Source organism: Pygocentrus nattereri, chromosome 1 (assembly GCF_015220715.1).
Source record: "Pygocentrus nattereri isolate fPygNat1 chromosome 1, fPygNat1.pri, whole genome shotgun sequence".
In the NCBI taxonomy this organism is placed as follows: domain Eukaryota; kingdom Metazoa; phylum Chordata; class Actinopteri; order Characiformes; family Serrasalmidae; genus Pygocentrus; species Pygocentrus nattereri.
Genome location: NC_051211.1, coordinates 21,525,326 through 21,642,231, shown reverse-complemented (window position 1 = coordinate 21,642,231; position 116,906 = coordinate 21,525,326). Strand labels below are relative to the sequence as shown.

General features: G+C 39.2%; 6 protein-coding genes across 10 annotated transcripts; 5 read left to right on the top strand and 1 right to left on the bottom strand.

The window, feature by feature from the left end:
• Positions 1 to 16,992: 16,992 nt before the first annotated feature.
• LOC108444401 (sodium/hydrogen exchanger 3-like) lies at positions 16,993 to 34,988 on the top strand. 2 transcript variants are annotated; one of them, XM_017725580.2, is made up of 16 exons: positions 16,993 to 17,432; positions 25,637 to 25,939; positions 26,038 to 26,198; positions 26,939 to 27,017; positions 27,371 to 27,548; positions 28,077 to 28,297; positions 29,220 to 29,422; positions 29,750 to 29,839; positions 29,951 to 30,021; positions 30,145 to 30,274; positions 30,439 to 30,593; positions 31,551 to 31,668; positions 31,807 to 31,974; positions 32,079 to 32,133; positions 32,242 to 32,337; positions 33,406 to 34,988. In XM_017725580.2, exons 1-16 carry the CDS (start codon positions 17,183 to 17,185, stop codon positions 33,672 to 33,674), a joined length of 2,547 nt encoding a protein of 848 aa, XP_017581069.2. In that variant the 5' UTR covers positions 16,993 to 17,182; the 3' UTR covers positions 33,675 to 34,988. The 2 variants fall into 2 exon arrangements, with proteins under 2 accessions (XP_017581069.2, XP_017581070.2); XM_017725581.2 differs by lacking the exon at positions 16,993 to 17,432 and adding an exon at positions 23,727 to 24,252.
• A 1,168-nt stretch (positions 34,989 to 36,156) lies between these two features.
• On the bottom strand, positions 36,157 to 64,217 carry ago3b (argonaute RISC catalytic component 3b). Of its 2 annotated transcripts, none has more exons than XM_037539946.1 (19): positions 63,569 to 64,217; positions 56,583 to 56,754; positions 56,085 to 56,205; positions 53,293 to 53,501; positions 53,046 to 53,182; positions 52,751 to 52,885; positions 52,195 to 52,282; positions 51,649 to 51,796; positions 49,730 to 49,849; positions 48,473 to 48,616; positions 47,103 to 47,236; positions 46,368 to 46,552; positions 45,634 to 45,793; positions 45,438 to 45,528; positions 44,441 to 44,635; positions 43,908 to 44,042; positions 43,684 to 43,785; positions 43,229 to 43,428; positions 36,157 to 42,378 (listed from the first exon to the last, which is right to left on the bottom strand). In XM_037539946.1, the coding sequence occupies exons 1-19, from the start codon at positions 63,585 to 63,587 to the stop codon at positions 42,270 to 42,272; spliced, it is 2,604 nt and encodes an 867-aa protein (XP_037395843.1). In that variant the 5' UTR covers positions 63,588 to 64,217; the 3' UTR covers positions 36,157 to 42,269. The 2 variants fall into 2 exon arrangements, with proteins under 2 accessions (XP_037395843.1, XP_017581068.1); XM_017725579.2 differs by having other exon boundaries at positions 48,494 to 48,616.
• A 5,025-nt stretch (positions 64,218 to 69,242) lies between these two features.
• Positions 69,243 to 76,983, top strand: olah (oleoyl-ACP hydrolase). Of its 2 annotated transcripts, none has more exons than XM_017725585.1 (7): positions 69,243 to 69,291; positions 70,197 to 70,331; positions 70,684 to 70,822; positions 72,322 to 72,421; positions 72,811 to 72,980; positions 74,108 to 74,190; positions 75,862 to 76,983. In XM_017725585.1, exons 2-7 carry the CDS (start codon positions 70,202 to 70,204, stop codon positions 76,002 to 76,004), a joined length of 765 nt encoding a protein of 254 aa, XP_017581074.1. In that variant the 5' UTR covers positions 69,243 to 69,291; positions 70,197 to 70,201; the 3' UTR covers positions 76,005 to 76,983. The 2 variants fall into 2 exon arrangements, with proteins under 2 accessions (XP_017581074.1, XP_017581073.1); XM_017725584.1 differs by having other exon boundaries at positions 69,260 to 69,466.
• Positions 76,984 to 78,973: 1,990 nt separating this feature from the next.
• Positions 78,974 to 91,958, top strand: tekt2 (tektin 2 (testicular)). 2 transcript variants are annotated; one of them, XM_017725569.2, is made up of 11 exons: positions 78,974 to 79,019; positions 79,890 to 79,934; positions 80,053 to 80,231; positions 82,093 to 82,218; positions 83,903 to 84,108; positions 86,668 to 86,811; positions 87,400 to 87,514; positions 88,521 to 88,628; positions 88,765 to 88,908; positions 89,056 to 89,135; positions 90,745 to 91,958. In XM_017725569.2, the coding sequence occupies exons 3-11, from the start codon at positions 80,076 to 80,078 to the stop codon at positions 90,935 to 90,937; spliced, it is 1,272 nt and encodes a 423-aa protein (XP_017581058.2). In that variant the 5' UTR covers positions 78,974 to 79,019; positions 79,890 to 79,934; positions 80,053 to 80,075; the 3' UTR covers positions 90,938 to 91,958. The 2 variants fall into 2 exon arrangements, with proteins under 2 accessions (XP_017581058.2, XP_037397669.1); XM_037541772.1 differs by having other exon boundaries at positions 78,993 to 79,019; positions 79,890 to 79,953.
• A 4,206-nt stretch (positions 91,959 to 96,164) lies between these two features.
• Positions 96,165 to 97,249, top strand: LOC108444389 (free fatty acid receptor 3). Its single transcript, XM_017725563.2, has one exon. The coding sequence runs from the start codon at positions 96,227 to 96,229 to the stop codon at positions 97,247 to 97,249; it is 1,023 nt and encodes a 340-aa protein (XP_017581052.1). The 5' UTR covers positions 96,165 to 96,226.
• A 16,486-nt stretch (positions 97,250 to 113,735) lies between these two features.
• On the top strand, positions 113,736 to 115,095 carry LOC108444388 (free fatty acid receptor 2-like). The gene has a single exon (XM_017725562.2). It carries the CDS (start codon positions 113,739 to 113,741, stop codon positions 114,744 to 114,746), a length of 1,008 nt encoding a protein of 335 aa, XP_017581051.1. The 5' UTR covers positions 113,736 to 113,738; the 3' UTR covers positions 114,747 to 115,095.
• The last annotated feature ends 1,811 nt before the right edge of the window (positions 115,096 to 116,906 follow it).

The following is a 116,906-nucleotide window of genomic DNA, read 5'->3' as shown; positions in this document are numbered from 1 at the left end:
TACATTACATTATACAGCTTTAGTACTGCAAATGTTCACCAGACAACATTTTCAGAAAGGAAAGGCTCTTTTACTGAAATGCATTTTAAAGTGTTATTTGGAAGCATCCAGCTTCTCTTCATTCGTGTTCCCAGAAAGGGAATGACTGATCTAGTGTGACTGCCTTTTGTGTTTCCTGATTTGATAAAGGTGCTAAACCTTAGTCCTACCTACTTGGAGCTAATATGTAGAGCTATGTATGAGTGATTGACAGTTGCCTGAGTGTTGTTGTACTGCCTGTTCAGAGCACTTAAGAACCACAGTTTGTATGTGTATCCTGGGGTCTTGTGTCCCCAGGGCCCTGTACTATCTTAGCTGTTTATGTGATACAACATATTCAGAATGATTCAGTTTAGGGAAGCTGTTAACCTGTGGGTATCCTATGCTCATCTTTAGGGTACTGAGGTCACCATAGATCAACCATTAGTGAAAGAATGGGTCACTCTCAGAAGCTCAGTGAATTCCAGAGTGGTACAGTGATCAGACGCCACCTGTGCAACAAGTCCAGTCGTGAAATTTCCTCACGACTAAATATTCCACAGTCCACTGTAAGTACTATACTATACTATAGTATAGTATAACAAACTATAACAAAGTCGAAGTGATTTGGAACGACACAACTCTGCCATGAAGTGGTCGGCCACGTAAAATGACAGCGCAGGGTCAGTGGATGCTGAGGTGCATAGTGCGCAGAGGTCGCCAACTTTCTGCAGAGCCAATTGCTACAGACCTCCAAACTTCATGTGGCCTTCAGATCAGCTCAAGAACAGCATAGAGAACTCCATGGAATGGGTTTCCATGGCTGAGCAGCTGCATCCAAGCCTTACATCACCAAGCGCAATGCAAAGCGTCGAATGCATTGGTGTAAAGCACCACCACTGGACTCTAGAGCAGTGGAGACATGTTCTCTGGAGTGACGAATCACGATTCTCCGTCTGGCAATTCAATGAATGAGTCTTGGTTTGGCGGTTGCCAGGAGAACCATACTTGTCTGACTGCATTGTGCCAAGTGTAAAGTTTGGTAGAGGGGGGATTATGGTGTGGGGTTGTTTTTCAGGGGTTGGGCTCGGTCCCTTAGTTTCAGTGAAAGGAAATTTTAAAGCTTCAGCACCAAGAGATATTAAACAATTTCGTGCTCCCAACTTTGTGGGAACAGTTTGGGGACCATCCTTCCTGTTCCACCATGACTGTGCCCCTGTGCACAAAGCAAAGTCCATAAAGACACGGATAAGCGAGTTTGGTGTGGAAGAACTTGACTGACCTGCACAGAATCCTAACCTCAACCCAATAGAACATCTTTGAGATGAATTAGAGTGGAGACTGTAAGCCAGAGCTTCTCGTCCAACATCAGTGTCTGATCTCACAAATGCGCTTCTGGAAGAACGGTCAAAAATTCCCATAAACACACTCCTAACCCTTGAGGAAAGCCTGCCCAGAAGAGTTGAAGCTGTTATAGCTGCAAAGGTTTGGCTGACATCATATTAAACCCTATGGATTAAAAATGGGATGTCACTCAATTTCATATGCGTGTGAAGGAAGACAAGCAAATACTTTTGGCAGTATAGTGTAACTTAGAGAGAGAGATTTAAACAGGCATATTCCTTCAAATAAAAACAAATCTATTGCATAAAAAATCACTCATTAGAAAACAAACCAATGTCATACTGGAAACACTTTCCCAAACCTGACCTAAAACTCATCGCATCTACTTTAAACTCTGAAAGTTAAATAAATGCATGAAAACTTGGATTTCACCAGTTTCCACACTGATTCTGAGGTAAACTCACTATCCAGTAATCCAGATGATACTATAACCTCAAAAAATAGAGTTTCAGGAAATCGCACAACCAAATTCAGATTCCAACAATATGTTAGTGACATTCCTTAGATATGCTTGCATGGCTGACAGTGAAAGGAAGCTAGGGAACAGTTAGCAAGAATTATTTCAAAGAATGGTAACCGACTAGCAAGCAGCTTCAGTTTGAGCATTTCTGTACAAAGCATTCCTTCAAAATAACATTGTTAAGCCGTTGTCAGCTGCCTGAAAGAAGAGATCCTGAAGTACAACTGAGACCAGAGTTCATCTTTTTAGCATTTAGCCATTAGCCACATTTGTTTTAACACAAAAGTAACATTTATGAGGGAGACAGAGTTAATGAGATTGATAGGCCACATCTAACACAAATAGCAGTTCAATTCATACAGTAAGTTCAAGATAAAGTTTATAAGCAGTTTTCCCTATTTACCTGGCCTATATCTGCACGTTAAGGTCTTTGCTCTCAAACCAATTAACACAGCCATCATCAAACATAATGTCTGCTCTTCAAAACACATAAAATGGAGTACAAATTGAAATATTGTTTATTGTCTTATAAAAGGAAAGGGTCAATTGTGGCTATGTGTGCTTTCTTTTGTTTGCACCCATTTTATATATTCTGAACCCAGCCCTGTAGCACGCTAAGAAGCTGCACTGTAAAAAAATATGAAATCATCTTGAGTCTCTCAGAATATCAGAGATTTCAAGATTCGCATTATACTTAGAGGATTATAAGATTATCATAATCTCTGAACAAGCAAAATTGTCTGTCAGTAAGTGATACTTTTTTTTTTTTTTATCCCACAATCGGGGAAATTCCACCTCCGCATTTAACCCATCCATGAAGTAAAACACCACATACACACTAGTGAATACACACACACTAGGGGGCAGTGAGCACACTTGCCCGGAGCGGTGGGCAGCCTTATCCACGGCACATGGCACACGGTCATGGACTGTCGGTGCTGGGGATCAAACCAGCAACCTTCTAGTTACAGGGCCAGCTCCTTAACCTCCAGCCCACAACTACCCCAAAGAAATGCTTGACTCTGACGTAATAATAAAACTCGATATAAAATTACTTAAAACACGTCACAATAAGAAATATTAGATACACTGACTGGATTTACTAGATTGGTTTGCAACCTGTTCAGTACTTTTCCAGCATCTACAGATACAGTGATCTTTTAAAATGATTACACCTCCTATTACTACAACTACTTATAATAATAATAATAATGATAATAATAATAATAATAATAATAATAATAATAATAATAACAACAACGTTTTGTTATCCGGTGTCGACCACAGGAGGATGGTTTCCGCTTCTGAGTGTTGGTTCCTCTCAAGGTTTCTTCCTCTTGCCCTTGGCGAGTTTCTCCTTGCCACTGTCGCCCCTGGCTTGCTCATGGGGGCTTGGACCTGGATCTTCTTTCTGTAATGCTGATTGTTCTGTAAAGCTGCTGTGTGACAACACCTGTTGTAAAAATCACTATATAAATAAACTTTGCTTGCTTGCAAGAGCAATAGTTAAACTATAACTGTGAAAGGCTGTTGAATGAAGCTGCTTCTCAGGCAATTGCATTGAAACTTTATGTATTGTATACAATTACTGTAGCAGCATATTGATTTATTGATATCTGAATAGTTTATTGTGTGCACTCAAATGTGAGAACAGTATGGAAATGTACAGTATATACAATTTTAAGTCAAACAAAGTAAGTGTGGTACATTAAAATAAATGTGTAACAGTGAAGAAGCAGTTTTGACTAGTCAGCGTTATGCCTGGTCAGTCATTCTGACCAGACTTTGGTTCAACTTCTCAGTTTTGCTCTTCTCTGTCCAGCTCACTGTTGGTCACATTTTGCTTCCACTGCTTACATAACACACTTACAGTGTTGATTGACCACTGCTGTGGTCAGGTTGTATTTGAGCTTAACTTGCCTGAGCTGATTATGTAAAGAACCAGGAACTCAAATACAGCAAATAAACAGATGACAGTAAACTGCCCTATTATAGTTGTACAGTATTTTATTGTGGACTGTTGTCAATTGCAGCGGATTTGTACACTATACCAAATTACCCACAATGTTTCCAGTAATTTACTGACAATAACAAACATACAGTAAAAGTATTGCATTGTGTGGCAAATTGGACCTAAATTAGCCTGCGTGGTTGCAAAAAAAGCTTTCAAATTCATGTAATGTTTTTTTCGCTTATGACTGCTTTGTTTTGCTGTCATTTACATTCAAGATTCAAGAGTTTTATTGTCATGTGCACAGCAGAACAGGCAGTTGCACTGTTCTTTGCTGTTCCTCCATTCACCATATATACTCTTAAGAGAATAAAAAAAAGAAAATATAAGAATAACTCTAAAAAAAATGTAGTAAAAGGTAAAAGCAAAAAGTGTACAGTATGTGCAAAGTTGAAATAAAATTAAAGTTACACGTGCGTATGTGCAAATAAGTGTAGGAGCTGTTCATAAAGTGCATCAAGTGACAGATGAAAACAGATGTAAACAGTAAACAATATTACTCTGTGCAAGTAATAGATGTAAACAGTATTGTTCTAACAGCAGCAGTACAGTGTAGGTAAGGTGCAGTTGTTGAGTGCAAGGTTAAATCAGTTCAGATTGGGAGGGGGGAAGAGGTTACATTTACAGCATTTGGCTGACGCTCTTATCCAGAGCGACTTACGATTTGATAATTTTACATAGGTAGACCAAGGCCGTGTTAGGAGTCTTGCCCAAGGACTCTTATTGGTATAGTGTAGGGTGTTTGCCCAGGTGGGGATTGAATCCCAGTCTACAGTGTAGAAGGCAGAGGTGTTAACCACTACACTTACCAACCACCACTTAGAGTTTATAGTCAGCAAAATTCATAAGTTTCATGTCTTGTTTGTGTGGGTTTGTCATCACCTCATTTTATGGTTTCCTTGTTCTGCTTCATCAGATTTACAATACTGTTTACTAAATCTGTTTATTGACATACAGTTAATGAAATATTGATATATAATGATGTAACTTGTGGAACACACACATGCTCAATAGGTACGTAATTTACATAGACTCTGGCACTTCAGCTGTGATAGACTGACTTTCCTGAAGCTGTCTCTGTTACAATAATAAAAAAATTATAATAAACTTAATTTATGGAACACTTTCATGCCAGTGGCAGCTCAAAGTGCTTTACAGACAGGTGAAAAAGTTTAACAGTAATAGATCAAACTATGAGTATTACATTAAAATGACAATGATACAGATCAAATTAAAAAGAGACATACATTTAGATATATTTGTACATTTTCTTAAAGTGTGCACTAAGCTTAACTGTTGCTTAAAAGGTGAAAATGAGTTCCACAGTTTAAAAGTCAAAGAAGTCTCTCTGTATTTTGTGGTAGGTGTTTGCAGAAGGCCAGTATTGGCAGATCTGAGACCACGTGTTGGAACATAAACAGACAGACAAGTCATTTAGAGCTTAAAAACTAGTGGTAGAACTTTTAAGTCTCTCTCAAAAGATGCAGGTAGCCAGTGCAGTTCTTTCAAAACTGGAGTGACATGTCTCTGTTAGGATCTTTGCTGCTACATTTTAAGTTGTAGAGGATAAACTGTTTAGTAATGCTAAAACAGCATTACAGTGAGGGGTGCTTTAACCTGCTTGTGGCCCCTTTGTTTTTAATGAATGCTCACACCACCACCAGTCAGCAACTTCCAGTACTGCCAGTCATCATGTTTCCATTACTGCACTATTGTAGACGTCGCTGAAGTTAGCCTTTTATCTGCCAGGTTCTTCTTCAAAGTTTGTATAAATGGTACCTCAGTTGCATGCTGGCATCTGTGACTTCTACGCTACTTAAGGTAGAATGGAAAACTCAAACAAGAAGCAGGCAAGGAGGACTCCAGTTTCAGCCTCACAAAACTTCAGCCCAGAACAAAAGCACTAAAAGCCTTAGTCTGTCAAGGTTTGAAAGTTGCACTGAACTTGAGAAGAACAACTTAAGCTCTTATGTGCTAATGGTGCTCTGTCCAGTCTGTCACTTGATGCCTTTCCAGTGGTGTGTGGTACAAAGGTGTGTAGTACAAAGCCGAATTAATGGTATCATCTTCCGACCTGTTACCTGTATTTGCAAACTGCAAAGGGTCCAGGATGACATCAGTCATGACTTTGAGGTGCTGAAGTAAAAATCTCTCAAACCATTTAGTGTCTACAGATAGTAGGGCAACTGGTCTGTAGTCATTCAGACAGGAGGTCTTTTTTGGAACTGGTATGATGACAGAGGTCTTAAAGCACGCAAGTACAGCAGACTTGGTCAGGGACTGATTGAAGAGATCAGTGAGGATGGACGAAAGCTGTTCAGAACAATGCCTGAACATGGCCTGCTGCTTTCCCAGTCTTCGGTGTCCTAAGAACACAGCTGACCTGCTGTTTAATGATGGTGATGGGAGATGGTGGGGAAGGGTTTGTAGGTGTTGTGGAGGTGAGAGCAGATTAGGGTGAGGTGTAAAGAAGCTGCAGGCAGTGTGTAGCACACTGGAGAAAGCTCATTGGAGAAAGAATATTTGTTATTGTTGTACAAATATTCAAGTCTCCTTGCAGGAGCTTATATCAGAGGTGACTGCATCTGCATAGTCATCTGGATTGTTATTTGCAGTTTTGAGAGAGTCCAGACATCAGACATTCCCTCAAATCTTCTGTCACTGACTTCCACTCAGGCTTTGTGGTTTTAAGCTTTTGCCTATATGAGGGTTGTTTAGCACTGGAGGTAGTCTGATACTGTATGTGTCCTTAATTATACAAGTTAAGTGATACTTTTTTAATCCCACAAACAGGGGAATTCCACCTCCGCAATTAACCCATCTGTGAAGTGAAACACCACATACACACTAGCGAATACAAAACTTGAGCAATGAGCAAACTTACCCAGAGCGGTGGGCAGCCCTATCCACAGCACCCAGGGAACAATTGGGGGTTAGGTGTCTTGCTCAAGGACACCTCAGTCATGGACTGTTGGTGCTGGGGACCGAACCAGCAACCTTCTGGTCACAGGGACAGTTACCTAACATCCAGCGCACGACTGCCCCATATGGGTATCATAGCCTTTTGGTTTAGTTGGCAAGGTAAAACATAATCTTTGACTGAATTTAGAAAAAAAAAAAATCCAGCGTAGTTTTGCAAAAAAGCCAAATGTAGTTGGACAGTATGTTTTCTGTATTTTTTTGGTCCAGCTGTGAACCGCTGTAAACTTAGTTCATCCCCTGTACTCTAGTTACTTGAGGACAACATTATATGGAAATAACACATTCCATTTTGAAATCATTAATTTGATTTGCTGAAACAAGTGAAGTGAAACAAGGAGTGAATTCTCTACTAATGGCTGCTATGTCATGCTAACTCATGTTAAATTTGGAATTCATAATGTGTGTTTCAGGCCCAGTTCCAGACCAAAATGACCAAAGATGCATCAGAAATAAATGGGAATACACATATGAAATGCATGGCTGGTGTTTATTCATGATTATGTGACAAAAATGAAATTCTTACTTACTTACCATTCACTTACTGGAATGTCCCTTGCTTTAATTGCAAATATGTGGACATTACCACAAGAAAAACAGCATGCAGAGGTCTCTTTTAACACAATGTAATGGTATGTATTTTCTTTGGGATATTTGCATATTGCTTGTATTAAACCTACTTGCTAGCTACGTTTGATTAATGTGCCCAAAATTCCCCAAAGATAAATAACATGAATTTTGTCTTTTAAATGCTATGAAATGAGAGTCATGCTTAATTTGACCAGTGAAGAACTTTGCGGGGAACCAAGTATTCAAACCTTTTCAGTCTGAAAGCTTCTTTCCCTTCAATGTAACAAGAAAGAGTTTGTTTATGAAGTGTGAATGTACAACCCCAATTCCAGTGAAGTTGGGACGTTGTGTAAAACATAAATGAAAACAGAATACGATGATTTGCAAATCCTTTTCAACCTATATTCAATTGAATACACTACAAAGACAAGATATTTAATGTTCAAACAGATAAACTTTGTGTGATAAACAGGTGAGTGTCATGATTGGGTATAAAGGCAGCATCACTGAAAGGCTCAGTCGTTCACAAGCAAGGATGGGGCGAGGTTCACCACTTTGTGAACAACTGCGTGAGCAAATAGTCCAACAGTTTAAGAACAACGTTTCTCAATGTGCATTTCATCATCTACAGTCCATAACATCATCAAAAGATTCAGAGAATCTGGAGAAATCTCTGCAAGTAAGCGGCAAGACAGAAAACCAACATTGAATGCCCGTGACCTTCGACCCCTCAGGCGGCACTGCATTAAAAACCGTCATCATTCTGTAACGGATATTCCCACATGGGCTCAGGAACACTTCAGAAAACCACTGTCAGTGAACACAGTTTGTTGCTCCATCTACAAGTGCAAGTTAAAACTCTGCCATGCAAAGCGAAAGCCATATATCAACAACACCCAGAAACGCCGCCGGCTTCTCTGGGCCCCAGCTCATTTGAAATGGACGCAAAGTGGAAAAGTGTCCTGTGGTCTGACATCTCAAAACTGTTTTTGGAAATCATGGACATCATGTCCTCCGGGCCAAAGAGGAAAAGGACTGTCCGGATTGTTATCAGTGCAAAGTTCAAAAGCCAGCATCTCTGATGGTGTGGGGGAGTGTTAGTGCCCATGGCATGGGTAACTTACACATCTGTGAAGGCACCATTAATGCTGAAAGGTACATACAGGTTTTGGACCAACATATGCTGCCATCCAAGCAATGTCTTTTCAGGGACATCCTGCTTATTTCAGCAAGACAATGCCAAGCCACATTCTGCATGTGTTACAACAGCATGGCTTCGTAGTAAAAGATTGTGGGTACTAGACTGGCCTGCCTGCAGTCCAGACCTGTCTCCCGTTGAAAATGTGTGGTGCATTATGAAGTGCAAAATACGACAACGGAGACCCCGGACTGTTGAGCAACTGAAGTTGTACATCAAGCAAGAATGGGAAAGAATTCCACCTACAAAGCTTCAACAATTAGTGTCCTCAGTTCCCAAACGCTTATTGAGTGTTGTTAAAAGGAAAGATGATGTAACACAGTGGTAAACATTCCCCTGTCCCAACTTCTTTGGAACGTGTTGCAGGCATCAAATTCAAAATAGGGTGAATATTTGCAAAAAAAAGTTTATCCGTTTGAACATTAAATATCTTGTCTTTGTAGTGTATTCAATTGAATATAGGTTGAAAAGGATTTGCAGATCATCTTATTCTGTTTTTATTTATGTTTTACACAATGTCCTAACTTCATTGGAACTGGGGTTATAATAGACTTTTCTATTCTATTCTATTATACTTTTACATATTTTACTATCATAAAACAAACAAGCAGAGTTTTGCAGGCTCACTTTCAATCTTTATTTGATCTATCCTGGGTCACCAGGATATTCCACCAATAGCTATAATTTATCCCAAGTAAATGTTTCATTGCATCTTTCACCACTGCCAGTAACCTGGGCAGCTTATTATAGTGCACATAAGGCCTAAGATGCCTAAAATAGTTTCCCCTGATGTTCTTATTCTTAGTCAAGGGTGGAGACCTTTCATACATACATCTAAAACCAGAAAAATGCTCATGAACTAAAACAATGTGTCTCAGTACAATAAAACTTTAAGACCCATGTAAAGCATACATGATAAGTCTGGTAGGGAGTGGAAAGATGGAACAGTATTTTGTTACATGCAGTTTCAGAAGTGATACTACAACATATTTTTCTGTTATTACAGTGCCTTTGTGATATTCTGCTTTGTTCCCTCCGTCTGCTTCAGTACTAATACTTTGAACTGCACCCATGAAATAAAGATGTTTGTCTCTCAGTTTTGGAATGAAGGAGACATTTCACTCATAGGACACCATACTAGCACACACTTCTGTACACCAGCCAGCAGGATGGGAAAAATAATTTGACTTTTAAATTCAAATACTGGCTGACTCAAGCAGCAAGTAGTTCTTTTTCTTCAGGTTGACAAAAATGAGCCTTTTGAAACAACAACTGAAAACAGCTTGTGAAATTCAGAACATCATTTATCTATTTTAGATAAAGAATTTTATTTGGAGCATTAATGTTTGTAGAGTAGCCTACTTGCTAGCTACAAATTTGATCAATATCCCCAAAATTCTCCAAACACACTGTATGATAAAACAGAGAACTGAGAATTAGTCATTATGCTTCACCAGCAGAGCTTTTCTACATACCTATAAGTTAAAACAGCGCATACTTACACATGTTCCTAGAACCCAGCCTGTATGTTCTTTTCATACCATGACGTATTTCTGTGACAAACACAGTATTAGACAAAGTTCTCAGAGCTAGCTGAGCATGGGTGGGGTTGGTTGGAAAGGGAGGTGATACATGATGATACTGGTTGATATTATTTTCTAGCCCACTGGTGCACGGTGATGCAATCAAAACTCAGAAGACATTTTAGAGGTGGGCAAAAATAAAAACACTTCAGTCAAGGTTTATGGGAAAACATGAAATTCCTAGTCTGATGGGAAGTATACCTTGCTAGCCTCTTCGAAGGTCTCCATTTCTTTAAAATTCCATCCGTGTGGAAAATGACCATTAACTGTAAAACTAAACTATATTCCTATACTGTTGATGGATCAAAACCTCCAAAATAGTAACTTTTCAGGAGAAGGTAAAAAAACACTCTACTTTTCATGTAAGTCAATGGAACCAGACTTTTTAACAAGTAATTTTAGGTCATTTCTTTTGGTCCATTCATCATGGAATTTACACACAATATATAGGACTATGGGACTTTCAAATGATGTCAAAAGCTGAAAAACGACAAAAATGGAGATACAAGGTTTTGTTCTCACAGCAGTGATAAGTAAACACAGACTCAAGGAAAAATCATTTTGAACAGCAGCTTATTTGGCTCTCATTTCACCAAAATGGCAATCCTGTAAATGGACATTTCACTCTGCTACAGCGAAAAATTGCACTCTATGTAGGGAACAAAAGTCCCACCCCTGATATCATCTGTCATCTGACTTATTCAATAAACCTGCATTTAATAAGTGCAATTTTAAAGATTCAAAATTGGCAAATGATTAGTGTACATGGCAAAACAAAAACTACAATTTTAACTATAGATAGGTGCAAAATGCAAAATCAAACTCATCTCTCAAACAAGATGCCTATAATTGTTGGCTAACATATAATGTTGACTGATTCTAGCATAACATTCTAGCATTCTGCTAATATATGCTATAGCTAGCACATGTTAATAATGCTGGCTTACCACTAAACTTGAAATATAGAAGTTATAGTACTGAGTGGTCCCACCACTATAGGAGAGTACCGGTTGAGTATTGAGTGGTCCAATCTCTGTAGAATACCAGTTGATTATGGAGTGGTCCCACCACTAAAGGTCAGCCCCAGTTGAATATTGAGTAATATAGGGCAGTACCAGTTGAGTACTAAGTGGTCTTACCACTGTAGTGCAGTACCAGTTGAGTATTGAGGGGATCCTATCACTATAGGGTAGCATGAGTTGACTACTAAATGGTCCCACCAGGGCATTACCACTGTAGGGCAGTACCACTTGAATACCGAATGGTCTTACCACTGTAAGGCAGTAGCAGATGAGTATTGAATGGTCCCATGACTATAAGGCAGTACTAGTTGAGTACTGAGTGGTGACACCAGGAACAACTACTTGTAGATAAACATAGAGACTGCACTGGCAGTTGTTCGTACTGTTACCGGATCTGCTTCCTCCTTCCCAGATTTGGACCAAACATGTGCATGTACATAGGTCTTGGATCATCCAGTCATAAGTGGACAGCACAAAATACAAGTGGGAAAAGGGTCCAGTGTGTCTCGGAGACGCACTGTGATTTGTTGACTCGGACCGCCTTTGGAGGTGTGCAGAGGCACGTATGGCCACATGTCATTTGTACTGTGAATGCTAAGGTGCTACAATGCATGATTGACAACAAAAAAGGACTGCCTAATCCATAGTGTCATCACAGTGAACACAATAGCATTGCTGCACAGCCTCTTTCTTCCTCTCTTTTGCTGAGTGTTTCCAGATTGTGTTATCCATCAATGCTATTTAAACATTTAAGCTTGGGATAATTATGTCTGACAACAAGTGCAGTGATAGACTGACATAGTAAATAGCTACAGACCGGTCACAAAATGCAGTCACATGCAATCCCTAGAGACGTGCATTCAAGACACAGAAAGGCCAGGTTTAAACTGCTTTTGGTCTTACTCTCCATTGTTGAAACAGATGTTAATACCAAGCATGAACAGGACCTACATTCACAAACACTATAAACACTATAAATCCTATAAAGAAGTCCTAAGTAAACAGCATCTGGTGACAGTCAGTGTAGGCACTTTAAAAGGGAAAAGACACAAGCAGCTCAGATAAGTTTCTCTGCTTTACTCAATTTACTCAATAGGACTTCATTTATTTATTTATTTTGTGTCTTTGAACCAAGAGAAAATGCAACGTCTTTGACTAGAATATAACATTGGTTGGTTTATGAATATGGATTAGGACTTGTCTTATACTAAACTGCAATGTTGCTGATGTTTCATCATTAGAAAGTTTATTTAGGGCAGAGATTGCAAGTTCCATCCCTGGTGATGCCATAGCCATCAGTAGCTGTGTATCCAAGACAGTATAATTAGCTTGCTGTCCCCCTGTTACTCAACGCAAAGCTAGACAGCATGGACATGCTAGTTGACATAACTGAATTGGCAGTTAGGGTTCTCCTCCAAGCATTTTGAGATGTCCAATGATGTTCTACTAAGAAGCAGTTCAAAACAATGCAGTTTCTAGCTTCACATGTCTTGAAGAAAGCACGAAGTAGCCTTTATCCTCCTAGATTGCTAGCATTATATGATGGGGAGACCTTGCTAGTAAGTGGAATCAGCCTCTTCAGTCCTATGCTTAGGCTTCATCTTGATGTGGGAACTGGCCAAAGAGTTAACAGTAACAATTTCCAATGAAAATTGTTAAAATTGTTACTTGAGGACAGCATTGTATCAAGTTCACATTTATCAGTATTAGCATTTACACTGCTGAGGTTTCAGAAAAATTGAACTATGTTAAGGGGGTTGGAAACTTGTCAAGAAATGAAGTTGTGTCATCAGCTAATTTCCATATCAGAGATTTTGAGTGGTCAGAAAAAAGAGTAAATGGAATACTGATAGAATAGTGACATGAACGATTTTCTTTCTTCTATTAAAATAAAAAGAAAACATAATAGTATATAATATATAATATGTAACAATATATATCATAATACACATCAACGTCATCTATGTAAAAATGAATTTAATTACTTACCAGTCACATTCATATATAATGTGAACAATAATTGCCCAAGAATAGAACCCAGTGGAACACCATTAACAATTTCATTTAAAAAAAGGTGAGCTGTTATATGATTAACACCTGGAGTTCTAAGCTAATTAGTGACTCGTATGAGTGCCTGTTTGTCCAAATGCCAATTGAAGACTGTTTTTGCAAACTATGCCCAAATGTTTTTGGTAAGACAATAACCAAAGCACCACAATGTTGATTTTTCTCAAGTTCAGATACCTGGTCATTCACAAAATGATGCTGTGTCTTTCCTAAAATGAGCTACTACAGTAGACTATGTCACAGTCATAAGCTTCATTTTCTCAGTCATGCTTCTCGTATACCTGTCATTATCCACTGTGTATGTAGCCTTCTATTTTTAGTTGCAATTTCTAGTATTGTATGTTTGTAACTTTATGTTTTTCAACCCCATAAATGGCCAGTTTTATTACACACTACTATAACCTAAGAATAGCTCAACTAATTTACATTAAAGTCTGCAGTTACTGAATAATAAGCCTTAGTATGTAATAAACCTGGGACTTTAAGAGGTTAATAAACTTTAATGTGATTGTCACATCAGCCATCAGACTGAAAGCGTAGTTTACAATAATCCAAATTTTTTTTCACCCGTAGACATACTGCCAGTTATACACATGGTTGATAACATCAAAAAAGTGGCCCAAATGCTGTAATATATTGGATTTAATTCACACACAGCACAGTTTTACCTTACCTTTATTTAACAACAAAGTGCACATTTTGTAATAACTGAAGAAATTCTTGTCACATTTCTGGAAGCTGTCCATAAATATTCTCAGAGGAAACAATCTAATGACTACAGTAAATCCAAGCTACCCCCGGTTCTGTAATCTAGAGGAAAAAACAAATGAACTGGACCATCCAACGTTCAAACAATCAGGGACAAGGAGACACATCTACTTGCCAGTCAATCATTGTGATTCCACAGCACATAGGGAAAACAAACGTTGCCTAATCTGCTACAAATGAAAAGTAGTCATCTAGAGCAAAGACGAGTGAATATTGCTGCCGGTCACTGGAAAGAGCTAAGCCAGCTGAAGGCAAGCAACATGTAATTATTTAGGTTTTAGCTCTTCTGAAGGTAAGCAAATAACCAAACACATAATTTCACATTCTGGTTTTTTAGCCTTGGCAGTGTTCATGCATGTGTTTTGGAGGCAGAGCTTTACGGAGAAATGAAGGGAGGAGCTGTGTGTGATTAGCTATTAAGCATTTATAAGATTCCCTTCATCCACAGCTTGACCACCAAAAGTATCCTTCAAGTCCCTCATGCACTCAATAAGAAAGTCTTTTTTTTCATGATCCTTCAAGCTATCAAAAAGCTAAGATAGCGTTCCAGCACAAATTTCCTTTTCTCAGTAACTGCTTCTCGACAGCTACACATCCTACACATCACAGTGAAAGGATGGACAGAAACACTTCTGGACTGCAACAGTGGAGCTCGATGTTCTCCTCTGTCTCAAAGATAATAGCTTTAAGCGCTGGGGACAGTTTTGATGGTCTACCAGGTCTTGCATTGTTGTATGAGTCCTCTATATGGAGATTTGGAAGAAGTTTGAAGGCAGCTATGTTTGGGTAGTTGCTTTTGTGAATGTTGGTGTCTGTTGGAAGGGGAGCGCAATGTAAGTGATTCCTTTGGGGACACAGCTGTAACTCATTGGTTTTAACACTGAAAGGATGGAAGAGTCATGTGGAGAAATTAAATACTGATCAATTTTATATTGTACTTAATGTTGGAGACTTTTTTTAAATGAATGTTCCTGCTTTTTTCCTACAGTGACAATTTGGTCTCACTTTATTTGGATAATCCACTACCGTGCCCTGTAGGTTATCTACAGATGTTCAAATTGTTAACAAACTATCTGCTGAAACTGTTGATTCTAAACAGTGGTTGGGTTGGGATTAGGATTCGGACCAGGGTTAGGGCTAAAACCAGGGTGAGGGTTGGGTTTAGGTTTTGGGCTGAGATTCAGGTTGGGGTTAGGATCTAGAGCCTGGTTTAGAGTTAAAGAAAACTGTGGTCGGTTTAGTAGACATTTACTTGAACATAACTTGAAAGTAAATGAAGTATGTGTAGTGGTTGAGTAGTGTAGTGGGTAACACCTCTGCCTTCTACTCTGGAGACGGGGCTCCAATCCGCCTGTCTGGGTCAGCTCCCTACACTATACCAACAAAAGTCCTTGGGCAAGACTCCTAACACTACCTTTGCCTACCTATGTGAAAAAAAAAGATAAAATTGTAAGTCGCTCTGGATAAGAAGGTCTGCCAAATGCTGTAAAAAAGCATCTGAAGTGGACTGTCTAAATAAAGTGTTACCGAAAATCTTTATCTGTGTTAAAAAGCAGGAGAATTATTAAAGTTTAAAGTGTAGGTTTCTGTAAAAAAGCCTATATTCCTTCAACATTTATATCTATTTAGTTTAAACTACTGAAATATTTGATTTATTGCTCGATGAGTGTCCAGTAACTGTGAGTGTTGAATGGGTCCCAAAGTGCAAAAGTTTAGTGGCAGCTCAGTTGACATTAAGCCTTCCGCTTTGTGAAACAGGTTCATTTAACAGTGATGATAAAGTCGTAATAACATTTCTGTGCTGGTACAACAAACAGATGCATCAGAACCAGCATGGAACACAGCATGTGCCTGTTACAGTGACCTATAGCTAAATCTTACAGATTCTGGACATTTCCTAGGCTTTATGAAACCTGCATTCTGAATGCCATACAAGAATTCAGTGTCGTACTTTCATTACCTGCTCAGGCACGAATAGGCAGCATTAAGCTAAAGTCCATATAAAGGAGCAGCCACAGGTGTGCAGGACGCTGAAAGCTGCTTGATTCCCTCTGAATTCTTGGAATTCGACAGACCTTCCTTCAAATTGTAACAGCTGATTACTCCCCTTCCTCTTCCGTTTAATTCATTTCTTTTTTCCTTTCCTCCTCCTTCTCTTCTTCTTCTTCCTTTTCTTTTTCTGCTCTTTTTATTCATTTTCATTTCTAATTTTTTTCTTTTTTCTTCTTCCTCTTCTTTCCTTGCTTCCTCTTCTTTTTTTAAACACTTCAGGCATATTTTGTTCTCTTAACACTAACTGGCAAAATCCTGAATAATTCATTAGTTCATCCAAATGAAATAAATCTCATTTGATTTGTAATCATTTCTCAAATGACATGCAGTTATGATATATAATAATACAGTTATGAAATAACGTTTCACGTACCGCTACTCAAGACCTCAGTTAGTGGTGTAACCAATCACAAAGCAGAATAGATGCTGTCAACAAAGTAGCATAAAGAAACTACTTTTGAATATACTTGAGTAGAAATAGCTCAATCAGTTTGCACGGTTTTCCAAGTAGATACTGAATAATACACATTAAATATGTACAGGTGGTTGATCTCCTGATGATGTTCAGTCCACCAAACACAGGACCTTCTAAAAGGCCTGATCTTACAGCACTGAGACGAATGTGAGCTCCACACCTGGATGTCATGAAGTGAATATAATGGCCTTGAGTTAATCCATGTGTTGCTGCACCTGTAATGTGGTACTCTCTACGGGTGAGAGTAAAGGGGCGGACCCTCAGGCTAATCTTCACCTGAACTTCTATTGGGCAAGGGGAGGAGCAATGGCTAAAGGAGGGATGACCACAGGTGCTATATACATGTCGGAATCTGATAGAAACATTGACTGAGAGTGATTGTTGAAGGAAACTGACTATATTTTAGAAAAAATGGTCCAGTGAGGGAAAATAGCCTGATGTTTGAGGTCAGACAGGACAAACCTATACTGAAAGTTACAGGTGGCAAGTAACAGAAAGTAAGGGACAGGATATAAAGACGTTGCGTAAAAGAGACCAAGAAGTGCCTTTAACTTTGTTAGCAAAACCTCTTCAACATGACACTTTTACCACGGCTCAGCCTTGCCCTCACTTTGCTGGTGGTCTTCAGCGAATTGAGCCAGGCCAATATATTACGGAGCAGCAGTGGGTCAAGCAGTGGGTCAGAAGGTAGCCCATCGACCAATGTGACTAGTAATTCTTCCACAACCATCACAACGCTGCCCATCGTCACTTGGAAATGGCACCATGTGGAAACGCCATACTTGGTAGCCCTTTGGGTCCTGGTCTGCTGGCTCTGTAAACTGTGTAAGTAAATTTCGACGTCTTTCCATAATTACTGAATAAATTTCTATTTTATTGTTTGTAATGTGATGTGGAGACGTACTTGAAACATTGCTTCCATGTGGGTAGCTTTGCCTGGTTAATTTTCGTGTCAGTTAAACTACAACTACACTCTTAAAAATTAGGGTTTCTAAGTGGTTCAGTGAAAAACAAATATTAAAGTTTTGTCACATTGAGGTTCTCCTAATTTTCAAAAATGCAAAAAAGTATGCATAAAAATTTATGAAAACATTGCTTTAAAGAAACATCTGTTGAATGGTTCTTTGGGAACCAAAATTGGTTCTGTGGGATCACATCTTTATTTTGAAGTTTTCGTGCCCCTCACAAATTGATAGTAAATGAACTATCAGCATCAGCAGATAATTCAGCCAAAATAATTTCCAAAGGGTTGATGACAATGTTGTATAATAATCTGATGGAGATTTATCATGTAGATTGGAAATTAGACAAATATGTACTCTTAAAAAAAGGTTCTTAAAAGGTGTTTGCCTTGGAAATATGGTTCAATGAAAAGTTAATTGCTCCTTTATAAAAGTTCGACATACTCATACATCTCATTTACAAATATGGTTCTTTAAGAAAATCATCCACTGAAAGATTCTTCAGGGCACTGTTACTCAAGTGGTCCTCAGGGCCCCTTAGATAATCCACATTTTTTGCTTACTGTGTTACTGCTTTAGAGAACTAAAAGCGGTTCTTTGGTGGCATTACTATAAATAAACGTGTCAAAATGAACTGAATTATGTGTGAAATGTAGATGAGTAATGATACACTGATGTATAGCACCGTGATTTAACTGAATTGGTTGTCCTTTATGCACAGTGAGACCTTATTAGGTGTCTCTGAAATGACAGTGGCCCATTCACATTTACATGTCTTGTAAGGGCATGAAAGCCCATTAATATACAGATAACACAATTTTAATTGTAACAGGCTTTGCCAGCTTGAAAGCTGGCCTTTATTTGATGCATAGAAATGCACCAAATGTGGATCAGTTACACCCCTGGTAGTTTTCCAGTAACTTTCCTGTTTTGTATTATAATAGAATCAGATTTCAAGAGCTTTAGGAACTTGCCTTACAGGTCAGATCAAATGATCCATGTGTTTGTGTGTGACGCCTTGAATCAAAGGAGGAAAGTTAAACTCTAAAAGCTCAATGCTGTAGCAAAATCATCATCAGCACCTAGCATGCTACCTTCAAGTGGTCAGATTTGTTTGTTTTTACCAGCATACAAGTTGTATAGGAGGCGTTACAGCTCAGTAACAATTGGTATGGCTACTTCTGCCACCTAGAGGTCACCTTAATGTAGTGCAATACTCTTCAAAATAAAGTCAATTCCATTCCATTCTTCTTAGGAACCCAAAAGCCATGTATGAAGACCGCCATACGCTCTTAAAAATAAAGGTTTCTAATTGGCTTTTGGCTTTTTATGGTTCCTAAATGGTTATTGAATGGGTCTAGGACCTTCAGATTATGTGGAGGCTCTTTACATCTTAAAAAGGTTTTTTCACACTCACATTTCTCATTAGAACCATCAAGGTTCTAAGGGGAACCAAACATGATGCAAATAAACCTTTTGGCACCTCTATTTTTAAGAGTGAATGTGAAAACCTTTGAGTTAGTGAAGTGGCTGATGTGTGCCTCAGCTCAATGCATATTTTATTTTCTTTATTGCCTCATTTTTACTTCTGTCAGAGTTTGATAGAATTTAGAAAGGACTGATAAAGTTCTTTTGAGGAGCCGGCTGCTGTGAGCCATGGCGACTGATACAGGAACATGTTATTTCATGACATTTTCAACCTAAAAAAACACTTAAAGTAAAGGTGCCTAAAGTTGTTTGAGCTATGCCATAGAAGAACCACTTTTGGTTCCTTGAAGAACTGTTCAGTGGATGAGTCTTTAAAGCACACTGAGACAAAGTTTAAAGTTTAAAGAACGTCCACAAGGTGCAGATGGAGGTGGACAGCTCAGACGCAGCACACCTCTCTCTAATACTCAGAAGATCCTGAAGGCTGTTTTTACTTGGAGAACGCTGGGTTGGAGCTATGAAAACTGATATGAAGGCTAAAGCCTAAATCTGGTCATGTCATTTGTAAGTCAGAGGCTTTATGACTGGCTGATTAAATGACCTGTGACTGAAATGTTTTCACAGATAACAAGCTCTTCTGACACTCATGCAGGTTATAGCCACAGAGTTAAAGGAAAGCTAGCGTGGCTAACATTGGAAAAGGTATTAGCCACCCATTAGCATAACACCAGTTACATATTGCTAATTTGTGTCTAATTGCGTTCATCCATTACTTTCAACATTAACATTTTTGGATTTAGTTATTCTTTTATTGCAGCACCTGCCCACATTCTGTTCCAACGGTGCCACGCAGGCACATTTAAACACCTTGTTGCTCATTGAACACGTCTGAAAACATCACCCAAGTACGTAGCGGGTTAATGCGTGACATTTTTATAAACTTCTGTCTTTTATTCATTTCTCTTGTTCTGGCTACTCCCACTGCCCGGAACAATGCCCACTATGGAAATGCCCCGGGTTAATAATGCATGGCTTTAAATAGCTAATGACCTGTTTGCGTAATTTTCCTGTCCTTGAAAATTGAAGTTGACTTTACTTTGGTGACTTTAGTTATAGCTGTTTTGCAGCTTTGGCTGGCAGGTTGTGGACACACATGGAATACACTGTGACCTGAAAGCATACAGTAGGAAAATGATTGTCCCTGCCTTGTTGTTAAGGTCATTGAAGGAAATTGAACAACTTCAACAGAAAGTCAAAGTTTTTATTTACCATATGTACAATATGCCAACAACATCTGTATATTAAATGCTTGTGGTAAGGCTCAGGCAATTCCTCTTTGACTATGGCTAACACAATATAAACAGAGAAAAAGACAATATACAGTGACCTATACATGCAAAAATGTACTAAGCAAGGACGTGGTGTCACTGATGCAAAGCAACTGTGTATGTAGTACCCCAAAAGTCCTAGAAAGCATACTCTAATGTATCCTCATTGCTCAATAGACTCAGTCATTTCGGCTAACACAAGGTTGTTTTCGCTCTAGTTACTAGAGTTCCGGTAGCCCCCCCCCCCCCTGTGGACAATCTTGTTTAACGTGAGTGAGTGAGTGAGTGAGTGAGTGAGTGAGTGAGTGAGTGAATGAGGGAGTGAGCGAGCGAGTGAGCGAGAACGTAAGTGAGTTAGAAGCCAGATCAATGAGGTGCTTTGCATCTAAAATACTAAACATTTGGATAAGAATATGTGCAGTTTTAGTCTAAATATTATGTAATACAACTAAATATGCATTATGTAAGGACAAATCAATATGACTGGAGTAATGTAGCTGTTGTAATGCAAAGAGAGAAGATTACAACCAAACAGATGAATTGGTGTAACAATTATTGCAATTCTTATAAGAATGAAATGATTGGAGATAAAAATAAATGTGGATAAATAAGTATCTACATGTGCAGTGACAATGGACCTTATTTATCAAAGTTTCATTGAGACAAGCACAGATTTATCCATCCTGAATTCTGTACCAACTCTTGCATGTCAAAACAGGTATCGATTTGGATGCAATTGGTCAATCAGGTACAGTGCTTTAAAGTCAGTGTCCATGCACAAGTATCTTATTTACTCATTTCAAAGGGACACACACACATATTTCCCTAATATACATGTGATTTAAATGAGACACACCCTATTTCATGCAGATATTTTGATACTAAGCCAATAAAGCAAAAGTATTCAGCATGCTCATGAGCCAATGGTTGTTCTGATAGGCAGGGTTTGGGGTCAAGTATCAGGTGAACTGACCTCCACTGGCCCCAAGATTTAAAAAATACAATGTGAAATGAATAAAATGTTGTGGGCTTTATCTTTTTTTAGATGAAGTAATGATTTTGATTGTGTAGTTTGATCATTTTCACTTATTTGGCAAAGAGGATGTATCTGTAGCAACCATAAAATACCAGGTGAACTAGTAAACTAGGTATAAAGATCGTCCATAAAAACATCAAAATGCATCACCCTTAAACCTCCCACCCATGCACTCCGGAAAGCTAACTAGCGGACATTGTGAAATCGGCACATCAATCATTAAAATGAAGCGTTGGCAGAAGGACAGAGTTAACCTTTCAGTGAAGATTTGTTCATTTCATCTCAGTCTTGTACAAGGTCTTCCATAACACTGGAGATGCAGCCTTTTAGACTGTGTGTACACACACACACACACACACACACACACACATATATATATATATAAATTCAAACAGGTGCCATTTATTATATGCAGACCATTCTGTAATTTTCTTTTCTCCCAAGGTTTCTTTCAAAAAGTGGCTGATGAATTTCAGAACATTATTGTTTGAACAGTTTCTTTGCAGATGGTTTATATCCAAAATGCCCTTGAAAACGTCCTGGGCCTACTGTAAAATATTTATAGAGTATAAAATGAAACAGCAGCATACAAGGCTCTACTTCTAAAGACAAGGACAGGCATCTTGGTGCATTTTTCTACAAAGCAAACCCTGTCACATTTGATAAGAAGGACACTTGAAGTAGGCAAGGAATCCAGTCAGAACAATGGCACCAAAAAAAACCCCGGCATGCTGCAAATGCCAACTTCAATCAATGTAACAGTCTCTTAGGACAGTTTGAACCTAAAAATACCCACAAACGTTAGTTATGAGAAAGATGAGATGGATCTAGTCATAAATGGATCGCTCTGGAATTCCCATCTGGATTCACGGCAAAAGTAACAATAATTAGGCCACCAAAATATGAATCCTTTACACTTTAGAACAGTGGTTACCAATATACACTTGAACCAACTAATCAGCTCATAAAAATCTGAGCTGAGGGAGGTGTGTAAGAGCTAGGAAAACACTAAAATGTGAATGATGGGTTCTTCAGGACTAGGGTTGAGAACCTGTGCTTTATAGGACACTATACCAAGTGATAAGTTCCTTAACACACTTTCGCTCCTGTAACTCACTCAAGTATAGCTTTTGAATAATGAGTTTCATTGAAGACTGAAAAGTTGTTTCCAGCTACTGTCATAGTGGATTTGTTTATCACCTAAGTACATCAGGTTTTAGGTATCATTTACAAGGAAAATTCACAGCTGATGGCAATATCAGTAATATCAATAACATCAGCACTGGAGAACTGTTAATAAGTCAACAAGCAGCAAACAAACAAAAGCGACTGCAAAGTGGAAAGCTCCAGTTCCCCTTGAAACAAGATGGGACACAGCAAAACGACAATGAGAGGCTACAATTGTAGAGGATTTGGAACATGCAGCCACTGTTGATCTCACTGGACATGATGAAAATTGGAAACTACATTCACAGGACTTTCACATTCAAGTGAATTCTTATATTGTAGACTCATATAACTAAAAAAATGCTCTGTTTTTTAATGGCAAATAAATCATTTTAGGATTAAATTTTCAAGAATAAGATGGAGGCAATTAATCACTATTAACCACACAAAATAATGTGACTTGTTATAATTCATTTATATGAATTGTCCTCAAAACTGCTGAATGGCCATCGTAATTAACTTTCACTAAATGCCATAGTTTATGTTGTTTCTTAGGGCAATTGCTGGCCTGGATGACAGATTGGTAAATTTGCAAAAATGGTGAGGACACTGTTATGTGCCTCGTCATAGATGGCATTAGTCCAGAGAGGAAGATCAAATAAGCTAATATTTTTACCATCAGTTACTTGTTTATTCCAATCTGTAACACATTCATATGGTCTGAGTAATATTAGTGTTATTAATAACAGCGTAAAACACAATGTTAGGCTGAAGAAATAACAAATGCTACAGCTCCTATTTAAAATGAGTAGCACCAGCCAAATGCAAGGAGTTGGACCAAGCATGGTAACATTGCTAACAACAAATAGAAGCCAGATTACAGACATAAGAGCCTAATATTTTTTTATAATAGTTTCAACAAAATACAATTTAATATTGAACTATTTAATATAAATACAGAAGTTGTACCAATTTAATATACAGTGGCAAAAACAAAGTAATCTTCAGCATGAATACATTTTCACTAACAAAACATAGTAACCCTATTTAACCTTAGTTATTCTTTACTAGCTACTAAGTTACTTGAAATCTCATTTTACTAAACTTGATGCTCTACTTCTGCCAAGAGGAGGTTCTTAGCCTCCTCCGCAACACTTAGAATTGCTTAAAAGACTGAGTGCATTCTGCAGAACTCTACCCTTATCGCACCACTGCCCTCTCACTGACCAAGGACTGACCAGTGACTCAAGACAAAAGAAGGAGTCTGAGGGAGGTGAAAGAGAGAGAGAGTGATTAACAGACAGCAAGGAAAAAAGCCTCAAATCAAGCCAGGACTGTTTAGAATAAGAGTGCCTACGGGATCTTCTGCGACTCTGGACGAAAGGATACCATCACAGGCTTGCATGGACTGTAATCACTTAGCTAGCTAATCTGACTCTGCAGGTGTGGAGGTGGTAGGAATAAATTCAGCTCAGACGTTTACATCTTGATTTGTTCGACTGTCAGAATGCCACAATCTACCCTTCTGACTTTACTGAAGGTGGTATTTCTGATATGTAGCACACTGGCTGGAGAAGAAAGTGAAGAGGAATCGCAAAGCCAGCACCATCATGCAGAGACAAACTTAACAGATGCTTTCATAGTCAGATTAAACTGGCATCATGTGGAGAATCCTTACCTGGTAGTCCTGTGGATATTTGTGGCTGGAGTGGCAAAGATTTTTGGTACGTGGCTTTGAAATAAGCAAGTGTTCATAACTACTGTTTAAAGATTTAAATAGTTTTAAAAGAATCTTCAATGCATTTGCACAGATACCAGGCCTGATAGAAAGAACTTGTTATGACTGAGTTCCATTGTGTTACCAAGCAGCTAAAGCGCTAAGACAGGACTCACAAGAGGAAAAGCACAATGTTTCTTGGGAAACAGTGGAACATTAAGTTATCTATTGCCAGATAACGGCAATGTCTGTGCATCATAATTATCCAAAGTAACTACTCGAAGTGAAGTTTTAACTGTTACACTAGTTTGAAACTAGTTATCAAGTGACATTCTCAGGGGCATTCCTTTTTATGATCTTTCTGGCCACGTCTGTCAGAAATCTTGAAAGAATTTTGAAAACGTCTCAAATGGGAGCTGGTTATACAACGATGGTTATTTACTCTTTATTCAAACAAGGCATTTACGTGACTGAAACCACTGTTTCAGACGATGCCTGGTAGACCATGCTTCTTACGTCCTAGACACAAAGGCCACAGTTCCATCCTGTTCCTCTTAGACTGACGCCCAAGCATGTGCACAGACAGGCTGCAGAGGCCCTTTTGCTGTCAAATTGTACAAATGCCTTCCTCGCCGCTGTGTATTAGAACTGTAAAATTATATTGTATTCACAATAATAATTGTTTTGTGTTCAGGATCAATTCTGTGAGGTAAGGTGCAGAAATAGAGCTGGGGTCAGCTAGGATTCAGTCAACTCTGACTTGTCATAGATGCACGAGTCACCACAGCATTGGAAATTCCGCTGATAAAGAACCCGATAATGTCTCCAAGAAAGCTTCACATGCCATATTGTCGTTATTCTGACTAGACTGTAAGTTTTTTGTTATTGCGAAAAAAGGCACAGATTAATTGGGTAAGAGCAAAGCTGTTAGATTATCCACCTGCTACTAACTCACATTTTCAGGCAGCCTAATAGAGTAGTGCATATGGTATGTTTGGGTGCTCACTGGAAGGTTGTAAATACCAGATGGTGAGCAAGTTAATGTGACTAACGCCATTCGGGTGCTCGTTCACAGCTGCACCCATCACATGGAAAACTAAAGCATAGCAGTCCAGAGACAACATGCCTTGCTTTTTGCATTTTTGCACTGGCATATTTTTTTCCCCCTTGGAAAAGGTGAAAGGTTGCATACATTTCTGTATCATCTAGAATCCAGAGTTGCCACTGATAAATATGACTTTATCAGACATTCCAATGCAATTTACAGCAAGACCCAGCCTTATGCTAAACACTCTCAGCGTATCTCTATGTAGGAATGCATGAAGACACTCAGAATTGAGCAGTTGTAACAACATAAATGTAAGTGAAGGTGTTTCTCCATTGATTTGCAGTGGCCCAGCTGAATGCCCGACTCAAGAGCTTCTTTCCTGAGAGTGGGCTCCTCATCATCTGTGGTTTCATTCTGGGAGGGATTGTCTGGGGTGCAGACAAGGCTCAGACCTTCAAACTTGAGCCAAGAAACTTCTTCTACTTCCTGCTGCCCCAGATCATCCTGGACACTGGCTACTTCATGCCAAACAAGCTTTTCTTCAGCAACCTGGGTGCCATCCTTGTCCACGCCGTTATTGGGACGTGTTGGAATGCGGGTGCAGTGGGTGTGTCCCTTTGGGGCTGCTATTTAGGAGGAGCTATGGGTATGTCTGAGCAATGTATATGACTAGCTGTTTATTCAACATAATGGAACTTGGATTGAATGGCTTTGATAATTTGGTCATTTCTCTCTGTCCAACAGGTGATCTGAACATTGGACTGTTACAGTTCCTGCTGTTTGGCAGTCTGCTTGCAGCTGTAGACCCTGTGGCTGTGATTGCTGTGTTCGAGGAGGTGCATGTGAACGAGGTGCTCTTCATCTGGGTGTTTGGAGAGTCGCTGCTCAATGACGGAGTCACAGTGGTTAGTCTCTTCTCCATTTACTAAAGTTACCATAGCTTAGTAGGTGATAGAGTAGTGCTGTAATCTACACCCACTGGCCACTTTATTTGTGAACCCCCCTGTAGGTCTGCTCTGCTGCTGTGCAGAAGAGACCATAGCTCATCTGTTGATGCATAATTTGTGTTAGCTATCCTTCATTAACAGCCAGTTTCTGACAACAGAACTGGATATGTTGGGGTGCTGGACCACTCTCATCCTAGCAGTTACATCGGCATGTATAAAAGTCCTCAGCTAATGCACACTGTACCAGCACTAGAATGCCACTGCCAAAACACTGTCATTGCTGTGTTCAGAATGGTCCACCCTCAAAACAGTATCTCATCAGGGTCCTGTGGTCAGTAAGCCCATTCCTGCTATAAAGAGGTGGAATAAATGCCTGCAATACCTGCAATATTTCAAGTGTTTGACTTAATATCTCAAAAATAATGATTTACTTTCTCAAAATATTGTCATAGTATCTCAAAATAATGACATATTTTCTCAAAATAATGACTTACTTGCTTGAAATTTAATAACTTATTTCAGATGTTAAGTGTTTTTAGTGTTCCATGATTTCAGGACACTGAGTCTGTTGAGCAAATAAGGTCTAAGTCAAGTTGTAAGGTAGTTTTTAATAGAAGTGGACAGTAAGTGCATTAATTTCAACCTTCTTTCTCTTTCTCTTTTCCCTTACACTGGCTCATTCTGACTTATTCACACAGGTGCTGTACAATGTCTTTGATGCTTTTGTGTCATTGGGAGGGTCAAAGATCAATGCAGGCGAAATCATCAAAGGCATAGGTATGGACTTTTGGGTTACTTTTGGATCAAACTCTTTAAAATCATATAATTGTTAATAAGGTTTAAACCACATCAAATACAACCCTAGTATCCAGTTCTCAGTCCCAAAACTGTTATTATCATCATGACCCAGTTGTTATCCAGTTATTGGGCACACTCAGTAAATGAAAAATTAAGGGACTGATTTATAAAGTCTTTATTTTTATAATCAGATTACGTAATCCAGATTACAGATAGTCTGTTTCTACCCAAGATTGTTGCAGATATATGTGAATAAATAATATCACATATACTTCTTTTCAACACATGTTTCTCATTATTTCTATTTCTTTTTGTCTGTTCTCTCCCCTCAGTCTCATTCTTTGTAGTGTCATTTGGAGGTTCACTAATAGGCGTCGCATTTGCCATCATCATCTCTCTGCTGACCAAGTATACAGGAAAAGTCCAAATCATTGAGGCTGGGTTCATCTTCGTTCTTGGCTATCTGTCTTACCTCACCGCTGAGATGCTCTCGCTTTCGGCCATCCTTTCGTAAGAACATATTCTTCTACACCTAAGATCAGCTGGAATTGTATGTTTGATGCCCTGAACTGTAGGTTTATATGGGTTCACACTCCAGTTCCTTACTCAGATAACTACATAATCTAACCCTAAGTCTTTATATTTGTAACTGTACCTTTATTATATGTCATTATACGTTATTATACATCATTATATGTCATTATTTTGAGAAAATAAGTAATTAGTTTGAGATACTAAATCATTTTGAGAAAAGAAGAATTATTTTACCATACTAAGTTAATATATTATACATACTAGGTACTAAGTCAATATTTTGAGAAAATAAGTCCGAATTTTAAGATATGAAGTGATTAAACAAGCAAACAGCCTGTGAATATTTAATGTGATGGCTGTGTTGGTATGACTTCAATTGGAAATTGAAACGCTCTGGTATTTAATCCCTTTTTCCAAATTATTTTAACTCATTGCTGGAAATGTCTTACCAGATCGACTTTGTGCAGATCTACGCATTTGACAAATGTTTATTCTCTGTTACAGAGTTACTTTCTGTGGTGTCTGCTGTCAAAAATACGTGAACGCCAACATGGATGAAAAGTCTGTTACTGCTGTGCGCTATGCTATGAAGGTGTTCGCCAATGGCTCAGAGACAATGATCTTTGTCTTCTTGGGTGTCACAGCCATTGATAATGTCATCTGGGTGTGGAACACTGGCTTCATCTGCCTCACAATACTATTCGCTATTGTCTACCGGTTCATTGGTGAGTATGTGCTGGTTGATGTGGCACGGAAGTTAAACTAGAGCAAAATGTACATTTTTTCCAATACCTTTGTTATTGATGGGTGCTCAATATGATGGTATGTTATTGTTATTGTGATAAAGTACATCACAGTACGCTTTTCTGTGTTGTGGACAGCACTGAACAACTGCATGCATCATGAAAAAGACAAGTTTATAGACAGCCTGTGTGACTGACCCTTCAGAATAACAGGATTTCTTTAGGCCCTTAAGAGTTAATTAATTAGTAACAGTTAATTCACTGGCTGTTCATTTGAACTTTATTTAGCAATAACTAATTACTAAGTACTTAGCAATTACTACTTTCCCAGAGTTAACCCTCTTATGCTTAACCCCACCTGAGTTTTGGGTCTATATGGATTGTGCTTATTAATGAAATACCTAGTTAATTGCATGAAACACCTAATTAAAGAAGTACTTGTTTCTTTTCAATACCTCATAGTGAATCATCAGCTAATTATTGTTATTAGTTATTAGTCACTTTAGTTACTGCTTAATAAAGTAGTAATGAGCAGCCAGTTAATTACCATTGACTGGCTTATTAAGGCTTAATAAGTGCATTACAAGGGTCACCCAACACTGAAGTGTTACACAAAAGCCACTGCTTAATAACTAGTATGTTATTGAAGAGCAGTCTATAATGCCTTACTTTTCAATTGATTTATCTTTTTTTTAATTGTTTGATTGTTTTCCGTTAAAAAGTTTATTTTCCTATGTGTTCAATTCAAATAATCAGTGTGTTTATACTTTTCCATAGATTTTTTAAATGGTGCACTACTTTGTTGTTTCTTTGCTACATTTAGTCTCATCCATAAACAATAGATACATATACATATTAGGATTCATTGTCTCATTGTGACGTGTGGCTGTATGTTGATTCCCAGGTGTTTTCACCTTGACCTGGATGCTAAACCGCTACAGACTGGTTCCCATAGAGGTCATCGATCAGCTAGTGATGAGCTATGGTGGTCTGCGAGGGGCAGTAGCATATGGTTTGGCAGCTTCATTGGACGAAACCAGGATCAAAGAGAAGAACCTGATAATCAGCACGACACTCATTGTGGTGTACTTCACTGTCGTTATTCAGGTACTACTTTCTCATCGGCTACATTCAGGACTCACAGCTATAGATCTGGTAAAATGTGAATTTATGGTGAGCTGATTTCATCAGAGGGACAATAAAAGATGACTAGCCTGTGAAGTATATGTGGATTTATATGCTTGCTTGTTCAAAATGGTAAAAGTAATCAAATCAATAAAATCGAATAAAATTGTAATTCGTGTATGAATTTTCATAGTAAAAATAAATGTACCAACAGCGCTGAGAAATCAGATTATTAAAGCCGAAGAGCAGATAAAAAGGCAGAAGCAGTTCCTTTTTTGGCTCAGCATTAACGTCATCGTTTTCCCTCAGGGTCTCACTATGAAGCCCCTTGTCAAATGGCTCAAAGTCAAGAGGGTTGAACCAACTGAGCTGAAACTTATTGCAAAAGTGAACAACAGGGTAAATACTCACTCACACTCCTTGCATCAATTATGTTTTCTGAAACAGACAAAGAGGGTCATCTAGATGTAGCAACATTCTTGAATTTGATTGCATACTTTTGTGGCACAGGCATGTGAGCACATTCTGGCGGCAATGGAGGACATTGCTGGACGCATAGGAGATAACTGGTGGACCAGAGGGTGAGCACTGGAGATGAAATAATTGGATTTTAGCTTGCAGACTCGATTGTTATGTGTTTAGACTTTTTAGAAAGACTATATCTCTATATCTGACTTGATCTTTGCTCTGCTTCTCTGTTTCAGCTGGAAGCGGTTTGAGGACACCTACATCACCTGGTTTTTGATGAAGCCAGAGGCCAGAAAGAACAAAGATTACCTTTTCAGTATTTTCCACAAACTTAATCTGGAGGACGCTGTTAATTATGTGGCTGAGGTGAAGAGCAAAGGATAACTTCTTACTATATATATATATGTGTGTGTGTGTGTGTTCATATGGCTGATGGGCCTGATAAAAAGGAAAATAATTGAAGATAGGTAGTGGTACATAATAAAGTGGCCAGTGAGTAAAAACATTCTTATCCACTGCTTTTAAATTAGGGGGAAAAACGTGGATCTCTGGCCTTCCTGCGCAATGGTGACCGTACTAACGTGGATTTCGATAAGAAGTTTGGCATGGAGTTTTCTGGAGTCATGCCTGACATCACCTCTGAGCTAGACTATGGCATCGACAACGTACCAATGACCTCCATCAGGTAAGGGTGATCGACCACACCACATATCGCTGCTGTCGGAAGGAAACTTCGTATCTCCAGTTTTTCTGCTTTGAAATTGGCAATGCCTGTCGCCTTTTACATTGTGCATAAATTTCATGATGATGAATGAACCAAAAGCAGTGGTAGGTTTTTTCCTTCTTCTGTGAAGTTATCATGCTGGAGGTTTTCTTCTGACAACAGCGATATGTGTGATACATCACTCAGCATGCAAAAAGGTAGAACAAAAAAGGGTCTTTGGCGCAGTGCCATAGAAGAACCACTCCTGGCTTCCTAAATAACCTTAAAGAATCATTTTCGTAACTTCACCATATGAACACGTTCTACACCCATTACGTTTTTTTTTCTTAGAACCAGACATCCGAGCCACTTAAGAACCTTTATTTGTAAGAGCTTCAGTGGATGGTTATTGAATGTAAACGAGTATACGAGTTTGAAGAACCTCTTTAAAGATATAGGTTTAAATTGGTGTATAACCTTTACGTCATGTGAGGGTTCTTAAAAAGGTTCTTTATACTCACAAATCGTTGTTTTAAACATGGAACCAAAAGTGATTCTTCTGTGGCATCAGTCAAAGAACCTTTTTGAGACACCATTTTTAAGAGTGCAGTTCAAGATCTTTAGGAACATTTATAACCTCCATGTAATGCAAAAATTCTATACCAGTTAATGACCTTACATTTAAGCCAGAATCCAGCATTTCTGACATTGCTCTTAAGGTCATGTCCTCAGACTGGGTCACTGCGCTAGAGAGTGTAAATAGACACCGGTATGTTCTGTAGATACAGTCATGAGAGTGAGGAATAAACACAGGCTGTTTATGAGAGACACACTATTCATGGATTGTTGTTGTCATAAGGAGGTCAATCTGTCTGTTGTGACCTTGGAAGAATTCATTGTTCAAGAATAACAAAATAAATTTGTTCTCTGTTCACCCAGACGTGACAGCATTCCTTCGGTGTCTCTGGACATTCATGAGCAAGACATGAAAGACATGAATGAGGACTTCAATGCTCACCACCTATTGCAGCAGCATCTGTACCGGAGCAGGAAAAATGTATGTATAGTATTCATAGAAAACTTTCATTTTTAAATAAATGAAGCATCATCTTTCTTCCATAAGCAGCATCATGGGCTACTAATAAGTACTCCTTGTATCCAGAATACAATAATAAGCCAGTGTATTTATCTGCAGCACCGTCACAAGTACAGCCGCAGTGACTTCAAAATCAACCAGAGTGAGGACGAAGTGCAGGAGATCTTCCAGAGGACCATGAGGAGCCGCCTTGAGTCCTTCAAATCTGCAAAGATGGGCGTCAGTCCTGCCAAGAAAATCACAAAGCACCCAAAACCAAGCCAGAAGGTGAGAGCTTTCAGAGGTGGAGAAACTGCACAGTGCTTTGTTTTTTAACTACTTTCTAACAGATGTAAAAGCCTTCATTCTAACAACCTTGTATATGTTTCCAGATGTCTAATGGGAAAAGTACAGATACAAGTAAAAGCTATCCATATGGAGATGAAGGTAAAGCGTCTTACTGGCTTCTCCAACATCTGTTGATGTGTTTGGAGTTTCAAGTCTACTTTAGAGTCACCTTTTTCTTTCCTGTTTCTCTGTGAATTTGTCTTGTAGATTTTGAGTTTTCGGAAGTAGACAGTGCCTACAGTGGTGATGCCGCAGCTGCAGGGGGCAGTTCTCCTATGAGAGCTCCTCCATACACAGTGGGAGGTGAGCATTCATGTTTGAGGCGCAAAATATCCTTAACTTTCTACCATTGCGTACTCTGCAACAATTAGGGCTCAAAAATACAAACTGACCAAATCAATCCCTGCTGCGTTTGTTTGATAAAATATTTTACATTTAAAGAAAACGTGTACCTTTCTTAATTTTCTATGAATATGGAAATAAGTTTGCTACATAGCTAGCCAATCTGTAAGCCAATCAGGTACCTCAGTGTTATTTTTAAGAAAATAGTTACTCTTTTGGCCTGACCTCCCTACTGGTTATTCATGCCTGTTTGTAGGACGTTAATAAATGAGAAGAGTGTAATGACAAGGAAGTACAGGCATCCATGGTCACATTGAGTCAAATTTGCCTGTCAAAAAAGCTGCTTGAATAGAAGAGGATGGAGGAATGTGAAAAGGAATGAACTCCCAGTTGTGCTAAATTTCACTACAAGCACTAGCAAGTTCATTTAGGTGAACTTTAACCAACTTAAACAAGAGAGCAAACTGTGTTATGTTCTTTCTGGATGACTTGCTCTTCAGTCAACATAACGTTGCTTTTTCGCCCACAGTTGCAATAAAAAAAACTGTTATCTGTTCATCAAATTACACATTTGTTTCCACCAAAACCACATCATGACCCCCCCAAACTCCTGATTATTGGTCCACCCAGCAAAGAAAATAATGAGGTGACAGTTAATGACATTACAACCCCAAAATACTGGCTGGCTTTTTGGTAGCTAAGCTATTTAGAAATAGCACCAACTTATTCCACAAACAAGCGCATGCATACAAGCAACTATGGAAAATCCTGAGATAAATAACCTTATAAATTGCATTTTAATATAAGGTTTACTCAGTGAAACAGCTTTAAATGTTTTCAGAAATGTCTTCTGTGAAAAATCTAGTTCATTTTTGCTGTTTGAGCTACTGAATCTAACTACTCTGTTGTGGATAAAAAGCTGTGAGAAAATGTTAAATTGCCATCATCAATTCCAGGATAGGAAAATGTGTTAGCTTGTTCCAAAACGATCCCATTATTAACGGAATTTTACACTTCTCCTTATTGTAGCTGGCATTGAGAACCCAGCTTTCATGCCAGAGATGGACACTCCTCCGCCTCCTTGGCTAACGGAAGTTGAGACTGACACTAGTGTAGCGCCTTCTCAGAGAGCACAGCGCCAGCTACCCTGGAGCCCCACCAATCTCCAGCGCCTCACGCCTCTGAGGATCAGTAACCGGTCCACTGACTCCTTTGTGATGGCTGATGTTCCTGCCGCTCAGGATTCACCTGAGGAACCACCCGAAGACGGGTCTCAGCAGGATGGTACCCACATGTAGACTTCGTTATGTAACATTAACTTGCCAAAATGTTTGATCAGCTTTGCTGTATTTGACTCTTCATTGTAGTCTGCAAGCCTGAGTTAGCCTGAGTTAGGTTTCCTCAGCTCCACCTGGTGGAGATACGTATGATAGCACTTTACCGCACTGACAGCAGGCCAGAATAACAGTCCCAGAGTTGGGTTACTTTTATTTTGCATTGTGAAATACTTGTGTTACTTTTCTTTGGATAGTGGATAGGTACAGTTGTGCACCTTCAATGCAAACCTTCACAAACAGTCGTGCAAACATCCAGCTGTTGCATTTTTATGTGGGAAACATTATTTTGGGGGTTACAGTGTGCATCCAAAGCATCTGTGCCAGAATCAGCTGTGTAATTTAGTTCCCTGTAGTTATAGTTAAAGCCTTCTGGTGGTCATTTAGGTGATGAGGATAGTAAATATAAGAAAAGTCATTTCACAGTGAAGTATTTTGCCTTCTGTGTAAAAACAAATCTATAACAGCACTTTGACTTGACTAGAATTAGTACGTATTTAATATTTCTATATTTTAGGCTTCAGTGGCAAATGCACATGGTGTCACTGTACTTTTCTTCATGGTGGCTTAAAAGAATAAGCGATAGAACTGTAGCAATAAGAAGCAATAAAACTGATGTACATAATTTTCATTTTCTCCAGTCGTTGTTGATCAGCCAAGACATATTTGGCGTCCAAATTTCGCTTTGGAACTACAGTGCTAACGCTGTCCTAAGCTACACAGTGAAGTTTGGCTCATTTTTGTAGTCTGCAGTGTCATATTGTGTCCTAAGTCTTCATGAACATAACGAAGAACTGGATGCAGTTTGACTGGGTTAAGAGAAGCTGATGGAAAAAATGTGGGTGACTATGAATGTCTAGGGTATGTTAGCAACATTAGCCTCTTAGCTACAGGGTGAAAAAAGTGAAAAACAAAGGCTGATTATCTACATCAAGTTAACGCTTGTGTAAATTTGATTTTGCCAAATCCTTTGCAAGCTGTTTGGTTGGCCAGTGTTGAACTGGTTTTGAGTTGAAGTAAACTGTGTACGCTTATTTCTTAGACTGTAGAGCCTAAAAAGTTCACTTCAAAGATGATGACATGTTGGCTAATGGTGATTTTCTACATTTGGGTGATCATAACGTTCATGCTTTGTACAAATGTAAAACAGATTTGTGAAAACAGGGTGATCCTTTCCTTATTAGTAATGTGTTGAATTTATTTTATGAACCGTTAGAAATGAGTGAAAACACTGGTTCTTGTATATGTTGTATAATAAATAAATTATTTATTCAAGCAGTTGAGTGTTCGTTTTCTGGGGTGGGAGTTTCGAAAAAAGCTGCACAGCCGACACATCATGACTAATTCACAGACCACTCAAGTCGAGTCTAAGTCGGATTTCTCGATGACAAAAAGGAACAGGATGTTGACGATCGCTGCTGTCGCACCTGAACCTTTTTGTCGTAAACAGCCATTTTTCAAATGTCACTGGATCCTCGGAGGTTGTTAACGAGTCAAAATATGAATTTTGCTTTATGTGCACGAACACAGCTGTGCACTGAATTGACTTCATAAAACAGGCAGCCACACCAAAACACCCCAACAAACCAGCTAGCTCTGTCCAGTGTGGTAGTTAAGCTGCTTTGGCAGCAGTAGAGGACATGAGGAGTAGCTGGTGTTATTATATAATTGTGTTGTGTTGACATCATTTCAATGTGCAGGAGTTTCAACTCTCTATTAGCATGGAGGTAGCAATGTTCACGTTTTGACTCCTTTTTGACCTTCAATTCAGAGGATCCAGTGAGATTCGGTGGGGAAATGTGGGACAAAACGTATCAGGTCTGGAAGCTTTCTGTGAACCACAGAGTGCGACAGTGGTGATTGTCTGCAGAATGGTGAGGAGACAGATTCAGAGGTTGATTTTTCTAAATTTCTGCATGATGAAATGCTTAAGATGTAAACAGTCATTCAAGGCGGTTTGAACCAGACACCTGTAGAGTTCAATGCCTCTACAAACTACATCACATCATTACATTAAGTGTAATACAATACACTGCCTGATGTGAGACACTAATGAATGTTTTAGTTTAAAACCCATTCATGGCAAAATATTGACCCCCAAAAAAATCAGATTTAGCCATTTTACTATCGTTAACATTACACATTAAAGCTCAGAAGTCATGTGTTTTATTAACTGGTTGTTTTGGATAGATTAAATAAAATGACTAGATTTGTGTTGTAGACCTGGCAAGCACTGGTTTTTCATCACCACCACTAAAGTCAGTATGTTTATTTCTATTTCACATCAAAACAGTCTGAACGACTGACATCTGTTGACTTCTCAACAGCTGAATTCCGCAAAGATTCTGAAAAATCGGTGGAATCCAAAATGGAAAGCTGTATATATTTTCGCTTGTCTCGAACCCATATTGTTACTGAAAGACATTAAAAGCTGACACACACAATGTTGCATACATATATATTTAATTAAAATATTGTCAATTAAATAAAACAATAAAACCAAAGGGCTCAATGAAATACGAGAATCAGATAAATGTTAAGACAAAACAAAACAAAAAATATATATAGCATTCCAAAAAAACAGGACAGTTCCATTATCAGGCGATTAAAAGCGCTATGCGTTTTTCACTGTAACCAAAGGAAAATGGATTTCTATGCAGGGTGCACCTCACTGCTAGAGGTGCTGCTTTTTGGAGATTTTCGTGGAATGCCTTCAGGATGAGAAGGGACTGACATGGCACTACAGAGCACTGACCCAAACCCTCAGCAGCTCTTGCCAACGCCTGTGTATGTTAAATCCAGATTCAACACAGAAATCCTGAGCCAACTGTGATGACTGAACTTCACTTAAAGCTATTTCTGATCATCTCAACTTGGGGTCAGTCAAGTGAAACCCAAAGTTTCAGGCTTGAAACCATAAATGAAAAATAATGAGAGAAGCTGTGTCGCACCAGCTACAGTCTTTTCCCTTTCATGCACGCCAGTCCACCCAGCCCTCTCTTATGACGTGCCAGAGTCTCTATAATGCTGAATAACCATTAGTTATTGCTATTCAGTAAATTACTGAATATGAAACTGCTGACAGTCTGAGTAATTCTGTCTGGCAAACTGAAACGGTGCAGACAAAGAGAGAGTAAAGGCGGTTGAGAGCCTAGAGAGTCAGTGTCCAAACAGTTTTTTATGCCATGCCAAGTGCCCTGAACTCGACCGGAGACACTCCTGAAAAATTTGGTCCTGTCACAATGTAACTGGCAAAGCGAGTATTATTGACGTGTTCTTGGCAAACAAAGAAGTACAATTACACACACTTTGAACACATACACACATTATACAGTATATCATGTATCAATATATACTCATCTTCAATGTAGACAGAGGCTTGTTGTGCCCTTTGAACGTTTCAAAAGTTTTTTTTTTGTCCTTTATTTGCTAGTATGAGATCAGCACCATCAAGAAAGGCACATTCCACTCACTATTCTCCTCGTAGGGTGAACCTTCACCTCCAACATGTGGGGAAAAAATGGGGGGAAAAACAAACAGGTTCGACCGTTTATATGGATAAAACTTTTCGACTTTTGCAATCAGCTTCAAGAACCATTTCATTATGGACCTTTAAAGGGCAGTGTTTTATCTGTTCTTATGCCCTAAATAAAAAAGAAACACCAATAAAATAATTAGTATGAAGGTTGGAGGACTGAAGGATCATCCGTTCATAAAACAACATTCGCCACTTAAAACAACTCCAATACCAATGTGGTGAACATTAATTTCTAAAAACAAAAAAGAAACCTAGAGGTCAACGGTCTATTGCATTGTTTAACTGATTGTTATTATTAGACACTCATTATTTAATATTAATGTTATATTATCATCTGTTATCTCTCATAGACTTTGTTAGCAAAAATAAGTGGTGTGCATTATACAGATCCATTCTTTAAATATACAAATATACTTTTGCTCTTAATTAAAAATGCTTTGAGCCAAGGCATCCATAGTCCAGCTTTTAGCAAAAGGTGGGGAGAAGGGGGGGGAGGGGGGGGGTGTTACATCACAGTTTATGCTCCACCCTCACAATAATAACAGCTCCACCCCCCACAGAAACACCCTGCCTACCGGGGCTCTAGCAACCGTTTCCGTGGCAACATGAGCAGATAGACTTTACTACAGAATGCTGTTATAAAGGACAAAACAAACAAGACTCTTACAGTCATACATGCGTGGGTACACTGGCCCTACTGATCAATCTCAACTATTTCAAGTACAATGAAATGCTGGTAGTGCCAAAGAAGTAACAGTTACAACTTCAAGCTTCAAAATGTATAGAGACTTTGGGTGTTTTCACAGTGCTGCGCACCAAAGCCATCCAAAGGCAGCCGAACGTGTAGACTGAAGAGCTGCTTCTCGGACCAACTCAAATCAAACCCCCTGCCCCGCCCCCCATTCATACAGGGCCTGTTTACACTTTAACAGGGACTACAGACTACTTGAACAGACTGTTGGAACAAATGAGAATTTAAAGCACTCTATCAAATGTCTTACTCTAGAACACTGGAGTGAAATGTGTGGCGAGAACCAGTGGAATGTGAAAGAGCCCTCAAACTACCGTGCAACTGCACAGATTGTTCACTTATCAAAGTGTGTAAGAGACCAGCTGTTCCAAAGCTCTGAACACTCAGAGCTAATTTGATTCAGAGGACTGAAAAAATGTTTTCGCACTCATACTTCGCTCAGGAATTGAGCTTAAAGGGTTTTGAACACCTGGCCCTTTTAAACTTAATAATCATTCATTTGCAACATTGGACGAGCTAACTTGTTAAAGCCGGCATTACAGAACAAGCCAAATTGCGCAAAACATCTCTTTAAAGCTTAAGCTCCACTACTTCAAAACACTCAGTTTAACTTAACTTCTGAACACCTCCTCCTCCTCCAAAACACAAAAGAAAAAAGCAAAACAACAAAAACATGGCGAGGGTTCACGGTTAGCTGTGGAACGTTGAGGGAATGGTGGTCTACATGTTCCAATTCCCAAAAATTACAGCACCGCACCTCTTAGCACCATAGGTGTTTAGCCCGAGCTGAGACCGTACAACGGGTTAAAACAGTTAAGTGCGGTAATATCGTCATCATTCCTCATGCAGACGCTTGCACTCTCTCTCTCTTTACACACACAGATCTCTTTTGTGGTATCATGTGTACTAGCAGCTACACTAAGGGGGTATTACACAGGACTGTCCTCGCTTAAGTTACTGATCTTCCTGAAGAAAAACCCTGGTTCATGGCTGTGAGAAAAGAGGAAACAGTGGGCAAGTGGAGGCCACACCATTAACAAATACCACAACAGCCCTCGACCTGTAACTGGGAACACCGTCCAGAGGGAACTCTCAGGGGTATCTCCATCTACCGAGGCACATTGGTTAGATCCAAGAACTTGATAACAAAACCTTTAGAAGTCAGCTGCGGCTTGTACCGCCTTCCAAAGCTCAGCAATAATCAGCATATTGAACATAAAGTCAAAGAAATGTCAGTTTTCCTCACACCTTCTTGTTTTCACTGTCCTCCAGGACCAAAAGGCCTATATGCTTCCTGAAGAGTAAATCGTGGGAGAGTCCGGCCAAAAACACGACCCAAGAGCTAGTGTCCACCCAATGGCATGATATCATTTGCATAATGCTAATTGGCGGCTGCTAGCTTTGATTAGCACTGTTAGCATTTTTGGCCCAACTATCCCAAGAAGGACTCCTAGATCAAGAAGTACATCAAAGGGGCATTTTAAGCAAACATGCTTTTGGAAAAGACTAGTACACTTACTACTTTTCAGTATGGCAGTACATGCTTTTGCCCACTGTCAAGGTAAGAGAAAGAGGGAGAGCCAGAGAAAAGATGGAAAGAAAGAGAAGAAGAAAACGCCCTTTGATTCTGAAGTCAGTTCTAAGATGTGAAGGCAAATTTTCAATGGTGCAGAGTCTCAAAGATGCTCGAAGGATCAACTTCATTTGGTCAAACTCTACAATAATTCCATTGTACATGTTTTGAAGTCAATTCAGTGCAACTTCGAAAACACTGCTTTTCAACAAACTGCAGCACAAGGTTCAATGGCACAGATACTAAAACCTCTCTAGATGGGCCTGAATCTGCTTAGAAGGTGTCTCCAGGCACTTTGTCTCAAAATACAAACTAACTTGAATCCAAAAGACATGAAATCCTATCTCCAACATGGACACAGTAACATAGCACTCAGAGATCTGCATGCCTACCACTGCTCTCTCACTTTTTGAACAAATCCACCTACTCAAACATTCAAAATCTTCAAAATGCCACATTAGTCAGCAAACAGCGTTTATGATGAAATCTCATTCACAAGTTGTGGTATTTGTCGGACAATGACAATTTACCAGAGCCGTCAATGGTTGGCTTATTGCACTGAAAGTCTTTACGGACAGTGTTAGTCAAAGTCAACAGTGAAAGAATGAAAACGAATCCGTCACCGATAGGTTATTCGCATGATTTACAGATGAACTATTGATAGTTTTTTGATAAAAGCAACATGTTCATAAAAGGATAGAAAAGGATTAAGATGTAAAGGATTAAAATATCAAAATTTTCTTATAAAGTGAGTATGAAAGATATCAAAACATTCAATATCCTTCCATGAAGTTGTGTCAACATATTTCAGTACCTTCTGGAGGCCACAACTACATGCCAGTGACCACATTTAAAGGAATAGTTCATAAGCGACCAGCATTTAAAGTTTTTTTTTTTTTTTCATCGTGACTGAAAATAATCAGTTTGTTCACATGATCTCAAAAATAAAAAATAGTGCATGATTTTGAACCCAATTCAATAATTCTTCAATGAAAAAATGCCAAATCATCCACCTAAACAACTGATCAACGGGATTAGCTTAGCTAACATGATAAGAGGGCTGCTCAACGCAGAACATGTTCGATTCTGGCCAAGTAAAACAGTGAAAACAGTTCACATGATGACGAATAAAATGTGAGGGAGTGAAGTCGAGCGACTGGCAGTGAAAAGGCAGTAAGGCTAAATTAAAGCTGTTCTGTGGTGTTGGGATCTGAAGCTGGATCAGCTAATTTAGTGTGTAATCTGTAGGCTACAGATGCAAACAGCACCACACACCACAGTACAGGTTTGATTCTGACTACCTGATGCTCTGCTGACACAAGTTTAGAGTGTGACTGGAATGACAGAAAGCCAAAATCAAACCTGTTCTGTAACATTTTGGCTAAGCTTAGTTGGCAAGCCAAAAGTGCCATATACAACAGGCTTCTGTTTTGGGGATTTATGGGGAAGATTTGGGTGACTACTGAGTTCTAGTGCTTGTTAGCAACGTTAGCCATGCACCTCCAGTTTTTGAAGTTAAGAAGCAAAATTTGGACTCTGAACGTGTTTATTGGCTACATCTGGGCTAAGTGGAAAATTGTGTGAATTTAATTTTCCACTGAACAATTCCTTTAAAGAGCACGCAGACATGCTTGCACACCCACTCCTCTGAACAGAAATCTTTCACCAACCTTGGGTTGAATTTAATGGATGTTCAGAGGTTGTACTTTAAGTGAAAGCAAGGTTCTTAGCTAATGTGTCACTCACTGCATGCACAGAAGAGGAGGGGGAAAATAAAAAACAAAAACCACCCCCTCCCCCACACGCACGCAAAAACAATAAGGTAATCATAAATGAACATAAAGCTACAATGTTTTCCAAGCAGTGCATGAACACAGACATTAAATGTCTCAGTTTTACAACAGATGATGTAAGCTGGCCAAAAGGAAAAAAAAGGGCAGAGTCACCTCTGAACCTTGTTTAAGACACACAAACACACAGGCATAAAAACAAAATAAAAAGGGCGTCCCGACACATCAAGTGTCTCAGACTAAGAGCGCTGACTGGAGGCATTCTTAAAAACTAACTAAATTTAATAAACATGGATCAAGCAAAAGATGTAGTTTGTTTGCAGTGAAACAATGTCCAGTGGCGATGACCCATCATCTTCCCCTGCATTTAAACCACTGGCAATATGATTAGAATGAAGCAAAACACTACATCTACCACCTCTGACAGTGACCAGTCGGTTTCATGGTGCCATACCGACCTCTAGTGGTGACCTTATCTTCAGCTCACTGAAGTGAAATGGCTTGACCTTCATGATAACTTTCATTCTTGAGCAATCAATTAACTTAATTTGAGCTGATTTACCTCAACGTTCTAAAAAGGGCTCCATGAAGCTCACACACAAACAAACTCAACACTAATAAATAACAGTATATCTGCCACACTTCTTTCTTAGGACTCACAGACCAACACGGCGAGAAGCAGAAAAAGAAGGAGTGAGTTCTTAGAAAAGACTGGCTGTTTTTTTCTCCTATTCTATTGCATAACAGTGTTAATCCCACCCCTCCCATTGGTTTTAGTTACGTTTGGTTCGTTTTAGCAGCAGGGCAGCCTGTGGTTGGTTGCCGGTGCAACTGGGAGGAGCTGTCTCCAGCTCAGTGCATGATGCCAAGTGACTGACAGGTGAGTGTTAATGAGGAGGAAGTGGAGTTAGGCAAAGTACATGGTCCTCAGGGTGTCGTGGTGAATCTGCACAGCCTTGGCCAGAGCCTGGGGATCCCGACCATTACTCTGCCCAGAAACATGACTTCCCTCCGCACTGAGAGAGGTAAAAATTTGTAAAGGAGAAAAGGGAAAAGCAGAATTACCACCTCAAGTCATGTTCAAAATGAAAAAGAAAAACAAAAACCTCAACAGTAGGGAAAGCTTAGGAATAAACATTTACTGACCTTTGGAAGTTCAATCACAGCATTGTTTTACAAGTATTACTTTAGAGTACCCTACTTTTTAGCTGCACTAGGATTGGTAAAATGTGTAGCAGTAATACAAACATATTTCAATTACATAGATCAATTACAACATCAATTTCATCTTGTGTTACTTTGCTACTGGCCAAGAGATGGATAAGAAATTGACACAGTGATCCCAGCAGATGAATACTGCCCAGGCTGAGCATAGCAAGGGTGGCACAATGTATCGTTTGGGTGTTTGGATGAATCAACATATTCACATGACTCAGTAAATAAATTTTAGTCAAAAATAATGCAAGCCAATTGTTAACCACACCATATCAAGGATTAATGATGTGTCAACTTACCGGAAAGTATATTGCATTTGCAGTATGTAGCAATATAATTGCAATATGGTATTTTGTCCATATCACACAAACTAGAATAATAAACTCCTGCCTTTATTCGGCCTCTAAACACACAGTTTCCATTGCCATTGAGTGACAATTAGCTTCAGTACATCTACATTACAATCTGATTTTAAATATCGAAACATTTATCACAAATATTTACATACAATATTGCTCAGGCCCACTGACCTACTGAGAAATGTATTTATTTATTTGTTTGAACATAATATTGACAAGTTGAACATGGTCATTTCAAGAATAATACAATGTTAGGCTTACTGCCATCAATGCTAGTCACAAGCTCATTCACCTGTCATGCTCCTTGTCCACCAGGTGGTAGCGGGCTCGGAAGGCAACCAGGTGGGCGTAATAGGCTGGTGCCGGGATGGACACGGATCGGGTGCAACGCACGTAAGTGTGGCACAGCTGGTAGGTTAGCAGCTGAAACTCATCAGCTGTGAAGCAGTTGTCATCCCACAGCACGTGGTAGTGTGAAGGCCGGCTTGTGCCCTGTGGCCGTTAAGAGACATGGGATTAGGAGAGTAAAAACTGGGGTTATGGACAGGGGCGTTGGCTATTTGCTATCATAATATTAACCTTAAAATTAACAATATTGATTTCTAGAATTAACACTCTACAAATCAAAGGTATTTAATGTCAAGAGATAAAAGACAAAGTTTTATTATTGTTTTGCTTAAATCTACTCTAGAAGATCTACTACAATAAGGCAGACAAAATTAAAGTTAATGTGGACTCTTTGTTTACCTGTATTCCAGCATGACTGCAGAGGTAAAAGTCAAACTCGTATGGATGGGTGATATCTGTATCCACAGTGGTACCAGCAGGAATGTTACCACTTCGCCCAACCTGAGAAAGCAAGGCAGTAAAAAAAAAGAAAAAATAAGAGGAAAAAAAAAGAAAATAATAAGATCTATTATAAGGGTGTTAACAAAATATTAGCGATGGTCCAAGACGAGACTCTTTCGTACCCTCTCATTACGATCAGCACAAAAAAGTCGTGTGTGGTGGCGTTTCTGGACAACGATGTAGGTGATGCCAGGTTGATACTCTCTCTCAAGACTGATACAGGCCTCACGAATGGCCAGCAGCTCATAGTACAGCACCTAGGAGTTTTATATTTAAAATATGTTTAAGAAGACATTTGTGCAGAGAGGGTAACATGGCTACACAGAATGAAAGCTGCTACACTATCAGAAAAATATTACTGTAGAGCTACATTTTTGTTTATCAACATATCAACAATGTAAATGTACCCTAAAAAATGGGTACAACAATTGTGTACAGTAAATGAGTTTAGGTACACTAAAGTTGTAATACAGGGAAATAAAATAAAAAAAAGTCTGGAGTCAAGACATGGTGTAAGGAGAACAGGGGGGGGGGACTGCACATGTACTCTTGAGGGTACCACACCAGTTCTAGATGTAATTCAATGTCAGACTATTAGTGAGTCCTGTGGAGCACCGTTTTTCAATTTATAGCAACTAAAGGAAGCAGCTCTAACCTGGCGAAACTGTCCCTCAGACACACCATCCCTGTAGAAGATGAGTCGGGTGGGCTTGTAGCGGGTGGATTTGTAAAACTGGATGAGCAGCTCTCTAACCATAGAGGCCAAGTCCTGGATAACCTCCTGCCTGGGCCTCTGGACCCGCACTGTGGCACAGTACCGGCTTGGGTGGGCATCCATACTCCCCACCACCTATGCGGAGAACACATGCACACAGGGGAACAGAAAGAGAAACGTATAAACGTTTTAAATTAATGCAAAAGATTGCAGACCTGATTATCTTTTAAATAGTGGTTAAGAACAGGTGCATTATCACTATGGAAAGTGTAATGAACGACGCTAGAACGATGACAGGAAAGGGGAGAGAAGGCAAGGAAGTCAAAGAAACCAAAAACACAGCAAATGCCCAAGCAAGCCAGAAAGAAAAGCTGTGCTTTTGTCTGTGTATTTTAAATTGTACTTTGACATACAGACTGAAAACCAGATGGAAATGGCAAATACTGAATTAACTGGCATGGACATTTGTAAGCTCACCAGTTGGATATTTTTTTATATGTGATAAATTACAAGGAAATGTATAAATCATGTAATTGCTCATGGAACAAAGTCATATGACTGATCAGGTTTCGCACGGCTGATGCTAGCAAACGTGACAGAAAGCAGCAGTTACCAGTGGTTTGACGAAGAAATGAAAGCGTGCCTTTAGCTTATCAGGGAAAAAACAAAACAGTGATTTTAGATGGCAAACAAATACAAGTTGCCTGAAGCTAATCTTAGGTCATTTTATTATGTCAATGCATTTTTGTCTTTGTGCTCTTATAATGAGAGATAAAGCCATAAGATTAAACAAAACAATGAGAAGTTGGCTAACAAACACATCAAAAGATCCATCTGTATTTATCAAGTGAATAACCTTTCAATTATTCACATTAATTTAATTTGATCTGGATGTAAACCTGACAAGAGAAAGAAGGACAGAGAAATAATTTCTCACCGCAGCGATTGAGGGCTTCTTGCCATCTCCTGCCGGCGGGTGAGTGACGTCAGCACCAAGGAAGATAACTGGCTGCTGGAACACCGATGGACTGAAAAAAGAGAGGAAAAAAAGCAGCAAGAACAATGAGTCCTTCTGTTAGGCCTTTCTCACTGTAAACATCAGCAGGCCAACAAAACATGCTAACAGGCTGTACCGTTGATGTGGGACCAGGATGTTGTTGATGCCACCTAGTTTAACGTTGATCTTGAGGCAGAGGTTGGAGAGAGTCTGTGGAGAAGTCTTTACCACATTCTTCACCTGCACACACTGAGTGGCCATTCCTAGAAGAGTATCTCCAACACGCTTCACCTCCGCTGCACACAGATTTAAATACAGCACCATATGAATGGTTTAATGGTGTCTTAAGGCAAGTCAATTTTTTTTTACATTAATTTATCTACATTATTTAAACAGTCATTACAGTAGATTCTACACGATTGTGTGTCTGAGCCAGTCCACATCTTCCAAAAACGTGTTTTATGTCCAGATTGTATCTATTTACACTTTACTCATTTGTTTTGATATGTTTAATTTCTCCTTGATTTATATCAGTCGGCACAGTTGGCATTGACACTGAGCAAAGAGTGCAAGAGGGTGCAAGACGGTGCTTGAAAAAATATGGTAATTCTTTAAAATGGTAGATGTTATGAAACGCTATTAAAATGAAATACATGCCAACCAATCACAATTAACAACTATACTTCACCCAGTAAACGAGTTTCCTGTAAGTTTTCACAGAACAGGGCTATGTCTCTACGTGCAAGTCAGGGACAGCTCGCAAAACGAACAGAGGTCTGGTAAAACGTGGTGCAGTGGCTCTTACTTTTCACAAAAGGGGCCTTACACTGAAAAGAGTGATGTGTTTGTGTGTTTGTTGCAGATCTCTACCATAGACAGGTGTTTTCCCAGGCAGGATGACGATGATGAGCTGCAGTCCAGCGTAGGTGTTCTTCAGGTGTCTAAACATGGGCTCCACACTGTCTGCTCCCTGAGCGTACTTGCAGAAGCAAGGCTGGCCCTGGATGGGCATACCCGCGTCTTTCGAGATCTTTCGCAACTGGTCTGTAAAGCTCCTGCGTAGAACAACAGGGAGACAAATTACAAACAGCGCTGGCTAATATGGATAAAAATCCTCTCACAAGTTTTACTGCATCTTTTGATAATTAACAATAATTAACCAAATTCACATTGTTTAAAAATTCAAACTGGGGACAACATTTTAGATATGTAACTAACTCAAGAACTGCACAACTACACAGCTGAATATTATACAGCAGGAGTGCTCTACTGTCCCATGATCTACCCACCCTGCAGAGTGTAGCTCCAGCCCAACTCTGACACATCTGATCTATCTCATCATATCTAATCTGTAACCTGTAAGGCCAGGAACATGTAAACATTAGATGTGTTAGTTAGGTATGTTAATTTAGAGTTGGAGCTGAACTCTAAGAAGGTGGATAATCAGAGTATGGTTAAACAGCCCTGCTACTGAGATTAATTACAAGTAGTTTTAAAGGATAAGAATCTGTTTATATATATATATATTGGACATAAAACAATATTACTTAATAAGTACATAATAAGTTGAGCTCCTTAAGAAGAAAGGAAAAAAACATAACATACTTGAGGATCTCCTCTCGGCACTGTCTCTGGGTGGCGAAGCAGGCGATGGCCCACATTTTGATTTCTACACCAGTATGGAACTGCTTTCCTCTCATGTCCCATACTCCATGGCTTGGGGTGGCTACTGTACGATTCTACAGACAGACATACACAAACCTGGAGTCATCAACTGAGAGTACTCTCACAGACATGGATACACCCTCTGCCTACAGGTTCATTAGGATGTTTAAGCTTTCTGAAAATTTGCATACAAGCCATTTTGTAAGATATATTACATATAACAGACTGTATTTTATGTACAACAGACTGATTTATGGGGATGGTATGCATAATGGTGAAGTTGAGTTACAGCACCTAAAGGTATATGCTGAATATATTTTTGCTGTATGCAAAGCTAAGACATGAATAGAATGTACTATTATAATAAATGCCAACCAATAGGATACAGCTTTTGTTGAGGTTAAATAAGCATTCAATGGTAAAGGTACATTAATTAGCAACATTAGTAAAAGTGATAGAGTATTCAAGAACACAACTTATTTTATATACAGTGCTGTGCAACAGTGTCAGAGAAAATTATATGAAAAGGGATTTTTCTGAGCAGTAAGATTTATTTGCTCAAAACAACACTTACAACACAACATTAGAATAAATACAAATAAATATACACATAAACAATAGATCATAATTGTATGTCTGTCTGTATTTTAGCAAAAACATTTCCAAAACTCTTCTTAAAATGTCCAGTATTTACTGTCAGATACCATCCAATATCTAATCAATCCTTCATTAAATTAAATCAAGTGCTGCTGATGAAATTTAACAAATCCATGCAACGACTGGAGTGCAGTAAGAACTTAAACCGTGTACTTCTAACCCAGTGGTCCTCAAACTAGTCCTCAGGTACCCCAAGATGGTCTACATGTCTTGCTTTATCCCTGTGTGTTGCTAGCTGTGTTAGACCAAATATGTGGACAGGATTTATGTCCCCCATTATTTTCAGAACCAGGTGTTCTAGCGTCATGTGTATTCATATTTATTCTAATTCTATATAACTGGCAAAAATAAACTTCAGAGAAAAAGCGATCTTTTGGCTATTTTGCACATTACTGTGTAAATATTTGCCAAGAAAACAATCCTCCCCAATACTAAACTAGAACACACGGCAACACAGTCCACTACCACACAAACCAGACAGATACACACACAAACAACGGAAGGGAGGGGAAAAAAAAAAAAAAAAAAAAAAAAAAAAAAATTCACTAAAACCCAACATCACACCCCAAAACCTACCAAACTACATCTAGTAGCACAACACACCAAAAAACAAACACACATGTAAGTGCCGTGATTGAAAGGAGAGAAGGTACCAGAAAGTGTTCAGAGCTCACCCTGCCGCCGTACTGCAGCATGGGGGCGGGCAGGACGCGGCCCGTCACCTCCGCCATCTCGTCCCGCACACGGAACTGGAATTCCTGCACGAATGGGTCGGCCTCGTAGTTTGCACTGCGCACCTAAGATCGGGGGAGGGGGGGAGGGGGGAGAGACAGACAAAGCAGATGTAGAAGACATTAGCTTAGATAATATGTCTTCACATTGCTGTTGAACTTTCAAGGTCAATTTCAAGGTGGAGCTTCAAGCCAGGGTTTCATGTTGAGGCGTTGGGGCCCGTATGGTTATGGTAATATATCGCAGATAAAAATGATTACTGTATCGACATTTATGAATGTAGGCTACTTTTCCATGTGCATTCTGCTGTAGAAGAAGGCGGCGACATTGCACTCTGGTCCTTTTTGCACATTGTATGTTCTGGAGAGTTTTCTGAAATTTATTTAATAAGTTTATCATCTGCTGACATGAGCATGAAAGAAGTGAGTATCCATTACTGTCATTTAGACATGTATACTCTTAGTTGTGTACTTGAGAGTACTTCGCTTTCACAGATGTGGTTAAGTTTAAGGTTGTAGTAAGTTAGTTTGTTCTGATTACTGCTTAGCACTGGTTAAATACTCAACTGATAATGCAACATTTTGATAATGTTACAGCCTCTAATGCTTTCACACATGTATGTGTGCCCAAATACTGACTACAGCCTCACAGGCTGCTGTCTCTATGTTTATAAGAACATTCACACCTCTGCCTACATGTGCTTTCACCAGCACCTTTTAGAAGCTCCCCAAGCATTATTTATTCTTCATTATTGCATTACTATTTTTAAGGTAAACAATACATTTAAAAATGTCCTCAATCTTATTTATTCATTATTATTTTAGTTTTCAACAAAAAGTTTAAGGTAAAATGTCTGGTGTGTGTCACTGTCGCATCGGGATTCTTGTAATACGCATCATTTTGTGAAATTGCTGACAGCCTTAGTGATCACCAACCCTAGTCGTGGAGATCTACTGCTCTATGGTGTCTCATTCCAACCACAACTGCCACACCTGCTCCGGCTAACTAACTTCAAGTCCCTGATGACTGTATCAAATGTATTAGTGTTAATGAAGGGGGGGAGGGGAACATGTTGGTACTAAGCTCTACAGGTAAGTAGATCTGCAGGAGGTGGGATAATGACCACTGCTTTAGGACACTTACTTCTCCTGGCCACTAGGGGGTAATGTGATGCTCACCAGTCTGCTGATCTCCTCTTGCCTGTCTGGTGCTGAACGAGCTGTGGCTTTGATCATGGTGGAGGTCTGGTTGTCTGTCAGTTTCTTTATGCACCGTTGCCCAGCTACAACATTACACACCTGTAAGAAAACGAGCGAGTTGAAGAACAGTTATACTTAGTAACCGCAAATAAATGGAGATGGAATTGAAAGAGAGGGCAAAGATGAGCATGGAAGAAATAGAAACATGCTTTGCGAATGTGGGGGTGAGTTACAAAGTAAAGTAAGCTGTATAAATGTGTATTGCATAAACATTGTATAATAACTTTATACACTGATGCTAGTACATCAATTACCTCAGTATATCATATCATTACAGTTAGACATTTCACTGATACACAATATGTACTTCAATGTTAAATACTACCAATACTTTTTTATTTAACAACTTGCAATTAAACTGGATCAATTAGGCTCTCTTGAACTGCAAGCATCATCGCGATTCAACCATGATCACATATGTGGTATATGTTCAAAAAAGCCTATCGTGGCATGATTTATTATTATAACAACAATCTCATATCGTCCAGGCTTACTTTTACACTGGCACAGAAGTAGAGAACTGATTAAACATCTTGGGCTATATTTACACAGCAGGCAAAAGTGGCCCAAATCTTATTTTCTCACCAAATCCAATTTTGTTTGGCTGTTCACAATATCTTTTAAATGTGACCTGTACGCAACATTACTCTGAACAGATCAGCTCCTAAACAGACCCACATGCGCAAAAGAACAATGCTTCAGGTGGCTCATCTAGAAGTAAATAATCATGACTATGAACGAACGCCAGTCACTCCTGAGCTTTCAGTTTCACCGTTGCCAGCATCACAGGAGCGATCATGAAGTTCCAAAAGTGGAATGCAACTTCATGGACGCCCAGATTGTGTTCAAGTTAGTTGTAAAAACAGCGTGACCGCTTCTTTGGTTCATGTCTTCTGATTCTTTAGACTTTTAACTGTTCTTTGCCGCATTGCTGCATACTGGATACGGATCGGATTTTAGTACCACACAAGAAAGCATCTCATGCTGGTGTCTCAAAAAGTGTTTTTGCTGTTCACACTGACACACAGACGGAACATCTGTGTCACATATGAAGAAAAAGACTGGATTTAGGCCACCTTTACCTGCTGTGTGAACAAAGCCTTATTGTTTAAAACCAAACCATCATGGCAAAAAGTGTGTCTGTGCTTGTAAAAACAACATATCATTAGAATAAGTGGAAATAAACATAAAACCAGAAAACAAGTAAATAAAAAAAATAGTTGATATTTTGTCAGTGTTCCTGGACTTTTCTAGCAATTGTTTTTGTTACATTTCATTGCCAGTACACTTGATTTAACATAACACAGCACTGATTAGCTCATATTAGGCCACAATTAGGCTGTCACAAGGAGAGGGTTGGGCATGTGTTTTTCTGAGCTAATAAAAATGTATAAAAAGAGTAGACAATGCAGATAAACAGCTTTTCAAATGTCATTTTCTCAGGTGCCTAGAACTTTTTAGAACAGTAACTGTAACTGCACTGGAAAAAAATCCCCACAGTTGGAACTGTGGGGCCTACCCAAGTAACCGACACTTCTGTTCATAAAGACGATGCATGTATTAACTTGCATGTACTTCCACAGAAACAGAAGTAAACTAAAAGGTGGCTCTGAATGGGGTGATTTTCCAGGGATCTCAGTGCCTTGTGGTGCTTCCAACTAGGACCAACATGGTGAGCTTGACAATAAATCTTCCAACTAAAACATCTATGAACATCTATGAACATCTCATGACAACAATCACTTCGAGACAACCACTCAAGAGTTGTGTTCCACTAGAATACAAAGTAATCTACCATCACTATTAAACATTAACAGTAAAGTGCAAGTTACTCTCACCTCCAGGGGCAGATAGGTGTGCTTTTGCTCCTGGCCCACCTGCAGGCAGGGCAGATGGGGATATTTGAGCTGCAGGTTGTATTTCTCTCGGAAGTACTGTGCCACTGTTCTCTCAACGGTCTGTCCATTCTCTAGTTGCAGAGGAAACCTGAGCAAAACCAGAGTAGATGTGACAGGATGTTCTGCGATAAAGTGACAGAACAGTCTAAATAGTGACAATCTCAACATAAGTACTCAAAGATCTTCAGATTCAGTTTCATTTTGGATTCCTTCTGTCTGATTGATAGTCATATTAAATCAATGAAGCTCAAGTAATAACAGAGGTTACAAGTAATAAATCAATACAGTAAAAAAAGAAAACCAGCTTTGAGACATATCACTCTAAACAAGTGGGGCACATGGAAATTTTTTGAAGCTATAAAAAGATCCATGCTCCTGGTATCTCCTTAGCTTGAAAATTCAAAATCATCCAAAAACATCTTTAAAATGGTCATTTTAGCTTTAGCTGCAGGTAAAGAAGAAACTCCATGCCACTCTTTCACTCACGTTTGATGGCTGGCAGGCCGGCGAGTGACATTGCACACCCTATACTTTCTCCTCATAGTGCCACAGTGGGTCACCTCCACCTTCAGACCTGAGGAAAGAATCCAAGACGTAAGATATTCCAAATTACAACTTAGTAAGCTGTGCTACCCAATTCTACACCACTGACATCATCTTTTCTGCTCCTAAGACACAATACACCAGTTTCTCAACCTGATCTCATTTGTAGAATCAATCAGCTGCATAAATATAAGGAACCACAGAACAACTGACAAGTGAAATCACTGGCAGCTTTTTATAGGCTTTTTATTTTTAGATTTCTATTATGCAGTTGTTGACTAGCTTTTGCACATTTGTGTATGAATGAAGAGTAAAAGCAGGGCGTTTGATCAAGTTAGGTTTTGATCATGGACAGGAGCATATTTTGGAGTGCCATCAATAGGCCTACCCTAGAAGCCTTAGTCTGATGATCCCACATATGAAACAATGCAACATCTGATAATTTGATAAAAAGGACTGCTATTCTAGATTTTCTTTTGTACATGCAGGAGAGGTGTACCTTTGATTTCTTTGGTGAATTTTACTCTGTGGGAGTCTGTAAGCGGACGGGGCTGCTCATCGATGTTGTGGATGTCGAGAACCTCACACATGAACTGGATCACCGGCTGGGCTTTGTAGAAGGCCGTAGCAGACACTACAGCCAGAAGAAACAGGACAGGGAGAGAGATCAAATTCAACATTCCCAAATCTAACAATGACATACAATCTTAACACATTGCCAGTTTCCTTCTCTTCACATTCTGTGCATTTAAAAACAGATAAATCAACCTTCAATTTAGTAATGCACCACTAACCATCTATATTCAGCATCATTTTCCACATAGCTGGTCGCACTGACTGGTGGAACCCAAACCACACCTCCCTGCCCCCTCCCAGTGGGTGATCATAACCTTCAGGAGAGGAGAAGAAAGACCGTCCCACTGGGGTGTACCTGAAAAAGGAGACAACATCTTTTCATTTCCAATCTGGACCAATAATTCCAAAGGTCTGAGGAGTCAGAGTTTCACAATGTTCAAAATGACCAACAGTGACAGGGCTTACCTCATGGACGGCAGGTGGCGTAGGACCACATCTACAGCATGGACAGGGTTAGTGCTGATTGGCTTGTCCAGCTCTAGCGGCTCAGGCATGCTCCGTCCTGTTAGTACTTCGTGCAACATATGCCAGCTGACTAGTGATACAAACTTGATGGAGACTTTAAAGGGCCGGTCCTTACCACCCTCGCCAGGCAAGGTCACATCTAGATCTACCTGCATAAACAAGACAGTAGCATGACTCAGGGTTTTTGTGTAAGGGTCGACCTGACCGTTAATGACTCCCAACTACTGTAGCACTGAATGATTTTTGAGCATGCCAACAATGACGTGAATTAGTCTTAGGCAGTGTGGCAGCGTGCCTCAAATACCCCTCCCCATTCTTGCTCTGGATATGTAGAGCTGGACAATTTGGGGAATTTTTTTATTTTCTTGACCAATATTGTAACTGTTTTAAATAATTAATTTATATAATTTAAGGCACAGCGCTCACTTGCTAAAATATCTTAAGTGAATTCTGGCCTTAATTTTTCCCTTGATCTCAAGGCACTGGTTCACAGCTCTGGTCCTGGCGTACCCTCTGCCCTGTACATTTTTGTGTTTTCCTGCTCTAAAACACCCTTTTTAACTCAGAAAGTGATTATTAATTAACTACTTAGTTGCAACAGATGTGTTGGGAGCAGGGAAAAATCCAAAATGTGCAGAGAACGAAGTACTCCATGATCAGTGTTAGGAACCAATGCCTTAAGTGAAGTGCATTAAATCTCTTCAGGCAGTGCTTAAGTGGAGAGTCCATGAATGTAAACTGCGTTTTCAATTTTAGGTTTCAAAACTTCAGCTTTTGACAACTGCACGGTTTTTCATTTACAGCTTTAAATATATCCTGTAAGCATTTGACTTAAAGGAGACTAAATGAAGAAAGTTGAATTCTCCTTGCCTGCTACTGGTTCCTGTGTACTCCATCTGACAAATGTTATGTCTATACAATTTTGGCATATTTTCCTTTCGAAAAAAAGGCATGCGATTTACTAAGCTGTTGGGATTTTCTTTAGATGTCTACATCAAAACAAAGTAGTGTCTCTCCCTCCAGTAGAATAACCACACCCACCAATCCAGCCTTCATAATGTCACTGGGTCATTTCAAGCCCTAGCTTGCATAGGCAAGTAAATGGTTAGTTTCTGCATTTCAGTTTAACTGGTAATATGATGTACCCACCAGGATGAATGTTTGCATACTTTTTGCATTTAAGGATTGTCAGTTGAAAAACAAGGCAATCACTGAGTAACATGGGTGACATTTCAACTGGGAGACAGAACAGAAAACAGAATTATTCGGACCCAAATTAGACTAGTGATGCAAAACTGATATGCAGAAGAAGCTTAAGATAAGCACACGTTGCGTCAATGTCTCTGTCAAAGACCTATAGAAGAGGGTTAATTGTAATTTTCTGTGTGTATGACTAAGTGTGTGAATTTGAGCATAAATCCTTAGCATTTGAAAACATCCTGTTGCATCCTGGTCTGTGTTTGTGCTTTCACAGCAGTTTCTCTGTGTTCTTTATCTGACTCTAGCTTGAACATATACAGCCTGACAATGCTGTGGCCCACTGCAGTCATTTTTGAGCTACACAGAGCAGTGCAATGACCCCCTCTGACCCCGCACCTGTTTTGCCCAGTCAGACCCCCCTTCTCTTGTGCAGTCCAGTCGTAAAATTTCCTCACTACTAAATATTCCACAGTCAACTTTCAGTGGTATTATAACAAAGTGGAAGCAATTGGGAATGACAGCAACTCAGCCATGAAGTGGTAGGACACGTAAAATGACATAGCGGTGTCAGTGGATGCCGAGGCACATACTGCACAGAGGTCACCAACTTTCTGCAGAGTCAATTGCTACAGACCTCCAAACTTCATGTGGCCTTCAGGTGAGCTCAAGAACAGAGCGTAGAGAGCCTCATGGAATGGGTTTCCAAGGCCAAGCTGCTCTTAATGCTTCAGCAGACCAATAGATTTTAGACAGTTTCATGCTCCCAACTTTGTGGGAACAGTTTGGAGATGGCCCCTTCCTGTTCCAGCATGACTGCACACCAGTGCACAAAACAGGTCCATAAAGATATGGATGAGCGTGTCTGGTGTGGAAGAACCTGACCGGCCTGCACAGAGCCCTGACCTCAATATCAGAACACCTTTGGGAAGAATTAGAGCGGAGACTGCGAGCCACGCCTTCTTGTCCAACATCAGTGTCTGACCTCACAAATGCGCTTCTGGAAGAATGGTCAAAAATTCCCATAAACACATTCCTAAACCTTGTGGAAAGCCTTCCCAGAATGCTGGAGCTGTTATATCTGCAAAGGGTGAGCCAACCCTCATATTAAACCCTATGGACTAAGAATGGAATCTCACTCAATTTCATACGTGTGTGAAGACAGACGAGCGAATACTTTTGGCAACAGAGCGTACATATAGGCTATAACTGAAACTGCAGCTCAATTGAAAATTGCTCTCTTTCAAATAACGATTTCAATATGAAAACTTAATCTTTAGGCTCCTCTTCATCCAATGCAAAAACCCAGCGTATCGACGGTACTCTTTGCTTTTGATTACTACCTTTTTAAAGTGTGCCTGCATCAATTTAATAGTTGCATGTAATTCACAAGAAAAGATAATTAAATCATTCAATGCAATTATTCATTTCACAATTAACCGTCAGCCAAAATTTCATGATCATGAGAGCCCTAACCAGTCTTACCAACTAAAAAGTCATTATATAGCCCTGGTGTGTGGGTGTCTATGTCTTACCCCTGCTGTAGCGACTGGCAGGGGATGTGCTGTGTACAGGCTCCTCTTGCCATCATAGACTGGCTTTCTGTCCCCGAAGATGGTCACCTTAAAATGCTGCACCATGGAGTCCACCACTTCCCTAGGGTTTGCCGAAGGGAACAAAATAGATTTACTAATGGATAAGTTAAAGAGGACAGAAGAGAACTGAGTCTGGTGTTTGGACATGACACAAGAAAGGGAGTAAATTTCTTGTGTTAAGTGATTCAGAGTTGCTTACGTAAATGAGTCACTTAGGTTAAACAATTTCAACAAAAGCACTTCTCAAATCTCACTGTTAGACATACATATAATTAGAGAAGTGAGAGCATGTATACACTGATTTCTTTGTCAAAAGCCAGTAGAGCATGTCTCCTTTGCTTGTATTCATAAAGCTTTTCAGAGGAAGAGTGGGTGATCTACAATCTGTACATGTCAGTAAGGTCATCATAAATAATTTGTCGCATGTGTGTTACGCACCTGTTGACACGACGAGGGCATCTTTCAGGCTTGATGTTGACCTCGTACAGGTAGACATCCATCTTGGGGATGTCCACCTGAAAGCAGTTGGCCAGCAGCTTGATGGGCTTCCCCATGGTGCCATAGCCAGGCCTCCGTGGCACGGCAAACAGGGGCGCAGCCCCAACGGCTTCTGCACACATCACCATCATTACTATTGTTAGAGGATTTAGCCAAAAAATGTTTTTTTTTAAAATATTTAATTATGAAAAAAAATTTCAAAAAAAAATGTATATACCTCAGATAAAGGAAGATATAGCACACCTGATATGTACATTTTAGACAATATGGCCTACATGGATTCATTTGGATTACTACGAACATGAATGAATGTGTATGTCAATGGTAATATTTAAGCAACAAGCTCTAAGACATTTTTGCAAAAACATATGTTCTTTTTTCATAATGGCCAGTTATATGGTAATTACAGAGTGAAGTGAGCTCAATGACATCCTGAAGAATGTCTTCAGTGGACTCTTTCCACTTTGCTGTTGCTTTCTTTTCTTAAGCTTGCTGCTTTTTGACTTATCCATAATACTCTGTACACATTGTCCAGCATACTCTGTCAAAGGCATTCTTTACTGACATTCCAGTAAATATCAGTGTTGTGTTTTCCATACAAAACGATATTCAAAGCTCAACATAATTTGTACACAATTTGAGATGCCTACAATCACGGCCTGAATCCTAGCAAGTTACAAATGTGCTAGCAGATGGGCTTCGGGCTGAAAATACTGATGGTTGGAATAGAAAAAAAATTAATTCCATTTTTATCGCTTTAACAACATGTTAACTTTAACATCACTATTAATTACTTTTAGCCTAAACACAATTGCAATGATTTGGAAATGCCCAGATGCTGACTGGGCATATACCTAATTGTGGATGCTTTTAGTTCTGAGTCAGAACAGCATGTGGTTTTTCTGGAACACTCAAAATTTCTCATACATAGTTTTACTTGAAATGTGGAAAAAGTCATTGTCTAAAGAATCTTGTTTCACACTAGAAATGATTTTGAGTAATCTGGCTGATTGTACATTAGAGACAGATGTAGGCTATACAAAATGAAACAATTACAATGCACCACCATTTCTTTATAACGGCAATTTGTTATTGAGAAAAATTGGGAGAGACAGCACTAAATCCATGTAGCATGCCCCTGAATACATGTAAGAGCAGAAACAGACAGGAAAATAATCCAAGCTTACTAAAAATGATATCACTAATAAGTCACTCAAATGAACGTTTTCAGGACCTGAAGCTCATAATTTCGCACCCGAATCACACTAAAAGACTCTCAGACTCTTTATACACTGTTGATTACAATTGTCGATACAATGATTATTGTACTGTTAAAAAAGAAAAGGAAAAATTTATATTTTCTCAGGCAGGGGCAACAGTCAACCGTCAATCTCGGCACTAAAATACTGGAGATTAAGATGTTACACACCATGTCCTGCAAAATGAGATGCTCAACCTCACCAATATCCTCCAATGCTTACTTAGTGGAAATGCTACTGCAAACCTGACATCAAAGACAATGCAGACACACGCAACCCACACCATACAGTCACACTTCCCCACACGCACACAAAAGTTTTTAAAAAAAATTCCAAAGTCTGAACAACCAAAGACCTGTGATCAAACTAACCTACATCAGACAATTAAGTCATCTCTTTTTACCGTGACTCATCTCACCCTTTAGAATCAAACCCACTAGTTAGCAAATAGCTTCAGCATGTGCTGTACTCAATGATACATTCCACCCTGGACATGCATTACAAAGTCACTACAAACCTGAAAACTCATTTTAAAAAGCATTGAGACAACAAAGCCATAACTTTCTGTTAGAGCTGCAACCAACCATGATTACTGGAATGGATTAATCAGTTTTGATTAATAGAAAAAAAGTGCAGCTATACATCGTGTATAATGTCATTAACTAAATGACATTATACATGATGTTTCATTTTGTGAGATGATGTGAAACTGGAGTGATACAATTTCTTTGTTTACCTTTTTTAATTGTATATGACCCTGTACAGTACTCGCCACCATCTGCTTTCCTTTTTCATTCAATTCATGTGAACAGGGAGCGCAAACTCATCATGACATCTAGAGGTGGGCGATGTAGTGGAAATAACAGATCAAGACACTTCAAAGATGTTAACAATACACAATGTCACGATATTTGATTTTTCTGATGTGAAATGTTAGAACATGCCAAAAAAGACCCTGTAGTGCCACAGCTAAAAAAAAAAAAAAACTTTTAAAGATTTTTAGTACAATGAGGACAACAGGATGAAATCTGATCTTTTTAATGAAACACACAGTGAGTCAGAGCTCTAGTGTTCTAGACGTATAGATAACGAACATTTTAAATTCACTCCAAGAGTAAATTTGGTTGTTAGATAACATTTAGACAATTTTTGTTCCTGATACGCACCTTCTGACAAACTTTCACAATTGGAAGCGACTGACAGCACAGATAATCTTATAGTCCGAGAAATGACTGGGTCCATCGTTAGCCACCCCGTCTATAGAACCTATTTTCAAACATGTTTTGTTGTTACTACTGAAAGCACAGCAAACCTTCTAATCGCTGTTGCAGAATAACAGAGGAGAAAGTAAGATTTGTGTGAGACAGATTTCAGACTGGCCTTAGATTTAACTGGATCTGTGCTTAAAACGTGCCGCTCTTTCAATATTGCGTTTCGTGTTTGGTGAATCCCCTCCTGTGTATGGTAGTAGTAGGTTTAGCCTATAATCCAAACAAATGAAGACAACATGTTGAAATTCTAACCACATAATGCTGATTTTGGGGGGGAAAAAGCAAGCAGTTTTAACTTAATACTATTTTTCAATTTACAGTGGATTTTATAAGGAATTAAATTGACAAATTGAAAATGACCTATGTAGTGGTGAAAATTGTCACAGGTGAAAAATGAATTTGTACTAATCAATATTTTGTATTTATTATATTTTATTTACATGGGGCAAATCAAAATAAATAAACAGAAGGAAAACTGGAAATGAAAGCTAAATACAGTCTACCACAGCAATTAAAATTTCAGCATGCAAGATTCAAATTTTCAAATATTAAATAATACATTTATTATTATATAAATAATAAAAATAAGCATAACAAGTCTTAATACAACTCGCTGGTCACATTTTTGCTAACCAATTTTATTTGGTATTTTTTATTATAATTTAAAATTAAAGTTATAATTTGAATTTTATAATAAAACCACTTTCTGATAAACAAATGTTTCTCGATTAAAAGTTAAAAGGCATCTTTAAAACAATTTACTTTTATTATGCAGCACATTTGCTCTTACAACTCATCTCTCTTTCCTGAGAATTTAGTTTTTCTTTGTTTTCACTCCTTTCAGCAGCCAATTGGAGCTTCACCAGCGCTGGTATTTAATATGCATGACTTCGTTCACATGTGGATTTTGAATTAAAAGTCACCAGTATGCTAATCACCACCACAGTGACTTTTTTAATAGCTCTTATTTACCATGCTGAGTATTTTGAATGTCGCAGCGCTGTTTCCAGCATGTTTCATGAATCTGGCCTGTAGTGTTTTCCTAGTTAAGCTTTCAACATTGAAAGGCTGTGAGTGTTCATTGTTTGGCCTTTCTTAAACTCTGATTACTCAATTGTCAAAATAATTGGTAGCACTAATAAACTCTATATTGAGTGGTGCACAAAACACAACCATACCATTCCCATCTTAATCAATACACTAAAAACTAGTATGGTGCACTGTTTGAGGAGCAGAGCTCAGGTAGTTCTGCTACAAAAGGCTAGTTAGAAATGCAAGGCTTAGGACATCTCCAGCCCAGTCATGGAGAGCAGTGACTAGAAGCATAGTGGTGTGAGTGCGATCACACATTGCAGTGAGAGCGATTTACAGGAGATTTTCAGAGTGAGGGTTGATACTGGAAGGCACCCAAAGGGGACCCTGCTGCTCCAAATGATTCTTGGAGTTCCCAATGTGCCGTTGCCATGCCAACTGCACCCATGTGGCTGCCTTCTCTCCATGGCAACCAAGACTATACCAACAAGCAATAATAGGAAAACAGGTACTTCCATATATAGTCACTGGTCTACCTGTAAGAACAAGTCACAGATTCACGCACAGGCACACACTCTCCCAGTACACCCTCCATCACATAGTTTAACAGTTTGTCATAGATAGTAGAGATGTAGGGAATTCTGGGCTGACCCTGATGTTCAGCGCTTTTCACTAAGCGTCTGCCGATGCTGGTATATGAACGTGTAAAAAATATATTAACATCATGGAAAAATATCAATTTACCAAACAATAATTTACCTAAAATTATTGAAATACAAACTTTTTAATGTAGTATCCCAGTGTCAGCAAACATTCTGCTCTGCCAAAGCACAAAAAAATAAATCAAATATCAGAAATATCTGATGAATCGAAACATTTAAACATCTGATGCTGATATATTATTTGTAAAGCAATTATCTGCCAATACTGAAATGATTCTGAAGCTGAATGGTTCGGATATAATATCTCATTTATATTGTGATTTTTAGCTTTTTTTGCCAAGAAGACCAGTCCTTGTATTTTTTATGGATTTATGCTTTAACACTAAACATCATGTGTTAGTTAGTTGTGGTCATATTGCTATGTACACAGCACTCGGGTACTGGATTGCTTCTGATTGGTCAAACTCATCTGCTCCCCACTGTTGACAATAAAAGCTCTGGCATTTACATAATTGAGCAACTTCAAATTGCCATTCCAACAAGTTCAGAATGATTCAGATACCATCATACATTCCTAACACATATAAACACACGTATTTTCTTTTACACACACTTTCACTCACGTGAATCCTTTTTTTTTTTTTTTTTTTTATAAACTTAGTCGGGAATTCCTAAAAGGCTACACTAAAAATAGCACCAGGTCCCTGAACGCATTAGAGCAGGCAGAACAATTTCACGATGTACAGTGTCTTAGCGCTGAAAACAAATCCAAAAAAGTATGTTACACTGTGCCAGGACAATTCAGGACAGACTGAGGAAAGTCCCTGAGCAGGACGAAATAGATGCCAAGATAAAAGTCTTTAGTTCTGTGAAATAAAAGATACCCACTAATGCGCATGATAATTTAAAGACCATGACTTTCTTTCCATTTCCTTTTCATAGTTCAACTGCAGGAACTGCTGTTAGCACCCTTGGAATGCACAGCCCTGTACTTTAAACCACGTGCAGGCTAAAGCTTACACCAGGCTCGTACAACGGGGGGCTAATCTGATCATTTGCGACCAGCTATTATTAATACTCTCCCCATCAGTGAGGGGCCTTTGCTCTGTATCTTTTCCACTTCAAAACTTTTTTTGCGAAATGTCATCAGTGCGGAAATTCAATTTGTATAGCTGGTACTTCAGCGACAGGGCAACTGGCAAACCAGTCGCCATGACAACGAGCACGCCGAGGCCTCCCCCACTGTCCCCTGTGTGGCCACGCGTGTGTTTGTATTCCTATCTCTGTGAGTCAGGCTATTTCTACTGACTGTATAGCTACAGTGAAGTCAGCTGTACTACCTTTGGGTTCATTTACTTTTCAAATAAAGGCTACATTTCGCTAAAATTTTAACGTGTTACACTGTGAGTACCGTCTACTGTGAGAAAAACTGCGCACTTTGTACTGCAAGAACACACTAAAGTCCTCTGAAACTTTACTGAATTGTGATACTGCTGATATAACCAGGCAGTCATTATAGGGGGAACTGAGTAATTTCAGTTATTGTGATCATTTCTGTAAAAGTTAAACAATAAAATGGTCTTATCTGAACAATGCGCTTTCAAAGATTTCACAACACTTTAGAGAAGATAAAAACCATTCAGAAATACTTCATATATACATAAATTGCTACTTTATATGGCAAAAAATATATATAAGCGTGCATCCATCAGGCCTGTTTCTCACTAAAATTCCAATAAACTGTCATTTTGAGAGCCTTTAACGCTGCTTTGGCATTTCATGACCATCGGAGGAGATTATTATACAGCAGTGTTTACTGCAGAAATCTTCGCACTCTAAGCAGCTTGAGTAGCACCGCTTTTGTAGATCCCGCCACTGCGGGTTTCCTCTCTTTCAGTACCGCTCATTAAAGCAGTCTGAATGTTAATCGCACCCCATGTTCAGAATCTTCGGCCCGCCAGTCTCTCCCTGGCCTGTGGACAACCTTGCTGCATCCGAAATCTAACATCCAACACTAAATCGACATTTGTAGCACATTCTTTAGTACAGTATGTATAGCAGACAAATTCAACAAACTTCGTTTTTTAATAATTCTGTAATCATTTTAATCCAATCGTGACCACCCCGTCCTGCACACCTGCCCACATACACGTTGCGACAAACCCGATCTGAACAGAATTACGGAGGCCAGTCAAAGTCCCCATAGCGTTGAACTGGCCATACTTTCGTGCCATTCAACGGGTCCCCATAAAGCACTAAACGCGCGCGCGCGCACACACACACACACACACAGACAGAGAAGTAGCTCAGCAGCACCTGATCGCCACACCACCTGTGCGTGACAGGCGAGCCGCAGCGCCGTGACGTGGACAGCTCGAGCGCGTCAGGACCCTCCACGCGCGGCGCGGCCAAACCGCCTCCAACCTTCATAACCGATATAACCGTCATCACCAACCGCCACACAAATACACAAACGAGCAGCTCCAAAACAGACCGACTGGCCCAGAAGCTCCCGAACAGTGAGAACTGCGAGGACGTGTGTTCTTATCTCGGCTCCTCTGCAGCTATTCAACAATGTTAAACGCCTACAGAGCGCTGGCTGTTGAGTTAACTTAGCGTGTAAAGCAGCCCCGGCTAACGCCGTCCCGTCCAGCTGACACTCACACAGGCTGACAGCCACTCGAGCACCTCTCCACCCTCACCTGTAGGACTGATTTCCATTCATGAGGTCTCTGCCCGGAGTCCAGTCAGCCGGCTTCCTACAGCTGGAGCACCGGCTCTCGGGGGATGGTGGTGGTGGCGGTGGTCCTCTTTTCCGCAGCCGCTGCTGGCGGGTCGGCTAACGCCTAACCGTCCTCTCCCGGACCGCTCTGGCCCGTCGCTCTCTCGCTCTCTCGCTGCTGCGGCTGACGGAGCTGCGGGTCAGCTCGGCCGGTGCCTCATTCGGCTAGCACAGCAGCTCGTCTGCTCGACGGGCAGCGACACAGACAGGCTGACGAACAGCTGTGTCCCCGCTCCACTCCACTGCACCACCGTCTCCCGCTCACCGGAGCTCCGTAATTACTCCCAGCTGACGAGTTAACACACCCTGGTAAAAGCCCCAGGAGTAACGAGGCGCTTTCCCCCTCCTGCTGGTTCCCGAGGAGCTGGTCTCAGGCTGCGACTCGAGGGCGCTTCGCACTGTTTAAACTCCCGCAAAGCGACAGACTGAACGGCTAACACGGTGAACTCTGCCCGCGTATAGAGACGCAGCCCCTGGACCGAAAGCGGATCTTTTCTGCTGCTCTGCGCCGGTTAGTGTCTCCGACTCTCGGTCCCGCAGCCGGTTCACCATCTACAGTCGGGCTGGGGGGGAGGGCCACCCACCGGAAATTCCAACGGCAGGAAACAGCGTCACATCCTGGAATCGTGTCGCTCTCTCCAATCCACGTTACTATAAATGTGACAAAGACAAAATTTCACTTAAAGATACAAAATAAAGACAAAATTTCACTTAAAGATACAAAATAAAGACATAATTTCACTTAAAGATACAAAATAAAGATATAATTTCACTTAAAGATACAAAATAAAGACAAAATTTCACTTAAAGATACAAAATAAAGACATAATTTCACTTAAAGATACAAAATAAAGACAAAATTTCACTTAAAGATACAAAATAAAGACATAATTTCACTTAAAGATACAAAATAAAGACAAAATTTCACTTAAAGATACAAAATAAAGACAAAATTTCACTTAAAGATACAAAATAAAGACATAATTTCACTTAAAGATACAAAATAAAGATATAATTTCACTTAAAGATACAAAATAAAGACAAAATTTCACTTAAAGATACAAAATAAAGACATAATTTCACTTAAAGATACAAAATAAAGACAAAATTTCACTTAAAGATACAAAATAAAGATATAATTTCACTTAAAGATACAAAATAAAGACAAAATTTCACTTAAAGATACAAAATAAAGACAAAATTTCACTTAAAGATACAAAATAAAGACATAAATTCACTTAAAGATACAAAATAAAGATATAATTTCACTTAAAGATACAAAATAAAGACAAAATTTCACTTAAAAATACAAAATAAAGACATAATTTCACTTAAAGATACAAAATAAAGACATAATTTCACTTAAAGATACAAAATAAAGACATAATTTCACTTAAAGATACAAAATAAAGACAAAATTTTACTTAAAGATACAAAATAAAGACAACATTTCAGTTAAAGATACAAAATAAAGACATAATTTCACTTAAAGATACAAAATAAAGACAATTTCACTTAAAGATACAAAATAAAGACAAAATTTCACTTAAAGATACAAAATAAAGACGTAATTTTACTTAAAGATACAAAATAAAGACAAAATTTCACTTAAAGATACAAAATAAAGACATAATTTCACTTAAAGATACAAAATAAAGATCTAATTTCACTTAAAGAAACAAAATAAAGACATAATTTCACTTAAAGATACAAAATAAAGATATAATTTCACTTAAAGATACAAAATAAAGACAAAATTTTACTTAAAGATACAAAATAAAGACAAAATTTCACTTAAAGATACAAAATAAAGACAAAATTTCAGTTAAAGGTACAAAATAAAGACAAAATTTCAGTTAAAGTTACAAAATAAAAAAAAATTTCACTTAAAGACACCAAATAAAGACATCATTTTACGTAAATATACAAAATAAAGACAAAATTTCAGTTAAAGACACAAAATAAAGACAAAATTTCAGTTAAAGACACAAAATAAAGACATAATTTCACTTGAAGATACAAAATAAAGACACAATTTCAGTTAAAGACACAAAATAAAGACAAAATTTCACTTAAAGATACAAAATAAAGACAAAATTTCAGTTAAAGATACAAAATAAAGACAAAATTTCACTTAAAGATACAAAATAAAGACAAAATTTCAGTTAAAGATAAAAAATAAAGATATAATTTCACTTAAAGATACAAAATAAAGACAAAATTTCACTTAAAGATACAAAATAAAGACATAATTTCACTTAAAGATACAAAATAAAGACAATTTCACTTAAAGATACAAAATAAAGACAAAATTTCACTTAAAGATACAAAATAAAGACATAATTTCAATTAAAGATACAAAATAAAGACAACATTTCAGTTAAAGATACAAAATAAAGACATAATTTCACTTAAAGATACAAAATAAAGACAATTTCACTTAAAGATACAAAATAAAGACAAAATTTCACTTAAAGATACAAAATAAAGACGTAATTTTACTTAAAGATACAAAATAAAGACAAAATTTCAGTTAAAGATACAAAATAAAGACATAATTTCACTTAAAGATACAAAATAAAGATCTAATTTCACTTAAAGAAACAAAATAAAGACATAATTTCACTTAAAGATACAAAATAAAGATATAATTTCACTTAAAGATACAAAATAAAGACAAAATTTTACTTAAAGATACAAAATAAAGACAAAATTTCACTTAAAGATACAAAATAAAGACAAAATTTCAGTTAAAGGTACAAAATAAAGACAAAATTTCAGTTAAAGTTACAAAATAAAAAAAAATTTCACTTAAAACACCAAATAAAGACATCATTTTACGTAAATATACAAAATAAAGACAAAATTTCAGTTAAAGACACAAAATAAAGACAAAATTTCAGTTAAAGACACAAAATAAAGACATAATTTCACTTGAAGATACAAAATAAAGACACAATTTCAGTTAAAGACACAAAATAAAGACAAAATTTCACTTAAAGATACAAAATAAAGACAAAATTTCAGTTAAAGATACAAAATAAAGACAAAATTTCACTTAAAGATACAAAATAAAGACAAAATTTCAGTTAAAGATAAAAAATAAAGATATAATTTCACTTAAAGATACAAAATAAAGACAAAATTTCACTTAAAGATACAAAATAAAGACATAATTTCACTTAAAGATACAAAATAAAGACAATTTCACTTAAAGATACAAAATAAAGACAAAATTTCACTTAAAGATACAAAATAAAGACATAATTTCAATTAAAGATACAAAATAAAGACAAAATTTCAGTTAAAGATACAAAATAAAGACATAATTTCACTTAAAGATACAAAATAAAGATCTAATTTCACTTAAAGAAACAAAATAAAGACAAAATTTCAGTTAAAGATACAAAATAAAGACAAAATTTTACTTAAAGATACAAAATAAAGACAAAATTTCACTTAAAGATACAAAATAAAGACATAATTTCACTTAAAGATACAAAATAAAGATATAATTTCACTTAAAGATACAAAATAAAGACAAAATTTCACTTAAAGATACAAAATAAAGATATAATTTCACTTAAAGATACAAAATAAAGACAAAATTTCACTTAAAGATACAAAATAAAGACAAAATTTCACTTAAAGATACAAAATAAAGACAAAATTTCACTTAAAGATACAAAATAAAGACATAATTTCACTTAAAGATACGAAATAAAGACATAATTTCACTTAAAGATACAAAATAAAGACATAATTTCACTTAAAGATACAAAATAAAGACAAAATTTTACTTAAAGATACAAAATAAAGACATAATTTCACTTAAAGATACAAAATAATGACATAATTTCACTTAAAGATACAAAATAAAGACAAAATTTTACTTAAAGATACAAAATAAAGACAACAGTTCAGTTAAAGATACAAAATAAAGACATAATTTCACTTAAAGATACAAAATAAAGGCATAATTTCACTTAAAGATACAAAATAAAGACAATTTCACTTAAAGATACAAAATAAAGACAAAATTTCACTTAAAGATACAAAATAAAGACATAATTTTACTTAAAGATACAAAATAAAGACAATTTCAGTTAAAGATACAAAATAAAGACATAATTTCACTTAAAGATACAAAATAAAGATATAATTTCACTTAAAGACACAAAATAAAGACTAAATTTCATGTAAAGACACAAAATAATGACAATTTCACTTAAAGACACAAAATAAAGACAAAATTTTACTTAAAAATACAAAACAAAGACATAATTTCACTTAAAGATCAAAGATCAATATCACACAACATTTCAGCAACTCTGCTCATGATTTCATCATTAGATAAATTAAGTTATACTTTATTAATCCCACAACTGGGGAAGTTCCACCTCTGCATTTAACCCATCCATGAAGTGGAAGAGAATCTGGAGAGGTGGAGGTTTGCACTGGAGAGGAGAGGAATGAAGGTTAGTGGAGACAAGACGGAATACATGTGTGTGAATGAGAGGGAGGCAGGTGGAAAGGTGAAGACGCAAGGAGTAGAGGTTGTAAAGGTGGATGACTTCAAATATCTTGGGTCAACCATCCAGAGCAATGGACAGTGTAGAAAAGAGGTGAAGAAGAGGGTGCAGGCAGGATGGAGTGTGTGGAGACGGGTGTCAGGGCTGCAAGAGTGAAAGGGAAGGTTTACAAGACAGTAGTGCGTCCTGCTATGATGTATGGTTTGGAGACTGTGGCTCTGTCTAAAAGACAGGAGGCTGAGCTGGAGGTGGCGGAGATGAAGATGCTGAGATTTTCGTTGGGAGTGACAAGGCTGGACAAGATTAGAAATGAGCAGATCAGAGGGACAGTGAAGGTGGAGCAGTTTGGAGATAAAGCCAGAGAGGCCAGGTTGAGATGGTTTGGACATGTGTTGAGAGGAATAGTGGATATATTGGTCAAAGAATGTTGGAGATGGAGCTGTCGGGTAGAAGGAGAAGAGGTAGACCTCAGAGAAGGTTTATGGATGTAGTGAAGGTGGACATGGAGATGGGTGGTGTGAAAGTAGAGGAGGCAATGGATAGGGCAAGATGGAGGCAGATGATCCACTGTGGCGACCCCTAAAGGGAGAAGCCGAAAGAAGAAGAACTGAAGTGAAACACCACATGCACACTAGTGAATACACACACAATAGGGGGCAGTGAGCACACTTGCCCAGAGCAGTGGGCAGCCCTATCCACGGCTCCTGGGGAGCAGTTGGGGGTTAGGTGTCTTGCTCAAAGACACTTCAGTCATGGACTGTTGGCCCTGGGGATCAAACCAGCGACCTTCCGGTCACAGGGCCAGTTCCCTAACCTCCAGCCCACAACTGCCCCCCTAATTATCATTATTTTATGAATTATACAGTTTTTAATTCTCAATTATATATTGAAAATGCCGCAGAATGATGTGTAAGACTTCATCTTCATAAGGAGATGCTCAGATGGTCTGTCCTCGCAGTGTGACAGAGTGAAGCTGTGCTGTCAGCAGCGGTGCAGTGGCAGTGAGAGCTGAGAGAGTATAGCGCTGTAGTCTGTAGGTGGCAGCATTGCGCTCTGAATCAGGCTGAGCTCGCCGAAGAAGAAGCCCAGCCGGACTTCATTCAGCAGCGCTGTGAGTGATTTTAATGGCGAGGGCTTGTTTGCGGAGCGCTCAGACAGACGCGCTTCATCTTCGAGACAGAAAGTGGCCTCGACGTGTTTGTATTTTGTAGCTCCGGACACTCCAGCGTGTTCTAATGCGCCGTGCTCTTGAGAAGCTCTGGGGGTCTTGAAGGCATCTCGGGCAGGTTGTGAACTCGATTAAGTTGTTTAGCTCCTAGTCTAGTTTTTCTGTGGTCCAGCTCCACTGCAGATACAGCTGAGCGTCTAAGGCTGGAATGTGTGTGTGTGTGACAGGCAGGTGAACAGTTTTGGGGGAAATCCTCTGTCTTCTAGTAGTGATACTTAGCAGTCAAAGAGCTGCTCTAATCAACAGTGATGGGAGTATAATCTGGTCAAGGTGTTGAAACTCCTGAAGAGCTTTGAGACTCAAAGTCTGAGGCTTGCTGAAACTGGAGCTTGTCTCTTTACAACTGCGTCCATATCTGGATAATAAAGTCACTCAGAGTGGTTTGAAATGGTTTGTTGTACACTCTTAAAAAAGATGGTTCTTCAAGGGTTTATTAGTAAAGAAAAGGCTCTGTATAGAACCATGAACATTTAAAGAAAGGGTGAAAGGGTTCTTCAGATTCATGGAGAGTGTGTTGTATGTAGTTCTGTATGGAACCTTTTTTAAAAAGGGTTAGATATTCTGTTAAGATACCGTGACCCTATCTGGATTAAATGGACAACGACGATGACGATGATGATGATGATTCTGTTAAGATTCTACAGAAAACAGACCTTTCAGTGATGTAGTGGGTTCCCTGGCTGTGGGCTGAACTAGGCCTTCATTAATGTTGCCTTTTTAAAAATGCAAGTGAATGTGAATAAACAAAACATGCTGTTGTGACTTGTTTTAATGTTTTATTTCTCTAGTTGGGATGGACAAGGTCATTAACTGCTTCAGCAAGCAGCCGGACGCTGTAGCCAGGCTGATTTGCTTCCCTTGGGCAGGTGGAGGCTCCATCCACTACGCTCGCTGGGGGAGGCTCCTTAACAGCTCTGTTGAAGGTATCTGCCAAGATCATCTACAGAGTGTTACACATAGTTTACTATTGTCAGAGTGTAGTATTGCGCTGTATTTGTCGCACCGTCTAACTGGTGTTATTTAGTAGAATTCATTTGGTTCATTTCTATAATGCTTTAAAGGTTGGTGTTTCATATTGTTTGTGTTTGTTTTGGGCTTTATTTAATTGCTTTCTGAGAGTTATTGGGATAAAAAAACATAGATTTGTGCTTCCGTGTACTGACAGCTTGACTTGTGTTCACAGCAGGCTGTGTAAACTGGTTGTTTGCATTGCAGCATTGGGAATGTTCTACTTGCCTTCATGCTCAGTTTTAGTTTTTTAACATCTGAATGCAGTTTATTCAGTCAGACTGCCAGGCAGAGAAGGCCGAGCTAAAGAGCCATTCTTCCAGCACATGCAGCAGATCCTTGATGAGGTCATTAATGTGCTGTTGCCAGAACTGAGGGAGAAACCGTTTGCCCTCTTTGGACACAGGTTGGTGTCACTAAGAAGCTTCATGAGATTTCTTTTTAGACAATAATTTAAATCCCCGTCACCGTTCAATGTGAGTGTTTTGATATTACTGTCTTCTGCACTCATGTTTTTTTGCTCTGGCATAAATGTAGACTCTTATAATGAAAACGATTTCTTGTTTAGATGATGTAGAACTGCTGTTTGACTGATTTCACACTGGGGATCTTTCAGGCCAAAGTGCTGTGGAGATTAGCTTTTCTCCCCATCTAACACTCTTAATTCAGTTAATGAAGGCTGTCCTAATTAGCTGAAGAGCTGAATCAGGTGTGCTGAAGTCTGCAGTGTTTTGGCCTGTGAGGACTGGAGCCTGACACATGTGCTGTAGAAGCCACGTTTGGTTCCCTGAAAACCTTTTCATGTTGTTGTGTTTTTTTTTTTTTTGTTTTTTTTTTAAAAATAGAGAAAAGTTTAAAGAACCTCCACATAATGAATAGAACCTTTACGTTATGTGGTTGTTTTTTTTATTTTACACCTTTTAAAAGGTTTTTCACACTCAAATCCAATTTTGCTGGCATCGCTCAGCAAACCCTTTGTGGCACTTTCCATGTTAAAATGCAGTTAGCTGTAAGTGTATTATATCCACAGTACTGTGCAAATGTCTGAGACCGCCCTTCATTTATTTAATTTTTGCTCAAAACAGCTTCCGTTCTTCTCAAGACGCTTGCAAAGAAATCTACACAGATATTTTTTCACAACTCCAAAATTCAACCTTAGAAGCTGGTTGCAGTTTCGCTTCTCATGATCCGAGTTATACCAAACTATTTCAATGATGTTCTGAGAAGACCAGCACTTTCTTCGTCTGATTTTTCAAATGTTCGTCTGTTTCTTTTTCACAGTACGAAAGGATTCCTGTGCAGTTTTTCAAATCTGAAACAAGAGAGCAGCTGGTTTTTAGTTTTTCCTCTCCCTCAAAGATAAAAGCTTTAAGTTCCTGATGGTGAAGGTTTCAATGTTCTACCAGGTCCTGCATGGTTGTTAGGAGTCCCAGTTTACATCTTTTCATTTTTAGCTCCAGTTTTTTCCCCCATTTATTTTCACCTTATCACCTCAGAAATATCTCCTGAACATGAAATAACTTGCACTTAATGCCATTTTTGACTGGAAATGGCCGTGTTGATGGTGGTGTCTGAATTTTGCACAATGCTGTACATACTGTCAGGTTATTTTTTGGCTTCCATAGGACTTCTGGGATGTGGCATAAAAGTGTTGTTTAATTTACATTTTACAGTGCCTCAGCTTTTTGGAAACAAGGTTGTAGTTTCTAATACAAGTAAAAATGTGGAATTCAGATCCATGCACTGTCTGGATTCTGAGTTCAAGGTTAATTTGCTGGCAGTGTTTTGACTTGTGTTTTTTTTTTTTTTTATTTCCTTTGTTTACTTCTTATTATTCTTTGTGTTTATCAATGCAGTTGATTTGGGCTGTAGAAAGTGACCTCTTTTGTTCATTTGTGTCACCAGCTTTGGTGCCATGACCAGCTATGCCTTTGCTGAGCATGTGAAGAAAGTTCACAGTCTTGAACCAGTGCACGTGTTTCTTTCTGGGGCTTCTGCACCTTACGTAAGTGTGGTTTGCTCTTTGTGCTCATTGGTTCAGCACAGTGGTAATATCGAAGATAGCAGGAGCCCAGTGTAGCTTACAAGAATAACCCCTCAATATAACACAAGATAAAAGATGCCTTAATGTTATAGTTCAGTCAGACGGCAGTATTTTGGTTAAGGTTAGCTTTGTTAGTGTTGCTTGGATGAGCTGTCCCTTTAAATAGAGTGGTGTGACTGTTATCTGCTGGGGATTCATTACATTTGCTTGATTGCAAATTATCATAGTGACTTGAAGTAGTCTTTGTTTTAAAGTTATTTTTCAGTCACTCTCTGCAGAGAGTGCACTCCTGCACTCCTGCATGTACGGAATGTATCAGATCTAAACTAGTACATGATCCTCTCTCTCAGTCTGAAACCAGATTACAGGCCCCACGGAGAACCCACCTGTCTGATGAGGAATTCCTCCAGTGGATGACCTCCATCGGGGGAACACCTCCTGAAATACTGGCTAATCCTGAGGTGCTGAAGCTATTTTTGCCAGCCTTGAAGGCGGACCTCAGCGTGGTGGAGAACTACAGGTGGTGGAGTATATTTAACTGTGTGATTTACTGCATATTTATACTTTTAGAAGAAGATGAGTTGCAACAATATAATGACAATGCATTTTATTTAAAAGAGCCTTTCATGAATGCATTTGTAAAAATGCAGGCCAGCCTGCTTATATTTTGAAAGAATAAGTGATCATAGCAGAAAACCTCAAACAAGAAACTGTAAAAAGTATGTTTAAAAAAATTAAAACAATATGTTCTACGTATCGTCTGTTGTATATGTTCATGTGTTCATGTTAAAAGACTGGATCTAAAAAGACTGGCAGAGAACATATTGTATTTAACCATGTAGAGAAAACGCTGTTATTTTCTGTTTGAAGGTTTTGTTGATGTTCAGTAGTGATAGTAATTCAGCTCAGTTTCCAGTTACCTCAGATGGAGGCACTGCTTTCCCCCTTTTGTCACACTGAAAGAACTGTGCAGAAGTCAGAGACCTTCCTTTTATTTATGTATTACCAGTTAAAATGTCAATTTTTTGATCTGAAGCAAGAATCTCTTAAAGATAAAAGCTTTAAGTGCTGTTTATCTCATGGTGATAGCTTTGGTGGTCTAACAGGTCTTGCACGGTTGTTAGGAGTTTTTTTTTCTCTCTGTGTTGTAAGAACATTTGAACTATATTGGAAACTCCTGTTTTTCAGATATATTTCTTTTGACTTTCTCTTTTCTTGTACAAGTGGATTATCTTATGTCTAATCTGCTCAGAAATATCTCTTCCAGCCATTTAATATCTATCTCAGTCCTGGTCCCTGAGATCTACCACCCTCAGCGGTTTAGCTCCATCCCAAATCTAACACACCTGAAGACCTTCTTAATCTGATATTAGATCCATGTGTGTTGGATGTGAACTCTGCTTTTTTCCTGACACTGGATTTGCACTTAATGGTCGTTTTGACTGAAAATTAAATAAGCAAAAAGGTGGTCTTTGACTTTTGCACAATACTTTATATCAGCTTTTTAACTTATTTAACAAGCTCCTCTTGTGCTGAGTCAGGTCTGTTAAAGTAGGTTAAAAACAAAAATGTACAGGGCATGAGCCCCCCCCCATCCCAGGACTGGCTTTAGGAACCACAGCAATAACCATTTCCCTTTTGTTGCAGGTGTAACAGGCCCACCAGCCCTTTCCTCTCTTGCCCAGTCTCGTGCTTTGATGGCAAGGAAGATATGCCACATGACTTACAAGGTCAGAGATGGGGTTATCCTTCCTTTTGTTTTTGCAACATTATTACTCCATAGAGCCATGTGGACCATTCTGAGGCATTGCTAGTATCTTTTCAGTTTCATAGTGTAGCCACACATCTTGTCCTGTAATAAACACTTCTCAAAATGATTAGTAAGATAAACCTGGGAGAGTTTCATTTAGCGTGAAGTTCTGTTTTGCTTTAGATCAGCGTTTCCCAGCCCTGGTCCTAGGGGTCCTGCACATTTTACTAATGTTTTCTGGGCTCCAAACACACCTGATCCAGCTAATACTTACAGGATTTAAAACATCCTTGAGACCCCACACGACAGATTTTTTTTGCTTTTAGTTCTTCCGTCACCAAGATTTACCCAGAACAAACACCACACACTTTCAGATTATGCTCACACATGTCGTGGCACACTTTTTTTGCAGTCATACGTGCATTTTGCATAGAAAAAGGGAACAGCTGCAAGGTGGAGCAGTTTGGAGATAAAGCCAGAGAGGCCAGGTTGAGATGGTTTGGACATGTGTTGAGGAGGAATAGTGGATATATTGGGCAAAGAATGTTGGAGATGGAGCTGCCGGGTAGAAGGAGAAGAGGTAGACCTCAGAGAAGGTTTATGGATGTAGTGAAGGTGGACATGGAGATGGTTGGTGTGAAAGTAGAGGAGGCAATGGATAGGGCAAGATGGAGGCAGATGATCCGCTGTGGCGACCCCTAAAGGGAGCAGCTGAAAGAAGAAGATTTAAATAGCATGAGATGATGATGTGTATTCCAGGGAAGTGAATTATGTGTTACTGTCATCGTATCTTCTTCAGTATAATGTTGATTTGCATTTCTCCTACTTTTTGAGCCTGTACATGTGATGTTAATATGTAAAGACATATAACATGGTCAGAAAAACTTCAGTGAAATCCGATCGAACACCTCTGACCTTAAATGACTGTTTCAGGCTTTACAGGGTTACTCACAGTAGCGTATGTTTTTTCCGTCCTCAACGAAAATAGAGGCATTAGTAGAAATTAGCATGATCATAGCAATAGAATTTCAGATTTTGTATTTCAAATTTTAAATATCAGATTTTATCCTTATGTTTGCCTTTTAATGGTTATCAGTTTTTCATGCATGTCTCTCAGAGATGAGAGAATCAGTGTTCCCTCCACACTACAGGATGTTGAGTCAATGAGTAAATATTAAATATTGTAATATTTAGGATTTGAAATCTGGGTGGCCGTGATTGAACCATGTATATATTGCAGGGGTAAAAATACATACCCTACACCACAAGATAACTTAGGACACCTTTTGTGACTGTTTGGCAGTGCAAATCTAGCTAAAAATTGCTGTGGTTATCTTATTATATGGGCCAGCCATGGTCAGCTCATTAGCATCCCTGTATTGTGCTAAAATGTGTAAGGCATTGGATGTTCAGGACCAAGGCTGGGGAACACTACGCAAGATCACAAGCCTGTGCGTATGTTATGAAGAATAATGTCATTATGCCTCATGGTGCGTCAACTTTTGTTGTATAGCACACAGATTATTATAGAATATAACAGCTCAGAATTTAAAGCTAAATGAAAAATTTCAAGTTAAATCCAGTTCATCTGTAATTTGAATCGATATTAGCATCACTATGACCTCAACATGCTCTTATGTCTTTTTAACAGCATGGAAGGCTATGACTAGTGGTGATTTCACTGTGCAGATGCTCTCTGGATCACACTTCTACCTGAAAGACCCAGCAAATGAGAAACTCATATTGGACCACATTTCAAAACATCTGGAGACGGCTGAGATGGACTACTTGTAGGGCACATTTGAATGGTCCTTTCCAGGAAGCCAGTCAAAATGCTGATCTGCTGCAGTTTAGATGACAGGCTTTCAAAGTGTCACTCTGATTTCCATGTCTTACTAGAAAATGCATTGCTAGGCTTATTTTCATTTCGTTTTCTTTTTCATAATTTGCTTCAGTAAACAGATTGTTTCTACTTTCCAGACCAAATTATCCTAACAAATGCTCTTTGTTTCATCATATATTGACATGACCCGTTGAATGACTTCAAAAGCAACAGTGGTACATGAACTCCAAGTATTTCACTGATGCAACAAAACCTGGTATCTCCAAAATGGCAACTTTAGGGAAAGGAAAGTGCTTTCTTAGCTTTAGCGTACAATAATGTAAAGAGAAATTTGATCCTCTTTACATTCATTTAAGGAAAATAGAACTATTTTATTGTTTTTCCCAAAATGCCCTCTATCGGCTTTTCGGCTGATCTGGGATCATTTTAGCATGTACTGTTAATAGACCTGACAGCTTAATCTTGAATCTGTGTAAAGAATATTCTGTACCTGCTCCATTAATGTGCAATTAGGCAGTAACAGTTGGCTGACATTTCCTCTCTGAAATGGAAAAAGCAGCTAAACTGAGCGTCCTCTGGGACGTGTGTACGGAGTGTGCTGTCAAACACTACGCATTGGCTAATTATTAGCCAGAAACACTGGCCTGTCTCATGCACCTGTACATCTTAAATATATGATGAATACTGTTAATAGTTCAAACATTAAACCTTAAAATAATAGCAATGTAATTGTAACATAAGGATTAAATATTGTATTGACTAATAAAGCAGTATAATGTCGCATTATTTTATACAGAACTTTGTAAAAGTGTTCCTCACCTAGGATGTACAATCCTATCCTGTACAGATTTTTTAAAATACATTTGATGATCAGAGGAATTATAAGGAAACTCATTAATAAAAATGAATAAATACATTTAGTGCACTGAATTTTTCTCCATTCATTGTGACAAATTGGATAAAGTTTCTTGGCAGGTTCCTAAAGGCCACAGTTTTCAAGTGCTTACCACTTTCTTCACTTTCACGTTCACTTTCTTTTTTCTCACCAAGACAGCTTTTCCTCTGTGCTTTGTCCTAAAGATTGAGAGGGTTGAGTGCTGTTGAGCGTGAGAGATGTTCTGTATCTCACAGTAGCCCCTTTTGGCGGCCCATTCAGATACTTTATTGCCAACTCTAGTCTTATTGTCAAATCTCAGCCATTGACGTCTGTGACGTCTTTTAAAGTCGTTGCTAATAGCATGGCTTAGTAGCTTCCTCCTGGCCTACTAGAATGCTCTGCGAGACCATCCAATTTGTTTTTTGCACAGTATAAGTAACAACTTTAGTAGACGTACAAGAGTAGCTGCTGAAGAAAACAGCTAGCTTTTGTCAGGTCATATCTCTGGTCATATCTTGAGTGTGATTTGTTATATTGTTTAAAAAAAAATGGTACTTTGCCTGCAGTCTTCCATGAAAGTGTATTGATTACAAATGTATTGACCTAAAACGTCTTCTAGGTTTTGATGACATCACCAGGCACCAGTGGGTGGGGAAAAAAATAACGTTAAGCAATGTGGTTACTTCCATCCACCCCCACCTGACTGATAGAACTCAGAGAGCCTCGGTGTTTCACTTAGAAGTACATCGTGTTCGTGAAGGAAATGCCTTACGAATCCTGGTTTACGCCAACTTTGACTGAGTAACCCAAAGAACAGCTTTTGAACTTAGTACGTCCAGCATCTATCAGCATAGGAACTAAAACTTGTTTTGTGTGTTTTGTTGTGCTTGATTCACACTGTGCAAATACAGCCATCTTATACATTTACAGCGTGTCACGTGGCCCTGATGCATGTCAGACTCTGCAGAATTTTCTACTCATGTACAATACAAGAAAATGACAACACTCTGCATGTTTTGTTTTTTTTTTTTTGCTGAAAAAAGGACCATAAAATGACAAATATGACTTATGTCTTTTTTATTAGTCGTAAGTTCTTTTGCTTTTCACAAATATAACTGTGCAGAACTACATTTGCGTTTGAAAATACTCAAGAAAGTACAAACGCATCACTAATTTTCTTGATAGTAAATGGAACTAGTGACTAGTGACCTTTTTATGAACCTTTCTTCTGATCGGTGCATCATCTCTGATTTCCCAGATAGTAAGAGGATGACAGGCCACTACTGGCCTATTAACAGCAAAGCTTCGCATCCCAGTGTTTTCCAAGCGGGCGACCAGTGGTTAAGCTGAATATTAGACAAAATGCCACTTTTCAACGCTTCCACATTTTTCTTTCATTTAGTTCTTTCATTATCCTTTGTAAATTAGTTTCGTATACAGTTTTAACAGCAACATCACAAATAAAGGTCATACAGCTGAAATGAAAGACTCTGAGGTTGAATTTGAAATATGTTTGAGGTGAGAAGAAAAACATTTGTTTGGACAGTAATCTAGGTGGCTGGGGGTGGACCAGCCGTGGCAAACAGTCAGCAGAGTGCTGACCTTATCAAGCCGAGTGGGCCGATATACCCAAGCTTTCTGGGTTCCTTTGAATGCTTCTGGCCTTCATCATTCACTTTTCAGTGCGTGACTGTTTCGCCTTAGGAAAAGGATCCTGGGGAAAGAACAAATATGGTTACGCTCTAAAATCTCCTTTATACAGGTTACCTATGACAGCTTTAATGACGCCTGACTTGCAGCCCAGCTCCTTTATCCTTCATATAACATCGTTCTCCTCTTTCATCGTCTGGATTCACCCACTTCTACCTGCATTTTTGTACATCTATATAAAGTGGCTCACACCATGTCTCCCATGTCAGAGCACCCTCTGCGTCATCCAGTAACTGTTTGAAGTTCGTTGCTATGGCGCTTTAATTATTGAGTAGCAGTCGCGTCCTCGTTGCTAGGAGAGGGGCCGCTTTGTTCCGCAGCGCTGTGGCGTCTGAATTACACGCGCACAAAAGAGCATCTGCGGATTCCAGAGCTGTGGGTGAGTCAACCGCCATCGAGGCGCTTCACGCAGAACTAACAGACCTTTTGAGAATGAAAATTCTGCCACATTTATCTGCCATTTGCTAAACTCTTATATGAATTATGAACGTAATCTTACTTATTAGATGATTTTGATCGTGGCTTTATAAGAAAAAGAGTAGAAATGCTCTTTTCAGAGTTAACGCCAAACAGGTTCCAGTAGAGAGTGAGGTTGAGGTTTTATTTTACCTGGAAACCTAGTAATTGGTTGCATGCCTGCATATAGTCCTCTCCTGGATCACAAAGCCATTCTTTTATTCATTTTCTTGATTATTATTATTAATAATAATAATAATGGAAATCAGTCCTTTTAACTATAGCTTATATTGCCTAAATATATAGGTGCACTGTATAGGTATACAATAACAGTCTGTAGCCCATCTGCTGTCCTGCATCACTGATCAGTTTCTAACAGTACTGTTGGTAACTAGATGTTATTTTGGTGGTGGACCACATGTTTGTGTACATTTGCCACCCAAATAATAAAATAATATCTGTCACCAGCATAAGAATAAGATATAAATGAAATGCTTTTCCTCGTCTGCCATGGCAGTATGCTTTAGCTTAGTTTTTTTTCTGTCTTATTTATGCATATATCAGCTGTCCAGTTTTAATTGGTCATTTTCATTGAGGTTAATGTTGTGCGTGTCAGATGCATGCCTTATATGGAAACGTCACACTGGTTGTTGGCTTTATGTTAATATGTGCACTTGTTTTGTTCTTGTTATTGTTTGGATGGTCTCAATTGGAAAGAAAGAATGTGTGCTTACAGTAGTGACAGCCCTCATGTAACCTGCTGTAATATTAAAAAAAAATACTTTGTGCTCAGGAGCTGAAAATTGTATGATCCAAGCCTGACCGTGTACCTCAAAGGGTAGGTGTTAAAGTGACTGGTGAGTGTATATATGACAGAAATAAATTCATTGCCTGCACTATCCACCATGAACAGCTCTGACTGGGTTTCAGTAATCACGCTTCTCCTGTATTCTCAGTTTGTCACAGCTGTTCTTTAGTCATGGCCACCCTGAGCATGAAGCCAGGCCTCCGCTGCAGAGTGCCTGACTGGGAGAACAGCAATGAACAGATCTCCGAGGCCGCACAGCACAGACGACACATTTCACACAAGATACGGCAAGAGGGGCGGGCACTGCGAAATGAGACGGTCAATAAGGTAATGCATTAGGAATGGGGGTGGGCCTTAGGGATTGCAGTACCAATCAATGCTTTATCAAAGAGACTGAAGTTTCCTGGATGTAAAATGTAAGAAAATGTGGTTACTAAGGCAAATGTACCTGGTAACTCTAACTTGGTTTACAAGAGGCTGAATATCTTGTGTTAGGGTGCACATTAGGGGTTGCATAGTCTACCAGTCGACTAACTAAATCCACTTATCAGTGCTGTGGGCAGCAGTCGAAGATGGTAGTGGTGCACAAGTCTGGGTCTTCTGGAGTCAACTCCAACCCTCAACCTCTGCTGCTGGAGTCAACTCTTAATTTTAACCAAGTCAGTGCCTGATCAGACAATAAAATGATCTAGCAGAGATTAAACCACCCTAATTTTAATAGTTTAGCCAACTTTTGAGTAGCTACAGATTACAGTGATATGCATTTGACATGTTTCTGTTATTCTCTCTATTTCAGCCCACAGTCTTGAAACTTTTCTGCTAATCACAGAATACAAAGTACTTTATTAGTTCAGAAATACTGCACTAAGAGAGGCCAATTCCGTTGCAAGCTGCATAAGACTGTGCTAAAATGCAGACTTGTAAAGCTAGGCTTAAACTTGACTCATTATAACCGGTGTGAGGGGGGTGCACCTCCCAATTTTTGTAGCTTGGCACTAACTGTGCGACATTCCTTTCAGAATGGATGAATTTAAAGGGGGGTTTGCTGAGCAGGTTGGCCTCTGCAGACACTTTTATGCTACTTCTGTCTTATAATGTTACAGAAAATACTGCAACGGCAGAAGCACTGCCTATAGATGCTACATGTTCACTTCAGGTTTGTGTGCAGTCTGCAGCCTTTAGCTAGACTGGGTTGTATTTGTGAACTATGATAGGAAAGGTCCAATTGATTGTTGGCATATTAAGATTATGTGACCCGTATTAGTCCCACAACGGGGAAATTTCACCTTCGCATTTAACCCATCTGGGCAGTTAAACACCACATACACACTAGAGAAGGCACACACTAGCGGGCAGTGAGCACGCTTGCCCAGAACCATGGGCAGCCCTATCCGCAGTGCCCGAGGAGCAGTTGGGGGTTAGATGCCTTGCATAAGGGGACCTCAGTCATGTACTGTTGGCTCAGGGCTCGAACCGGCAACCTTCTGGTCGCAAGGCTGGTTTCCTAACCTACAGCCCACGACAGAGGATGTGTCAGGATATCAGTAGTGCTTTCAATTCAGGCCTAAAGCTTCACTCTAAAAAAAAAAAGGGCTTGTTGGTGAGTAGATGCAACTACTTGCTACTCACGTTTAGCTTGACAAACAATTATTTGGTTTCTGTTGGACAGGGTTCAGACCAGAGGCAGTTGTAATTTAGTGAAAGAATTCTGCGAGCTGTGGTGATTCTAGCACGCAGTTTACATCAGACAGACTCTGAGCTTGTTTGTGCCTGAGGCTGAAATGTACTGAAATAAAAAAACTTTCCAGCAGTGCACATCTCACACTTCAGACCACAGCAGCTGCTGCTAGAACCAGAATCAGCCACTATAAACAAGCTACAAACAAAATACTTTTCACAGACGTGCAAAACGCTCACATTCTTCTTTAAATGTGGAAATGATGACTATAGTTGACTGTTTTTTGAATGACTAATCGACTAGTAGAAATGAACAGTCATGCAATGCCTTGTGTGCATAAGCTGTGGTATCACCAGCACATTCATTAACACAAATGTTAACAAAAGAATGCTTTTGGATACTTTGTACCACCTAGTTTTTAATAGAAGTAAGAGAGGTGCTCCTATACATGTTGTACCACATAGGAATGCACACCGTCTAGTTCCCTAAGTTCATTCTTTTTTCCCTCAGACGGGCTGGGATGAGTATGACAGCAGTCGTCGGCTAAGCGACAGGATCAATGACATCGCACGTTGGAAGAAGAGCCTGGAGGCCTGCGCACAAGAAGTGGATGCAGAAATAGACGCTCTCACAGTAGTTAGTAACTTATCATAGTTCCTGTATGCCAAAGAAGTTTCCCAAAGAACTGTCACAAGTACCTTGTGACCAAAAGAACCAAGTAGCCCAACACATAGATACATATACAGATGGTGCTTATGGAATCTGATAAGACTATAGAAAAACAGTAAGTCTTAAACAGCTGAGAAGAGTCTTTATCTTGGCAGTAAGTGTATTTTTTTTCCAGAAAAAAAAATACAATATAATGTATTATTCATAGAAAGTGTTAGCAGACTGCTTAGCTGAAGCAGGTATTGGAGGCTAACTATGAATACTGAACTTCTCAAGAAAAGCTTTTGAAACAGTTAAGCTAACACACACATATATAAAATTATAACATAGTTTATTTATAACCCCATTTCCAAAAAGGTTAGGATGTGTGTAAATAATAAAATGTAAATAAAAACAAAATGCAATGATGTGCAAATAATTTAAACGCTATACTTAATTGAAAATAGTACAAAGACAACATATCCAATGTTGAAACTGGGAAATTCCAAACACATTCCATAAAGTTGGGCCGGGGGGGGGGTAATAAAGAACCGGTAAAGTTGTGTAATACTTTACATTACCAGCATTTGGCTGACGCTCTTATCCAGAGCGACTTACAATTTGATCATTTTACACAATCAGCCTGACTGCATGTCTTTTTGGACTGTGGGAGGAAACCCACGCAGACACGGGGAGAACATGCAAACTCCACACAGAGAGGACCCTGGTCGCCCGGCCGGGGAATCGAACCCAGGCCCTCCTTGCTGTGAGGCGACAGCGCTACCCACCACGCCACCGCGCCGCCTAAAAAACTAAATAAAAAACACTTGATGGCTGATTAGCAACAGATCAGTAACATGATTGGGTATAGAAAAAGCACCCAAGAGAGTCTTTCAGGAGTGAAGATGAGTTCACCACTCTGTGAAAGACTGGACAATCGAATAGTGCAAAAATTCAAGAATAACATTTCTCAGCATAAAACAGCAAAGAACATTTACTTTTGATCATCTACTGTAAATAATAACATTAAAGGTTCAGAGGATCTGGAGAAATCTCTGAATGCAAGGGACGAGACCTAAAAACAGTATTTGTGGCCATGATCTTCAGACCCTCAGGCAGCACTACATTAAAAACAGACATGATTCTGTAGTGGAAATCACTGCATGGGCTCCTAAACACTTCTGAAAACAACTGTCTGTGAAAACAGTTTGTCGCTGCATCCAGTTTGTCGCTGCAATTTAAAGGTCTAAACTATTAAGAAGCTGAAATTCTGTATCAAACAAGAATGGGAAAATATTTCATTTTCAAAACTACAGAAGTTTGTCTCCTCAGTTCCCAAACACTTACAGAGTGTTGTTAAAAGAAGTGATGAAACTACAGAGTCTACAACGAACCGTTAATGTAGATCCACAGTTGTTTATACATGTCTAGGCTTATTGTTGTGATTTTGCTGTACATTACATATTTTACAGAATTATTATTACAATGTTATTACATGTATTATTAAATACATGGTTATGCAACAAATTACATTTGTATTCTTTACTGAGAGGTCAGAATCGCCCAGTTTCTTTTAATGATCTATCAGTGAGAAACAATTAATATAAAATGATACCAGGCTTTTGTTTTTTGACAATCTCTTCTAAATGATAAGCGAAATGTTTGTCTTTAGGCAAAGGAAGAGACCGAGCGAGCCCTTGCAGCCACAGTGCTGCCCCTAGAGGTCTCTGCTGAGTGCCTGACCTTGAGAGAGGGTCGCCGGGGTAACGAGCTGGTTAGTGACCCAGTGGAAGCACAGCTGAAAAAGGAAGTGGACGTGATTGATGGCGCACAGCGGGTCCTGCAGCAGTGTATTGACCAAGCCTTCGAACAGCTGTGGTGAGGGCGAGAGAGAGTACAAATGTGTGAGAGAGCAAGAGGGGATGTGTAGTGATAAACAGAATGGAATGGGAAGTTTTCTAATGAAAAAGGAATTTAAAAGCGTTTAGTTTCAATTAACAGCACTAATTTCTACAATGTGTGAATATAGTACCATGTCCCTGTAATATTGAACATATATATACACACAGTACAGACCAAATTTTGGACACACTGTCTCATTCAAAGCGTTTTCTTTATTTTCATGACATGTTGTTTTCTACATCATGTGTAACTTTCATGATGAATGAACCAAAAGAAACGGCCCAAAATGACTTGGAAATACGTCTGGATCCACTGACTTACATTAAAAGTAGTATATACTTTATACTGTACCATTGTACCATATTTCAGTATATACTATGTACTCCATACTGTACCAGTACATATGGCATACTGTATATGCAGTATGTACCAATACAGTATGAAGTATATAGTACATGCTGCATACAGCATATTGTGTATACTGTAGTAGTATATACTGTACACTGTACCAGTGTGTACTGTATCAGTATATACTATATAATGTACATACCGTATACTGCATATTGTACTAGTACATACAACATACTGTATACTGCATACTGTAGTAGTATGTCCTGCATATTACATACTACCTCTCATAGTACTATACAATATACACTGCTCAAAAAAATAAAGGGAACACTTAAACAACACAATATAACTCCAAGTAAATCAAACTTCTGTGAAATCAAACTGTCCACTTAGGAAGCAACACTGATTGACAATCAATTTCACAGCTGTTGTGCAAATGGAACAGACAACAGGTGGAAATTATTGCCAATTAGCAAGACGCACTCAATAAAGGAGTGGTTCTGCAGGTGGGGACCACAGACCACGTCTCAGTACCTTTCTACTTTCTGGCTGATGTTTTGGTCACTTTTGAATGTTGGTGGTGCTTTCACACTCGTGGTAGCATGAGACGGACTCTACAACCCACACAAGTGGCTCAGGTAGTGCAGCTTATCCAGGATGGCACATCAATGCGAGCTGTGGCAAGAAGGTTTGCTGTGTCTGTCAGCGTAGTGTCCAGAGGCTGGAGGCGCTACCAGGAGACAGGCCAGTACACCAGGAGACGTGGAGGAGGCCGTAGGAGGGCAACAACCCAGCAGCAGGACAGCTACCTCTGCCTTTGTGCAAGGAGGAACAGGAGGAGCACTGCCAGAGCCCTGCAAAATGACCTCCAGCAGGCCACAAATGTGCATGTGTCTGCACAAACGGTTAGAAACCAACTCTATGAAGATGGTATGAGGGCCCGACGTCCACAGATGGGGGTTGTGCTCACAGCCCAACACCGTGCAGGACGCTTGGCATTTGCCAGAGAACACCAGGACTGGCAAATTGGCCACTGGCACCCTGTGCTCTTCACAGATGAAAGCAGGTTCACACTGAGCGCACATGATATTCGTGACAGAGTCTGGAGACGCCGTGGAGAGCAATCTGCTGCCTGCAACATCCTTCAGCATGACCGGTTTGGCAGTGGGTCAGTAATGGTGTGGGGTGGCATTTCTTTGGAGGGCCGCACAGCCCTCCATGTGCTTGCCAGAGGTAGCCTGACTGCCATTAGGTACCGAGATGAGATCCTCAGACCCCTTGTGAGGCCATATGCTGGTGCGGTTGGCCCTGGGTTCCTCCTAATGCAGGACAATGCTAGACCTCATGTGGCTGGAGTGTGTCAGCAGTTCCTGCAAGATGAAGGCATTGAAGCTTTGGACTAGCCCGCCCATTCCCCAGACCTGAATCCGATTGAGCACATCTGGGACATCATGTCTCGCTCCATCCACCAACGCCACGTTGCACCCCAGACTGTCCAGGAGTTGGCGGATGCTTTAGTCCAGGTCTGGGAGGAGATCCCTCAGGAGACTATCCACCACCTCATCAGGAGCATGCCCAGGCATTGTAGGGAGGTCATACAGGCACGTGGAGGCCACACACAATACTGAGCCTCATTTTGACTTGTTTTAAGGACATTACATCAAAGTTGGACCACCTGTAGTGTGTTTTTCCACTTTAATTTTGTGTGTGACTCCAAATCCAGGCCTCCATTGGTTAATACATTTGATTTCCATTGATGATTTTTTTGTGATTTTGTTGTCAGCACATTCAACTTTGTACAGAACAAAGTATTCAATGAGAATATTTCATTCATTCAGATCTAGGATGTGTTATTTGAGTGTTCCCTTTATTTTTTTATCACATAATCACCAGGTGGTTACATCTATGGTTATGTCCTCCTGAAATTACCACTTGGTATTATGGGATATGTATATCACAACAATAATCCAGTCCACATTTGACATTTGGCAGGAGTAGTACATCATCTGAGTATCTTTGACACAGTGGAGAAATTCGTGTTGGTCATTTACTGCATACGACTTACTATACTTGGACACAATCAGTGTGCAAGCAACATGCGTTTGGCTATTTTAAACAATTCTAGGGTCAATCTAGAGTCAATTCTAGGGGTCTGTTGGTCCTAACAGTGACAAATGTGTTCAGTTTGCTGCAGGAAGCCCATCACCAACTGATCCTTGACCTCCAGCACAAGATGGAGGCTTTGGATGTAGACATGTCCTGCCTGTCCCTCACTGTGACATCACCTGAAATCTCACTGAAGCCCAATCCTACTAGAGTTCCTCCAGGGTAAGCGAAGAAGTTAGGCTACTAGCTCATAATATTTCAGCTGAGGAATTGTTCTCATAATGGCTTTAACGAGACATGTTTCTCTTTTTAATGTTTTTTTTCTATTGTTGAGTAGACAGAAGAAACAGGGAAGCACAAAAATAAGTCAAATAAAATGAAAAATAGACAGAATTATTATATTATTATATTATATTATTTATTTTTAATAGTATAGTAGTTACTATAATTACAGTGCAAAGCACAGATACCATATACCATTTACTAAAATTCATGTATTTATCATTGATTTGCCATATAAATACCTACATTTACATATCATAGCTCTTCTTAAATTGGTTTTTAAAGCTTACATTGTTTTTTCCTTCTGGAATTTCTCCTGCATGATATCAAGTCAGATTAGACTCTGTCAGTGATGAGACCTTTCAGAATAAAATCTTTGAGACCTTTTTTAGCGCATTTTCATTGGTTAAGCCACAACAGAATTATGGCCCAATATATATCAGTAAATATCATTTAATCTATACGGATCAACTTAAGGGCAGTTGAGATGAACACTTGCTCTTGCTGAATCTGAAATTGGTGTTGCAGTTCCACAACCCCCCAGCAGTGGGAGCAGTTCAGCCACTACAATGTAACCAGAGCCAAAGAAGAGATGCAAGCTTCTCTACAGCTTAGAGAGAATATCAGTATCACTAGAGCTCAGGTATGATAGCTGATGCATGCATGTGGTTGGTGGTGTGAATTTCTGTGAGTCTTTGAGATTGATTATTTCTCTTCTTCTTAGATCCAAATCTATCTGTGTATTTGTCTATAATTTCTGAAAAAAAGGCATAGCACAATGTTCTTTTCATCTCAGTAGAATAATGTTTTGATATACAAATATAAAGATAATATACAGTACTGTGCAAAAGCCAGACACTACCCACCACCCATCATTTCCAGCCAAAACAGTCATTATGTACAAATGATCAATTTATCATCTCAGGAGATTAGTCAGAAATTAATCCACTTGCATAAGCAAATAGAAAGTCATAAGAAAATAAGGAAAAAACAGCACTTTCTAAAACTGCAGTTCACAGAATTATTAGAAAATGCAGAGGAAATGGAACTCCTAACAAATACTTATTAACAAATACTCATTATAAGTACCTAACAAGTACCTGTAGTGCTTAAGGCTTTCATGAGAGAGAGAGGAGGAAACCAAGCTCCACTCTTGGTTTAGGTCTGAGAAAATCCACATGTGTTTCTGCCCTTCCTTCCACTGTGAGAAGACAACTCAACTATGAGTCTGAAAGGATGTGTAGCTGCCAGGAACAGTGGCCTGACCACCCCAGAGTTTAGACCTCAACGTCATTGAATATGTCTGGGATTACTTGCGTGAGACTCAGTAAAAGTAACCAACTTCTATGACTGAACTTTGGAGGTTTGAAAAATTTCCCTGCAGATTTCTTTGATAATTTGAAATTAACTCTCCTGAGAATAATAAATAGCAGAAGTTGTAACAGAGGCAAAAACACTTTTTTGTAGCTTTTTAGTAATTATGTGTGTGTGTGTGTGTATGCATGTTTAAATGTTTGCTTTTCTTTTTTTCCTGATCCTTGCACAGTCCTGCGTATTTAATTTTAATTGGGTAATACAATTTTAACTGATTAATTGTTACAGCCCTATAAAGAAAGCATTCCATTCTAAGCATATGTCTTTTCCCTCAGGTGCAGAATGAATTGGAGGCTCAGCGCATAGCCACAGAGTTCACCCTCCGTAAACGCACGCATCATCTGGAACAGGCCCTCCAGGAGCTCCAATGGCAGCTAAAAACTGTAAACTTTCTTCACTATCTCCTTCCTTCATCTCATGTTTCTTCCTAAAAGTAGATTGTACCGCAGAACTGGACAGTAGATGTGATTTTCTGATTTAGTTTGTGTATTGGTCGGTGTCCTCCCGTCTGTTTGTCAGACTCAGAATGAGATAACTGACCTAGAGGGAGATATCCGTGGACTGGAGAGGGACATGCAGGCTAAGATGGCTCCGCTGAAGCTGGTCCACACCCGTTTGGAGAACAGGACCAAGAGGCCTGGTGTAGACTTGTGCAGAGATGAGGTAAACTTCAGGACTTCATAATGGACTTTTTTCCCTGAAATAAGTCGACATGCTCTTGAAAAGTTCTTTCAAGTTTTAAGTTCAGTCCAAGTTTGTCCTCTGGTACCATTTAAAGTGGTCCAGTTGTTGCTAATGCTCTCTATTCAGGTGCAGTATGGGTTGGTGGAGGAGGCCAGACAGCTGGATTCTACCATTCTGGCTCTGAAACAGAAACTGGCTCAGGCTCAGTGCGTATCACTTATTTTATTTATCCTATCTAAGTGTCCTTTGTGCATTCTTTTTCTATACAAAAAAACTTCTCCTAACAATATCTAATTAAATTTAGCTTTTTAGGCATAATTTCTTGAAAAACATAAAATGATCTGCCTCTGGATCCAGAAATAAGCTGAATAATGTGACTAATGTAATCAAGAACCTCAGAATGAGAAACATTAGATATTTAGACTAGATATAAAAAGCCAGTGAATCCTTTTGTCTTCCAGTCTATCAGTGTGTCTTCATTAGTGCTTACCTGTTAAAGATTTCAATTAAACCGAAGACACCAAAAGCACAGGAGTTCATGTTGCAGGACAAACAGTAAAATAACCTAATAAAACTACATTCAGCTGTGACACTGTTTTTGATGAGTCCTTGATAGATACACTTACATTGTGCTTAAACACATTGACCACTTGCTTCATGTCGGTCTTGTATGCTATAAGTACATGACATAGGTGTACAAAAACAGCCTGCCATGTGTCATTTGTCCATTTCTGACCACTAGCCCATTGATGACCAGGTGGTAGTGTGTGTGGTGCTGGTAAGGGTGTACAAAGTAGAATAGTGTTTTCATTAAGCTCCTTGTCACAGCTTGGTTCAGAGGTGTTTTTTGCTAGAAGTGGTATAAGATAGGGGGTAGATGATGCACTCATCAGTACTGTACTACTGACACCAAGTATACTGTTAGCCAAGGTGCAAAATGCAAGGAACCCCCTAATTAACCTCTTGGACCCCCTTAATGTCTCAAAATCAACATTCTGGGTGGTCCATGAAAAGAACCATGTTATAGCGAAAACAGACAGTCAAATACACTTTCTAGGAAAGGTCATTGTTTAGCTGCTTCGCCCACAACCAACAAGCTTCTGTTTTTGGTATTCTTTACTTACTAGAGATGCAGCACTGGCCTGCTTCAAGGTGGCATTGTAGCAGACTGATTCAGCCAGTTGGTCCTTCACAGCCTAGCAACTGTAACTATGCACAGGATGCTCCTGTAAAACTTTACAATATGCCATGGCATATTTGTAAATCTGAAAACTAGCCCACTTTGCCAAGTTTTGTGGAAAGACTGAATTGTTACCTGCTTCTCAAACCAAAGACGAAAGAGGAGATCTTTAAGATCTCAACTGATGTATGCAGGACCACATTATCAAACTAGAAAAGAGCATTTGCAATCATGGCGAGTGAGCTACCAGCCACCAACACTGGAGAAGCCAGCCAACATGGGACATCCCAAATACCAGGAGGTATTTGCACACTGCTTTTAGCACAATGACGTAATTTAACATGGCTAAAAAATCAAGATAGCGACGAGTTCGAGAGTGGTCCAACAATTTTGATTTGGAGTGTGAAATTCAGTTCCTCGTGGGCCACAGCTCTGCAGAAATTAATCTCCTTGGTGGACTTACAAAGCAGAGCTTTTCAGTAAAAAGCCCAGTGTATAAACATAAGGGCTAAAAGAAGTACCTGAAAAAGGTTAGAAATAAAAGCTGAAGTTCCTGTTTTCGGTATATAAAACAAAAGGCTACCTCCTAACTTTGGTCTTCGGTCTGGAATGTTTTCTCTTGCTCTGATTTCCAGGGACTCCTTGCAGTCTCTCCAACATCATGAAGCACAGATGCTGGAGGATCTGTCTTGTAAGCAGGAGGCCCTGGCTCTGGAACAGCGCAGCATGCAGACCCGTCGCCGCTTGACCCCCACTGCTCAAAGTGATGCCTCGTCCATGCCTGTGGTGCCCCTCGCCAACTCCAGAGGCAGGCTACAACTAGCCTAAGCTAATCTCAGAGTGTTAGCCATCCTGAACTGACTTATCACAGCTTCACTCAAAAATACACTTTGTAACTCCTACTTTCCTCCTAAATCCTTTAGAAAGCCTTTGTTTGTCCTAGTCTTCCCATTATAAACATCAAAAAAATACTCCAAACAAGAAAAGTTACCCCAAAAAATGATTTTATGAGTGTTGAGTGCATTTTGTTGTCTTGTTTCATGTTAGTTGTACAGTACTGTGGAAAAGTCTAAGCATGTTGTTTACAACCTTTTATATGGGCAATAGAAGTGTTTCTGCCTGTAAAAACACCATGTAACATTAGAATAAATTCAAATAAACATCAAAGCAGTAAAAATATAACAAGAATTTCTTGTTGTCAAAAAAGTAGTTGAGGGCTAGTTAGGAGAATGCAGGTTTGGTTCTGGATGCCTGCAGTCACTGCAGAAATTTGTTCAAAGCCATCACTAGCACTACTGATTTAACTTAATGAAGTATTACATAGTCATAGCCAAGTATTCGATGATGACTAATAATACTGTGCTCTCTTGTTCCACTGGCAGATCATTATACTTTTTTTGTTTTTCAAATATTCTTTCTGAAAAAAGTAAAATAATCTACCAATGTCACTGGATAAAAGTATTGAAACAAGTAAAAATGATCTTTTTATTATTACACCAATATAATCATGAGAAATATTAGATACATTGACTAGATGTCTGATGTATTCACATGCTTACATATGATGCCTGCATATTTTGCAGTGTGCATACGTAACACATTTTTCTGAGTAAATAAGTGTTTACTGCCTAGGGCCCAGTTTCCCAGAAGCTTATTAGTGTTTAAGATTTAAGAATCATCATTGTGCTAAGATGCTTTTAGAAAATTTAGCCCAAATAAACAGCTTTTTAGACAGAATTGTCTCAGGTGCCTAACACTTTTGCACAGTACTGTATGTCACAATGAATTATTCACTACACTCTTAAAAAAGATGGTTCTTCAGGGGTTCTAAATAGAACCATGAACACTAAAATAACTATTTGCATGACTGATACACACACAGACACACACACACACACACATACACACACACACACACACACACACACACACACACACACACACACACACACATATATATATATATATATATATATATATATATATATATGGTACCACATTAGAATAAGTATAAAGTTATAAAAATAACTTTGGACTATAAAGTGTTTATAAATGGTTTAAATTTGTGTATTAATGCTTATTATTAGGCCATAAACACCTTAAAAAACATCAGTAAACACTAATACATGCCTACAAGTGAACCCACATTCATTTATAAATATACATAAAAATAATGATTCTTCAAGGGTCCTTTAGTAAAAAAAAAGTTTCTGTATAGAACCAAGAAGCTCGAAGTACCCTTGGTATGACTGAAGGGTTCTTTGCATCATGAAAGGGTTATTCAGATTAATGGAGAATGTGCTGTAGATGGCTCCATATAGAACCTTTTTTGAAAAGGGTTCTATATAGCACCAAAAAAGGTTCTTCTATTATTACGATGTCAGGCTTGTTACAATAGAAGAACCTTTTTGGGTTCTGACATCGTAACAACAGAGGAATCCTTTTTTGGGTGGTATATAGAACCCTTTTCAAAAAGGTTCTATTCTCCATCAATCTGAAGAGCCATTTCACAATGCAAAGAATCATTTGGTCATGCAAAGAGTTCTGTGAGTGTTCATGGTTCTTTTCTTTACTAATGAACCCTTAAAGAACCATCATTTTAAGTGTGTAGTTAAACTGCAGTTCTTGCTGGTTGCTTAACTTTGTCTTCTTCATCAGTCAGCATTAAAACCGTCAGTTTTATCAGATGTAACAGCTCAAGTTTCTCTCTTTAATAATGTTTTATAACTGTTTACTAATGATTTTTAAGGTGTTTATGACTTAATTAATAACCATTAATAAAGAAAAAAATTATATATATATTTATAGCCCCTATTGGTGCTAAATAGAACCCTACAGCACATTCTCTAAAGAACCCCTGAAAAAACATGTTTTTAAGTGTGTTACTTTGTGTTCTGAAGAAGTTTATAATCAATGGGGAAATGCTACTTAAGTGAATTTGGGCAGTTCTTAAAAACATTAGTAAAGTAAATCTTAATATGCTACTAAACTTCAGTATATTAGAAAAGATGGACTGTTTTGCTATTGAAAAAAAATTGGAAAGGACCTGACACGAACACACACACACACACACACACACACACACACACACACACACACACACACACACACACACATATATAATTAACAAAAGCTTATGCTCTCACGCGCTCACACGGCTGGAGGGAGTCTGATCGATCCTGCAGTTTGCAGTGTGCCTGGTCCACTTGTGACCTTAATGTCTCTAAATGAGTCTGTTTGTGTCACATTATCTCTGGAGGAAAGAAAAGAGGAAGAGCATATTACACAGTAAAGTTTAATGCTTTGCAAATATGATCGAGTTGGGCCCAACACACTGGAGTGCATATACTTGGTATGTATTTTTAAAAATGATTTTTATTGAAATTATTCTACAGGTTCAAAAGCTGATCATCGCAGTCGCATACTTTGTATATTTTTATGTGTGAGGGGTTTCTGAAAGGTGCTGTGTGGGTTGCTGTGTGTGCTGTGATGTTTGTAGTTTTGAGCCTTGACAATCAGCTGAACCGAAATAAAAAAAATATGTAAAATGTGCTTATTTGTGGCTCTGGACTGTTCCAGCTGGAGTTTTTGACGAACAGAATTTGGTAATTTAATGTGTTGTTTTGTCGGGAAAAACCTCACACCTCCAAAATGGTAACTTTACAGGAGAAGGCAGCATCATTCTTTACTTTCAGTGGAAGTGAATGTACATTATTGTTTCACTTTGGATTATTCCTATTGGCCCATTTGAAAATTTACATGTAACGGACAAAAATGGACATCCAAGGTTTTCTTCCACAAAGATGACACACAATGTTACATTTACATTAGACTGATTTAGCAAATTTGGTTGAGGTTGATTTGTGTAAGATAAAGTATCATATTTGCACCATTCAAAGGTTTTCACCACCATTCTAAATATTTTATCCCGTAGTAACTTACACTTTAAGTGGTATCTTAAAAAGTGTTTTATTCAATATTTCAGGTTTTCTGGGAACACCAAAAAGTTATTAATTTTACAGTATGCCACTTGCCCTGAAATCTGATCACAACTTTCTAAAGGCAAATTACAAACTTCATTCTCGGTGTTCTGCAGCTTTCTCAGTCATTGTGGAATCATTTACAGCTGTGTTCATCTTTCTGGACACATTAAAATATTCTACTTATTAGAAATGAGTTGAAGTTGTGGAGCACTAACATCATGATACAATCTCCAAACTTTTGGACATTAGTTTACTCTAAACGGCTACCTGTCTTGTCTCTGGGGTGGTAGCCTCAAGGGTATGTCTTTTTTCAATTACAATGATATTATTTAAATTGCATTGGCTCCATACACCCTGGCATTTTATTCAAACATTACACTGTTAGAAATAAAAGTACTTTGCAGGCATGTTTTTCTTTCATCAAGGTATGAACAATGTAAATGTGCCCTCAAATGTACAACAGTGGTTTTACAGTCCAGTTCTGCACCCTAAATACATTTTTTGAATGGGAAAAGTACGTATTTGTTCCTTTTCATTACTTAATGTTTTAAAACAGAACAATAAAATGAAAAGCCTGGAGACAAGATGGGGTGTGTGGAGTCAATACAACTTCTAAAAATAAAATTTCTATGGATTATGGTACAATTATGTTCCCTGACCAAAGGTACTGAGACGGACCCTTGACGGTACCACACCAGCGATAATAAGGGTACTGCCTCAGTGACCGTTTCATACCTGTTTTGAAAGTGTAGATTATAAATGGGTACACAAATGTACTTTCCTCTGGGGAAAGAATATTTAATGTACACAGCTGGACCTTAAAACCACTGTTGTAGTTTTTTAGGGCACATTTACATTGTTGAACAAAAAAACGGACCTGCCCAGCACCTTTTCCTGATAGCGTAGCTCGCTATTGGTAAGCTATATAATGAGGATGTAATGTGATATCGCTGGCTAATCAATCAGGGCACTTCACTGGAAGCTGAACCTTAAAAAGAATCGCTCACTAAATGCTAATCTATCATTAATTTTAGTTTAAGCCACATCTGTGTACCATAATATAAAAGAATGCCAGTTCATCTTTTTACCTGTAATACATGCTTAATCTTTGCAGCATAGAACAAAAATAACAATATGGTCTTTTTCATCTCTATTATTTTTAGGAGTGCAATTAAACCAGGTCATGGCGCATGCCATCAAGTACAACATGAAATTATTGGCTGCCCCATTTCAAATTCAAACCAGGGGGGAAATCAGAGCTGCCTGTAACATACTTGACAGTCATTTGCAAATGTATGGTATCAGATCTGACTACAAACCAGTACAAAAAAATTCAATGATGAATACAGATTTTTCTTGTGTGTACACAAAACTACACACAGCACACACACACACACACACACACACACACACACACACACACACACACACACACACACACACAGGTATCTACAGGTTTAGACCTACCGATCAAAGTGCTTTTCTCCCCCTCCTATAAAGACATAAATTTAATCCCTATTGTGCATTAACCACCATCATCCCATCAACTGCTTTTTGAATCTTGCCCTCACTTCCCTGGCATCGCCATCAGCTAGCCAGGTTTTATGGCTTTATGATTTAACCCTTCATTTCATTTAGAGAGAGTGAGCTACAGCTGGATGGGCATGGCTTCCTGAAAAGCTCAATTATTCTGAATCATTTCACTAAAGGGGGCTGATGTGGCCTTGCCGTTGTCGTGTGCACTGAAGGCAATTAAGACAGCACCAGGCTGTACAAATGCCATCCTGCTCCATTACTGCTGCCTGAGTGGTCTTTCTGACCATACTGACAACATAATCAAGCCAAGCCCCTCAAGGAACTAGCCAGTCAGCTTTAAACCCTGGTAGACACACCTATCTCTCCACTGGCTTGGCATCACATTGTCCACACATCTCCACTGTGTACACCTTTGTCTCTCTCAGATTGACTAATTGATTTTTATTTCACAGACCTCTCAACAGTATCTTGGATTGTCTTGCTTCACTGTTCGACTTGATTGAGTTACTACTCCTCTGGAACATGTAAAAGACACTTATGGGTTTCAAATAGGTAATGAGAAGAACAACCAAACCCATGATCTCCACCATTAACGAGGATGGAGTACATTACTGTTTTTGAGTGCGTCTCACTCACCGTGTATTCCTTCACCTTCCTGCTTGGACTCCCCGCCAACCTGCTGGTCTTCTTCATCTATGTCCGCAAGGCTCGTAAACGTGGCGCTACTCCAAATGTGGTCTATGCCATCAACCTGTGCATGTCCAATCTGGTTCTAGTAGCCTGGATGCCTGTGAAAGCAGCTGAAACCGTCCTCAATATTTGGACACTGCCGGGGTTGCTCTGTCCCATCTACAACTTTTTCCTCTTCGCCTCACTCTACGGAAGTGGCCTTCTGCTCACGGCTGTAGCGGTTGGACGCTACCTGAGCATCGCCTTCCCCATCACCTACAAACTTTACCGTCGAGCCCGAACTTCATGCTTGGTTAGCGCCTTCCTGTGGGCCATAGTGCTCTTGCATCTGGGCTTGGCCTTGGTAGCAGAGGAGGGTGCCTACTTTGTGTCCTTGTATCAGCACAACATGTCTAAGTGTTACGAGAAGTTCTCGGATGAGCAGCTGAAAGTATTGGTGCCACTGCGTTTAGAGATGGCACTGTTGCTTTTCCTGCTACCACTGCTGATCTCAGCCTTCTGCACGCTGCGCTGCCTGGCACTGGTGAGGCGCTCTTGCCTTCCGGTCGGAAGCAAGCGACGGGTGTTGGCCATGGAACTCTCTGCGCTTTTCGTCTTTGTGGTGTGCTATGCACCCTACAATGTGTCACATGTGGTGGGCTTTGTGCAGAACACAAATGTGTCATGGAGGAGTGAGGCCATCATCTCCAGCTCCTGCAACGTCTTCCTGGAGCCTGTGGTCATGCTGATGTTGTCACCATCCACGCCCATGGAGCTGATGGGTAGACTGTGCTGGAAGCGAGCACCACAACAGCACCACAAGGACATTGCGACTGTGAAAGACCCCATGGCAACCGCGCAAGGGGTTGCATCATTAGTCGAAAAGCAGATTGGCTCTCGATCCAACAAAGCTGTCGAAACAAAAGGAGCCTCATCTGTGAAAGCAACATAGAAAAAATGGAAAGAACTAAGATACCCCTATGGAAGAACCAATGGGAGTAACGCTTTCAGTGGTGTACCGGTTAATCCTGCTGAGTATCAAACTGTAGGATCTTGTCTTCCTGCTCAATAGGCAGAGGAGACAATGGTCAGGCATGCACATGAGCCCAGGATTGAGTTATATGTGAATGTATTTGAGCGCAACAGAACGGAGAAAATCAAGGAACATGCATGCATGGTTGGACAATCATAATATAGATAAATAATTTTTTTAATTGTGCAACTTAAAATGATTCTTATGTAGGCTTGTTACTACATCTAATCATATGCCCTGTCCTAACATCAAAATAATAAGTGGTCAAGTGGCATGTTTTTGTGGTTTTTCTCAGTGAAAATGAGTTAACACACCCTCTACAGAGAACACACCACTTCACGTTTTAATTTAGGGGCTGCATCCTTTGGAGGCTACATTTGAAGGCCAATTGCATCACAGCAGCAAGGCTAGGCTGTCCCACTTCGATTGTGTCTTTCTTTTCCATGGCAATAAAGGATCCAATTTGTGGATCCTTCGCCAGCCAACATATCCATTCATTGTGTGCTGGGTAGGATTCAAGAACGTGGTGGCAACAGCAGGGCAGCGAATGGTGGCTGAAGAGTACATTTTAAAATATAAGAATTGGGTTTAAACTGAGGCTTGTTAAACAATCTCATCAGTAGCTGGCGATGTAGTATCTCCAGCTGTAATAAATGAAAAAAGAACTACAGTTTCTGGCTCCACCTTTAAAAGAACTTGACTAGGAGTGCCATTTTGTGATGGAACGGTAAGGGCAGGTGACACAAACAGAAAAAAGCCGTGAAAACAAACCATCTGACTTCAGGTTCAGCCTTTGTGGGTCTAAGCAGCCTTCGAAGGACATACCTTTATAGATCGTGTCCTTCAAAGGAAGTAGCCCCTGAATTGGGACAAAGTTCAGGACCATGGTAAATAGGACCATGAACACTCAACTAACAATTTACAAGCATTAAGGCTTCGTGAAATGTTTTCACAGATGGATAGGAAATTTGTTGCGTATCGCTGTTGACAGAACAAAACCTCATATCACATTGACATAACTTAAAATAATACATGTTGCTCTTTACATTGTGTGTATTTCTCCATCAGTCTAAAGAACCATTTCACCATGCAAAGAACCCTTTAAGCATGCAAATGATTCTCTGAGTATTCATATAGATACCATTGTCTTCACTAAAGAACTCCTAAAGAACGACTCTATTTAAGAGTGTAGAAGACGTTCAAAAGCCAGGTGTTTTCACTCAGAAAATCAACAAAAAGTGTAATTTGACAAGAAGAGCTTGACTTTTTGCATATAAGTGTATTTTCTTTGCATTTTCAAAGTGTTATTTAATTATTTATTACAGGAAAAACATACAGTTCTGATGTTCCACATGGATACATAATGGGGGTTTTGTTGGTTTATTTTTGGACATTGTCCAAATGTTTGAATGGAGAGAAAATGAGCTCTTGAATTTATCGGCCTTAGTGCTAGAACATAGATCTATTTACATTTTTATGAATCATGTATTTTTGGGATTTGTTAACCTGTCCAAAGACAAGAAATTTTAGCTATATTTACACATATTACCAGTGCATTTCTGTTATCACACCAGAACCTACCTTCTTCCTGCGTGGTAAGGGAGTGAGAGAGATTCAGTGTGCTGTGTAAACTGTGAGAAATACGAACAGAAGTGACAGCAGCTGGCAGGAAGGACTCATAAACATGCGCACATCTTATCACAAAGCAGAACTTACAGGACAGAGAGAAGAAAGCTTTTCCATTATACTACTGTAAAGCTGCCACATGTAACCGAGTTATTTCCACTCTAATTCACCTCTAGGTCCTGGCAGGTCACATCACGGACCCTCTTTTAAAGATCCTGTTAAAATACTCCTGTTATAAGGAGCAAGGCAAGACCTCAAATTTCAGAAGATGTAAGAAGATTATTAAGCATGATTACAGCGTTTAGCAACTAACAAAACATGTACTGTACTTTGGCATCTGTAATTGATCCACTTCATAAGTTACACACAACATGTTGGTTGATGGTTTAAGGTGTTGGTTTGTTGTTCAGTTGATTTTCTAAAAGAAAATAGGTTAATAGCTCTACAGAAAACAGTTCTGCACATTTCCCTAATATCTATTTATTTTCCCTATTTAACTGTTAAACTCTCACTCTTAAGCAAATACATAGAAATTGTGCACTTTTTTTTGCTAAATCAGCTAAGTCAGTGCTAATTACCTCTTATACCTCTTATATGCATTATCTTTGCCAGTTCATATACATGTCACTTCTCCCTTCGTAAAACGTGACGTCTCTGTTGCATATTTCCTTTTTACAAAGTCATTTGATTCTACAAGCCGTTTTGATTTGCTTCTGTCAGGACAGGACAGTGTAAATCAGCAGTGTAACCTCACATGTCATAAACAATACATTTCTGTCTTAATGACTGATTAAGCCTCTTTTTCACTGGTTGCTTTGTCTGGACAAATGAAACCATTTTCTGGTAAGTTGGGCAAATTCTCCAAATCTGTCATTTATCAGCGTTGGAGAGGAGTGAACTACATCTAATTAAACTACCACTATTAACTACATTTTGCAGTAGCTTGCTGGTAGTTTAATTACATTCATATCTGCGTAGTGCACATTTTTGGGTAGTTAACTACTGAAACTATAAACAGATTTGGACCATGAAAAGCTGACCTTCGATTCAGTTTCCCATGAATAGTGGGGTAGTTCTTTTTTTCCTTCTTTCGGTTTATGGATGACCTGTGATCAAGTGCAATAAAGTTAACTGTGTGGCATTTTTTGCTGTCATGTGACTTTTTTGTATTAAACTAATTCATAACATTATATAACATTAAATTGTCTAGTTTATCTGGACTGTTAGTATCTTTAGTTAACCATATGCAGAGGTAAACAGGTTGGTTAGATAGTGATAAAGAAAAGTTTTGACTTAAATGTAAGAAAGTTGTAAGTATGACTTCGTTTGTGTTCAAGTGGTTTTTGGCTGGAAATAAAGTTTTTGATTTACTGATTTTTCCTGTTATTGAAAAGAGTCTGTGTCTACACATCATATCTGTATTTCCATGTGTAGATGGTTTTAATCTGCAGTGTTAATGTTGTGGCTGTTTATCAGCGGTTACCATTGTTCTGTGTCGACACGTCCGCAACTGTGAAATATCATAAATATGATATTTCCACACAACTTGAAGTCAGCATTAGTAACTTAAATTAACATTCTGTCTACATTTTTGCTGCTCACCTGTTCAGAAATCTCCCCATCCTCCTTAACTAGCTTTTTTTGGATTGCCGCAATTCTTTTTTGGATCCTGCTGTCCATCTTCACATAAATCATGCATTAAAACTGCAGTGACTACTTACAACTTAATGGAGCACTGTCTGCTGTGTTAGCAGCACCACGATGTTGAGATTAATTTCAGTCTCTCGAGGCTGATGTTCGCTTCCTATTGGAATTTCCATTCCACCTTACATAGTGCCGCATTTACACGCTAGCGTATGGGAGGCAAATCCTGCCAAAAAGAAAATGAAATGAATTCTCTTCATTTGCAATTTCATTTTTCATATGAGCGCGAGCCGTTTGTGACAAAAATAAAATAAATTGAAAGCGCCTACTGGTCATTTCATTGTAGCCGTTATTCTGTTTTTTCATGGCCAAATGTAAAATGAAAAAGCTGACAGACAAAAGAAAATGCAAACTTCACTTTGGCTTTGGCTTCTCTTCATGAAACACAGAATACGTGTCAAAACTAAAATCAAAGTGCAAAGTTTACTTTCTTATTTCTTTTTCAAAGCTGCAAATCTGACAAAATGAAAATGCAAAAAAAGCAAAGTGACTGTCTGTGATTCCATTTTTGGCGCTGACGTGCTTTAACTGTCAGAATGAAAAGGAAAATGAAAACGAACATCAGCGCCACCTGCTGGAGATTCACTTTTCATTTTCCAGTTTTCTTTTTCTTTTTCTAACTGACCAACATGCAAATATATGTTAACTGGCACCAGGCGGGGCTACAGGGTACATTTTAGGACAGCCCCAGCTGTCGGAGGAAAAACACATCATGTCTGAGATCTGGTGACCAAACAGCTCCAGAGAAAAGGTATCAGACCAAATGGCCTCAGAAAAAACTGTGAAAATGTTATACTGGCATTTATATCGAGATACACAATAGGTTTCTAAGTCATACGAACCAGTCTGTGCTCAACCAGGCTTGTGTTTGGTCTGATAACTTTTCTCTGAGGCCGTTTGGTCTGATACCTTTTCTCTGAGGCCGTTTGGTCTGATACCTTTTCTCTGAGGCCGTTTGGTCTGATAACTTTTCTCTGAGGCCGTTTGGTCTGATACCTTTTCTCTGAGGCCGTTTGGTCTGATACCTTTTCTCTGAGGCCGTTTGGTTTGATAACTTTTCTCTGAGGCCGTTTGGTCTGATACCTTTTCTCTGAGGCCGTTTGGTTTGATAACTTTTCTCTGAGGCCGTTTGGTCTGATACCTTTTCTCTGAGGCCGTTTGGTCTGATACCTTTTCTCTGAGGCTGTTTGGTCTGATAACTTTTCTCTGAGGCCGTTTGGTCTGATACCTTTTCTCTGAGGCCGTTTGGTCTGATACCTTTTCTCTGAGGCTGTTTGGTCTGATAACTTTTCTCTGAGGCCTTTTGGTCTGATAACTTTTCTCTGAGGCCGTTTGGTCTGATACCTTTTCTCTGAGGCCGTTTGGTCTGATACCTTTTCTCTGAGGCCGTTTGGTCTGATACCTTTTCTTTGAGGCTGTTTGGTCTGACGCTTAGTACCAGTCATGCAGCAGTCCTGCAGTCCAAAACCCATTCGTACATAAAAAAGGAAACATACAGGTCAGTTTTCTTTGCCTTCTTAGTTAACTACATTCTTCTACTTTCTAAAAGTAAAGGAAAGTTCTAGGCACATGATTAGAAACTATTTAACTTTTCATTTTTTAGCCGTTTAGCTCCATTTATTCCCATTCATAGAGGACCTCCTCATAGAGCCCCATAGCGTTTCGCAGTCTTATTTTTGCTATCAGTATCGGTATACAGTTTTGAGAACTCTACCATGCTGGTTGTTTCATAAGGCAAAGCAGAAAATCACTTATAGCACCTTTAAACTTGACTAGTAATTAACTTTCTATTAACATATTTTACAAATTTCTTGGCCCCTGCATTCAGCAGGACCTGAAATGGGACAGACACAGCACTGCATTTAAGAAGAAGGCCCAGCAGTGCTTGTATTTCCTTTGACAGCTCAAGAAATTTGGGCACACTTCACACACCAAGTATAAGCTGCAGCAAACTGTGCAATGTGCAGATAAATTCATCATCTGTCAAGCCTCCACCTCTCAAAGACCTTAACTTATCTGGCATGGGGAAGAGGGTGGGGAAAATCACGGCTAGCACTTCACAGCCCGGTCACTCTCTCTTCCACTTGTTTCACCATCAGCGGAGATCAAGAGTGAGAACTCATTCTCCAGGCCATCATCATCCTACACAAGAACTATTCTTACACCCTTCTGCTTTAAACTGCTGCACATGCACTTTATTAAAAAAAAGAGAGAGAGAGAGATACCGCAGCTCCTTTCTCCCCACTGCTGTTCGGCTTTACAGTCAAAACCTCCCCAAGCAGAGACTCAGACACTCTCCGTCATAAACACAGTATGGATTCACACATCACTCTATCACTCTATCATAGTGCACTCTATCACGAACACACCACATAGACCTATATCTTATCCTACCTCTAATTAATGTGCAGTATCTGCTGCTGATAGATTGGTACAAGTGCAATACATACACACGTTCTGTGCAAAATTTGTAATTATTACTGTGCAATATCTATAATTTCTGTGCAATATCCAGTTATATAATATTCCTGCTCAGAAATGTGCAACATCCATACAACTGCATGTGTAAACTGTAAATTTGTATAGTTTCTTAATTCTATTTTTATTTTTTATATTTTTCTGCTAACGGATGCCTTGTTTACTTATTTATTTCTATAGTATATCTTATATTTTGTATTTTGTATGATACACATCTTTGTCTACATTTACAGCATTTAGCAGATGCTCTTATCCAGAGGGACTTACAAGAAGTGCTTTGTCTATCTAGAGAAAGTATCTTTGCTAGTTACCAATAGCTTAGAGAAAAAGTCAGTCCTGAGCTCAGATACTGCTAGAAATAAAAGTCACTGTTGATACCGAGAGAAAAATGAACAGTGTTGAACAAAGAACTCTGTGCCATTCAATATAATACAATAAAATACAAAACAATAAACTACAATACACAGTGCAACACAATAAAATATAATTATATAAGTGCAGCTTATAATTCAGTGCTCATTTAAGTGCTGTATAAAGAGGTGTGACAGCCAGTGGGAGTTTGTTCCCCCACCTGGGTGCCAGTACAGAGAACATTCTCGACGCTTGTCTTCCACGCGCCTTGAAAGATGGCGGGTCAAGCCAAGCTGTACTTGAAGCTCGAAGGGCTCGTGGTACAGTTCGAGATTTATCTACTTACTGCTCTTTATCTGCTTACTGTGTACTCTGCTGTAACAATGCAAATTTCCCCCAGTGGGATAATAAAAGTCTATCTATTCTTATCTTATCTTATCTGACTCATACTGTAATGTGCACCACTGTATATACTATGTCATAATCTTTCTGAACAAGGACCCTTACCACTTTACTGCCAGTGCACCTCTGCACTTTGCAAGCTACACATTTAACGATGAATATGCAGATATACAGTTAAGTTTATATGAGCTGCTCAATTTTTTAAGCTGTAGATTATTTTCATCCTCTCTTGATTGCCACTATGGCCTAGCGTGAGCTGTTTGTTATTAGGCCTCAGATTATTTTTCCCTTCTCTGAAGTCACCATGGTTTAGTGAGATCTGTTTCATATTAAGTCGATCGGCCAGTAATATTTTTTTAATTGTATGACTAAGTTTGTATTTTATTAGAACTATTGACACTGAGGTATTTTTAGGTACTCCCTGTGTTTAAACCTGAATTGTCAAAGCCTTATGCATAGCCTTATACCTTATGCCCTCTAGTGGTTGGCTGGTATAACTACTAGCACTCAGTTGATAAGTGTATAACAAGGGTGCTTCATAGATTCCACTTTCCTTTATTTAGCTCACTTTCCAGCTCATCAGTCAATTACTGAGGAAGGGGAAAATGAAGAGCTGGACAAATGTAGGATGTGAGCCATTTAAATGTTAATTCAGAAAGCACAGTGCTGCAGAGATTCTAAAAGGAAATGTTATGAGTATAGATTTTTCATCATTGTAAGTGCTTTTGGCATTTATTCTATGTAAATTACTGCTCATAATTAAAAAAAAAAACTACTAAGTGCTTTTACGTCCTCTGCCCACTCTGGAGTGAAACACACTCAGATGGTAATGGTACCAGGGTTTGGCAACGAGGTTTATCCCATGTTTGGGTATGGTGTTTGCTTTAGGTCATAAAAGAATGTGCTTCATGCTTGTGACAGATGAATTATAGTAAGCTTTTTTAACCGTTACCAGCTCTTTGTGATTATATAAGGCTGGTGGTGCACCTAAGTATTCATAGCAGTGAGGCTTGAACCACAAAAACCACAACAATCAGTTCACCAGATTAGACGCTTATTATTTTCATGCCTTCCTCTAATTGAAACCCAACCTCCTCTCAGAGTCATTCAAAGTAAAATGACTCACCAAATTTATACAGATTAATCTGTCTGTACTTTTCAAACTGAAAAAAAACAGCCCGCTAATACAATACACCAATGGAAATATATTGGATATTTTCAGATTTAGTAAAAAGTTAAAAACGAATAGGCGGTTTTCACCATAAAACACGAGTTTGAGCAAAAAGAAAAATACAATAATAATAAAAATGCTATTCTTCTTTATGTAAGTATCGATGGCTTAATTATAATTCAGCATTTTACACATTTATGCTTCTTCTCCATGAATGTGATCATGAATACATAATCTCTACAGACTTGCCTATGAAATTATACGTGGCTATTAATCTATATATAATGTAAAAAGATGGATGAACAGCATGGCCAATAAGATTCAGGTTAACAGTCTTATCTAAATGTGTAAAATGTATGATTAGATTTATGATCAGATGATTGTAGTGAGGTCCATCTGCAGTTATGTTTTTATGTGTTTGGTGTAGTGTAGTGGGTAACACCTCTGCCTTCTATGCTCATGACTGGGGTTCAATCCCCTGCCTGGGGAAACACCCTACACTATACCTTGGGCAAGACTCCTAATGCTATCTTTGCCTGCTGTTGTGTAGGTGTGGAGATGAAAGCTCTGTAGACACTATCTGGATTAAAACATGAACAACTTTATTTCAAATGAAAAGATGCTGTAGCCCTGTGGGAGTCCCAGAGGCCGAATGTGGGATCTCTCCCTTTGTAAAAGCTGCCTCTGCTTTTATGCTGAATGTACGCACATACTTAATGCACATGCATCACATGGTTAGAGACACAGACATCCATACGTTCATATAAGGGAACATCTGGAAAGGCTCATACTATTGCCATTGTATACATTAGCTCCCTCAAGTGAGGCTCTCAACAGAGCACACACATATCAGAGGATCTGACTTTACATATGAAATGAAATAACAAATACAAGATGAGTGTAAAGACACCTCACTATCTATGAAAAAAAAATTCCATCTCCACAAAACCTCTCCTTGGATCACCACCTTTCCCTTGGTGGAGAGGCTTGCATGCCTACATGATCCTAGGAGCTATGTTGTCAGGGGTCAAAGCTCCTGGTAGGGTCTCCCAAGGCAAACAGGTCCGAGGTGATGGGCCAGACAAAGATCCAAAAAAACTCCCATGATCGCCCGGATCAGGGTTACCGGGGCCTCACCCTGGAGTCAGGCCTGTCTGCCAAATGCTGTGAATGTAAGAGTTTAACGACTGTAGATATTTCTGTTAATATATAAGGCACAATTCCATCTCTACAAAAAGGTACGAAGATAAAACCCAGTTAGGCTTCACTTGCGCAACAGCCCTGTACACTGTAACAAATCCAGTGTTAATTAGTTGAGCCAAGTTGCATTTTTTGTTACCTGAACAAAGAATTAGAAAAATATTATATTTATTATGTTTAAAATGTGTTGGTTAGCCCAACACAATCTGTCTTTGTCCTCCAAACACATAAAGTAATTCAACTGAAAAAAAGTAATTAAATCAAATAGATGAGAAAACAACAGTCTTACATCCTGTCCACTTATTGTCTGGTGTTCAATTAACTTAGGAATTCTGTCAGTCATGTTACATGATACTAGATTTTTCGTTTTATACATTTCATCATTCAACACACATTGAATGGGCCAATAAAAATGCTTTAAAAACACTTGGAACAAAATCTCTTTACATTGACTTACATTGAAAGGTAAGAGTGTTTTTGCCTTCTCCTGTAAAGCTAATATTTTGGAGGTACTTGTTTAATATACTAAACATTTTGCCCCAACACCACCTCCGAAAAAAAAAAGCCAGAACTAAACTTAAGTTGGAGCCTTGAAAAGGCGTGGGGGCATTGTGTGATGGTAAGAGTCCCATTATAATATTATATTATTATTATAGAGGATGTTTTGTAGTACAGTCTATAATCCTGATTTGGATGCATGGTAGCATAAAGGGTTAAAGTCATTACAGTAGCATACACTGTTACTGATGTACGAGCTCCCTCACTCGAGCTGCTACTTCGCAGAGACGAAGGTAAGTTCTGCTTTGAACATAAGCTCTAAACTGATCAAAGCTGATTTACTATGATTAGAGATAGGCTGTGTGACTCAGTGAACACGTGCCATCGCAGAAAGCTCTGTTTTAAACTCATATTTATCTTCTTCTTGCTGGCTCGCTGACAGTAGCCTGATCAACATGACCAGTGCATTCGAGTGAAAAGGCTTTATCTGTCCAAACAGGCTGCTTTTCATATTTCCTCAGAACGTATGCAGTGTCATGTGTGTAGCTGGTATTACAGGTTTGTTGGTGACACAATTCAGCTTAATGCTTTAAGTTAACTGCCTGCTAAAGTTTAGCTAAACATTTATTGCACTTATTATATGTATTTCTAGCAGGTCATAAAGGAGCGATGTTTTATATGCTAGTTCACATTGCTTGGCTATGCATCATTGATCTATTGATCTAACACTTATGGTTTATATCACTTCCATATGACAGGACAGTATTTCTATATTTTAGGAGTGTATATTATTTTATATTATATATGTATTCTATGTGTATGATCCATATAGACATGTAAATGTATATTTTTAAGAACAGTTGAGTCTCTAGTTAGCTGCTTTTACACAGAATTGCAGAGTATTTTATTTGGATAAATTGTATACTGTACATGTGTTCTATTCTTATCCCTATTAGAATTTGTCACAGCTGCAAACACACACAGATATAATACACACTATCCCTACTTTTCTATATTTTGTGCTTTCTGTGACTTTGGAATTACATACATACTTAAAAATGATGGTTCTTTAAGGGCGCTTTGTAGAGAAAATAGTTCTATACAGAACCATGAACACACAAAGAGCCCTTTGCATGATTAAAGGGTTCTGTGCACTGTAAAATGGATTTTTAGATTGATGGCAAATGTACCTTAGAGAGTTCTACGTACAACCTCTTCTACATAACATGAAAAATGGTTCTTCTACTGTCACAAGCTTGACATCATATTGATAGAACGGTGCTATACAGAACCCTTTTCAAAGAGGTGTTATACAGAACCAGGCAAATCTGGTCCCAATCTTGCCCAACTACACTGTTGGTCAACAATATTTGCACCAGAATTGTCCCACAAATGTAGAATCAAGGAGAAACAGTGTGATGCTGTCCAAGATCTGGCCCTGTTCTGGGCTGCATGCCTAACATCTACCGCATAGTCAACCAACACTTGCATAGGAAAGCCAGAATCAGCCCAAAACTGTCTGCTATCTGGGAAGTGAATGTCCAGATGTGAGTAAAAGCTGTTCGCTAGCTAACCTAATTTGAACACAGCTAGCCCTTTTCTGCTGTTAACTGTTAGGTATTAAGTTAGCTATTCTTCTTCTTCTTCTTCTTCTTTCGGCTGCTCCCTTTAGCAATCGCCACAGCGGATCATCTGCCTCCATCTTGCCCTATCCACTGCCTCCTCTACTTTTACACCAAACATCTCCATGTCCACCTTCACTACATCCATAAACCTTCTCTGAGGTCTACCTCTTCTCCTTCTACCCGGCAGCTCCATCTCCAACATTCTTTGACCAATATATCCAATATTCCTCCTCAACACATGTCCAAACCATAACATAACATACTTTTCAGCTACACCTGACTTCCTCATACAGTACCACAGTTCCTGTCTTGGCACCCTATCATATGCCTTCTCTAGATCCACAAAGACACATTGTAGCTCCTTCTGACCTTCTCTGTACTTCTCTACCAACACTCTCAACACAAAAATTGCATCTGTGGTACTCTTTCTGGGCATGAAACCAAACTGCTGCTCACTGATCTGAACCTCTCACCTTAGCCTTGCTTCAACAGCTCTTTCCCATACCTTCATGGTGTGGCTCATCAACTTTATACCTCTGTAGTTACTGCAGCTCTGCACATCACCCTTGTTCTTAAAAATGGGGACCAGTACACTGCTTCTCCACTCATCAGGCATCCTCTCACTCTGCAGGATTTTGTTAAACAACCTGGTTAAAAAGTCCACTGCCTTCTCTCCTAAACATCTCCATACCTCCACAGGTATGTCATCTGGACCAACTGCCTTTCCATTCTTCATCCTTTTTAAAGCTGCCCTCACTTCCACCTTAAAAATTCTCTGCACTTCCTGATTCACTATCTCTCCCCCCGTTGTCCTCCTCTCTCTCCAGTTTTCCTCATTTATTAGTTCTTCAAAGTACTCCTTCCATCTACTCAACACTTTCTGTTCACTCACTAGTACATTTTCCTCTCTATCCTTTATCAGCCTAACCTGCTGTACATCCTTTCCAGCTCTATCTCTCTGTTTAGCCAAATGATACAAGTCCTTTACTCCTTCTTTACTGTCCAGCCTCTCATACAGCTCATCATAGGCCTGAGCCTTTGCCTTTGCCACCATTCTTTTTGCTATGCGACTAGCCTCACAGTACTCCTGCCTACTTCCTTCATCTCTCTGGTTATCCCACTTTTTCTTAGCTGCCTTCTTCTTCTGAATACTCTCCTGGACTTCCTCATTCCACCACCAACTTTCCGTGTCTTCTTTCCTCTGACCAGACGAAACACCCAACACATTTTTGCCAGTTTCTCTCACCACCTTAGCTGTAGTTTCCCAGTCCTCAGGTAGCTCTTCACTGCCCCCAAGGGCCTGTTGCAATTTTTCCCTGAACTGCCTGCAACCATCCTCCTCCTTCATCTTCCACCATCTAATCTTTGGCTCTGTCTTCACTCTCTTCCTCTTCTTTGTTTCTAATCTCATTCTACAGACAACCACCCTATGCTGCCTTGCTACATGTTCCCCTGGTACCACTTTACAATCTCCAATCTCCTTTAGGTGGCATCTCCTGCTAAGGATATAATCAACCTGTGTGCACCTCCCTCCACTCTTGTATGTCACCCTGTGTTCTTCCCTCTTCTGAAAATACGTGTTCACCACAGCCATTTCCATTCTCTTTGCAAAATCTACAACCATCTGACCTTCCGCATTTCTGTCTTTCACACCATACATACCCAGCACCTCTTCATCCCCTCTGTTCCCTTCACCAACATGTCCATTGAAGTCTGCACCAATCACTAATCTCTCCTCTCTAGGGACACCATCTACCACTTCATCCATCTTACTCCAAAATTCCTCTTTCTCCTCTAACTGACAACCAACCTATGGTGCATATGAACTGACCACCTTCAAAATTACACCATCAACCTCCAACTTCAGGCTCATGATCCTGTCTGACACTCCCTTTACATCCAGAACACTTTTCACAAGCTGTTCCTTTAGGATTATCCCTACTCCATTTCTCTTCCTCTCTACACCATGATAGAAGAGTTTAAATCCACCTCCAATGTTCCTGGCCTTGCTTCCTTTCCATCTGGTCTCCTGGACACACAAAATATCTACCTTCCTTCTCTCCATCATGTCTGCAAGCTCTCTGCCTTTACCAGTCATTGTCCCTATGTTCAGAGTCCCTACTCTAACCTCCACACTCCTGCCTTTCCTTCTCTCTTGCTGCCTTCTAACCCACCTTCCTCCTCTCCTCTTTGATGGTCTTCGACCTACAGTAGTCCAATTTCCACCGGCACCCTGCTGGTCAACTGCACCGGAGGCGGTCGTTGCTAACCCAGTATGGCAATCATTTATGGCAATCATATTTGTGATCCGCATGATAGTTTTGGCACAAGTTTTATGCCGGATGCCCTTCCTGACGCAACCCTCACCATTTATCCGGGCTTGGGACCGACACCAGATGTACACAAAGTACACCCCTAATGGCTGGTTTATTAAGTTAGCTATTAGCATTAGCAATTTGCAAAAAGGGAATCGATTTTCTGTCATTTTTTTGTTTCCCATTTTTCTGTTTCCCTTCTTTTTTGTTGCTTCTTCTTTTCTTCTTATGTGTGTGTGTGTGTGTGTGTGTGTGTGTGTGTGTGTGTGTGTGTGTGTGTGTGTGTGTGTGTAAAACGAGGAAAGGATATGAATCTGAAATCAACAGGTGGTCAAGATAAATAGGGGTCCAAATAAAAACATCTATCTCCATTTCCTTAGATTTTTTTCTACATCTTTTGTGCACAACGGCTGCCCTCAACATTGTGTGAAGATTTCTTGATAAATGGACTGACTATAAGGCTCCAAAATCACTTAGAAACTTCTTTACACTGATTTATTTTAAACATTAAGAACCTTTTTGCTTTTGCCTGTAAAGTTACTATTTGGAGATACTTATATTTTTGAACAACAATCTTTTTTCAACCCCTTCCTGAAGCCATGGCCTAAAGGCAAGCAGCCCACCTCAAATGCAGCAGGTTACTTTACAGTTCATCCCCTGTGGCCACTGGAATAGTTATCAGTTGTGAGTAATATTCTGCATTTGAGTTTTGATATCTGCCTTTTTTACATGGATACAGAGGAATACCACATTAGTGAAGTAAATGGTTAGTCTCCATACCTAGGCTTATAAATCTGTAACTACAGGAGCTTCAGTACAAACTGACTGGGCTGTTCATAGGTTAATGAGGTGTGTAATAAAACTTTGGGCCCACTGGGAGGCCCATGGCCATTCAACGGGTTAATAGGCCCTCTTCATATGAGTTTATATTTACCCCAAATGTGTAACATTCACTAATATGATCACAATACATTTCTATTAGCACAACACACAAAAGAACAAACACAGACCTCTAATCTCAGAGATAGGGTCTACGTTAGCGGATGTAGCTTGTATCACACCAGGGCTGACCCCTTACATTAACAGCATTTATTACGTCTTCCGCCGTCCCTCACATCAATCACTGTAGGGAGTTGCTGAGCAACACTGTTTGGTGAGCTTCAGATATGCATATTGTGTCAGGGGCTTATTAAATTTCCAGTGACCGAGGCAATGCCTCTACCTCAAGATGAAAAAGATAATCAGACTGCCTGAGACAAAGCCGAAGTCACTTTGCTCTCATATTCTTATGTGTGGGGAAAGCTACAACGTGATAATAATGCTGACTTTTAAGGGTGAGTTTCTGCTAAATTTCACTAAATTATCTTGCTTTGATCACAAATGATGTTGTTTATAATTAACTTGTTGTTTATTTCATGCATTTTACACCATGTTTTGAGCCTAGTTACGTTGCAGCATTGTTTAAGCCATTTTTCCTGTTACCAAACACTGTTAACGTCTGTAAAATTATCTTCATAGATTTGTCATACAAGTATTTTTTTAAAAGAAATTCACGTTATTTAAGTAGTTGTCTACTAACATTGATTGATTTACATTTTGTTATGTTGCAAATTGTCTTGATCTGTCCATGTTCCACCTACAAAAGCATTCTTTTGTAGCAACTGTTACGAAGTTGTAGAAGCTTTACGGAATAGTGGCAACATCACGCACAGCCTAGGTTAGGCTTGTTTAACTATGTTATGTTTTGATATATATGCTCATGTAATCTAAATTCTTTCTTGTGATTTTGAGATGTGATGTCCTAATGAGAATACACACCTGCGGACAACTTAAACTTTTGGTTCTGGGTACTCCCTGTCTACATCCTGCTCCCAAATTCCTCTAATCTGTGTTCTGTTTATATTAAGATACTAAGTGATTAAGAGACCCTTATTAATCCCACAAACGGGGAAATTTCAACGCCGCGTTTAACCCATCCGTGAAGTGAAACACCACATACACACTAGTGAGCACACACACACTAGGGGGCAGTGAGCACACTTGCCCGAAGCGGTGGGCAGCCCAATCTGCAGCGCCCGGGGAGCAGTTGGGGGTTAGGTGTCTTGCTCAAGGACACCTCAGTCATGTGCTGTTGGCTCTGGGGAGAAACGGCGACCTTCCGGTCACGAGGCTGGTTCCCTAACCTCCAGCCCACGACTGCCCCAATATATACAGAGTATTATCAGTAATACATCCAAAAGAAAATGCTATTGGTGGTCAATGGAACTTTATCTTGCAAGAGGTAATGTTTATTTTCACTGCATGTAATGTGTTCTCCACACCTGTGACACACACTCCTGGGCAAAATAAGCCAAGCCCAAAATATACTGGTTTTTACTGATGATTTTGGCCTGGTTAGAGTCCTGTTTTAAACTCTATAGAGAATATTTGTTCTAAGCCCAAACTAGCTCAGCAATGTTTTTCAATGGTTTGAAACTATGGAAAAATGCTGACTTTTCTTTCTATTAAAGGTTGTCTGCAAATTTACACGCACAAAGGGAAATGCTAACCCATATTAAGTTACTCCATCTATTTTTTAATGATTTTGCGTTAAGCCTATTGACAGCTTAGACGTGGTTCCATGGTGTAACAGTTAGCACTCAGGACTCTGAAACCAGTGATCCGCGTTCATATCTCGGTGGGACCTTCCCATTTTGTGAACTTCCCCTCTGTGGGACAAAAACAGATTAACTTGTTGACGTGCATATTGGTGAAAACTGTTGCACCGTCATCGTCCCACCATAAATATGATTTGAAATGAATAAAGCTCTCTAAATGTAGGTATATGAGAAAAAAAGGAGTTGTGGAGGTGTTCTCCAATGTCTTATTAGGTTCAATAGGATTATTCACAGTTTTCTATAAAGTTTATCCAACCTTGCGATGACAGAATGCATTTGTAGGTGGAGAATGTAAGTCAGTTGTCTCCACACTAATTAGTCCTGCTTTTGTGTAGTTTTGCTGTCATCCACAGATGTTTTGTGAAAGACGAGCTCTTCACCATGTTGGTTAGTCAACTGCTCTTGACTGTCTACATCTTCACGTTCCTAATTGGACTCCCCGCCAACCTCCTTGCATTCTGCACCTTCTGCCGAAAGATTCATCACAAGCCTGCCCCCATTGACATCCTTCTACTCAATCTCACCATCTCTGACCTCATCTTCCTCTTCTTTCTACCCTTCAAGATGAAAGAGGCCTCTAATGACATGATTTGGACAATGGAAGACTTCCTGTGTCCCCTCAGCAGCTTCTTGTTCTTCTCTACCATTTACACCAGCACATTTTTCCTGACGGCAGTTAGCTTCGAGCGCTACCTGGGTGTTGCGTTCCCAATCCAATATGCCTTGTACCGTCGACCGCGATACGCTGTAATTGCAAGCATCTTTTTCTGGCTCGTGGGAACTCTGAACCTCAGTATTGTCTACATTATACCATCTTTGCCTTCCAGCAGTGATGACAATGAGAATGACCGAGGTCTGAACAACAGTGTGATGGAGTCTTCAGCAAAAAGGTGCTACGACAACTTTACCGAAGAGCAGATGAATATTCTGCTCCCGGTCCGTTTGGAGCTCTTCCTGGTGCTCTTCTGCATCCCTTTCCTCATCTGCTGCTTCTGCTACATCAACTTCATACGGGTCTTGTCAGGCTTGCCCCACATTGGCCGGCGTCGCAGGCTGCGGGCCATCGGGCTAGCTGTGGTTACTCTGGTAGTCTTTGCTGTATGTTTTGGGCCCTACAACACCTCACATGTGGTAGGTTTCATCCGTGATGAGAATGAAGAGTGGCGGCAGTTGGCTTTGATCTCCAGCACCCTCAATGCCTGCCTGGATCCTATTATCTTCTACTTCTCGTCGTCAGCAGTACGGAGCGCACTCAGCGGCCTCACGAAAGGACTCCGGGAGAAGGTTCATGTCCTGAACTGTTGGAAGCTTCAGTGTTGCCCCCTGCTGGTTCCCAAGACTGAGAAATACAGAGAAACATCTCCTCCTGATGACCTGAGAGGCATTTAGTACCACTGGAAATGCTATATGTTCAGGAACTGTCACAGACACCAACCTCATAATAATTATGTTATTAGCATTATAGCTATTATTATTTCAAGACAGGTCATTCAGCTTTGTTTCATGTTTCTCAGACTCTGTTTACATCCCCCATTGTTCCGTCTATGGTGGAATCCCAAGCGGCTCCCTAACTCCCTTTGTAATAGACGATGTAGGTTATGAAATATCGGCCAATGTCCAAATCATGAAATGTTGAATAGAAAGCCATTTATATGCGGTCATAAGTTCTATAAGTCCTACTTTTCAGCTAACATTTGGTGCACTATTGTGGTGTACAGGCCATTTTATGACCTATGCAGTGCACTTCATAGGGAGTAGGGAGCCATTTTAGATTCAGTGTATAAATCCTACAAGAAAATTCCCAAGCATTCAATGGGAAAAGGATTTAATTGATTTTAATGAAATGACTATTGAAATTTTTACATTGGAATTCATCGCTTTGTCTGATTATTCATTGTCATTTTTTAACTAGATAATTATTTGTTGATTATGTATGTAAGTTTTAACCAGTAGAATCCCTGGTAATTTGAGGTAATTGTGAGGTATTTGGGTCAATTACAATTACAGTTGTAATCATAAGACATTTACATGAGACGGTCACACACGCTTGGGCTACTCAGATATACTATTATTTGACATGTAAATGCCATCCAGAATTTGGATATCTTTATGAATTTGGCCAATTTTTGATCAATCCTTTACCAAAAGCTTACAAAATTTTGTTTATAGTGATCTTAGAAAACAAGTGGCACCTTAGATACCTTGTTTGTCTGGACTGTCTGTGAGCTGAAAGTGAAAATAATTTTGATGGTGATTAATTTTTTTTATTATTATTAATTAAAAAAAACTGTAAGCATAAGGCATTCATGTTTTTTATTGATTTTCTGTCCCATTTGATTCATGCTAAGTGCTAAAATTGAGTTGCATATTTAATATCAGATATTTTTAATATTCAAAATCAAAGTTTTAATTGCACTGACTGTTGTGGTTTGGAACTTTTTCCGTGTTTTTCCGCACCTCTCCCCACTTTGTCAGCTCAGACAGCACGCACAAACCGCATGGTTAACACAAAGCCTTATTTTTAGTCTTTTAGCTGTAAATGTCTGATTTATCAGCACTAAACTCAGAGTCTGAGTCAATCAGAGGACTGTTTGCATCACTGTTTTTGATACTCTTGCTGCCAAATAAAGATTAATGCAGAAAGCTAATAGCAGGTTCTACAGAGATCTGACTGTGTTTGTGCTGTATTTGTGGGTTGTGGGATGTCAGAGCTGGTTTATCTCATGCTGGCTAGTCAGGGCAGGTTCTGCTGAGTGTTCTAATGTGTGAATCATGTTGCTATTTTTAACCCTTTGTTTTTTATTATGAAGGCTAAAAGCAGCAATGTAATAGTAGTGAGTGGGTTTGGGGTGATTTTGAAGCTGGATTGCTGGCTGATGGTTGGACACAGGTGGATGAAATCACTCTGGTTAGTAAGGGCAGGTCTGTTGAGTGCTGTGATATGTGAATAATGCCAGCTAAAAGTAGAACAATAATATTAGGATTTTGGGTCATTTTCCAAGCCATGTTACTCACTTATGCCGACATCACCACTCGCAGACATCACACTAGCTAGTTTGGGTTGAGTCTGCTGAGTGTTCTGATATGTGTACCATGTCTGCTTAAACTGTCCTGAAGTTGTTAAGGCTAGAAGTCAGTTGCGCATTTTACCTGTGATGTCCTAGCATGCATTGAAATGGTTCTCTTGGCATCAGTAGGGTTACTAATATTATTCTTAACGTATTAATACTTAGTTTTTACTTACATTAAAATAACAGTTTTAATGATGGTGCAACCAGACAAGTGCAGTACTTCCCTTAAGAAGCCATGCCACCAAACATCCAAGTGGAAGTTAAATCATAAGGGCATGTTGGTGGGTCCTTATACTCTTAATAGTTACTAATATTTCATAGATATTAGATAATATACCTCGTAATTAATAATTCAGTGCTGCAGTGAAGAAAATTAGAGGCAAGTCTCAACCACGACCAAGACCTGAACACACCGAGTCCTAGTCAAGTCTAAGACCAGATTAAGACCTTGCGTGTGTGTATATATATATATATATAT

Bases quoted from the DNA above. Each gene is read 5' to 3' on its own strand.
- LOC108444401 (XM_017725580.2), top strand. From the start codon at position 17,183: ATGACACTTTTACCACGGCTCAGCCTTGCCCTCACTTTGCTGGTGGTC. The intron at 17,433-25,636 runs GTAAGTAAATTT...ATTGATTTGCAG, and splicing joins CTGCTGGCTCTGTAAACTGT to TGGCCCAGCTGAATGCCCGA. The intron at 32,134-32,241 runs GTAAAGCGTCTT...TTTGTCTTGTAG, and splicing joins CTATCCATATGGAGATGAAG to ATTTTGAGTTTTCGGAAGTA.
- ago3b (XM_037539946.1), bottom strand. The intron at 45,529-45,633 runs GTACAGCCTGTT...CTCTTTTTTCAG, and splicing joins ATCCTGGTCCCACATCAACG to TCCATCGGTGTTCCAGCAGC. The intron at 43,786-43,907 runs GTACGAAAGAGT...TTGCTTTCTCAG, and splicing joins GTGCTGATCGTAATGAGAGG to GTTGGGCGAAGTGGTAACAT.
- olah (XM_017725585.1), top strand. From the start codon at position 70,202: ATGGACAAGGTCATTAACTGCTTCAGCAAGCAGCCGGACGCTGTAGCC. The intron at 72,422-72,810 runs GTAAGTGTGGTT...CCTCTCTCTCAG, and splicing joins CTGGGGCTTCTGCACCTTAC to TCTGAAACCAGATTACAGGC. The intron at 72,981-74,107 runs GTGGTGGAGTAT...CTTTTGTTGCAG, and splicing joins AGCGTGGTGGAGAACTACAG to GTGTAACAGGCCCACCAGCC.
- tekt2 (XM_017725569.2), top strand. From the start codon at position 80,076: ATGGCCACCCTGAGCATGAAGCCAGGCCTCCGCTGCAGAGTGCCTGAC. The intron at 80,232-82,092 runs GTAATGCATTAG...TTTTTCCCTCAG, and splicing joins GAAATGAGACGGTCAATAAG to ACGGGCTGGGATGAGTATGA. The intron at 89,136-90,744 runs GTGCGTATCACT...TCTGATTTCCAG, and splicing joins CAGAAACTGGCTCAGGCTCA to GGACTCCTTGCAGTCTCTCC.
- LOC108444389 (XM_017725563.2), top strand. From the start codon at position 96,227: ATGGAGTACATTACTGTTTTTGAGTGCGTCTCACTCACCGTGTATTCC.
- LOC108444388 (XM_017725562.2), top strand. From the start codon at position 113,739: ATGTTGGTTAGTCAACTGCTCTTGACTGTCTACATCTTCACGTTCCTA.